We start from the raw sequence: 144,179 nt of genomic DNA, 5'->3' as shown, positions 1-144,179 counted from the left end.
TGGCGGCTCAATAATAACCCTTTTTGTTTTTCGTATCTTATTGTAGATTTACCGCAAATGGCATTAACTACTTGGATGGACAAATGGAGCGCTGAGGGGTGTACGGTCACGAGCATTCTGCATTAATATGTATACACTTGGGAACCATGTCACATTACCTTTTTTAACAAATTGAACTGTAAGTCTCACTAAATGTCGAATATGTTAGTGCGACAGAGTCCTAAAGTGGGTACATTATATTGCTCATGTCTGTATTCTTACCCTGTACAAAATTTAAGACAACAGGCCTGAGGGTCACCCAATTGGGCGCGAACCTCGGCTCAGGGCGTAGTCTGAGAGGAAGAATATTTGGAAAAATTAAACGACCCTAGTGGGCGCTGAATGAGGGACGGATAGACGAACCAAACCTCTGGAATAAACGTGCATATTCCAGACGTTTGCGTTTGACCACAATCCTACTAAACATTCGTACGTAAGTGACGATGCGGTTTGAAGGTAGAACACGCTAACCTCTATAAATTATTTTAGCATTTTCAAGTAAGGCAGGGTGAAGATAGTGAGCTTATTAATAATTGCATTTATCTAAATAAGTATATAAAAGGAGAAACTGACTGACTGACATATCAACGCACAGCCTAAACTGCTAAACGTAGGCACTTGAAATTTGGAAGGGACGTAGCTTAGGTATCGTAGAGGTGCACTAGGAAAGGAATTCCCGGAATTCCTACGGGAACGGGAATTAGCGGGAAAATCCTTTTGTATGAAAAATCTAAACCGCTTAAGTTAGACGCTTGAAATTTGGCATGCAGGTACCTTAGTTAACTTTAAGCTTAGTTGCAACAGGATATTGCAAAATTCCCACGGAAACGGGAGTTAGCGGGAAAAAACATTTGTATGAAAAAATCGAAACCGCGTAAGATAGATGTTTTCAATCTAGCATGCATGCATACCTTAGTAAATATAAAGTTTAGTTATGGATGTATTTTGAAAAATGGGAGTTAGCGGGAAAAATAATTGTATGAAGAAATCTAAACTGCATAAGTTAGATGCTTGAAATTTGATATGCACTCCCACACACACAAAGATCTCTCTTTTATAACACGCGCGGACGAAATCGCGGGCAAAAGCTAGTTATTAATAAGCTTATCGCTAACACAGTTGGCTCCACTATTATAGACGGCGATGATCATTCGCCCCCCCACCCATGTCGTTCAAAGACACATGAGTAGTTCATTATTTTGGAAAGGACATTTTGTGATCTCGTATGGGTTTGAGTTGGGTTTATCTTCTTCTTCTATCATGTGAGTTGTGAGGTGGATTACCAACCTAATCAACCCTGTCAGGGTTACTATTGAGCCGCCAAAGGCCCCTGACATGGCTCACGTAACGACTACTTAATTACATCAGTAAGTAGTAACCGTGACCAATGGCTTAACGTGCCTTCCGAAGCACGGATCATCTTAGTTTCGGACAATCAGGTGATCAGCAAGTAATGTCCTAACCAAACTTGGGACCACAAAGTAATTTTTGTGAAGTGTCCCTACCGGGAATCGAACCCGGGACCTCTGGATCGTGAGCTCAACGCTTCAACCACATTGGGTTTATGTAGGTGTATAAAATATGTCATCATCATCATCAGCCCATTAACGTCCCCACTGCTGGGGCACGGCCCTTCCCTATGGATGGATAGGGAGATCGGGCCTTAAACCATCACGCGGGCCCAGTGCGGATTGATGGTTATTAACGACTGCTAATGTAGCCGGGACTAACGGCTTAGCGTGCCTTCCGAAGCACGGAGGAGCTCGAGCTGAAAACTTTTTTTTTGTGGTCACCCATCCTATGACCGGCCTTTGCGAAAGTTGCTTTACTTCAATAATCGCAGACCGAGTGCGTTAACCGCTGCGCCACCGAGCTCCTCATAAAATAATATGTATGTACATACATATAAGTTTCCGCATCGCAGTAGCTGTTAATCAAGCAAAAAGCTGCACGGCTCGATCCGCGTTAAGTGTAAATGGGAGGATGCACGAATTTTACTAATTGCCGTAGATGCGGTATCTTTCGGTGTCTCACTGTATGATCCCTAGTTTGGTTAGGACATTGCAAGCTGATCACCTGATTGTCCGAAAGTAAGATGATCCGTGCTTCGGAAGGCACGTTAAGCCATTGGTCACGGTTACTACTTACTGATGTAAGTATGTAGTCGTTACGTGAGCCATGTCAGGGCCTTTGGCGGCTCAATAGTAACCGTGACACCAGGGTTGATGAGGTTGGTACTCTATCTCACAACCCTAACCCTAACCCGCGCTTCAGAAGGCACGTTAAGCCGTTGGTGCGGGTTACTACATGCTGATGTTAGTATGTAGTCGTTACATGAGCCAGCCTATTAACTATAACAGAGGGTGAGCCTATTGCCGTTAACGGTGCACAAATCCTGGACCACGTGATATTAATTGTTTATCTTATGTTAAATTATTAACAGACTTTTTTACTTTCAAATAACACATCCACACACACAACACAACATTCCGGCCAAGTAGTTAATGCCATCTGCGGCAAATCTACAATAAGTCACGTCAAAAAAAACACAACACATTACAACACACACACACACATGATAACATATTGCCACCTCCATTCCAACAGAAAAGTTTTCAGTATGAATAGTTCCAGTGTACAAGACTCGACTAGGCTACGTGAGAAGGCGGTACTATTGATACAGCAACTCTACTCTATTTAATGCTCTAGTAAATACTAGAGATACAACTTAAAAGGAAATTATTACAGGGTAGTTAGAAATCTTTAGATCGAAGTTTTACGTGACTTGTTGTAAGTAGATGTTTTTACTCTAGATTGTTTTAAGTTTACGCGGTTATTATCATAATTAAAGCACATAATAACACACCCATTAAAACGCGGTAAGAACCCGTTATTATGTGTTTTTACTCTGATTAATATTTTAATCATATCTCGATTGGATCATAGTAATTTGCTATGTTATAATCTGTAAAATAACTAATTTATTAAATGTTCTATTGACATCATTATTGAAAGCTTTGGGCGTTTGCCATTATCAAAAATAGACGCGGCGTGATTGACAAATTGTCACACTTTGCTATAATAGACAGTGTAACAAGACCCTTAGTTGACCGGCCTAACTAAAATATTATTGCCTGCCTCCGTGGTCCACTGGTTCAGCGTTGGGCTTGACGTCCTGGGTTCGATTCCCGGTGGGGTCACGTGGAGAATAAAAAATCACATCAAAAAAATAAAAAAAATCATTAAAAAAGAAAAACAACAATCATCAAATGAATAATATCATTTTTTTAAATTTTAAAACAATATAGTTACGAGTGTGGCGGTTGGGGCGGAAGGCAAGTGGGAAACCATTGCCCTAATTTTCCCTAAAAAAGTAGCATGGAAAATGCTGCACCGACAAGAGCGTGGCTCTTAAATTGATGATGACGATGAGTTACGATTGCATCATTTTTTAGAGCCGGATTAATTATCTACGATTATATTAGATAATCCGCAGTGGAGCAGTGTAGTGGAGTATGCTCCATACTCCCTCCGGTTGATTGAGGGGAGACCTGTGCCCAGCAGTGGGACGGGCATTTTTTTTTTAAAATAAAATTGGCTCGCATTTGACTTCAATCTCACCTCATGATAAGTGGCGATGTGGTATAGGTTGTTTATGTTGTGTTAGATATCTATTTAACCTTATCTTGTCCTGAAAAATCGTTTTCAAGCAGCAAGTGTAATTACGACCTCATACCATGAAAGAGAAAAAAAACGACAATAAAAAAACAGAGTTTTTCCCGTGATAAAATGCGTTCGTTTACTTATCTCTTGAACCATTCTGTTATAAGAGGGAACGGTGTGACATTTACATTAGGCTAACAACAAGTTATTTGTTTAACAGACAGCAAAAACACATTTCCCCTTTTTGTAAACAAAGTTCAGGAATCCTGACTTTTTATTTTACTTTACAGGCTGATCACCTGATTGTCTAAAAACTAAGATGATCCGCGCTTCGGAAGGTAACGTACGGTACTGATGTAAGTAAGTACTCGTTATATGAGCAATGTTAGGTGCCTTTGGCGGTTCAATAATAACCCCATAATAACCCAGCTTCGTGGTCCAGTGGTTGAGCGTTGTGCTCACGGTCCGGAGGTCCTGGGTTCGAATCCCGGTGGGGACAAATCACAAAAATAACTTTGTGATCCCTAGTTTGGTTAGGACGTTACAGGCTGATCACCTAATTGTCCAAAAAGTAAGATAATCCGTGCTTCGGAAGGCACGTTAAGCCGTTGGTTCCGGTTACTACTTACAGATGTAAGTTAGTAGTCGTTACATGATTCATGTCAGGGGCCTTTGGCGGCTCAATAGTAACTCTGACATCAGGGTTGATGGGGTTGGTAATCCACCTCACAATCCACACGATAGAAGAAGAATTCCAATGTGTTTATCGAAAAATAGTATTTCACATGAGAGATTAAAGCAGTTACAGTGAACGTGAACATAGTCAACTAAGTTATTACCATAGACAAATACTACGAATAGAACGGTAACTCTCCGCCCCGCACCAATTCGTTGATGAGCTAGATTTACCTCACCCCCTTTGGGTCTGAGTTTAGTCTTATATGACCGTAAGCCGCTAAAGAGTAAGAGGAGAGCGTGCGAAATGTGTCTCCGTCGCTGTTAACCACGGCCTCCTTGGTCTTATTAAGTTTTTTTTTTATACATCTCTGCTGCCGCTGAAAGAGAGTGCGCACACACAGAAACTTCATACGACTGAGATGAAAATGCTTCGATGGTCGGGAGGGGTGACTAGGCAAGACAAAATTAGAAACGAGTACGTTCGCGGAAGCTTCAAAGTAGCCCCTATACCCGATAAGCTGAAAGAAAGTCGTTTGAGGTGGTATGGCCACGTAATGCGGAGAGACCTGCAGTATGTAGTCCACACAGCTCTTTGCCTGCCCGAGAACAAAAGAGGCAGAGGACGTCCTTATACTTGGTGGACCAGCATGTCCCGATTATTGAAAAATGAAAATTTACCGACCCAACAACCCTAGACAGAATGTCATGGCGCCGCAAAATTAGGAGAGCCGACCCCACCTAAAGTGGGATAGCGCAAGGAAGAAGAAGTATTTTATTACGTTCCATTGTTATTTAAATGTCAGTGTCAGTTTTTTTAATACGATCTACTCTGAACCGGCGTGCGTGTATGAAGCGATCGATGAATGTGGAGGAAGCAAGAGAAGTGTGTCAGGATCGAAACAAATGGAATTCTAATTAATGGAATTCTAGTTAATTATTAGTTTATGAGAGGAAGGGGTAGACCTAGGATAAAATTTATGAAACAAATAAAAGAGAAGGTGCAGGTCGTGTCGTATCGGGAGGTGAAGGTTTTGGCGGGAAGAAGAGAGGAATGGCGATTACTCCACCGACAAGAGCGCAGCTCTTAAATAGAGAGAGAGAGAGAGAGAGTTAATTATAGCCTCTGCTTACCCCGGTGGGAAATAGGCGTGAGTTTATGTTTATACATGTGTTGTCAGTTTTTTTCAATAAAAACAGCACGTAATGTTTTTTTGCTTTTGATAATCATATCATATCTATATAACTTTCAACACTCGCATTTACGTGATAGGTAGTGCTACTATCATACCCCGGACACATTATACAAAAAAAAAACTCGATTTACAAAGACACTACACATTGACGTTATCGTACATGTGTGTGTGACGTCTAACGCCATAGGATTGAAGATTAAACTAAGACCGAGGGGGTGAGGTAAATCTAGCTCAGACGCTGGTGGGGAGCGGAGAGTTGCCGTTCTATACGTAATATTATTAGTTATTCCATGCTATTACTTTAAAAGTTTTTAACACATTCACGTCACGTACGGAACCTTTTTTTAACCTTTTATCGGCTCAACGTAACTAAACTGGTTAAATTGGTATTGATGACAGGCGCCATCCGTTAACCCTACGCAGGCGTCGAAAAATAAAAGGTACAAACTAAAAACTTTACAAGTGTGAAAGGTTTTCGCGTCTTGAGGGTTCTTTATGCCATGAATGTTACAACTCAGGACTGATATTTCTTATGCGTTTAACATGCGCAAAGCGATAAAATTATCGATCGATTCAATACATTTTGTCGAAATAAAAAAAAATTGAATTTGAATTTTTGTTGTTTGTTTTGTCTATCTATCGATCTATCTTAAATAGATATGTTTGTTTTTTTCCCTAACACGCGTGCCACGTAATTTTTTTCGTATTTTGACAGAACGACATTACTTATTTGGGTTTACATAGCACCAATCGAGAAAACGACATAATTATATCGTCAGAATCGATAAGATGAACGTGATAAAATTGTATCACGTTGCGCATTTTAGCCTTTCTGTCGTTTTGATACGATGTTCTGTGAAAAACTTTTTGGGGGTTTGTGACTTAACCTGTATTGGGCTGGTTTTCCCTGGTAGTTGCTTCTGTAAAAACCTGACTGTCAAATTTTCAGGTTAGGTAAGCGGGCCCTGTGAAAACGGTTTAACGCTAGGGAGATGATGATATAAGGGTCGTTCTTCTTTTTTATCGACAATAAAAAGACATTTTCTCGATTTATCGGATTTAACATCTTTAAAATTATAACGGCAATAAATATTTTAAAACATCATATAAAGATGTGTCTGTAGAGGACTATTTAGTGGTTCTCTTTATCTTGGTAACATACTTTTCTTTGCAGGCGCATTCCAAAAAATATTGTGACAGAGTGGCCCTTTTCATCGGAGACAGCATTTCAATTTACCACTCTGTCACATAATTTTGTGAAAAACGATCAAGCTACGTTAATAACTAATTGAGGAACCGATTAGTATTTTGCTTGTATTTTAAGTATAATAAGATAACTATATTTTTGGACAATCAAAACATGAAATAAAATTCTAAAACATAACTTACCAGAAGCAGAACGAAGGACAGATCATTATCGATAAAAAAGAAGAACAACCCATAAAAGTTTTGTGTTTCATAATACGGAACCCTAAAAACTATAAATCAATAAAAGCAGTCCCTATGGGTTAGAGCTCCTATTTGCATGCGATTTCACGTTTTGTTTTATAAATTGACGAATGAAATACCTAAACCATTTTGAATCTGTTGCGATATTTATTTGGTGTTATCTTTTGTAAATGTAACTCTTATTAAGAATAAGCTGAGCACGTGATATGATCCAAATATGAATTCGACAATCATTGGTGCTAGGTTCGAACCTGCGACCTCAAAGTGAGAGGCAAGCATTCTACCAACTGGGCCACCACGGCTCTACTTACCCCGACAGATACATGCGTATTTATGTAAGTACTTAGAAAAACATCACTGACAACTCCATGACAAAACATCCACAACATAAATGAAAGAAAATGTCCAGCCGTAAAATTGAAGAATTAGAATTAATGTTGGTAGGGACCGAGTTTCGCCCAACGAGGTTTTTTCCGTCGACCTCTGCAAGTCGAATCCACAGGGACTTGGCCGAAACGTCGGCAAATATTTGGGTAAATCGATCCCATCCTGGCTCATTTCGGTTTCGAAAAGGAGGATTAGTTTGCGAAGTTAACACGGTAATAGCTTGATGATTAAAAAGTTAATAATGTTGTTTCTGTTGGTTGTGTTGTTGTTGTGTGTTATGTTAAGAAACCGGATAATGCTAGGGAGATGATGACAATGATGAGTTTGCGGTGTTAAGGCTGTAAAAGGTTGATGATTAAAAAGTTAATGTTGTGTTGTTGTTGTGTTTGTGTTGTTGTCGTGTGTTGTGTTAGGAAACGGGATAATGCTAGGGAGATGATGACAATGATGAGTTTGCGGTGTTAAGGCTGTAAAAGGTTGATGATTAAAAAGTTAATGTTGTGTTGTTGTTGTGTTTGTGTTGTTGTCGTGTGTTGTGTTAGGAAACGGGATAATGCTAGGGAGATGATGACAATGATGAGTTTGCGGTGTTAAGGCTGTAAAAGGTTGATGATTAAAAAGTTAATGTTGTGTTGTTGTTGTGTTTGTGTTGTTGTCGTGTGTTGTGTTAGGAAACCGGATAATGCTAGGGAGATGATGACAATGATGAGTTTGCGGTGTTAAGGCTGTAAAAGGTTGATGATTAAAAAGTTAATGTTGTGTTGTTGTTGTGTTTGTGTTGTTGTTGTGTGTTGTGTTAGGAAACGGGATAATGCTAGGGAGATGATGACAATGATGAGTTTGCGGTGTTAAGGCTGTAAAAGGTTGATGATTAAAAAGTTAATGTTGTGTTGTGTTTGTGTTTGTGTTGTTGTTGTGTGTTGTGTTAGGAAACGGGATAATGCTAGGGAGATGATGACAATGATGAGTTTGCGGTGTTGAGGCTGTAATAGCTTGATGATCAAAAAGTAATGTTGTGTTGTTGTGGTTTGTGTTGTTGTTGTAAATGTTGTTGTCAGTGTTGTTAGTTGCGTACTGTGTTAGAAACGGGTTAACGCCAGGGAGATGATGATGATGGGTTTGCAGAGTTAACGCTATTATTATAGCGTTAAAAAAAAGCTATGATTAAAAAGTTAATGTTGTTACTTCAATTTAAAACGTGATGAATTTCTGGTATTAAGTGGGTTAGAAACAGCCTCCGTGGTCTAGTGGTTAGAGCGTTACGCTCACGATCTGGAGGTCCGGGTTCGATTCCCGATGGGGACATTGTCGAAATCACTGTGTGAGACTGTCCTTTGTTTGGTAAGGACTTTTCAGGCTTGAGTCACCTGATTGTCCGAAAAAGTAAGATGATTCCGTGCTTCGGAGGGCACGTTAAGCCGTTGGTCCCGGCTATTGGCCGTAAAAACACCTCCACCAACCCGCACTGGAGCAGCGTGGTGGAGTATGCTCCATACCCCCTCCGGTTGATTGAGGGGAGGCCTGTGCCCAGCAGTGGGACGTATATAGGCAGTTTATGTAAGTGGGTTAGATAACGAGTAGGAGAGAAAAGACGAGAAAATCTTATTACGAAAATATTACGGAAATACCGTGAAATGGGATGAATAGGGTTATGGAGGTGTATAGAAACAAACCGCACAAAAGATTGATAGAATTCTCGGAAATTCAGACTTCGAAATAACCGTTTTGTTAAAGATAAAGTACTATAGATAAAATCTTTATTTATGTATAATATACAGTCTTATAGATATTTTATAACGACGTGATGCACTGAAAATGGAGCCGGTTTAATGTAAATTAGGACGGAGCATGGTAAATATGAATTATCTTCTATCGTGTGGGTTATGAGGTGGATTACCAACCCTATCAACCCTGGTGTCAGGGTTACTATTTAAGCCGCCAAAGGCCCCTTACATGGCTCATGTAACGACTACTAACTTACATCAGTAAGTAGTAACAGGGACCAACGACTTAACGTGCCTTCGAAGCACGGAGGTAAACTGTCAGAATAGAAACGAGTGGAATGATTATAGGGACGGCTACTCAGGGTTGTCACTGACTTTACAGTTCCTCTTTTTTATTGACAGTTCATTGTTCTCAAAATCCACACGAGAGAAGAAGACAGATATATTCTGGCAATAGAAAGAATGAAGAAGAAAGAAAATAATTTATTTTAGAAATAAGTAGGTACACAGAATAGAGTACCTAGTGAACAAAATAATGAATTTAAACCTTATCTCTAAAAAGGACATCAGCTTAGCAAGATGTTGTGACACTCCGACATTGAGGGCGTGCCATAACGTTGATTTTAAGCTCTGCCCCAAAAGATATTAAAATATAAAAAATAATAAGCTTAAATCTAAACAATCAAATTAACATAAATTACAATCTAACAACTTATGTTATACTATTCGTAATTGCTAAGCGATGACACGACAAAGGGATGACCGTATTAGTCGCAGGTGCGAAATAGTGTTTATTGCCACAATTAAATTGATTAAATATATTGTATGAAAATGTATTATGTATATACAGGGTGTTAGTGACATCGTAACGAAAACTTTGAGAAATGATTCAGACCATGATTCTGAATTAATATCAAGTGGAGTTTTCCATCGCAAAAGTAAAGAATTGAAAATAATTTATAAAAAACTAAAAATAAAATCATGAATTTTGGGGACTAAGGGGGATGCCCCTTAGTATTCGTTACGATGTCTCTAACACCCTGTATTATATGTTAGTCAGACGTGGCACAAATTAAACCCCGGGGTTTTAGTGTCCACTAATATATCTTATGTTATATGTATTCCATGTTGAAATAAATCCCGTCCCGTCGGGAATCGAACCCGGACCTCCAGATCGTGAGCCCAACGGTTTAACTATTGGACCACGAAGGCCCAATTTTTATCTAGCTTGTCTATTAAGAGGTTTAATTATCAAAAACCACATTTGAATATGATTTTTCAAAACAAAAAACATAGAACACGTTCAGCTGCTTGTCTTCCCGGGCATGTCGTAAAAACCGACAGAGGGATTGTGTCCTCTAACATGATGTGGACTAATGTTATGGGCGATAGGCTGATCCCTTATCACCATAAGGTTCATCATATCCAGCTTACGACATCGTATCAACAGTGGCTGCAAGTTGTCTTTGATTACTTGTGGCTCTGCCCACCCCATTAGGGATAATGGGCGTGAGTTTATGTATGTATGTATGTATGTGTTTTCAAAATGGCGGTTACGTAGTTTTCTCCATAAAACGCGACGATCATGCCATTTATGTTTATGTAAGTTATGTTTATGAATCTCTTTATGACTTGCCACCCCTAAGTTGGTATAGAACAGAGCAGCACTACAAAATACATAATAATTAAGTACTATGACATCCATCACACATAAATACTGTCAATATTTGTCTCTGGCAATACAAATATAACGCTGCAAACGCCCCAGTTGTTTACAATACACAAATTTATAATTATACACACCCTGTAGTGCCTCTATTTATACAGGATGGTGTTAGTTTGTCGATAATTTCAAGGGTTTGTTGGTGACAGGTCTTGTTAGACTCTAATACTGAATTTCGAAGTTTGAAATTCCGATCTATGTTAGTTCACAAGTATACGATTTCGATGTACGTCAGTTCGAACATACACTATAGCGAAGTACGAAATTCCGATGTATGTGGGATCGGAAGTATAGGAGTACAATCTACGTTAGTTCGAAAGTACACTGTAGCGATGAACGAAATTACGGTATAGGTATATAAGACCGAGAGTCGAAGTAAGTATAATAGAATATATAATCAGTTGTCAATAAAAAAACAACCATGTGTTTGGTTATAACCAAACAAAAATTTAATATGCAAAACCACATTAATGATGATAATGAAATGAGTCCATTACAAATAGAAATTAACTGACGTACACAGTGTTATGTCTACATCGAAATCGTATACTTGTGAACTAACATAGATCGGAATTTCAAACTTCGAAATTCAGTATTAGAGTCGTCTTTAGTCTCAGTTTGAAGTCAATAAAGGGGGTTGGAGTAGCTCATGTCTGTACGTTTACCGTCGAGACCCTGCATATGACCCCTGGCTGGTCTTAATGGAATGACACTAAAGGTGCGTGGGTAGTTACTACCCTCCAGGCTTGCCGCCAAGCGCCGGAACTACTGGCACGAAGTCTGGAGATGCTGCTAGGAGACTGAAGACCGATCACAGTGCCCTGTAGGGCTAATTTTTGACGATATAATTAAGTCGTTTTGTTGATTGGTGAGATGACAAAGAGGTCATGTCATTCCGTCAAAATGTGATCAAAATCACGTGCCACGCTGTTAGGGAAAAAACAAACTCATTGATTTCGAAAAAAAATATTGAATCGATCTATAATTTTATCACGTTGCGCACATTAGCGCTGCTGGTGTACGCACTGCTGGGTAGATAGTAGCACCTCACTCCACTGTTTTCTCTCTGCTTAGTTACTCTCCCTCAAAACTAGAGTGAAAAGGCAATTACTAGGTTTGTGCACATGAACGCCGGAGTTGATGCAGTCGCCGTAGCCAAAATCGGCTGCATCACATCATCATCAAGTGTATACACCTTAAGCCACATCTTCACTGACCATCAGGTAAGATTGTGCGCAAACGCAAGCGCATTCTATAAAAACATAATACATAGTAAGTACGTATTTACAATGCTGTAACTTTTAATCAAGACATTTCGCATAGACCCTTTCTTTTCTCTTACGTTCAGTTTCTTATGATGATGATGAAGCGGTCAGGTACGCAGGATATATTAAGGTGCGCAGACGTTCGCGCAAAACGCAGGCGCACACACTCGTCTTACCCCTCCTTGCTTCAGTGGAACGGAAAACCGATACGACTGAAGGAGAGGTCAGATGATGTATATGTTAATTATAACACATGTGTGCATTTTTGGGTTATATGCTGCACCTTAAACGCATTACCTAATTACAAGATATACAGGAGGTTAGTGACACCGTAACGAATACTGAGGGGGATGATTCAGACCATGATTCTGAGATAATATCACAACAAATTTCCGTTGGAAAATACATGTTTTTTTGTGTGTTTTTTTTTTCGGTTCCATACTTTTGCGACGGAAAATTCCACTTGATATCAACTTAGAATTATACTCTGAATAAACCCTCAAAGTTTTCGTTACGATCTTACTGTTGTGTATACTTCATAAATAAATAAGATAAATAAAATTATAGTTTATTATTTATTTACAGGAGGAGCTCGGTGGCGCAGCGGTAAACGCGCTCGGTCTGCGATTGTTGAAGTTAAGCAACTTTCGCAAAGGCCGGTCATAGGATGGGTGACCACAAAAAAATCTTTTTTCATCTCGAGCTCCTCCGTGCTTCGGAAGGCACGTTAAGCCGTTGGTCCCGGCTGCATTAGCAGTCGTTAATAACCATCAATCTGCACTGGGCCCGCGTGATGGTTTAAGGCCCGATCTCCCTGTCCATCCATAGGGAAGGGCCGTGCCCCAGCAGTGGGGACGTTAATGGGCTGATGACGATGATTTATTTACAGCACGTTATAGTGATTAAGATCGTGAGGCTTCGCTTAAAGCATATTTATTCATTTATTTATTACATTTGCAACATAACAGAAATCCATACCGTCACAAACAGCCGTAGCAAATATATCGTTTGATGAAAATATTACTATAGTCCGTTCAAAAATGATCTTCATAAAAGGTAAACAAACCTGTTACTACAAAGAATGTTCGAATTTCACCTAAACTACGCAAAGTATTCTTCTAATAACATCCGTAGCACTCAATAGATGTATGATTTCTTAGCTCAATGTGAAATTAACGTAAAATAATTATTAAAAACACATTTTTTCATGTTAAAACAAAAATCAAACAAAACCTCACACAAAAAAGTTGACATCATAAATTCTTGTTAATCTGTGGCTAGCTGTCAATTTGACGATTAGTGATGAGACATTTCATTCAGGTCAGGAAAACGAGTCAGTTCCGTGAATAACGTGAGTGAGTGTACTGTACTTAATAAGCCGAAATGCGCAGAAAAAATGACTTTCAAAGTGAATTAGTGTAACCGCAAAGAAACATACAATATATATTTTAATATTATCATACAAAATATTCAAACAACCCAAGAGAGTCAGTTCATTTTAATAAAATAACTTGAGCTAAAATCAATTCAGCACTTCACTAATATGCAGTTTGACACAGATAAAAAATATCGGCAGCCATATTTGTATACCTTTTATGAAGGTCATTCTTGAACGGACTATACAATAACTCTAGTCAAAAATCCTCAAATCTTGTTAAGACCACCCTGTATGCGGTTAAACTCTATAAGTAACTCAATTTATATATTATCGATGACCCAATTTAGTCCCAATGAGGTCACAAGAGATCCCTTATAAAAATATTTACGGTACGGTACCAATGGTGTCGATTCAATTGAAATATTGACGTTACTCGGCTTTCAATCGTTGTTTGTCTGCTCAAATGGTTTTCCTGTTCGCGTCACGTGTTTGCTGATGCTTGAAATATCGATGGTGATAACAGGAGACACAGGAGACACAGTGTTATGTCAAATATTAGTGTCAGGTTATTCTATCGTGTGGGTTGTGAGCTGCAGCACCAACCTTAAATTATCAAACCTGGTGTCAGAGTTACTATTGACCCGCCAAAGCCCCCTGACATGGCTCATGTAACGACTACTTACTTACATCAGTAAGTAGTAACCGGGACCAAAGACTTAACGAGCCTTCCGAAGCACGGATCATCTTACTTTTGGACAGTCAGGTGATCAGCCAGTAATGTCCTAACCAAACTAGGGATCACAAAGTAATTTTTGTGATATGTCCCCACCGGGATTCGATCCCAGGACCTCAGGATCGTGAGCCCAACGCTCAACCATTGGACCACGGAGGTCGTTAGGTTGTTGCAATGAGTTGTACTATAATACTTAAACACATCATTATCACTAATTTAAGAGCCACGCTCTTGACGGTGTAGCATTCTCCATGCTACTTTTATAGGGGAAAATAGGGCAGTGGTTTCCCTCTTGCTTTCCGCCCCGCAGTGCTCTCTCTGACGCAGTTGGGATGACACCCAGAGTAGTCTATTTCAAAGTCGTACTATGACTCCTGTCCTCCACCTCTGAATACTACTGACAGTTACTGCTGCCGTCCCTGTAACTTGACCCCTTCCGTCCTGCATTGCCGTTCCAGAGTTTGACATACAAATATTACTAACTTAGGACTCAAACGAACTTACCTGTTAAGTGATGTTTGATTCCAATTATGCGAGGGTATCAACCGAAGACGATTACATATTTACTTGCAGCAGTACATGAGCATGTACCATCTTCATCACACATTTAGAGTATAAGCCTAGAAAAAAAACTATGATCTCCCGTCTCACTCCCGCCTCGCCTAGTGGCCCAAGTAACTGTAACTTATATAATGATAATATATTGCGGGTTAGTGTTTTTTACGGCTAATAGCCGGTATCAACAGCTCAACGTGCCTTCCGAAGCATATAATCGTCTTACTTTTTCGGACAAACAGGTGGTTAAGCCTGAAATGTCCTTGGCAAACAAAGGACAGTCTCACAAAGTTATTTCGACAAATGGCATCGGGAATCGAACCCGGAGTTCAGATCGTGAGCCCAACACGCTAACCACTAGACCATGGTAAAAAAAATTGAATCAAATATTTATTTACTAAGAAACTCATTTAAGAGCGTTGTATGTTCTTACATACACAGCATGACAATTTCAATTTACTTATCCAATTACGATAGAAGAAGAAGAAGACGATAGGTAGTTATTGTGGTCAGGTTTAGACGTATTTACGATACGGTACAGTCATGATCAATATAATGTACCCACTTTAGGACTCTGTCGCACTAACATATTTGACAATTAGTGAGACTTACAGTTCAATTTGTCAAAAAAGTTAATGTGGCATGGTACCAAAGTGTATACATATTAATGCTCGTGACCGTACACAATATATTTTATATTAAGTAGGTTGTCTGAAGTGGTTCATATCTAAGGAATTATGGTACCATTAAGATGACCCGGATTTCGCAAACCGCCTGTGGTGGCATGCGCAATTTCACATTTTCCAATTTGAAAACTGTTCTATATAAATAAAGATCAAAGATGGCGTATTTTAATTAAGAAATGTTTGCGTTTTGATTCAAGGAATGAGATTAATAAATCTTCCGCAATAACATCGTATTACCGCCATCTCAGGGTAATATTTAATAAAAATTAATGTTATTCTTACAAAATGAGAAACATAAGACGTTGTTATTAGATGATTTGTGATGAAAAATTATAAAAGATAATCTGTTTCGATTAAAAAAATATACTGGGTGACAGGGGGTAGCAGTAACTGTCTACTATTCAGAGGCGGAGGACAAAAGTCCTAGTACGGCTTTCAAATTGACTACTCTGGGTGCCATCCCACTCGCGTCAGACAGAGTATTGCGGGGCGGAAAGCAAGAGGGAAACCACTGCTCTATTTTCCCTAAGAAGTAGCATGGAGAATGCTACACCGACAAGAGCGTGGCTCTTAAATTAGTGATGATGACTGTGTGTTAGTGACATCGAAACGAATACTGAGGGGGATGATTCAGACCATGATTCTGAGTTGATATCAAGTGGAATTTCCTGTCGGAAAATTCATGAAAAAAAAAAAAAAATTGTGCTGTGTCAGATCCATACTTTGGTAACGGTAAATTCTTAATGTCAACTCAGAATCATGGTCTGAAACATCCCTCAAAGTTTTGTTACGATGTCACTAACACCCTTTATAAAGTAAATATACTATAAATATATGATCATTTATAGATTACAACTAGTTATTATAGTAACATTATTGTACATCAATAAACTACTTATTTGGGCAAAATAACGTATTATACGCTCACGTCTATATGCCCATTTGGGGTAGTCAGGTTTGGTTATAATCATCGCATGAACTAAGTATCCACGCCTCACTAAGCTTACTTCTTCCCCTGTTTGTATTTTTTTAAAATTTAGGTTCAACTATACTTATTCTTATATATCTTTGGGTTAAAATCTCCGCAAAACATTTCTTATTTTCGACACAATTGTGCAAGTTTTATAACTAGTTTTAGTTAAAACTGTTTAACCTGCGGTCCCCGTTGAGTTGTAGAATGAGAATATTATTAAATATTCTCTGGGGATAGATGAGCATGACCTAATTTTGGGTTACATAATCAACCACCACCGTCATAAAAGATGTAACCCTTAATCTTTAGTGTTGAATAGTTAATTTAAGAGACACCAGTTAGTCCCTTGCATCTTTATACTCATAAGCAGTGATGTGTCGTCCCCGGGAATGTTCCCGAAGTGGGAAAAGTCCCGTCGTAAAATCTCTTTAATAAGTAAGTAAACTGTAAGAAAATTAATGAAATATTTAGTGTTTTTTTTTAATTAAGTTCCATACTTTTGCGATGCAAAATTCCACTTGATATCAACTCTGAATCATGCTCTTAATCATCCCTCAAAGTTTTCGTTACGATATCACTAACACCCTGATCATATCAGAGGTCTTTTTATTTTTATATAAGTAAATAGGTAATATATTTTTTTAATGTTTTAGTTAAAAACAAAATATTAAATAAATAACAACCACCACCATAAATAATTAATAAGCAATTATTTTTCTAAAGCTTCTGATGACGTAGCAATATTCTGATAGCAGCTCAACATTCGAATCGGCGCGGAACGAGTTTGGGATTTCATGACCTTTATGAACTTTTACGGAATTTATTTAATAACCCTCAAATTCAATGCCCTATTGAAAAACCTTGCATTTTTCTCGAAATCGTTGAATCTAAACCATTACGTAGGAAGCAAAATTAATTTCGCATAAAGGCGGCCCCACACACGCGTATTGAATGTGATATAATTACTTACGGCGTATTCCACGAGGCACATATTCATTCGTCAAATACGATTATAAAGTCCCTTGTCGACAAACTTAGCGGTGATCAATCATTGCTTTTCTAAACACAACTCATCCCCTTTTTAGCCTGTTGTTTGACTGTGAGCGCTTAGCGACGGGGCCGAGGTTCGCGCCCAACTGGGCACCCTAGGCCTGTTGTCTTAAATTTTGTACCGGGTGAGAGCCCTCAGCACTCCCCATTTGTCCGACAGTTGATGCCACGTCACGTCGTAGAGACACATAAAAATCAACGCATAGAACACATGTTACGTCGACTGTATTTTATGATTTATCGGTTATAATGTAACGTGAACTGAGCATCGGGGTATTCATTTCGGTCAGTAGTGACATCTAACTGCTACAAGGAAAGAGAGGAAGGGGAAGATCAAGAACAGCTTACATGGAACAGATTAAAGAAAACGCGAACGTCGTGTCTTATAAGGAAGTGAATGAAATGGTCTTTGATAGATAATAATGGAGAATGCTACACGTCACGTCACGTCAAAAAAACTTACATAAATAAGTATCTGGTCGTAACTTCAGCCATTAAGGGGCATTTGGCGGGTTAATAACCCTGACGCCAGGGTTGATGGGGTCAGTCATTTATCTTACAACCCACACGAGAGAAGAAGCGAGAAGATTTCTCTCGCTCTTATTGGGACCGTAACTTAATATTGTGAGGATCGCTAATTCCAGAATTTGCACCGTAACGGTTAGTCTTGTGAGATGTTTTTGCTTAAGTGACAGCCACGTTATTGATAAAGGCGTAGCGTTATGTGAAAGGCTGGTACAGTTTGGTTTTCCAAATGGAAATTTATGTATGGTATTAGTATGCGCCATACTCCAACACGGGTAGGCATGTGCCCTGTAGTAAGGTTTATTAATAGGCTATTTATGTTTATGTAATGTAAATTATTATAGAGTGAAGGAGAGAAAATATTAGACCAGGAACGGCAAGACAAGGTGATTGGCCGTTTTTCTGTTTTATTTAAAAACCAACCGATTCAGGGAAAAGTCATTACTCGTGAAACGACGCTTTGCACATGTAGGTATGTTAATAACACTATTTTAAGTACTTCTTCTATCGTGTGGTGTGATTTTTCAATAAGGCGCTTAAGTGGTTTTCACTATAAGGCGACGATATACAGGGTGTTAGTGACATCGTAACGAACACTGAGGGGGATGATTCAGACCATGATTCTGAGTTAATATCAAGTGGAATTATCCGTCGTAAAATTAATGTTTTTTTTTTAGTAATTTTACATTATTTTCAATTCTATACTTTTGCGATGTAAAATTCCACTTGATATTAACTCAGAATAATGAGCTGAATCATCCCTCTCAGTATTCGTTACGATGTCACTTACACCCTGTACAAGTACATACAAGTAGCCATACAAGTAGATAGGCGTAACAAATACTAAGGGGGGATGATTCAGACCATGATTCTGAGTTGATATCAAGTGAAATTTCCTGTCGGAAAATTTATGAAAATTTTTGTGTCTTTTTAAATTATTTCCCGTTTCATACTTTTGCGACGGAAAATTCCACTAGATATCAACTCAGAGTCATGGTCTCAATCATCCCTCAAAGTTTTCGTTACGATGTCACTAACACCCTGTATACGTCCTTGGCTGTTATATCGTAGATTATTCATTATTCTATGGTTATGTCTAACTTGGTATCTATCATGAATACTGAATACCCTACGCAGATAATTCTGCTTCACGACAATTTACTACAATTTAATTACATTATCGTATTACACAATAGGACAGTATTGTTACTATAATAGATATGTAGGTACTTAATATTAATGTTGACATGTCGGTACATATGTAACGATCTATCAGGGTTGCTTGCTTATCATTGTTCTCACGCAGCCCCCATGACTATTCCAATTAAGAAGCCCTAGGGTTCCCATGAGGAGTGACTGATTATATAGACTAATCGACTAGACTTGCAGGTATAGTCATGAGCAATATAATGTACCCACTTCAGGACTCTGTCGCACTAACATATTTGACATTTAGTGAGACTTACAGTTCATTTGTCAAAAAAGTTAATGTGGCATGGTACCAAAGTGTATACATATTAATGCTCGTGACCGTACAATAGGCTAGTTTCCAACTAGTCAAATCAGTTACTTTTTACTAAACGTCAAACACGAAATTACTATGGAATTTGAATGAAAAAGCACACTGTGACGTCATAGAAAAACTTTACAAAATGTCGCACTTATTATTACGGATTTCTTGATTACAACTCATAAATAAGCTAAATAGAAAAAAAGAATTAAAATTGATTGATTGAATGAAAATTGAAGGAAAGAGAGGAAGGGGTAGACCTAGGAGAACATTTATGATACAAATTAAAGAGAAGGTGCAGGTCGCATCGTATTCTGATACGATAGGTGAAGGATTTGGCAGGAAGAAGAGAGGAATGGCGATTACTACACCGACACGAGCGCAGCTCTTAACAAAACAACCCTGTGGTCTCTGATTCTCACGGTCTTGACTTTCGGGTTCGATTCCCGAACGATATTAGCGAAATCTTTGAGACTGTCTTTTGTTTGGCTAGGACATTTCGGGCTGAATCAACTGATACCTGACTACTGAAGATCGATGAGAGCTTTCTGCCAGAGAGTGCCAAAACTCACCTCAGGGATTTGTCTTAGATTATGTTATGTTGAAAAGGAGCGGTCCGGAGTGCGCAGAAGTCTAAAGATAATTCAAAAGTCAGTTCTGTATGTAGAATACCTCATTACAGACTATATAGTGGGGGTTATAGATTATTTTAAATAAAATAAGTACTCACTTGTATAACGTGTAATCAATCCACTTACAAATGTTTCCAGCACTCGGTTAGGTATCACAATAATTTATACTGCACTAAATATGATGTGTCCGACTGGACGGTTGATAGACGACTGTCCCCTCCACTGTTCTGGCGACTACTTATAACCTTATCCCCACCGGAACAGGTGTTGGCTGGACAGTTGGCTCACAATTACTAAATTGATATACTTATTAATTTTAAATGACAATTATAATTATTGATAACTATGATACAAATGTAAATAAATCATCTCATTAATAATTGTAAATGATAATAGTGATATTAAATATAAGTACTTGATGACATGTATCTCTCTCTCTCTCTCTCCTTGGCATATATTATTCCCATCTGATGGTGGGGTCTGCCTTCTCAGTTCTTTATTACTAACTTTTATTATTTAAGTTATAGTTATTATAGTTAAAAAACTGTCCAGGAAAGAGGGGAGAGATGGCAAACCTAGCCTCGATAATTAATATTGAATTGACAATAGAACTCAGAGGAATGTCTAATGACGTCATGCCTGGCATACTAGATGAGACATGCGGGTATGCTTGCAAATTAGACAGGCTTTATTGAAGCGTTGTTTATGCGCTTCTGGGGATCGGGGGGTTAAAAAGTCCACATCGAAGCAATTCATCTAAAAAACATTGCTTGACATTTGTTGGCATTTTGCGCACTAATTTTTACATGCGCAAATGTCAAAGTGCCATATTGCTTTTTAGATGAATGAAGCATCAATGTTGTGTTTTTAACCCAGTAGAAGTCCATTCCATAGTTCTAACTATGATTGTAATGATGCAGTATAAGGCGAAGTTTGTTAGTAGGGTTGTCTGAGTCTGAATCATCCTTCAAAGTTTTTGTTACGATGTCACTAACACCCTGTATATTGAGCCACCATATCCTGTACTGAGCACAAGACCTATGTTATAGAAAATGAAGATTCGCCATTGCATGTGGATTACTGTTCCCTTTTATCCCTTTCCACTAACAAGTAAAGTACGACTACCTTCAAATATCAATAAGCTTACATCTTTTTCATGTGGCAAAGTTTTCTTGAGCCATACCTCGTTTACCTTAAGCATATCTTGGGTTTGAGATCTTTCAAAGAGACCCCAAATAGTTGCGTTAAGATAAGAGTTTGTATCCCCAAGGTTCTGAGGTCAAAGAATTAAGGTTTGCGAGAAAAGCCGCGACAAACTTGCCGTGGATTGGGGAACAAGGTGTAAGCGATAATAATAAGAAAGAAACTTTTACTATTATTATTTTATAAAGCACAATATTAAAAATACACAGAAAACAAAAATAATATACTAAAAATAATAAACTGACAATCTTTTCTTCGGAATACTATACCGATATTCTTTTTTATTGCACCAATGATTTATCCCGCAGCAGAGAGCAGGTTAGAAAGTGTGGCTTCCTCTGTAGCTGTCGCGTGCTTTTGCCATTCTTAAAAAAATAGCGGTAGCGCGCAACAGCCACCAGTGGCTGTGGTCGGTGACCCGTTTGAGCCTAGCCTAATAGTAACCATGGTGTAAGACCACCAGGTATGCTCAATCCTATGACAAGCCGCCCTTGCTAGCCCATTGATGACATAAATGTTACCATTCAATTGGTATCTCCAACATTCCAAGGACGCGAATTTTATTATTGAAAATTAAGTGAATTACTGACTAATGTATTTAATTACTAATATTTGTCACTTATACAAAAATCATTAAAATTCTACGTAAACCTTGTTTTAAAAGTAAAACATTGGACGTGGGTAATTTATTTTTTATGAAACGGCAACGCAGAGTCGGATGACGTCAGCTGGGCTAACCTTGAAAATGCTAGTTGTCAGTTTTGAGCATACCTGCAGGGTCTGCATGAGAACCGCGCCGCGCGCGGCGTGAATTATATTGAGCGCTTCGACCAATAAACGATATGAATGCTATCTACGTAGATGGACGTCAAACGGCTATTGATCGAAGGCCTCGATATAATTCGCGCCGCGAGCGGCGCGGATACCGTGCAGAGCCCACTGGTTCTTATACCATGATAGTAACTATAGACCTTGATGGTATCTCGTGTCAACTGTGTAACTGAAAGAAAACGGCCCAATCGATCAATTTAGCTTTGTGTAGGAAAGTGAAACTAAGAGATAATACTATAGAAGGATAATGAATGGGGATTTGGTTGTGTACGAGTATGGTATGAATTGAGGATGGTTAATGAATGGGATGGAAGGAAGTTTAAAAAAATATAAGGTTTATTATTGGTTTGTCGTCGGAATGTAAGGGGCATTTGGTTTTTCAAAATATAAGGAGTCAAGATAATTAAAATGTCCCTTTTTTATTTTATATTCCACATCAGGGGGGTTAAAATGGCCACATCGAAGCAATTCATCTAGGAAAGCAATATTGCTATTTGACATTTGTTTGCATTGCGCACTTACTTTTATATGCGCAAATGTTAAATTGCAATATTGCTTTCTTAGATGAATTGCTTCGATGTGGCCATTTTAACCCCCCCCCAGGTAACCTTACCACATACAGCATAAAAACTTGTTGTGTCGGCAGCGAGAGTGTTGCCGACACAACAAGGTTGTTTCATGAACATAGCATAGTACCCCGCTAGTCACAATTTGAAGTATGACAGGGATCGACGATCCAACGGTATTATGTTGGAAGTTGTATAAGTGCGTCCTGCTGTGATAATTTTGTTAGCGCGTTTCAGGTCTCGATGAGCGCCATCTATGTGGTATGCGCGAAACTAGTGGATCCGCTATACCGTAAAAAACGTTTATTTATTGTACAGTTCACTTTTGTCTCGCACTCCACGGTACATATAGAGGCGCATATCCGCTGTACATTGCACGTATAAGTCGCTATCGACCTCCAACCTCTGTATCTATGCGATCACGAATCAATCCGGCAGCATCAAAGGAAATTGGATGTTATCAGTAAAGTACACAAACAAGTACATTTTGATTGTGTTTACTGACGCGATACTATTTTATTCTTTTTTATTCGCTCACTTTTTAGGGAAAATAAAAGTTGGGGCTGAAGGCTTCCCATTTGTCCAGCCAAGTAGTGAATACATTAAAATAGATGCACTGTTTGAATTGTGTATCGTCTGAGACATCGTCTTCCCTTTATTAAGTTAAGAAGAAGACGGTCTAAAACGACTGTACTAAGTAATCTTAGTTATATCTGTACTAATTCGGTAGGTGTGTGGAGTACCAAATTTATTAATTCCATTCCCGGGAAGCATCCTAACCTGTTCGTATAATAAAGGTATCTACCATTATGTCAATGGCGTAATGCATAACTTGGGAGGTTAAAAAAGCCACATTAAAGTAATTCATCTAAAAAAGCAATATTGCTATTTGACATTTACTTGTGTGCATTGCGCACTTACTTTTATATGCGCTAATGTCAAATTGCAATATTGCTTCTTTAGATTTTCTTCGGTCCGGTCTTTAGTTCGGATCGCGGTGTGAATCGGTTAATGTTTTTAGGGTTTCGAACCCAAATGGTAAAAAAGAACCCTTTGGATAAGAGTAAGTCCATCCAGTCAAAAATCGTTTCCTTATTTTTGAATAGGTCACGTTTTGCGTCAAGGTGGACTGAGTGATGGGAATAGTCCCTTCGATTCGGACTACTAATGTTCGTTACCAGAATCTACTGCGGTGGGTTCTTGACGATCCACCCCGTGCGTCGCGGTGCAAAACGACCCATTTAAAAAGAGGTCGTGGAGGCACCACGGAAACGACCCCCCCACCTCCATGGATAAGACATAATCCTTAAGTCGGTTTTTAGGTTTCCGTACTGAGACTTTAAACCCTGTTACTAAGGCGCTTCTCACACGAAGTGATTTATAGCGGTGCACCGACAGCGAGGCGGTGCGTGTTCGTGTGTAAGGCATCAGCGGATTACATATAAGTTAATGTGACCTTGTCGACCTTTTTTTAAAAAAATATATTTCAGACGATATTTTCATTTCTTTTTTGACATTTCTCAGGTATGTGTGGTGGTTACCTCAAGATAATAAGCAGCTAAACTTACTCTTCTTTTTCTTTAGTCCAGAAATATTAAGATGTTTGACTTCACTACGTATTCTTACAGAAGGATATGCCGTATCATATTGTCAGTCATAAGTAAGCATAGAATAAGGAATAATATTACGTACAGAACGGCAACTGAGCTAGGTTTGCCTCACCCCTTCGGTCTTACTTTAGTCTTCAATCTTATGGCGTCAGACGTCACACACAGAAGCGCGTGTACGATAACGTCATTGTGTACGTAGTGTCTCTTTAAAACGAGGTGGTCTTACTCTAGTCTTCAATCATATGGCGTCAGACGTCACACACAGAGGCGCGTATACGATAACGTCAATGTGTAGTGTCTGTGTAAAACGAGGTTTTGTACGAAGTGTCCAGGTTGTAAGTCAAGTGATCTGTGAAACCGTGCTAAATTAATAAAGACCTTTGACTCGGGAGGTACAACTTGAAGGCTTCAGAATTTGGTATTTTGTTCGCGATTCTTGTAATCGGGTCGAAGGGATAAGAGATCCTCAGGGCTGTCCATTATGGCTTTACGCTGTCTGTCTATTAACCAGGGGCGAAATAAGGGATACTAAGGCATATTATTAACTTTTACTGATGTGACTTATTAGACTTAGTCAAATGCAAACGATTATGACAAATACAGTTTTTTTGGCGCAAATGGTATTAACTACTACAAGCCCGAGGCTGCCAAGTTGAGTATGAACCTTGGCTCAGGGCGTCTTCAGAGAGAATAATATTTGAAAGAGTTAATCGTCCCTAGTGGGCCGGTAGAGATAAACACTGAAGGAGGGATATCGTCGACAACACCACCTATCATTAAAGGGCTTATTACACCTACCTGTCCGACAGGATAGATGCGTCAAGGTCACAGGTGGTTACCATAGTAACTCCCCACCGACTCGTTCGAAATCGTGGTTACCATGGTTACGCCCCGCCGATTTGCTATTGGACTACACGATCTGATCTGATCGTCCGTATCCGTCGCAAAATTCATGAAAATTTTAGTGTTTTAATTATTTTCAGTTCCATACTTTTTTGACGGAAAATTCCACTTGATATCAACTCAGAATCATGGTCTGAATCATCTCTCAAAGTTTTTGTTACGTAATAATAGTTTTTGTATGTATATATAGTATTATTCTTTATTCTATAATTAGTTAAATCAATTCGAGGGCCCTTAATACGCCTCTGCCTTTCAGCGAGCAAAATGAATTTTGTACATTCAGAAGGTTATACGTGATAGGTTTGCGGTAATACATTCGGCGGCCCTTTGTTCTTTCAATCATTTGTACTTTTCTGTACTGTACTTTATATTACAAATAAACGTAAATAATTATTTACAAAACTTTTTTATATGTAGTTTCTAATAATAAGCAATAAAAAGAACACTTAAGTAGGAAGTTGTCAATAGCTACAGACCCAGAGTAAACCTGAAGAAAATAGGTAGGGTTTATAATATTTTTTTATTGTTTGTAGGTTCTCTAGACCGTCAAGTAGTTGCAGAAATGTGTAGAACTCATAGATAAGTTTATCTATGACAATTTTTTTATCACCGAATATTTCGGTCACCATAAATGGTCTACACTTACGCCATCTACTCGTATTGTCGCCGAAAATTATAAACCGAGGGTCCCAAGTCCCTTAAAGCGTAAGGGGCGACTGTCACACCCACGGCGTTAGACCGGGTTTTTTAAATCAAACTCGCTTCAAATTGCAAAGAGTGTCCCTACTATTATATGAGATTAACCTAAAATTAACCTATTATCTCTCTATAATCTATTTTATCTACGTATTATCACGACCTCCGTGGTCCAGTGGTTGAGCGTTGAGCTCACGATCCGTAGGTCCCGGGTTCGAATCCCGGTGGGGACATATCACAAAAATCTTTGTGATCCCTAGTTTGGTTAGGACATTACAGGCTGATCACCTGATTGTATAAAAACTAAGATGATCCGTGCTTCGGAAGGCACGTTAAGCCGTTGGTCCCGGTTACTGCTTACTGATGTAAGGAAGTAGTGGTTACATGAGCCATGTTGGGGCCTTTGGCGGCTCAATAATAACCTTGACACCAGGGTTGATGAGGTTGGTAATTCACTTCACAACCCACACGATAAAAGAAGTATGTTAGATTACGATTGTGGCTCAACTGTTAACAGCAGTTCTACCAACTGGGTTACCACAGCCAATATATAAAAAATAAAATAAAAATAAATATACTTAAAAAAAGAAAAGAGAGAGAGGTACGTCAAAAAGAATCTCGTATTTTTACATCTGACAACAAAGTTCTTTATAAAACCATTCGCAACCGCAGACGAATTGAAATGAAGTTCTTCTTTGCGAGTAAGTGGAATGCTTCTGGCATTAAGCACTTTAGAGTTTCTGGAAACACTTCAAAGTGTTGGGGTTTCATCGAAACCAGCTAACGACAGTGAAAATAAGATACCCGAGAAATCCCTTCAGTAAACTCTCTTTAAGTTGGAAATTCCATTTAAGCACATTGAACTGGATTTTATTCTTAAGTGCAGTTTTCACTAACACAGTTGGCTTGACCATTATAGACAGCGATACAGGTCACCACCTATAATCAATGGTGTAATCGTCCCAATCGTCCCAACAACTGAATCATAGTGGGCTGGTGTAATCGTCCCAACAACTGAATCATAGTGGGCTGGTGTAATCGTCCCAACAACTGAATCATAGTGGGCTGGTGTAATCGTCCCAACAACTGAATCATAGTGGGCTGGTGTAATCGTCCCAACAACTGAATCATAGTGGGCTGGTGTAATCGTCCCAACAACTGAATCATAGTGGGGCCCAGTTACCCACTATCAAATTAAAAAAGGCCAAACTCGTCCCTGGCCCAGTTTAAGACTGGGACGAGATGTCCCCTAACTCTCACGTTAGTCTAACAACACACCTCGGACACTTCATACAAAAGACCTCGTCTTACACAGACACTGCACATTGATGTTATCGTAAGGTCACGAGCATTAATATGCATACACTTTGGTACCATGTCACATTAACTTTTTTGACAAATTGAACTGTAAGTCTCACTAAATGTCAAATATGTTAGTGCGACAGAGTCCTAAAGTGGGTACATTATATTGCTCATGACTGTACATGCGCATCTGTGTGTGTGTGACGTCTGACGCCCATACGATTGAAGACTAAAGTAAGACCGAGAGGGGGTGAGGTAATCCTAGCTCAGCTACTGGTGGGGAGCGGAGAGTTGCCCTTGTATAAGTAAGTAGGTAGTATTATTCCTTATTCTATGCTAACAGAAAGCTGTGGGTTATCCCGTCCCACTGCTGGGCACAGGTCTCCCCTCAATCAACCGGAGGGGGTATGGAGCATACTCCATCACGCTGCTCCACTGCGGGTTGGTAGAGGTACTTACAGCTAACAGCCGGAATAAACTGCTTAACGTGCCCTCCGAAGCACGGAATCATCTTACTTTATCCGACAATCAGGTGATTCAAGCCTGCAATGTCTTTACCAAATAAAGGATTGTCTCACGAAGTCATTTCAAGAACGTACCCGTCGGGAATCGAACCCGGACCTCCAGATCGTGAGCCTAACGCTCAAACCACTAAACCACGGAAGCTGTAATGAAGTTAAAAAAAGAAGAAGCGAAAGTATTGTGTCAAAATCGTAGGAATTCTGTGGCATACCACTAATTATAGTTAACATAAACACAGCCAATAGACATCCCACTGCGGGGCACAAGCCTCCCCTCAATCAATTGGAGGGGGTATGGCGCATACTCCACCACGCTGTTGAATTATGTTGCTACCTATATTGCACTTTATTTTGATCAGAATTATAATAGTTGGAAGATGTAATTGTGCCCGGGTGTAATAACAAGGGTCATCATTTATACCCATAAATAAAGATAACAGATGCATTATGTCTGTTATTCATGAATTATTAGATGAATTAGATTCGTTTAGAAGGTTGAACGAAGGAAAATTTGTACAACGCCATCTAATGTTTTTTATGAGGAACGTAGTCTAGAAAGTCCTTCATTATGACATTTTATAACTTGTAGGTAAGATTGTGTTGGTAAGAGCATTTGAACCATTTTAATTTTAATGAAAAATAAAATGTTCACATAAAGAAATGAAATAATTAATAAAAAATAAATATTAAATATCATTATTATTACACGAAATACCTACATAATTATACAAAATTGAAATTTATGTCATTTTTAATTTTATAGTTTTACTAACAACATGCCATGTTATAAGTTATAATTATAATTAATAGTAAGTACTTAATAAGTTTCAGACGTCTAGAAAAATAATTTTTTTTTATTAAGTATTAATAATGAAGCCTTAAAGAATTAAAAGTCAAGAATTTAAAAATACACAGAATTTTTAATAGAAATACTAGTCATATTTTATATTATTTCAAAGAAAAGCCTTATTACAAGTTGAAATTTAGGGCCGATTTCTCAATTAGCCTGAAAACGTCCATTCCTAGAATAAATGAATTCATCCAAATTTATTTTTTTTCATATATTTTTTTAATGAGATAACATCCTTTAAAGAATGAATGAATTATTTTTTACCGTCTACTTTGTAAGAGTTTACTTATCATGCGCGTTTTTTTCCGTAATAAAGTTTTAGTTTTTAAACATATATTTTTAAAGATTTTCTTTAATATATAATATAAACTAACAAGTTCCCTCAATTTTATAAATTTAATAAAAAAAAAACAATCAAAAATAAACAAAATAAAAATAACGTAAAGAGAAGGTGCAGGTCGTGTCGTGTCAGAAGGTGAAGGTTTTGGCGGGAAGAAGAGAGGAATGGCGATTACTCCACCGACAAGAGCGCAGCTCTTAAATAAAGAGAGAGAAAAAAACGTTTATTATAGAAGAAAAGGGAAGAAGCTATCACCTGTAACAATTCGGTCGTGTACTAGGTTCAAAATAAATTATGAAATTCTGATTACTAAATAAAGACAGATCTAAAAAAAAATGAAATCCGTCTATAAATAATTGACGGAATTATCGGCGAACATACAATAAAAAAATATTATACATACAGACGAATTGAGAACCCCGTCCTTTTTTGAAGTCGGTTAAAAACTAACGCAAACCATTTTCTTTTTTCTATTTAACTTATTTATGAATTTAGGCTAGAAAAACGTAATAATAAGTCCGACACTTTACCACGTTTTGATATGCTAGTGTGCTTTTTCATACAAGTTTGTATTAGACGTTTAGTATAAAGTAACTGATTTGACTAAGTAATTGGAATAACATTGAATTGTGATAACATGAATATTTTTAAAAATAAACTGCATGATATGTTAAAGACCAAATGTTACTATAATCTAAATGAATACTTAAATGATATTATATGAATTAAATTAAATGTATATGTGGTGACAATTTGATTGTATTATTATTGTATTTGACATTATGAATATTGTAATGCTAATAATGATTATGTGTATAATATGTTTACGAGCATGACTTTAGATTTATAAGACCTAACATTGTATGCCTATATGGCGGGATATAGCTGGATGAAACAATTTATAATTGATTATAAACGCCTATACTGTACCTATGATCCACAATAAATATATTTCATTTCATTTCATTTCTACCCTATTTTAAATCGCGTTAGAAAGGATACGGTCCCTCTGTCGGATGTTACGACATGAAGGGAAGACAAACAGCTGAATTTATTCTATGTTTTTTATTCATTCCATTGACGCAATCCAAGCTATGTTAAGAATAAAAAAAATATTACAGTCAAGTACCTAAGTAAACAAAAGACGAACACTTCTAAATGACTGAACTATATTCTAGTTAAGTTCAAAGGCAGTTTTCAGCCAAGCATTGAAGTAGAAAAAGGACTTTAAGACATTGTAAATACGTAGTAAGTAGAACCCGGAAAGTGTTTACCCATGAGAAAATCGATGGTTTTACACCAGACGTTGAAGGGAATAAAAACCCCAATACCGCGGGCGACATGCTTATTCAGTAAAGGTAGGGTTGCTTTCATATGGTAATACTCCGGCTACTGGCTGGCTTTAGTGATGGGAACGTTGATAAACTAGATTTTTTTTAGTTTATAGCACTTACTCGTGCTTAGGGAAATTCTCAAAGAGAAAATTTAAATCGGAAACATTTCTGAGTTGGACGGGGCTTGAACCCGCGCTCTTGTCGACTTCATAGATCGAAATAATTTCGCATGGACAGATGACCTGGGGCCTGTTCAATAAAACTTACAATTGTAAATTACAATGACAATTTGATGTACATTGCGGAATGTGTGATCACGAATATTTTGCAGTTTCATATTAGCTACGTAATGGACACCAAATTGTCGTTGTAATTTACAATTATAAGTTTTATTAAACAGGCCCCTGGTGGTGTAATGGTTAACACGCTCGTCCCGGCTTGACTGCCGGTTCAAGTCCAGACCGAGTCAGATTTTTTTCTATTTAAATTTTCTCTTTGTGAATATTGTTTAGATTCAAGACAACAGTGACTCTTCAAGAAAATAAAAAACAAAATAAATGATCATAATAAACTTGCAATATGAGCCGTGTTAACCCAGCTGGAAGAAAGCTTGACTTTCACTGGGTCGCAGGTTTGAATCCCAGCAAGGGTGTTTGATCTTTGGTCTTTGTCATGTACTACCGGATGATTTTCGAATATGTTATCGAGTTCATGTTTGGATGATAAATATTTATCCCGTGCTCAGTGGTGAAGGAAAAACATCATAAGGAAATCCACAATCTCGAGAAATCAGTATTGGGCTGGTTTTCCCTTCGCGGGTTGGAAGGAAAAACAATTCAATTCAATAATTATTTCATTAAGTAACGTGTCACACTTAAATATAAACATTATTCAGACCATGATTCTGAGTTAATATGAAATGGAACTTTCCATTGCAAAATTCATAATTTTTTTTCGTATTTTAAAATTTTTCCCTTTCCTTTTCGGCGGATAAGAAAATGACAGATATAACTTAAAATAAATTTAGATGATGTGTACAGTTATGAATTATGAGCAATATCATGTACCCACTTTAGAACCCTGTCGCACTATCACTTTTGATATTTAATGAGACTTGCGGTTTGATTTGTCAAAAAAGTTAATGTGACATGGTTTCAAAGTGTGTACATATTAGTACTCGTGACCGTACACCTGTGATAACAAATGACGTCAATTGTATCATGAAGTATAGCAATGTTGCGTATAATTATACACGCTTTAGGTTAACGTACACCAATTTAGGTACAATGCTAATTATAGCATTCTTTTAACTACTCGTACATTATTATTTGCGAACGGCCTTCGCGGTCCAGTGGTTGAGCGTTGGGCTCCCGGTCCGGAGGTCTTGAACCCTGATACCGACCCCGCCGGCGTGGTCGACGATTTCCCTCCAAGGCCAAGTAGTTAATGCCATCTGCAGCAAATCTACAATAAGTAAAAAAAGCAGACAATACACGATGACGTTATCGTACACGCGCATCTGTGTGTGATTGAAGACTAAAGTAACACCTAGTACGGAATGTCTGGACTACAGCGCTTCCCATCACTAGTATTACTGATTGAGACCCGGAGATATCCTCCGCCGGTATTTCCACATAAGGATTGATAATCTACGGACAAAATACAATAGTGGCCATTTTATACAAAGCCTGTGGGAGTTAAGCCAAGAGGGATTCTATAATATGTTGTATTGCGAAATGTCGAAATAACTAGCGCTATTTTGAATATTGGTTGTTGGGGAAACTATGAGCTTGATGAAGGGTTGTAGCCGAGACATCATCATCATCAGCCCATTCCCGTCCCCACTGCTGGGCCACGGGCCTTCCCTAAGGATAGGGAGATCGGGCATTAAACCGCCACGCGGGCCCAGTGCGGATTGATGGTTATTAACGACTGCTAATGCAGCCGAGACCAACGGCTTAACGTGCCTTCCGAAGCACGGAGGAGCTCGAGATGAAAACTTTTGTTTTTTGTGGTCACCCATCTTATGACCGGCCTTTGCGAAAGTTGCTTAACTTCAATAATCGCAGACCGAGCGCGTTTACCGCTGCGCCATCGAGCTCCTCAATATTAATAGTAGCCGAGACAATGACGAATTTATTTGTATTCTTTTTAAACCGTAGGTTCTTTCCTTAGATACAGGTGTTTGATATATAATAGGTATATAGCGTGCGTCCTCCGTTACGTCTCCTGAGCAAGTGGACGAGACGTGGGTCAATACGTCACGTCAAAAAAAAGAAAAATAAAGATACGTGCGTCAGTTGTGTGCGGACGCGGTGCGGGGCGCGGGCGCAGCGAGGGGTGGCAGCTGCGGCGCGGCGGCAAGTTGTTCTCCGTTATATTGAATGGAACAGTTGTAAATTGAATATAAGTGTAAGTAGGTATATTCTCATTTTTTTCGCAACAAATCTTTTATCGCTAAACCTTAAGGGTAATGTAGACCCTGTGATGTGCTGTGAGAGGTTTTGAGTCCAGTGGTTGAGCGTTGGACTCACGATCCGGAGGTCCCGGCTTCGAAACCCGGTGGGGACATATCACAAAAATCACTTTGTGATCCGTAGTTTGGTTAGGACGTTACAGACTGATCATCTGATTGTCCGAAAGTAAGACGATCCGTGCTTCGGAAGACACGTTAAGCCGTTGGTCTCGGTTACAACTTAGATGTAAGTACGTAGTTATTACATGAGCCGTGTCAGGGGCCTTTGGCGGCTCAATGGTAACCCTGGCATCAGCGTTGATGAGGTTGGTACTTCACCTCACAACCCACACGATACAAGAAGAAGACTGGATTTAAACTAGCGTGTTCATTGCGACCTTGAAATTCAAAAATGTGTTTGTTTATGAGGTTTTAACTTTAGGTGCCGAAAAGCGAAACACGTCTGCGATGTTAATATATTCTACAAACCAACCACAGGTACTAAACCGTAGATTATATTAAACCCTAGACTAGACATTTCAAAGTGACGGGGGCTTACCAGACCTGTCTGTTTTTCTTTGTACTATATTTTCAGCTTGTACTATCGTGTACAGATAACGAATAAAAAGCTTAGTAGGATAAAGAGCTGCGTTTAAATAAGATGTACAGTCATGAGCAATAACATGTACTCATTTTAGAATCCTGTCGCACTTATCAAACTTGACATTTAATGAGACTTACGGTTTAATTTGTCAAAAAAGTTATTGTGACATGGTTTCAAAGTGTAAACATATTAGTACTCGTGACCGTACATGTTCGTGTGGTGTGTTTGATGTTGTTATGACTCGGCAACAAAGGAAAACTCAAAACGTCTTATTACAAAACAAAACTAGGGGGTCTAAAAAGCAGCTTCGAAGCAATTTATCTAAAAGCAATATTACAATTTAACATTAGCGCATATATAGAGGCGCAATGTCAATAAATGTCAAATAGCAATATTGCTTTTTTAGATGAATTGCTCCAATGTGGCCTTTTCATAAAGGAAACACCTCAGCGGTTTAAAACATAGTGCGCGACTTGACGGTAATGCCGCGCACTAACGTCGCCGATTCTGCATAGAATTATGATGACTACATATTATATATACTAAACTCACTCCCGTAATCCCTTACTTACTATTACTTTTATTTGTCAATTAGTGCCATTAAAATCTGCAGACTTAAATTATATTATAAAAAGTCGGAAAATGTTATTATGAAAAGTTAACAAAATTTCAACCTTTAACTTGAAATTCACAGTTATCTGAATTAAAATATGATATTATTACTAATTTTTTTTAATTAAAAGTTTTTCTAAGATTTTTACTTTGAAAGGTAAAGTCTATCGTAATTCATAGTAAGAGTTCCTAGCCAAAGAGCGTACTTATATAAAGTTTTTATTACGTATCATAAGCATTATAGCTAGCTAGCTAAGTAACGGCCTCCATGGTCTAGTGGTTGAGCGTTGGGCTCATGATCCGGAGGTCCCGGGTTCGAATCCCGGTGGGGACATATCACAAAAATTTCTTGTGTGATCCCTAGTTTGATTAGGATATTACAGGCTGAGCAACCCCTTTCTATCCCCGTATATACCGGGAAATCTGGCAGGTCCGTGCATGGCACGTTATGGTGTTGGTCAGTGACGGAACGGTCTAGTGGGCGTTGCGACATAGAAATTCATACAAAGAATATTAAAATAATAAAGAAAAGAATAATAATATTTAAGAATATAAGAATAAAAAATAAATAAAAAAATAATAATAATATAAAATAATATTAATAAAAAATAAAAATATACTTAATAATAAAAAAATAATAGAATATTTTTTTTCCTGTGCCGGGACGATGCGGTGTAGTGGGCACGGACATTTAACAGGCGACATGCGGACTCATGTAATTTAGTGCTGAGGGCATATCTCCCGTGTTTCTCTGATCTGTGCATTATCCTCTAACAATAGACTCGCAAATAGTCAGGCAAAACTGAACTTTGGCGACCAACAAGTGACAACCACACATTTGCAAATTCAACATCGACGGCGTGATATAATGAATTTTTGATTGAGTCTTTTGTACCCTTTGTTGACTTGTGACCCTTGACACACTGCGACTTTTGGTAGCGATACTGTTGTCATGCAGCATCAATACAGGACATGCAAAGCAGTCCCGATTACTATTTACTTACGTACGTTACATGAGCCATGTCAAGGGCTTTTGGCGGCTCAATAGTGATCCTGACACCAGGGTCGATAACGGCCACCGTGGTCCAGTGGTTGAGCGTTGGGCTGACGATCCGGAGACCCCGAGTTCGAATTCCGGTGGGGACATATGACAAGAGCGGCCAAGTGCGAGTCAGACTCGCCCATGAAGGGTTCCGTAACAGCAAGTAACATCATATAAAAGTTTTTTTTAGTTCCTTGTAACTTTTGATGGTTTAACTATGAAAGTAAATTACGGTTTACGATTTATGATTTATTAAAAAAAAAATACTTACTAGATCTGGTTCAAACCAATTTTCGTTGGTAGTTTGCATGTTAATCAACATCTTATATTTTTTTTAGTTTTATCCTCCTCTTATTTTAGAAGTTACAGGTGGGGGGGGGGGGGGGACACATTTTACCACTTTGGAAGTGTCTCTCGCGCAAACTATTCAGTTTAGAAGAAAATGATATTAGAAACCTCAATACCATTTTGGAAGACCTATCCATAGATACCCCACACGTATGGGTTTGATGAAAAAAAAATTTTTGAGTTTCAGTTCTATGTAGGACCCCCAAAATTTATTGTTTTTTTTTTCTATCATTGCGTAAAAATCTTAATGCAGTTCATAGAATACACATATTTATCAAGTTTCAACAGTATAGCTATTATAGTTTCGGAGAAAAGTGGCTGTGACATACGGACGGACAGACATGACGAATCTATAAGGGTTCCGTTTTTTGCCATTAGGCTCATCATCATCATCAATTTAAGAGCCACGCTCTTGTCGGTGTAGCATTTTCCATTCCAGTCTATCAAAGGCCAATTCCTTGACTTCCCTATAAGACACGACGTTAACCTTTTCTTTAATCTGTTCCATGTAAGCTCTTCTTGGTCTTCCCCTTCCTCTCTTTCCTTCTAGCTTTCCTTCTATGATGTTTTTAATGAATTCGTCGTGTCTTATTAGGTGTCCAATCATCTTGCCTCTTCTGTCCTCAATAATTCTCAGTATTTGTCTCTTTTCCCTTACTCTTACTAGCACTTCCTCATTTGTAACCCTTTCTGTCCAACTTATTCTTTCCATCCTCCTCCAACACCACATTTCAAAGACCTCGAGTCTCTCTCTGTCCTTCTGTGTCAGTGTCCAAGTTTCAAGCCATTAGGCTACGGAACCCTAAAAATCACTTTGTGATCCCTAGTTTGGTTAGGACATTACAGTGGAAGTTGTAATCGTACCTTGGTGTAATAAAAAGGGTCATCATTTATACCCAAAAAAACATAAAAGATGCATATGTGTGTTATTCATGAAATTAGAATGTTAAACAAAAGAAAATTTGTAAAGCGTCATTTATGTTTTTATGAGGAACGTAGCCTGGAAAGAAATAAATTAATAAAAAAAAAAAACAAATAAAAATAAGTACTTTAAAAAATAAAAATATGCTTTTGCATATGCTTATGCTTTATGCTTATATATAAATATGCTTTTGCTCTTCCTACAAAAGTGTTTGCTACTTTTCTGCGTAAATGTCGGTCCGAAAAGATATTCTTTTATTATGCTAATGTTTAGCTCTTACAAACGGGTATTTTTGGAAATGCTAAGCGACCATCGTTACATCAATAACCTATGTTTGTGGAAGTTGATGGATTAGTTAGAAAAAATGTTACGTTGGTATTCATATTGAAATTATGAGGGGGTTTCTGTGTGAACGCGTGCGTCAGTACGTTTTTCAGCAGAACGCTTACTCTACATTCTGTTCGTACTGTAGCAGAGTACAAACTCTGCACATACTGGCCTTTCGTTCTGACCGTCAATCATTTTAAATTTCGAATTTCTCATTCCATTCCGCATTTCCTTTCATTTTACACTGACTCATTGCATCCCCGACCTTCATAAGAACAACATAAATATATTATACTGTTTAGCTCTGGCCGTGCTCTCTAATTCTGGATTTGTTTGTGAAGTGTTATTAATAAACTATATATATTCCTGCTTAGATCTTGATAGCAGCCTCCGTGGTCTAGTGGTAAGAGCGTTAGGCTCACGATCTGGAGGTCCGGGTTCGATTCCCGATGGGGACATTGTCGAAATCACTTTGTGAGACTGTCCTTTGTTTGGTAAGGACTTTTCAGGCTTGAATCACCTGATTGTCCGAAAAAGTAAGTTGATTCCGTGCTTCGGAGGGCACGTTAAGCCGTTGGTCCCGGCTATTAGCCGTAAAAACACCTCCACAAACCCGCAGTGGAGCAGCGTGGTGGAGTATGCTCCATACCCTCTCCGGTTGATTGAGAGGAGGCCTGTGCCCAGCAGTGGGACGTATATAGGCTATTTATGTATATTATGTAGATCTTGACGCCAAACGCCAGATCCGAAAAACTCGACCCAAGCCCTCCTACCACTACACTTATAACTCATATTTATTTATTTTATTAGGTTTGCCAACAAACAAAAAACACTTTTACATGTAACTTAACCTATTTACAAATACTGGACTAGTGCTCGTCCAATTATAGGCAAACACAACATGCTACTTTATTAACGCTACATATGGGATTCTCATGGTGCTTCTTGCAACGGAACTTTCAAAACTAAATTTGGTTTTGCTAGTCACGCCTGCGCCCATGCAAGAGCCCAGGCTAACACTAGCTAAGGGTGTCGCCGTCGACGAATACGTCTGGGAGGACATCATCATTATCATCATATTCCTGCTTGCTGCTTGCCTGTATTTTATTATCTTTATCATCCCACTACTCTGCCGGCACGTCGGGATACCATCCTCACCACCCATCGTGCCTCAGTACTTACCACACACACGTTTATACTTCACACAACGTAAGAGTATGGGATGTTGTTGTTAATAATTTTGTCAGCGTTTCATTGATTTAAGTAAGTAGTCGTTACATGAGCCATGCCAGGGGCCTGTGGTAAAGAATTCAATTAGGTAATATTAAATAGGTGCTTCTAATGTCGTACACGTTTAAAATTAGAAAAGTTATTTTGACTATACGTAAGGGGGCCATAAAACAGGTAACTTCCGGTTAATATTAAAAATACCGGAAATATTTTCTTCCTACATTGTTCGTCGTGCTATGAAGAAGTTGGCAAGCTTGAACTGGAGTTATGTATTGTGGGTTCCCTCTTATAAATTCTAAATTTTAATTTATTTATAATATGGCTAATTGCAAAGTTGCTACGTTCTATAAAGCAATTGAATTTGTTATGATGATCGAAGAGAGGAGGAGCTCTTGAGGAGCTCGGTGGCGCAGGGGTAAACGCGCTCGGTCTGCGATTGTTGAAGTTAAGCAACTTTCGCAAAGGCCGGTCATAGGATGGGTGACCACAAAAAAAAAAAGTTTTCATCTCGAGCTCCTCCGTGCTTCGGAAGGCACGTTAAGCCGTTGGTCCCGGCTGCATTAGCAGTCGTTAATATCCATCAATCCGCGCTGGGCCCGCGTGATGGTTTAAGGCCCGATCTCCCTATCCATCCACAGGGAAGGCCCGTGCCCCAGCAGTGGGGACGTTAATGGGCTGGTGATGATGATCGAAGAGATGTTTTACCTTAACTTATAATCAATTTAACCTTGTAAAGCCGAGGTTTCCAGACACAATAGTAAAACAATGGGGTTTGGATTTTAAGACTTTAAGTAACAAATACGTAATTATCAACAAAGAGTAATCATTATCATCTCCCTAGCGATATCCTGCTTTCACGAAGTCCGCTTACTTAACCTGAAGATTTGACAGGTCCGGTTTTGTATCTTTGTACTTAATCTCTCTCTCTATTTAAGAGCTGCGCTCTTGTCGGTGGAGTAATCGCCATTCCTCTCTTCTTCCCGCCAAAACCTTCACCTCCCGATACGACACGACCTGCACCTTCTGTTTTATTTGTTTCATAAATGTTTTCCTCGGTTTACCCCTTCCTATCTTCCGTTAAATTTGTACTTAATAGTAATATTAAAACAGTTTTGAAATCTTCATATCGTGTGGGTTGTGAGGTGGATTACCAACCTCATCAACCAAAGTCACCATTAAAGTTTTAAAATAAAGAAGTAATATTTGTTACATGCTATCATTATCGAGAAAAAAGGGAAACGGACGAACGAGATCTTATAAATGGTTCTATTTTCCATCCGAGGTACGGAACCCTAATAAAATTTCGATTATTGAGGCCCCATAAAGTTCCCTACGGGAGCAAGGTTTATTAGTGATAGATGCCGTGGAACAGATGGTGCATTTAGCTTATGTATACTTACTGGTATATTACGGATGGCCAAAGTTGTCAAAAAAGTCATTTTAAACGAGACCGACATTCCCGAGAAATGCATTTTCGGAGGTGAGCTATGCTGTATTGGGCTGGTTTTCCCTTCGCGGAAGGACAGACAGGTAGTCCCTTTTGTAAAAAACCGGATCTGTCAAGTCTTCAGATTAGGTAAGCGGACCCTGTGAAACGGGATAATGAAGTGCGAGTGAGAGACAGTTCATGCGTCCCCTTACTTCTTAGTGGCTTACGGTTACTTAAGACTAAAGTAAGACCAACAGGGGGTGAGGGTGACGGCCGATACGAATTGGTGCGGGGCGTTGAGTTATCATTCTATAAAACGGGATAATGCTAAGGGGATGATGGTGATGATGGTGAACGGACACTCTCCATCCCTCACCAATTCGAGTCGGTGCCTTACCCCCGCTGGGTCCTACTTTTAAATGGCCAGCAGGGAGCGTGTGTGGACTGTTTCGCTTGCACTTATGCGTAAGGTCACACACGGCTAATCTTTCTTTTAATTAGTTAAGTACTTACAAAGAAAATAGTAAGTAGTTTTAATTCTTCACTAGCTAAGAAAATGTTGCCAATTTATTTCAATTTGCTTTCAGATAAGCCCAAGCTGAGCCACGGCCGGAAGTCGAGTCAGATAACTTCATTAGCAAAAGATTACTCTGCCTTATAAACCCGCTTCATTAACTTACTTACAGTTGTGTTACGCCCTCCGTGGTCCAGTGGTTGAGCGTTGGGCTCACGATCCGGAAGTCCCGGGTTTGAATCCCGGTGGGGACATATCACAAAAATCACTTTGTGATCCCTAATTTGGTTAGGACATTACAGATCACCTGATTGTACAAAAAGTGAGATGATCCGTGCTTCGCAAGGCACGTTAAGCCGTTGGTCCCGGTTACTACTTACTGATGTAAGTAAGTAGTCGTTACATGAGGGTCTTTGGTGGCTCAATAATAACCCTGACACCAGGGCTGATGAGGTTGGTAATTCACCCGCACGATAGAAGAAGAAGAAGTTATGTTATGAGAAACTTCGTTGTTTTTAATAATATTTTTATTAGAGATTAACTTACGCCTGTAATCCATACCGTTATCTTATAGAGAAAACGAAATACTTAAACGCTATTGCGATAGGGGTGAAAAATGAGAAAAGAATTCATCCACAATGCGGACTGTTGAGTCATTATCAAATACAACCACCTTTGTTTGTGAAAAAGAAAAAAAAGATTTAAGGAAAAATACATTAACTGCCGCTTTATGGCCCATTACCTTTATTTATTACGACGAAAATCTGATAAATACTAAGGACAATGTTTAATGTGCTGATAAACTCTAAACCTCTATATGATTGCCACATACGTATATTGTCTTTTTTTGGCACATTTACGTCATCATGATTAATTTATGAGCCACGCTCTTGTCGGGGTAGCATTCTACATGCTACTTTTTTAGGGAAAAATAGGGCAGTGGATTCCCTCTTGCCTTCCGCCCCGCAGTACTCTGACGCGAATGGGATGGCGCCCAGAGAAATCTATTACAAAGCCGTAGGACTTATTAAAACATCATATAAGGAAAACTAGAAGGAAAGAGTGGAAGGGGAAGACCAAGAAGAGCTTACATGGAACAGATTAAAGAAAAGGTTAACGTCGTGTCTTATAGGGAAGTCAAGGAATTGGCCTTTGATAGACTGGAATGGAAAATGCTGCTCCGAAAAGAGTGTAGCTCTTAAATTGATGATGACTAGGATTCCTGTCCTCCGCCTGTGAATAGTACTGACAGTTACTGCTGCTGTCTGTCAGGTTCCAGTCCCGGTGATTTGCTCCTTCCGTCCTGCATTGCTGTACCTATGTCCTGCATTGCCATTAGCTGTACCGATGGTTTCCATCTCCGCCTCTGCAACAGTTGAGGTCTTCACCCGTATCTCTGGGCAAGGGTTCTACGTTATAACCCGTAGGTCTGGGTCCCTATCCGAACTCAGCTACCATCTTACTCCGGCCTACTGAAGGAAGAGGCGCCCACCCCCGCGGCAAGTTTCCGACTAGTCAAATCAGTTACTTTTTACTCAACGTCAAAACACAAAATTACTATAAAATTTGTATGAAAAGTCACACTGTGACGTTATAGAAAACGTAATAGAATCGGACTTATTATTACGTATTTTTATTATTAAAATTCATAAATAAATTGCATAGAAAAAAGAAAATGATTTTCGTTAGTTGTAGATCTGTTTTCATTTAGTAATCAGAATTTCATAATGTATCTTGAATCTAGTACACGACCCAATTCAAACTCATTGGTTTAACAGTGACGTACAGTCATGAGTAATATACCTAATGTACCCACTTTGGACTCTGTCGCACTAACATATTTGACATTTAGTGAGACTTACAGTTCAATTTGTCAAAAAAGTTAATGTGACATGGTACCAAAGTGTATACATATTAATACTCGTGACCGTAGCATAGCGTGGCTGACTTCGGAAACTGAAGTCTTTATCTGCAGTTTTTTTGCAAAATTAATTTGTGTCATATTGACAATAGCAAAACGTGCAAATCAGATTCGTCATTCATTCAAATTTCAAAAATTCAGTTAGTGACGTCAGCGACGATTTTTTTTTGTTTTGACGAGACTTATTGTAGATTTGCCATGGTGGCATTAACTACTTGGCCGGACTATGCTCTCAGCGAATCCGCGGTACGCCTCGTAACACCAGTCGGTACCAACCTTAAGAGTGTAGTAATAAATCCATGTAATTGCTAAGTCAAGTTTATTACTGTTTCACAAGTTAACGTACGAAATGTCTGCTGTGTTTCCGCACTAATAAACAAGTAACGAATGGTCCTTATTTGTCACAAGTCCAAAGGAATTTTCTCAATTGAGTCCACAGTTTATGGATTGACGCGAATACCAAGGCGGGGGACGGGAAGTTATTGCACATTGCGGCGAAAAATGTACGTTAATTTGTGTTGAATATACGACAATTCTGGCATACAGGTACTATGTATAGTCACGAGCATTAATATACACTTTGGTACCATGTCAAATTAACTTTTTTGACAAATTGAACTGTAAGTCTCACTAAATGTCAAATATGTTAGTGCGACAGAGTCCTATAGTGGGTACATTATATTGCTCATGACTGTACATACAGGTAGCTATGGGTATTAGTGACACCGTAACGAATACTGAGGGGGATGATTGAGACCATGATTCTGAGTTGATATCAATTGGAATTTCCTATCGAAAAATTCATATTTTTTTGTGTTCTTTTTTAACTTTTTTCAGTTCCATACTTTTGCGACGGAAAAATTCTACTTGATATCAACTCATCATCATGGTCTGAATCATCCCTCAAAGTTTACGTTACGATGTCACTAACACCCTGTATAATAAACAAAAAAGGACAGTTTAAAGAAATCTTAATGTAAATGTCAAAAAAAAATATTTTGATTTGATTTGATTTGATTTATCTTACCGGGAGCCGTGGTATCTCAGCTGGAAGAACTCTTGCCTCTCACTTTGAGGTCCCAGGTTTGGATCCAGCACATGCTTAAACCAATGACTGTCGAATTTGTTTTAGAATTCACGTTTGGAACATATTGCTTCTATGCTGTTCTGATGCTTCTATGCTGTTGTGGGAGCAAATAAAAAACATAGAAAACGTTCAGCTGCTTATCTTCCCGGGCATGTCGTAAAAACCGACAGAGGGATTGTGTCCTCTAACATGATGGACTAATGTTATGGGCGATAGGCTGATCCCTTATCACCATAAGGTTCATCATATCCAGCTTAAGACATCGTATCAACAGTGGCTGCAAGTTGTCTTTGATTACTTGTGGCTCTGCCCACCCCATTAGGGATAACGGGCGTGAGTTTATGTATGTATGTAAGACTACGTTTGGAACATAAATGATTATTACGTGCTAAGCGGCGAAGGAAAACTTCGTGAGGAAACCCACACCCCAGAGAAATGCATTTTGGTAACCTAACCTGTATTGGGCTGGTTTCAGGCAGTCGCTTCTGTAAAAAACCGGACCTGTCAAATTTTCATGTTAGGTAATCGGACCCTGTGAAAAACGGGATAATGCTAGGGGGATGATGATTTGATTTATATTACCGCTCTGTTATAATCGTTTGCAACTTGGCTAAGGTGCCTGATTCTAATGTCGGGCATTCGTCTTCCTGCCTAATGATGTTTCTTGTTGCTAGGCGGAGAAGATTAGTCGTAATGAATAGAAAAAGTCGATAGGGCATTGTTTGTGACTCAAACTGTTGCTATATTTTTCTCTCTACCCATTTTATGGTTAGGAATAGAATAGAATAGAATAGAATAGAAAAAGTTTATTATAAAAGGACGCCACACACAAAAAAAAGTCAACAACATCATATCAAATTTCCACTAAAACAATTACAAAAAAGCAAGACGGATGTTTGTCGAAATGACCATAAGGTGGTGGTGGACGTCCTGAGATAAAAGGGCCTCACTCAGCACAAGGCTAAGATTAAGGTTAGGCTAAGATTGTAAGACTATGCTGCCTACTCTTCAGTACCTTGAGCAGTTGAGTTACATTAACGTGATATATGTTAAGAGGTTTTTATTTAATTTTGATTTTCCCCGATGGGCAAAGGCAAAGGAACTATGCCCATACAGCCAAGTCTTATGTATTTTCAAGTTATTTATTGGGATTTTTATAGAAAAAAAAGTTTCCAAAACTAAACGTTACACGTAACAATTAGCAGCGCGTAGCTATCTACGCCGTAGCACGTAACTTCGCGCTACGCACTACGCTAGACTGGAATTTTTAAACTTTCGAATCACGGGTCAAAGTCATTAGCCAACCTTGGAGAAGAAAACAATACAAATATTGACCTTATCTGTTCTGTGATAGTGATTATAATCCCATGCAAGACTAAGTTTTGACATTTCTTAAAAACCTGTATGCATTTTTAGTATCAGGACATTTCGCTCCATTGAAACTGAAGTTCGTTACGTTCGGCATCAGACAGTGACCCTTACATCAATTGCTCCTTAGAACTGAGAGTTCCCGAGCTACCTACTATTGCGATCGGCACTTAGCCTTAAGAGGCAGTCTGTGTTCGCACACGAAGCAATAAGAAAGAGGAGTAGGCGTATGAATGAATGGATGTGGCCACTTTGCGAACAATCCGGCCTTAATATCTCATGTCATTTTTTCTACCGGTGACCGGAATTGAGGAGCTCGGTGGCGCAGCGGTTTACGCGCTCGGTCTGCGATTGTTGAAGTAAAGCAACTTTCGCAAAGGCCGGTCATTGGATGGGTGACCACAAAAAAAAAAGTTTTCATCTCGAGCTCCTCCGTGCTTCGGAAGGCACGTTAAGCCGTTGGTCCCGGCTGCATTAGCAGTCGTTAATAACCATCAATCCGCACTGGGCCCGCGTGATGGTTTAAGGCCCGATCTCCCTATCCATCCATAGGGAAGGCCCGTGCCCCAGCAGTGGGGACGTTAATGGGCTGATAATGATGAAAATGAATGATGACCGGAATGAATCATACAGAATGATAGACCAACAACCAACGTGCCACGTTGGTCTAACAGAAACCTCGGTGAGGCATGGGCACTTAGTTCATCTTGCAATCGATGTACCTCTGACTACCCCAATTGGGATATAGTCGCGAGCTTCTTCTTCTATCGTGTGGTTTCTGAGGTGGATTACCAACCCCATCAACTCTGGAGTCAGGGTTACTATTGAGCCGCCAAAGGCTACTAAATTACATCAGTAAGTAGTAACCGGGACCAACAGCTTAACGTGCCTTACGAAGCACGGATCGTCTTACTTTCGGACAATCAGCTGATCGGCCTCTAGTGTCCTATCCGAACTAGAGAACACAAAGTGATTTTTGTGATATGTTCTTACCGGGATTTGAACTCGGGACCTCCGGATCGTGAGCCCAACGCTCAAACCACAGGACAGGCATTTTGGTATCAAGCGCAGTATCTATGGTAGTGATAAATCAACGATATACGACTTCAATCATGTGTATTTATCAAAATGCTTTCCTCTCTTGCTCCGTTCGCATTACGAATGCACGTCACACTCGGAACATGCTCGACAATGGCCGTCAATTCCCCCTGAAGTCGTGACGCCAGTTCGCCGTTCCGCGGTTTATAACGCCATTTTTCGCCGCTTGTTACGCCGCTAATAAGGTCTTTTGACAGCCATGGGTTGGCATGGGATGGTTACCCAAGTTAGGAATGCTTTTAGAATACTTTGTATTGTATGTTACTTGAAGTTACGAGGTATGAAATTGTCACGCCATTAAAAGTAGGTACGTGTATTAAAACATTTTATATTCGATTTTTATTTATTTGGTTTGGAATACCGACTCAGGTTTTAAACCACAGAATTGGATTTTATGAGTTTTATTTTTATTTTATTTATTTAACAATGTATAGTACACAGAATAGAATATAAAAACAATTAGACTAACACAAGACAGGTAAACGATTCAGCTTATTACTAGTAGAAATCTCTTCCAGCAGACCGGGATAGAGATAAATTTCAAGAGTGGAGTAAATAGAAAATAAAAAAGCAAAAAACACATACAATATGTTAACAGCACTAATACATAAAAGAAATATTTACATACATTTATATACGTAAATCAATCAATCAATCAATCAATAATACTTTATTGCACAACAACATATATAAAGGACATAAACATACGAATAAAACATAAGCACAATAGGCGGCCTTATTGCTTATTAAATATACATATACATAAAGAAACAATCAATATACAAAATGACGAAATTATTTTTTAATTACTTACAATACCATATATTATATTACTTACACAGAGATTGATAGTTTTCCTTAACTTTTAATTAAGTTAAGTATTAATTCATGTTTCGATCATAGATAATTGCATCACGTGGTTTTCAGGATTTGTGCCCGGTTAATGGCAATAGGCTTGTCCCCTATAACATGAGACTTAAACATAGCTGGCGAGGAGTGGACATTACAGGCTGATCACCTGCTTGTCCAAAAATAAGATGATCCGTGCTTCGGAAGGCACGTTAAGCTGTTGGTCCCGGTTACTACTTACTGATGTAAGTAAGTAGTCGTTACATGAGCCATGTTAAAACCAGCCCAGTACAGGTTAGGTTACAATATATCTCCGAAACGCATTCCATTCACTGATCATGCTATATTGAAATATTTTTTAGTATACCTGTGGGTTCGATTTTGATTTGAGTTTGAGTTCCAACTGCCCTCATCCTTCTCAAGGAGGCTTTGACTTAATTAATTACTCGCCTAATGTCTCCAGTTACAATCTTCAGATCCTGAATGATAATGACGTCAGAATTGCACTTTGATCCTAAACAAGCGAAGTTTCAAAACTTTGCCACTTGCCCGTATAAGTGGCTATAGAACCAATATACAGCTAGTTTATCTTCCTAAAGGTTTTCAAAGGATGACAGGGTCTTGTCTTATGAATATTAATGGTCCTTACAGGCATGCTGGTGCATTTTTCTTCTAAATTATTAACCATGACCCGCCGCGACGGTGTGCTGGCGAAGCTTTCACTAAAAGACCTCAAACACGGTACGATCAATCATAAATTAAACTTAAAAGTATTTACATACAAAACAAACATAAACTGCCTACACACGTCCCACTGCTGGGCACAGGTCTCATAGCATGCTCCACCACGCTGCTCCACTGTGAATGTTTGGGCTAGTAGCCCGGGACCAATGGCTTAGCGTGCCTTCCGAAGCACGAAATCATCTTACTTTTCAGACAATCAGGTGATTCAAGACTGCAATGTCTATACCAAACAAAGGAGAGTCTCACGAACTGATTTCGACAATGTCCCCATTGGGAATCGAACCCGGACTTCCAGCTCGTGAGCCCAACGCTCTAACCACTAGACCACGGAGACTGTAAAATGTGGGCTGTTGTGTTTTTAAAGTATTTATAAAAACATTAATGATAGTAAATCGTTGATTTTACTATATTTATAATTGAGCTAGGCAGAGGTACATTACATTGTTTTAAGTTTACGCGGTTATTATCATAATTAAAACACATAATAACGGGTTCTTACCGCGTTTAAATGGGGATATGAGACTCCTGATATTTCGACACAGACCCCCAAGTCTCATATCCCTATATTTTAATTAGAGGTACATTAATTACAAGATGAACAGAGAACCCACACTTCACCGAGCTTTCTTTTACACCGACGTGATAAAAGGCTAGTTTCCATCTAGACAAATCAGTTACTTTTTACTAGACGTCAAAACACGAAATGACTGAAAGTTTGAAAAAACACAAAAATAAAGACAATAATGTCGCACTTTTTAAAACATTTTTCTTTAATCAAATTCATAAATAAGTTAAATAGAAAAAAGTTTTTTGACACCTTTAGATCTATCTTTATTTAGTAATCAGAATTTCATAATTTATCTTTGATCTAAAAGTACCCAATTGTTTTAAGTTTACGCGGTTATTATCATAATTAAAACACGTAATAACGGGTTCTTTTAATAACGGGTTGCAACAGTGTGGAAATATCGGGAGTCTCATATACCTACTTTAAACGCGGTAAGAACCCGTTATTATGTGTTTTAATTAAGTACCCAATTGTCACGATTTTTAACGACGGATCGAATCGACTGGTCGCACAGTATATAAGGCTTTTTAAAGACATCAATTTCACTTTACTCTTATTATCTACTTTGACGTGTCCCTATTTCATGATGAAGCGGGCACTAAGGTTATGATTTTATTCCTAGATACTTCAACACTATAGGATGACCACCATTTGATTATTTCGACCATCTTTAAAATTCAAAACATTCAAATACATTTATTCTTCAAAATTGGCTTACATAGCGCTTTTAGAGCGTCAAAAATTAAATTAAATATTATGTAACTAGCTGTAAAACTACGACCACATCGGGAGCAGTATCGCTGAGGGAAAGACTTGGCCAGAAAACCTCCCAGCAGACGGCCCTACTCCTCCTACTCTGTAAGGAGGTACTCTGGTGAGCAGTGTATGTATGGGTCTACGTATGTTATGCTCCTCCTTTACTTTAAAACTGTTGTGTTGTACATATGAGTGTATACCTTTACACATACATAACATCTTATTTGTTTTTATTTAACCAAAGTTTATTGTGAAATAAATTCAGTTTAACAATGGTTTGCCTCAACTGACGTTATAAAAGATGTATTTGCTGAACACTGCTTCCTGAGATACAGGTCTCCTAGTTCAGGTAGCAGGGTTATGCTTCTATAGCATTTGTGTGTCCTAGCTATAGTATTCGATGTTGCGTTGATCTTTTTCTATGACAATAAACATTTTTTTTTATCTCCCGTTGGGGTAGGCAGACCACTGAATTCCACTTACTAAGATCCTGGACACACCACTTTCGCTTCCTCCACCCTTATCAAAGTCTTCATGCATGCTCGCCGGTTTAGTACACGACGGGTGTGGCTATACCATTGGGGCTCCAAAATTATCTTTGACCTGCACTTTTTTTTTGACGTGACTTATTGTAGATTTGCCGCAGATGGCATTAACTACTTGGCCGGACAAATGGGGAGCGCTGAAGGCTCTCGCCCGGTACATCGTTTAAGACAACAGGCCTGAGGGTGCTCAGTTGGGCGCGAACCTCGGCTCAGGGCGTCGTCTGAGAGGAAAAATATTTGAAATAATTAATCGATCGGGTCGATAGCGATAAGCGCTGAATGAGGGAAATCGTCGACCACGCCGCGCCGGTGGGGTCGGTATCGGGGTCATTTGACCTGCACAAGATACGTCTTCGATAAAGGAAATGATGTGAATATGTTGAACGTCTTATAACGGTTCAAGTAACCCGGTTCAGTAACGGGATAAAGATCATCCGGGTGGAAGTTAGTGCAAAATATCGCTTAGATCGGGAAATTGCAAGCTGGGATTTAGGTGTATCATCGTGAAAATAGGGGGTCTCTTCAGAGATTCAAAATACTTTTATAATAAAGTAAAATACGTGCAGTGTTACTACAAAACACAAACTAAAAATAAACTAGGTTTTAAATAGTATTTCGCGCCACGAAAGAAGTCGGCGGATTTTAGTGAAACTAACTTGACAAGTCATAATAATTCTATGCAGAATCTGCGACAGTAGCGCCGCGGCCTTCGGGACTTCTTTCGTATACGGATTATATTTTAAACATAGTTTATCTTTTAGTCTTTGTTTTGTAGTAACACTGTCAGTTGCTTGGTACTAACGGTCTTTATTAATATTTTTTGACAGATGACACATTGAATTAGTCATGTAAGAATTACATAGATGGCACTGCTATTTATTTATTATTATTTTCTTACCAGCCGGGTCTGCATCACAACCGCGGCGCTATTTATATCGAGCGCTTTGTATATCGCGATAATGACGCTTTTGCTCATCTTAGAATAAGTTTCTCCTGTAAATGTTTTGTAAATTTGTGTGGAATAAAGTGTTTTATTATTATAATTATTTATGGGGATAAGCCTATTGCTATTAACACGTGATATCAATTATTTACGAATAAAAAGGAAGACTATATTCTATAGCTAATCTCACGTTGTTCCTTCCCTAAGTCCGCCCTAGGGCGTTAGTTCACCTGATTTTATAACAGGTATTATTGAAATATTGCGTGAAATCATGATCTCTACACGAAAACGACACCTCTTGCAAAAATTTTATCATAAAAAAGATAGAGAGGAATGTGTAAGCTGAAAATATTTTAGCGAAAAATGTTGATGCTTTATTAAATTTTTGCTTACTTGATAAGTTTTTGAGTCTCTTTCTAGTATAGGACTTGGATTAATATAAGCTCACGAGTAGGTCACGAGTAGGTAGGAGGTACAGCCATCGCAAGATGAACTAAGTACGCTCACCTCACTGAGCTTTCTGTTAGATAAACGTGATATTCAAATTCAATATATCTTTATTCAGTTGGAAACATAGTTACACTTTGAATCGTCAATTTTTACATAACGAACGTCTCATCCGCCTAAAACTACTGCAGCTTCTCACAACCTGTATAGCCGGGGAAAAGAAGCTGCAAAAACCTCGGCACAGGGCCCTAGACGTTCTTTAAACAGTTCTCAGACAGTTAATCCCATGCATTCATATCTTCTAAATAATCACTAATTTTATAATAACCTTTTTTGTAAAGTTTTTGTTTAACTACTGTTTTAAAACAGTTGAAAGGCAAATTCTGAATGTCAATGGGAATCTTATTGTAAAAACGTATACATGTACATTGCCCCTTAAAATATTTAGTAATCTTATGTAATCGACTGACTTGTAAAGCAAGTTTATTTTTATTCCTGGTATTAACAATGTGCCGATCGCTATTTTTTGCAAATAATCCTATGTGTGGTGGGTGATAATCCTATATGATAGGTGGTGAGCTGTATCGCCGTCTATAATGGTCGAGCAAACTGAACGTGTTAGGATTAAATGGTTTGTAAAATACTAGTCTCTGCAAGTTTGTCTAGACCGGCGTATATTGCCCAAATTGGTGATGTCCTTAGAAATAGTTTAGTACGATCTACTCTAACCCGGCGTGCGTGTATGATACTTACGGTACGAGCTTTCTGTTAGATCAACGTGATAATGTGGAGGAAGCAAGATAAATGTGACACGATTGAAGCAAATGTAATTCCAACCTGCGACTACCGCGTTATTGAAAATTAAGTGAATTACTGACTAATGTATTTGATTACTATTACTTGTCACATATACAGGGTGTTAGTGACGTCGTAACGAAAACTTTGAGGGATGATTGAGACCATGATTCTGAGATGATATGAAGTGGAATTTTCCGTCGCAAAAGTATGGAACAGAAAATAATAAAAAGAAAAACAAAAATTTTGGGATGAAACAGCTGATTATTCTGAGTTAATATCAAGTGGAATTTTTCATCGCAAGAGTATAGAATTGACAATAATTTTATAAAACTAAAAATAAATCATGAATTTTGCGACGGAAAATTCCACTTGACATCAACTCAGAATCATGGTCTGAATCATCCCCCTCAGTATTCGTTACGATGTCACTAACACCCTGTATAAAAATGATTAAAACTGTAAGTAAATCTTTTGCTAAAAGTCACATTTCCTAAAGACAAAATTTCCTTACAAAGGAAATATAAAAACATTGGTCGTGTGTAATTTATTTTTTACAAAATGGCAACACATGGTGGGATGACGTCAGCTGGGCTAACCTTGAAAAGTTAGCTGTCACTTTTGAGCATACCTGGTTTTCTTATAACGTGCTGTTAGCAACCGTTTTACCCCGTGGATTTGGAAAAATCCTTTTGTATTTTGTTTAGTAAAGATATATTCTATCTAACCCTAGAGGTTACACGTGCCACGACTGAATCGTAGGTTTTGTAGTTCGTGATAAGTTATTGTGTCAACAGCCCTTGAATCTCACGAGTATGTACAGTCATGAGCAATATAATGTACCCACTTTAGGACTCTGTCGCACTAACATATTTGACATTTAGTGAGACTTACAGTTCAATTTGTCAAAAAAGTTAATGTGACATGGTACCAAAGTGTATACATATTAATGCTCATAACCGTACTAACACAACATATCCACTGTATCCACGGAAAGGTAGGCAGAGAAAAAGAAAGAAGAAGAAGTCGACCCGATAAAAATAGTTTACGAAAATAGTTTCACGTTAGTTAAAGTGCCGGAATCTTTGAAATTGACTATACATAAAAAAGATTGACATAGTATAATTTAATACAGTTACTCTGCTCATCTCCGATAAGAAATAGGTGTGAGTTTATGTATGTATGAAGTAGCTCCAGAGAAGGCAGTGTTCGAACCACCTTCATTGCGAACTTTTACCAGATTACCTAAGAATCTTTGTAACAAAAACTATAGCTGTTCGTAATCCGTTGAATCAGTTATCATGAAACTTTGTTCATTAGCCACAACTAGAGTTGTAACTAGTCGAAGATTAGTAACTGTAACTAGAGTTGAGAACTAAGAGTATGAGAATGACAAATTTTCCTTCAAATCTGTCTGTCTTGCAATGTTTGAGATCAATTAGTTAGTTTTTTGCCGCCATTAAGGCAATTTTTAGAAATACTTTCAGGATCCATGACAACCTCATGTATTTATTATTCTTCGGCGTAATTTTAACAAGTGTAATAATTTTGGTCGAACTCTCACTTTGACTTCCAATATTTTTTTTATCTTTGATTTTGCTGTTTTTATTTTATCAGCTAGTGATCCACTTTTTAGGATAAGGTATGAAGTAAAATAAAAGAATTATCAAGAAAGAGATAGCGGCATAATGTTTTTTTCTGACGTAAGGTAGAAAATCTTGAAAAAAGTACAAAATGGGTCATATCTCCTAACCCGTAAATAATCGCTGAATATACATGGAGGTGTTTCTGGTAGCCAATGAGCCCGTAGATGATAATATACCTTTGTAGTTTAACCCTATATAGTATAACCCTATATAGTATAATTGACTCTCTTAGTCTAAATATACAGGGTGTTAGTGACATCGTAATGAAAACTTTGAGGGATGATTCAGACCATGATTTTGAGGTGATATCAGGTGGACGTCTTAAAAGTATGAAACAAATACAAATAATTTATAAAAACACAAAAATTTTCATTTTTCCTACAGGAAATTCACGTCATTATCATGGTCTGAATCATCCACCTCTGTACTAGTTACGACGTCACTAACACCCTGCATTTAAAATTAAATTAAAATAGTGGCTTGGCAAGAGAGCGTTCTATACTTTTTAAGAATTTTTATACCAAAAAACTTTTTAAGAATTTGTAATCAGAAGCAATCCATCGTAAGATGACCCAAGTACCCACAATTCACCGAGTTTGTAAAAAAGAAATGACTTAATTTATTTTTTATGTAAAACGGGATAATGCTAGGAAGATGATGATGATGATGTATGAGCAATATCAATTCATGTATCTTCAACTCGAGTTGCTTAATACATACAACCTTCCCATTCCTGTCTGTAGGCAAGTTTCTTGAACAAATAATAATTGGAACCTGGACTTGGTAAGTTCTCCCTTCCCTGAATAGTTGGAAACGTGACTGTAGCTTGGCTGCAATATCGCTAATCTGGAAAAAGTTTACGAACCAATAATGTTACTTGATTGTTTTCGTACAAACCCTTATACATAAAATTGTGACCATCTTGTAACAACCATGTATCCAAGCAAATAAAATTATTCTATTCTATTCTATTCTAACCTTTCTGTTATGGAATGTAATCATGTTTGTTGTATATAAAACAGTAGAGAAATCACGAGTAAGGGAAAGAAGACAAGTAATGAAAGTTATTGAGGACAGAAGTGGCAAAAGTAAAAGGAAAGAAATATTAGAAGTTCGTCTTTTCCCTTTTTTTTTGACGTGACTTATTGTAGATTTGCCGCAGATGGCATTAACTACTTGGCCGGACAAATGGGGAGCGCTGAAGGCTCTCATCCGGTACAACGTTTAAGACAACAGGCCTGAAGGTGCCCAGTTGGGTGCGAACCTCGGCTCAGGGCGTCGTCTGAGAGGAAAAATATTTGAAAGAATTAATAACGATAAGCGCTGAATGAGGGAAATCGTCGATCACGCCGGAGGGGTCGGTATCGGGGTCCTGAAGTGTTTGGTGTCGCGAGCTGAGTGGCTGCCTCTATGGCTAGAGTAATCAGGTCGTCGGGATCGTATATTACGTCCTTCGGACGCCGATACTTTTCAGACATCTTTTCCCGTCAACCACAGGGTTTCGAAGTAGCAGTGTCTTAGATGCAACACGTCGATCTAAGGGTGGTATTAATAAATCAATCTCAGCTGAGACTCCCTCAAGATCATGCTTAAGTCTCTGTTTTTATATAAGAACTGTCACTTTGATATGATCTTAAGAGCATAGGTCAGTTTATTAATACCACCCTTAGATACTGTCGTAGTAAATTATGTCTGATTAGAGTATGTCGAAATAGTTTCATGTTAGTGTAGCATTATTGAAGGCATTATCGTATTCGCAACGTTTCTTAGTAAATTCATGTCGAAAAAACGTTTTGTCGTATTAGTAGTAGAGTAGTATCGAAGTTAAGACATGTCGTAATTATGTATTGTCGAAATAAAGAAGTGTCGGATTTTCATATTGCCGAAGTTAAACCTTGTCGGATAACAGTTTGTCGGACTTCAGTTTTTAACCCTGATTGAAACTTAGTTAGACACGAGGAATTTAAAACATATAGAAGGGAAGATAGAAGGAAAGAGAGGAATGGATAGACCAAGAAGAGCATAATGAAGAAGAAAGAAGAGGCCAAAATATCGTGTCTTATAAAGAAGTCAAAGAATTGGCATTTGAGAGACAAAAATGGAAAATGCTACACCGACAAGAGCGTGGCTCTTAAGTGAATGAAGCCCACATAGATTAACATATACGAGTATTGGCAATTCCAAAAATATTACATAGGTACATACAGGTCAATTTGATTACCTCTTTTTTTTGTAGTGGGTTAAAAATATATTACGTTATGAAGGTAGATAGAAGGAGTTCGAAAAAGTGCTGGTGCATATTGGCAGCCAAATAACTTGTTTTACTATGAATGCATGGCAAATAGAGATAGGAGGAGAATAGAGATAGTACAAGACTAAAAGAAAATATACATACTTACGTACAGGATCACGTCTATATCCCATAAGGGTAGGCAGAGGCCACGGAATACCACTTACTGAGATTGACCATTGTTTGACCACTTGTGGTCAATCGAGAGTCAATGTTCTTTAAAAAAAACTTTTTCTTACCGTTTTCTTACATCATATAATCGTATACACTTGCTGCATATGGCTATTTTATGATCTGCGATATGGCATTATCTATTTGGCCGGACAAATAGGGAGCGCTGAAGGCTTTCACTTGCCAGTAACCTTAACATAATTTTTAAAAACAAAAATGTTGTTCTTTGTTCATATAATATTCGGTCGCCAGTACCAACCCTCGATTTGTGTTTTTTTACCTTTGATGGGTTTGCTCTTGGCCCCAGACTTGCCCGAAGGCATAGACGAGGCCTAAGACGGAGCGAGCTCGCCCAGAAGGTGCCTGTTCACTCTGGCCTTTTTTTTTTTTTTACTTATACCCCTGCCGCGCAAGATAGGCAGGGACTTTCGTTAGCAACATACGTATCTTATCAACATATAGTATATTATTTCTATTCTGCCCGGAATAGGGCCCTACACTATACGCACACATTCATTTTGATCCTCTATTATCATACCAGTTCTCGCTTTTATTCCTCTCGCACTTTTATTCGTCGTCTTTCATTCTTGTCATACCTACTTCCCTAGTCTATTACTTAACTTTCTAGGATGCAGACACAGAGGGGTTTTCTTTATTTTAATAAATGGTTGCAAAGGTATTTTATTTACAGTCTTAATTTACACAGTTTTAATTCATACGCCGTTCACTCTGGCCTTGAAAGTGCCCGGGTTATATAAGTACATTCGGAAATACAGAACACGGCAGAGAATTTTACTCCATAGCTGGCGGGTGTTTGTAGGATTAAACAAAACTGGCTGGACATTATTTAGATGGACTTTCCTTGTTTTATTTCCGTTTTAGTGATGCGTAAAGGATCAATATCCTGGAGTTAAGGGTTTCCTGTTTCTAGCAATCACAAGCCTCTGATTATAGTAGAGCCCGTTGAGCGTGTGCTTTTTCCGAACGTGTGACTTCGACCATGGCATAACTTTCCTGTCACGTGGACCCGTGTAAGAGCGCTCACCCATTAGTCCGGCCAAGTAGTTAATGCCATTTGCGGCACATCCATGAAAAAGCTCACGTGGATATGTATCAGGCACTTTTTAAGTTTTGGTCAAGTGTAACCATAGACAGCATTAAAAAGTTAATTAGGGTTTTAGTAACATCGTAACGAAAACTTTGAAGGATGATCCAGACCATGATTCTGAGTTGATATCAGGAAAATTCCACTTGATATTAACTATGAATCATGGTCTGAATCATCACCCTCAGTATACGTTACGATGTCACTAACAATTAAGATGTGACTGTTTAGTCGTGAGCCTTTGACATGAAGTCCTGTTTAAGCCTCTGTTCCTCCATTGAAAGCCTGTGTTATTTCCAACTAATTCATATTTTTCTTCTAAGAAGAGTTACAGACATTTTTACGTAACTAGGAAAGTCCCACACCTTGTTAATTTATTTAATGTGTTATTGATTTTTTTTATTTCCACTCCTCAATCATAACGCTTTGTATAATGAAGTACAATCAATAGAATAAATACCTTTTGCGAGCCAAAAAACAATAAATAATTATACATTGTTTTAAGTTTATGCAGTTATTATCATAATTAAAACACATAATAACGGGTTCTTACCGCGTTTAAATGGGGATATGAGACTCCTGATATTTCGACACTGTTGCAAGTGCCATGATCACGGGATGACTGATGAGATTGGAAATTATGGATCTACCTACTCCACTCCAATAAATAATTAGATTGTTTTACAATGTGACCTCATATAGTATGATCGTTTTGTGCATATCGGTCTCACCGCCTATGCTCCTGCGGCATTTTTCTATAAGAATAACTCTGTGGACGTTACTATGATCGCAGCCTAATAAAAAAACAAATAAGACTGTACTGTTACACGGCTCAATGAAGATAAAACAGTTTTTACTGTGGCTGTCTTTTTTGTAATGATTTCAGTATCAATCAATTATTAATCAATCAATATAATCATTTGTATTTCTCAATTATTTGTATTTCTCGTGTATGTTGTTTTTATTATGTGTTTTGTTTGATTGTAAGTTGTGTGTTACTCCGTGTTTTAAATTATATATTTGTTTTATATTTGTAACTGTGGTGTCCCTTTATAATAAACGTTTCTTTCTTTCTTTCTTTCTTTCAGTAATGTTTTTTTCTAATTCACAGACTCGTTTTATATTTAATTATTTACAAGACTGACCCTATCTACGTGCTGAAGTAAAACATCAAGAGGAAACCCACATACCCGAGAAATGCCTGTATTGGGCTGGTCTTCCCTTCGCCGGTTGGAAGGTCAGACAGGCAGTCGCTTCTGTAAAAAACCGGACCTGTCAAATCTTCAGGTTAGGTAAGCGGACCCTGTGAAAACTGAATAACGGGAGGGAGATGATGAGATTGTAAAAACACTGTAATCTTTTATTTCAGTACACAATCAAATCAAATCAAATATACTTTATTGCACAGAACTAAAAATTCAACAATCAGACAAAACACATGAATACAGTACAATTTGGGCGGCCTTATTGCTCTAGAGCAATTTCTTCCAGGCAACCAACAAAAGGAAACAAACATTTATAGCTTGGATGCGGGATGGTGCAACAAAAAAAATAAAAATAAATAAATACCTAAAAGTTAATATAATAAATATTCTCTAATAAAAGTTACTTAATATAATATACACAATCATATTTTGTTAGTAACAATTTATCTTAATAATAGTAATTAAATACATTAGTCAGTACAAACACTGCAGGTCAGTCTAAAATACCGCCCCCTCTCGTACCTGGTTCAAATATACTTTGATTGATTGTAAAATATACTTAGATAGCGGAACAAAGACACGTAAGTAAATTCGTGACAACCTTGTTTGAAACACAGTCGTGTCACCACCAATATGTGTGCAGTAATATAGACGCTATGGGCCTTAATCTTAGCTAACAGTCTTCTATCGTGTGGGTTGTGAGGTGGATTACCAACCCCATCAACCCTGGTGTCAGGGTTACTATGGAGCCGCCAAAGGCCTCTGACAGGACTCAGTAACGACTACGTACGTAAAACAGTATGTAGTAACCGGGACCAACGGCTTAACGTGCCTTCCGAAGCACGGGTCGTCTTACTTTCGGACAATCAGGTGACAGCCTGTAATGTCCTGACCAAACTAGGGATCACAAAGTGATTTTTGTGATTTATCCCCACCGGCGACGGAAAATTCCACTTGATATTAACTCAGAATCATGGTCTGAATCATCCCCCTTAGTATTCGTTACGATGTCACTAACAATTAAGATGTGACTGTATAGTTGTGAGCTTATGGTATGATGCCTTTAATATGAAGTCCTGTTTAAGCCTCTGTCCCTCCATTGAAAGTCGGTCTCACAAAGCTGAGTGGGTCGTATAGCAGATAACGAGCAATTTCCTTAGACAACGCTCGTGCTTTCCAATATCCGTCTCAACAATATTCAAGCAGCTATTCTAAAAAAAGAAAGTGCTAAACTGAAATTGCATTCGCTCTTTTGTTCTTCTTCTTCTATGGTGTGGTCTGGTGTCAGGGCTATTATTGAGCCGCCAAAGGGCCCTGACATGGCTCATGTAACGACTACTCACTTACATCAATAAGTAGTAACCGGGACCAACGGCTTAACGTGCCTTCCGAAGCACGGATCAACTTACCTTTTGGACAATCATGTGATCAGCCTGTGATTTGGACAATCATGTTTGTGATCAGCCTAAATTCTATAAAAAAACCGGACCTGTCAAGTCTTCAGGTGAAAATGGGATAATGCTCGTGATGTGTGTATGTTTTTTTCCGGGATTCGAACCCGGAAACTCCGGATCGTGAGCACAACGCTCAACCATTGCCAACGGAGGCCGTTCTTTTGTTCTTAAATAGTAAGTACTTTTGTGCTACTTTTGATACAATTAATATTATTATGTTATAACTGGTGAACAGGACCCTGATACTGACCCTGCCGGCGTGGTCGACTGATTTCCCAGCGCTTATCGCTATTGGCTCATTAGGTTTCTTTAATTCATAATCTCTTTAGCATTATCCCGTTTTCCACAGGGTCCGCTTACCTAACCTGAAGATTTCACAGGTCCGGTTTTATACAGAAGCGACTGCCCGTCTGACCTTCCAACCTGCGAAGGGAAAACCAGCCCAATTCAGGTTTAAGTCACATACCAAAATACATTTCTCGGGAATGTGGCTTTTCTCACGATGTTTTCCTTCACCGCTGAGCACGTGATAATCATTTATGATCCAAACATGACTTCGAAAACAAATTCGACAATCATTGGTTTAGGCTTGTGCTGGATTCGAACCTGCGACTTGAAAGTGAGAGGCAAGCGTTCTACCAACTGGGTTGCCACGGCTCGCATTAGGTTTCTTTACTTATTTAAAGTATAATCCTCTTAGATGACGCCTTGAACCGAGGTTCATGTGCAATTATAAACACTGTTCAGAGAATACTGTTATCATCATCATCAGCCCATTAACGTCCCCACTGCTGGGGCACGGGCCTTCCCTATGGATGGATAGGGAGATCGGGCCTTAAACCATCACGCGGGCCCAGTGCGGATTGATGGTTATTAACGACCGCTAATGCAGCAGTGCCTTCCGAAGCACGGTCTTCCGTGCTCCGTGTTTTCATCTCGAGCAGGAGCTCGAGATAAAAACTTTTTTTTTGTGGTCACCCATCCTATGACCAGCCTTTGCGAAAGTTGCTTAACTTCAACAATCGCAGACCGAGCGCGTTAACCGCTGCGCCACCGAGCTCCTCAGAAAATACTCAGAGTATACTGTGGATTCCATTATATTTTTTATTCTTAGTTCACAGAAATGTTACCCAGGATTTTCAATCATCTGCCAGGTCAGTGCCTTGGAAAATAAGAACGTCTGTGGACGAGATAGAATGGAATTCCAAATACTGAAACAGTTACAAATCGAAATGTGTAGTGGAAGAAATATATGTTTCGCTGAGTTTCACAGTTTCAATGGATTATGTTTTGGTTGTGATTTTAAAACATTACATTATTATAGTTTATGCATTTATATGCATGACTGTAATTCTAACTGGAGTTGGTAGATAGACCTACAAGTAGAGGAGTATGACCGACCTCATTAACCCTGGTGTCAGGGTTACTATTGAGCTGCCAAAAACCCATGGGTTATGTGGGAAGCCATGTCATGACATGACATGGCTCATGTAACGACTACATACTTCAGTAAGTAAATAGTAACCAGGAGCGACTGCTTAATGTACCCTCCTGAGCACGAATCACCGTACTTTCGCCTGCAATATCCTTACCAAAGGATCACAAAGTTGTTTTTGTGATATGTATGTATTTTCGGGATTCTGTTTGGATCATAAATGATTATCACGTGCTCAGCGGTGAAGGAAAACATCGTGAGGAAACCCACATTCCCGAGATATGTGACCTGACTTGTATTGGGCTGGTTTTCCCTTTGCGGGTTGGAAGGTCAGACAGAGAGTCGCTTCTGTAAAAAACCGGACCTGTCAAATCTTCAAGTGAAAAATGAGATAATGCTCGTGATGTGTGTATGTTTTTTTCCGGGATTCGAACCCGGGACCTCCAGATAGTGAGCCCAACGTTACACTCAACCACGGTACCACAGAAGCCGTCAGATTTGCAAACGCGGGTTATTCAATAACCGATTTTTTGTAGGTGACAATAATCATAACATACACGAGAGAAGATAGTCATTGTGAAGATATTTGCGTGACAGAAAAAAGATTAAATGGTGTCTCATACGTTCCATTTATAAAACACTACACAACTGATTTACTATAGCACCTCTTACCATCAAGAACGTACTTTAGCAGGCGGAGGAGACATTTATGGCTTGTTACTCGAACTTGTGGCCACTTCATTGATATAAATGTTACGTTTCGGCTTAATATTTTATTTATTTATTTTTCTTTTATACTTAGTTGAAAAAAAGTGTGTCAGAAACACCGTGCTGCGTTCTAAGGGTGGTATTAATAAACGAATCTCAGCTGAGACTGCCCTCAAGATCATGCTCAAGTCCCTGTTTTTATATAAGAACTGTCATTTTTTTTTGACGTGACTTATTGTAGATTTGCCGCAGATGGCATTAACTACTTGGCCGGACAAATGGGGAGCGCTGAAGGCTCTCACCCGGTACAACGTTTAAGACAACAGGCCTGAGGGTGCCCAGTTGGGCGCGAACCTCGGCTCAGGGCGTCGTCTGAGAGGAAAAATATTTGAAAGAATTAATCGACCCTAGTGGGTCGATAGCTATAAGCGCTGAATCATTGACATGGTCTTGAGAGCAATTTCAAAGCTGAGATTAGTTTATTAATACCACCCTAAGACTCAAATTGCGGACTTGATCCACGCAGGCGCCAAGTTGAAGTGGGATTGGGCAGGTCACGTCTGTCGGATGTCTAACAACCATCACCACAGAATGATCTCCGAATAGAGACAGACGCAGGCGTGGCAGACCAAGGCGGAGATGGCGCGACGACTTGGATACTTTCCTGCGTTTCCATACGTCACCCGTCTCTCTCTCACAGTAGTGCATGGAAAGAGACAGATGATCTCTGTCGCGGCGAGAAAGAGTCGCGTGCTAAGCCCACTGGAAGACTGGCCGGAGGAAGCACTGGAGAGAGAGTTCTGGAAGAAATGGAGACCTAGTTAAAAGTAAACAGGGGGTCTAATAAGGCACACAATGGCCCCGATTCCTGCAGACACTGCCTAATTTTATTTTAAGTTATATCCGTCATTTTCATATCCGTCGAAAAGGAAAGGGACGGATGATTCACAGCTCTTAATTTTAGGAAGAATGAGTAAATGATTAAATAACCCGGGCGAATCAAAATGGTATGTCGCTGGTATGCAATCCGTTTGACGTGCTGTATACTTACCTGTGTCGGGTTATGACTGATGTAAAATTTTTAGACGGTTGTTTTAGATTTGTCCTTAAAATTGACGTGTGTTCCATAAATTTTATGCTTGTCGATTACCCGTCCTTTTCCTTTTCGGCGGATAAGAAAATGACAGATATAACTTAAAATAAAATTAGATGGTATTTACAGGATACGTTCCTCCATTAAAATAAAGATGGCGTTGTACAGATTTAACATGATAATTACCTATATTGTCTGTGCTCGGGTACATAATTACTCAAAAGTGTAATATAATGGCAGAAGCTTGTATAAAAAATGGGATCAGATATGATGTAAAATTATATAACTACTTATATTGCTTCTCATTATTTTGATCAGCATTGACAGCCTCCGTGGTCTAGTGGTTAGAGCGTTGAGCTCACGATCTGGAGGTCCGGGTTCTATTCCCGATGGGGACATTGTCGTAATCACTTTGTGAGACTGTTCCTTTGTTTGGTAATGACTTTTCAGGCTTGAATCACCTGATTGTCCGATGGTCCCGGGTTGGAATCCCGGAGGGGACATATCACAAAAATCACTTTGTGAACCCTAGTTTGGTTAAGACTTTACAGGCTGATCACCTGATTGTCTAAAAATAAGACGATCCGTGAAGGAATTCGGAAGGCACGTAAAGCCGTTGGTCTCGGTTACTACTTACTGATGTAAGTGAGTAGTCGTTACATGACTCAGGGGCCTTGGGTGGCTCAATAATAACTCTGACACCAGGGTTGATGGGGTTGGTAATTCACCTCACAACCCATACAATAAAAGAAGAAAGACTACTAAACTACAGAGATTACACGTAAGTAGGTATACTGTGAAAACGTTTCATATATTTCTGATATCACTATCGGAAATTTTAAATTGAGCCGTTGCCTGTCTTGTAATATCCGTTTCTTTCAATAAAAGCGATCTGATCTCACTTTGATCTCCTTTCTACTAGAGTGAGGATCTCAAATTTCACTCACAGGCTTTTTTTATTTATTTCGAATGGATTTTCCTCGGTTCCTTTTTCCAAATTACTCTTTCTATGCTACTGAGCACTTGAAATTGTCTGATTTAAAATTTTATTATGATTAACTTTATAAGAAATGAGATTTAAATATGAGATGAAATTGTGCAGCGTGTTGGAATATCCATTCGTCATTGGACGTTTATTTTCAATGTTGGGAATTTAAAGATGAAAACACAATACTTATATATTTTTTTCTGAGTTGCACGCGCTATCAGCATTTTTAATTTAGTATGGAATGAATAGGCTCACATTCGCATTAAGTATAAAATATGTGTATTATTATTATGTAATTTGTGTAAGTTAGTAAGGAAGTAAAATATTTATTTCTTCTACAAATAACATAGAGCAATACAAAGAAAGTAAATTAACAAATAATAATAATAATACGTAAGAAATATGAGAAGTGAGTGTGTGTGTGTGTGAGCGTGCGTGAGGGAGTGTGTGCGTGTGTGTGTGTGTATGTGCGTGTGTGTGTGCGTGTATGTATGTGTGTGTATGTGTGTGTGTGTGTGTGTGAGTGAGTGTACTCGTCTTCTTGTTCTTTCGTGTCGATGACAAGTCGAACAACGTGATTTATAATTTATCAGCCCAAAATGCTGCCACGGCAACAGCACGGGCGGAAGCACTCATCAAGTCATCCCGCCTGCAGGTTTCAAGTCACAGTGGGCATCTGATTAGGTGGGACATGGTCTGCGGAGCTGCTCCACACTCACACTGAAGGTTCGCGTCATCTATGAAACCCCACCTGGGCAGGTTTTACTCGTAAGTGTATCTATCTTTGTATTTATTTTTTATACTTACAAGTATTCCCATGCTGCACTATCACGCTATATTATACAATATTAAATATCTCCTATACTTAAAGGTTGCCTATTTGCCACTTAGCAATAAGGCCGCCAATTGTACTCATTCTATTTCTCTTTTGTTTTGTATTTTATATTATCCTGTTTGTGCAATAAAGTATTTGTTATGTCATGTTGATCGCTAAGGAGGTTTTCTAAAAAAGCGTCCAAACTGTGTTGTAAATATGTATACTTATATTAAGTTATGTATGTAGTATAAGTTTGTTCCCTCGACGTCTATGGAATTACTTAAGGCGGTTATCACATGACGCGTTCGCGGCGGTGGTTTGTGGTAAAATGGTCGGTAAGGTAGTATTTATTGACTATGTAAATTGTCGATTCTCCACACACGAGCACCGCCTTACCGCCTTACCGGTCGAGCGGCTTTAACCCACCTGCCGTTTTAACCGCCTTTATGTTGGCAAAAATTTGGCGCGTTCGGGTGACATCCAGTGTGCAGTGAATTTTTCAAAATTACCTAACCTGTATTGGGATTGTTTTCCCTTCGCGGATTGGAAGGCCAGACGGGCAGTCGCTTCTGTAAAAAACGGGACCTGCAAATCTTCAGCTTAGGTAGGTAGGCTTCAGCGGACCCTGTGAAAAAGGGATAATGCTACCTAAACCGTACAAAAATAACTTTTCGGTCTAAAAGGATCACATTGAAAGAATTCATCTTTTTAAAATAAAAAAAAATATTTATATATTTATTTAGTCCCTTCTCTAAAATTTGTTCCATGTGAGCTCATTTTCATTATTTACGTTTAAAACTCGAACAGTTTACTAAAACTATAATCGTAATGCATTAATTATAATACTCACCTTTAGTTACAAACAGCCTACAGTTAAAACAAATAGAGAAATGTAATATATACCATTTCTATTTCTGTTCTGTCTTTATACAATACTTTTAGCAACTGAGTCAATAACCAACTGGTGCAAACTGGCTGAAACCAGATTATTTTTTGCGAAAACTGAACCGTGTGGCTGGTTGCGTTTTAAGGAACATTTTGCTAAAGGGATATTTGCAAAGCGGATATTCTAGGGCGAAGCTTTTTTGTGACTTATTGTAGATTTGCCGCAAATGGCATTAACTACTTGGCCGGCCAAAGCTCGGATGATGCGTAGCCACGGTTATTTGGTGAAAAATGTACTATTTGAAGTTGCTCTTATAATATTTGTACTTCTTTGCTGGGTTAGGACTAAAATACAAGATAAAAAAATATGCGTTAACTTGAACAAGCTACTGTGGAGAGCTTGTATGTCGATATTTTATAGGATAGACTTCGAAGAGTGTGCGCAGGAACTTCAAGAGTTAATTCCACGCACTCCATTTCATCTACGGACAACTAGGCGGCGGCAGCGGGAATTTTATCCTTATGTTGTGGATATGTTGTGGCCAAATCTTAGAATTGATCATTTCATGATGTGTACAATCATTTGGCTGGCAGAGGAAGACCGAGAAGGACTTACATTGACCAAATTGGGGATGTCCTTAGAAAAGGATTAATACGATATACTCTGAACTGGCGTGCGTGTATGAAGCGATTGATGAATGTGGAGGAAGCAAGAGAAGTGTGTCAGGATCGAATTCTATAGTCTCTGCTTACCCCGGTGGGAAATAGGCGTGAGTTTATGTTTGTATGTATGTTTGATTAAATAATTTTCTAGTTAAACACGAAAGTCGACAATCCTCGAAAATAACAGTTGTCTGTGTCGATAGTAATTAATTTTATTGTCCATTTTGCAAAATTTTGGGCTCACTTGAACAAATATTTAATTTTCGCAAATTACGTCTTTAATTCGAGGTATATAAAGAGTGAAATTTGTCGAGTTACTTCAGTGAATTCAGTTCATCAATACCGCACCAAACTCCAAAATGAAATTCTTCTACTTCATCTGCGTTGTTCTGGTGAGTTCTTTACGATCTTGTTCTATCGAGTGGGTTATGAGGTGGATTACCAACTTCATCAACCTTGGTGTCAGGGAGACGTCTCATGTAACGACTACGTACAGTAATAGGGAGCAACGGCGTATGGAGCCTACTTTCGGGCATTCGGGTGATCAGGTGACCTGTAATCTAATCAAACTAGGGATCACTAACAGATTTTTGTGATTATGTCCTCACCGGAATTCAAAACCGGGATCTCCGTATGGTCTTCTTCTTTTTCTATAGTGTGGGTTATGAGGTGGATTACCAACCACATCAACCCTGGTGTCAAGGTTACTATTGAGCCGCCAAAGGCCCCTGACATGTAACGGCTACGTACTTACTTATTAGGTACTTATTAGGAAGTAGTATATGGGACCAACGGATTATCGAGCCTACTTCCGGGCATTCGGGTGATCGACCTGTAATCTAATCACACTAGGGATAATTAAGAGATTTTTGTGATTATTTCCCCACCACAATTCGCACCCGGGACCTCTGGATCGTGAGCCCAACGCTGTGTCCTGTGCCCAAATGTTATTCTTTTTAAAATACGATTGACTCATAAAAGACGATAGATTGATCACCTCTCAATATAATGGTTTTTCACAATCTTGGCTTCGTATCAAAACGGAAATATTTCTTCAATGCATCTTAAGTATGACTGTAATGCCTTTTCTCTGTCTACCCCTATAGGGATAGTGAATGAATTAAGTTATGTATTTAAGTTATTGTTTGTTATATATTTATGTTATAGAGCAATAGTAGCTCTGTTGGTAGAACGCTTACCTCTCACTTTGAGGTCGCAGTTCAAAACCAGCCTCGGCCTAAAAAATCTTAATGTTAATGTCAAGTTTTGTGCTATAAAGAGTATTTTGATTAGATTTATACGTTATATTACCGAGAGCCGTGGTAGCCCAGTTGGTAGAACGCTTGCCTCTCTGAGATCGCAGGTACGAATCCAGCACATGCCTAAACCAATGATTGTCGAATTTGTTTTCGAATTCATGTTTGGATCATAAATGAATATCAGCGGTGAAGGAAAACATCGTGAGAAAACCCACATTCCCAGATAACTAAAAACCAGCCCAATAGGTTTTCCCTTCGCGGGTTGGAAGGTCAGACAGGTAGTCGCTTCTGTAAAAAACGGGACCTGTCAAATCTTCAGGTTAGGTAAGCGGACCATTTGAAAAAACGGAATAATGCGAGGGAGATGATTAAGTTATTGTTTCGTTTTCAGGCCCTCATCGCCACAGCTATGGCTGCTTCAGAACCACTCGGTACTTAATTGTTTATTTTGTTGATAAGTAAAATTAATGGCCCTGATTCCTGCAGACACCTCCTAATTTGATTTTAAGTTATACTCGTACCCGTCATTTTCTTATCCGCCGAAAAGGAAAGGGACAGATGATTGACACCTGACTTAAAGTGAATAAGCGAATGAATGAATAACCCGGGGGAATAAAGTAGGTATCTCGCTGATATGTAATCCGTTTGATGTGTGCTGTCAACTTAACTCTATCGGGTTATTGGCCAATATAATTTTGGAATGGTTTTTAAAATTTCTGCCTAAAATAAATTGTTGTGTGTTCCATATTTTTTGTCTGGCTATTACCCGTCTCTTTCCTTTTCGGCGGATAAGAAAATGAAAGGTATAACTTAAAATAAGATTAGGTGGTGTGTACTAGAATTAGCACCATTATGAATAAAATTAGTCACTTGTATTTCACACGAATATCTCATGTTTTAACTTATTTTGCATGGGGAAGTACGGAATTGATGAATCCTAGAGCTGATAAGATGATTTTATAGACAGAGAGTACGTTCGTACTTTTTATTTTCATCCCAATTCAAACTGTATTTTTCTATAACATTTCTACATAATGTTTAAACACTTTGCACGAGTTTTCTTATACTCATTGATTCTTAATGTTTTCGGTGTGTTATCTCGAAAATAATATAATTTAATTATTTTTTTACAGGCATTCCAGGTTTAACAGGCGGTGAGTTATTTGTCAATTTTGATGGATATTCTTCGTTATTTTTAATAATAATAATCATCATCATCAATTTAAGAGCCACGCTCTTGTCGGTGCAGCATTCTCCATGCTACTTTTTTAGGGAAAAATAGGGCAGTGGTTTCCCTCTTGCCTTCTTGCCTTGATTAAAAATAAAAAAAATGAATTTTGAATTTATTATAAGCATTGGAATGTCGCAGCTTGTCGCAGCATGTACGTTACAGTTCATTTATGCGAATGTCCCTTAATTCGGTATGTAAAAAACCATTTCGAGGTTTCAATTAGATTTATTTCTCTATTTTTAGCGCTCAAATCAGCCGGATGGTGGTAATTTTAGAAATAATTGTGTATTTATTTGATCTTCATATGACCTCTAAATTAAAACTTAATATAATCTGTGGTCATCACACAATCAAAGGACAGTTACAAAAAGACGATGTTAATTTTATTTCCCCATATTTGATTTTATAATGGAACTGTTTATAATCTGCGTCGGGACTCTTTATGGGAGCTTTAAAGAAATAAATATACTGACGGTCGCAAGTCAATATATTTATGAAAACATTATGTATGTATGTTTTTTTTTTTTTTTTTTTTATTTATTTATTGTTGAAAACATTTTACATAAGGATACAATTGAATCGCATTGCTAAACCTTGCAGGTTTGTCTCAATGCAATATTCCGCTATTGTTACAGTTTGTACTTCAGAAGTATACCATCAATTAATAACACTATTCAACAAATAAAGTACACATGTCAAACGCCAAACGCATACATGGACGAAAGAACCGGTAGGATAGGTAATTCGCCACAAGTGAGGCGCATCATACCTACGTATGAGCGGGCGATTCCGAGAAACTGGCAAGCAGCAAACAAGTAAACAAGATAGTAAACAGGGTGCTCCAAATTCACACATCAAGTCATATACTTTGTAGGTTTTCAAACATGTACCTTTTTAATATATTGTTGAGGTTTTTTGGTGTGATTTTATGCCTAATTTCAATTGGTATCTGATTTATTAAGTCAGGTACGATGTAATTAGACACTCGTTTACCGTAAAAATTGTTAAATTTGGGCTTATTTAATATATGATTTGTTACCTGCCTAGTTATTTTGAAGATGTATTATTGTAAAAATGTATCTCTCCTTTCGAGAAACTGTGAATGGCATACTTAAAATACAAGGAATAAAAATAAAATTTCTATTCAAAATTCTAGATTAAGTAAATTAAATTCATCTTATTTGGGGCCATATATACGTTTTTACAATAAAATACCAGATTCAATTACATCATTGTAAAGTTTCGTGTACATACTTACTTACCTAATTATTTTCTCTGTAAAAATATCAATGCCTCCATTTGCTTGTGCAGGTGCTGATCCGGTTGGTGTAGTGGATGGAGGTAAGAAAAACTTCAAATTTAAATATCAACTATTCGACTCAACTACTCTACTATTATCTAGATTCTAGATTGCTTACTTATATAAATAAATTAAATTCACTTTTTTTGGAGTTTTTTATATTTTTTTTACAAGAAACAATAATATATTATGTTGAATTTGACAGAAAATAAACTTACAGCTCATGTGAAGCTTACATTATGTAAAAATGCTTATTATAAGATTAATAATTACCTAGATAATAAAAATGCGTAGTATTAAATATGTTCCGAATATTATATAGGTATACCTCGGTACTTACCTATCCTAAGCGAATAAATAAAAATAACGGTCTCCGTGGTCCAGTGGTCGATCGTTGGACTCACGATCCGGAGGTCCCGGGTTCGAATCCCGGTGGGGACATATCACAAAAATCACTTTGCGATCCCTAATTTGGTTAGGACGTTACAGGCTGATCACCTGATTGTCCGAAAGTAAGATGATCCGTGCTGCGGAAGGCACGATAAGTCGTTGGTCCCGGTTACTATTTACTGATGTAAGTACGTAGTTGGTACATGAGTCATGTCAGGGACCTTTGGCGGCTCAATAGTAACCTTGACACCAGGGTTGATGAGGTTGGTAATCCACCTCACAACCCACACGATAGAAAAATACGTTTTTATCGTGTGGGTGGGTTAAAAAGGGCAAATTCTTGCAATTCATCTAAAAAGCAATATTGATATTTGACATTTGCGCTTATGAAACTAAGTGCGTAATGCCAACAAATGGCGAAAAGCAATATTGCGTTTTAGATTAAAATTGCTTTGGCCTTTCTAACCCTCCGGTTATCGCAGAGTGGTGACTCAAAAGAAGTTTTTTTTTTTACAGCTGTTGAGGGAGTAGTGAACACCGCCAGTAAGTATTATACTATGTTATAATTTACTATTGAATTGAGGAGCTTGGTGGCGCAGCGGTAAACGCGCTCGGTCTGCGATTGTTGAAGTTAAGCAGCTTTCGCAAAGGCCGGTCATAGGATGGGTGACCACAAAAAAAAAGTTTTCATCTCGAGCTCCTCCGTGCTTCGGAAGGCACGTTAAGCCGTAGGTCCCGGCTGTATTGCAGTCGTTAATAACTATCAATCCGCACTGGGCCTGCGTGATGGTTAAGGGCCCGATCTCCCTATCCATCCATAGGGAAGGCCCGTGCCCCAGCAGTGGGGACGTTAATGGGCTGATGATGATGATAATTTACTATTATACGTTTAAATATTATGTGGGCGTACTTTATAAATAAATAAATGTTTTTTTTTATTATAGGTGATATAATAGGAGGAGTTACAAGAGGTGTAGGAGGAGGATTGATCTAAATAGGTATGTTGTAAATATTAATTGAAATAAACAACCTCTGTAGTGTAGTGGTCAGAGCATTGAGCTCACGATCTCGAGCTCCAGGTTCGATTTCCGATGGGGAAACTGTCGAAAAACACTTTATGTGACTGTCTTTTGTTTGGCTACCTAAATGATAAAAATGTCTGGTATTGAATGTGTTCCTCTAGTTATTAAATAACTTGCAATGTATACCCTCATTGGTTTTTAAAAGATGTGTTGCTATTGCAGTTTCTTGTCATTTCTTCTCCTCAGCCATGACACGTAAATTCAAAAATGTTATATTGACCTTCCACAAGTTTATCCATGATAATTACGTTGAATAAATGATTCTGAGTACTGATTTCTGGCTAGGATACTACAGGCTGGATAACCTGGTTTTCCGATAAAGAAAGATGATTACGTGCTAAATATCAGGCTACTCGTACTCGTATATTGTATACTAGACTGTATGTATGCTCCGTACCCCCTCCAGTTGATTGAGGAGAGGCCTGTGCCCAGTTACTACTAATCTCTGTAAGTAAGCGTCCACGGCACCTTGTCACTAAGCGACAACCGTATCCAGCGACGGCGACTCCTAAATATTTATCCCGGGTCGTTGTTGTGGTGGGCTCTGATGTGGCTGGTGAAACCGAACTTCGACTTAAAGTCCGGTCACACGGCACACAATAAAGCTGGCGTGACGAATTGAGTGTGTAGTTATAGGAGGGTTTCGGTCGAGCCTTCCGTATTTGGCGTTTTGCGTCGAGATCTTATAAACGCTTCTCTTCAAATAAATTAACGCTATTGTGTACGGTGCAGCGCCATTCCGGCGAAGACATAACGATGTACATCTCTGTCAGCATTCTTGTTAGGATCCTCTTTAAGACTTCGTTAAAAGTGACTGCAAATTATTGTCATAAGTATATTTTTTTATAGTTCAGTTCTAGCTTAGTGTTTTCCTACATTAAATTATTCCCATGCCTTGAGCGCATATCAAGAATGTACCTCTGGTGTGTAAACAATGTTTATTTTATCCAGTATTGATTCATTATCCGTTTGATCTGGAAACGTGTTAGCCATAACCACTTTGAACCTTTCTCGAATTGAAACTTCGAGCTATAAACATGTTGGACGTCACAACTTATCGGCTTAACCCGTCAAGACCATTTGATACGGGTTTCGTGGATACGAATTGGACGCTAGATGTTACCCATATCAGTATCAATAGAATTGATGCCAGACTCGTACAAGTTTAAAAATGATTTCATTTCGTATATGACTAGCGATTTGCCTTGCCTATGTATAATTTGTACCTTATAGTCATTGACCTCAAATATAAACAAATAGATTACCAATCTCTGCAAAAAAGCGTCCACGGCGCACCTTGTCACTAAGCGCTTCCCACTATGTCGTAACCATGGTATAAGAAGACCAGGTATGCTCAAAAGTGACAGCTAACATTTCAAGGTTAGCCCAGCTGACGTCACCCCACCCTGCATTTCCATTTCGTAAAAAATAAATTACCCACAACCAATGTTTTTATATTTACTTTGCAAGGAAATTTTGAACTTTTAGTAAAAGATTTACTTATAATAATTTTTATATATGTGACAAGTAATAGTATTTAAATACAATACGTCAGTAATTCACTTAAATTTCAATAATAAAATTTACGTCCTTGGAATGTTGGAGATACCAATTGAATGGTAACACTTACGTCATCAATGGGCTAGCAATGGCGGCTTGTCATAGGATTGAGCATACCTGCCGGGTCTGCATGACAACCGCGCCGCGAATTATATTGAGCGCTTCGACCAATAGCCGTTTGACGTCCATCTACGTAAAGTAAGGCCAACCAGACGAGATAAAAAACGTAAACAAGCGGACCGTTACTGAGTTACATTGCGATAGCCCGACAAAATGGGAACGCGCAAAATCGAATTTAGTCGCAATGGACTTAATAACGACACTTTACAACCGATATGGCTCTTTATTCTAATAAACATAACATCCTAATTTGAGGGAGCGAATCAATAATATTTACATAACCTAATAGCCCCGATTCCTGCAGACACCTCCTAATTTTATTTTAAGTTATACCCGTCATTTTCTTATCCGCCGAAAAGGAAAGGGACGGATGATTTTACTTGTTGACAAACAAGTTAATTAATGAATAACCCGGGCGAATAAAATAGGCATCTCGCTGGTATGTAATCCGTTTGACGTGCTGTCTACTTAACTCCGTCGGGTTATTGGCCGATGTAAAATTTTTAGACCGTTGTTTTAAATTTCTGCTTAGAATTGACGTGATTTCCTTAAATTTTATGCTTGGATTACACGTCCCTTGCTTTTTCAACGGATAAGAAAATGACAGGTATAACTTAAAATAAAATTGTATGGTGTCTGCAGGAATTAGCACCAATGTAAGTATACGTATTTAGTTGTAAATACGTATACTTACATTGGTGCTAAAACGTCCGAACGTGTTGACGTTCGGACGTTTTTTAGAAGATATCCTTTAGCGACTGTGATTCAATTTATTTATAGTATGTGAGCGGGAAATAGGTAAATAATTACGTAGGAGATAGACAGCGCCATCCATGTGTTTACTAACACATATGAGACATGTTTTTTGAATTAAATAAATAATTATTATTTATTTTATATATATAGTTTTTGGAGAACGTGACCTTGTTACTCCTTCATGATAGCTGACGTCACCTATCCAATGACTGACTGCTCCGGACATTGTTGAACTTTGTTAATCTGTACGTTTATTTTTTTCAGTTCAACAACTTCACTCATCATTGGCACAGGGCATCATGAATATAGAACACAAGGAAACAGTACCGACCTACTAACATCTGAAGTTATTGAAGATCCTATCGTATGTTAAATGTACGCAGGTTTCAACTCCTTTAAGGGTAGTTGGTGCAAATATTGTGAACAATACATAATTGTAAAGTTTGTTTTTCCTAATTTTTTCGTGACTGCTCTGTATTATTACTGTAATAAACTTTTGTAAAATAAATACTTATGTTTAATTTTGTCCACGGCTTCGCTCGCATTAAATTTAGGGTAACACGGTTCCCCTTTTCCAATGTAATAATTTTTAGCTTCCTACCTTGGAGACTGCGAAAAGTCCCTAACAAAATGTCACCCCCTCTTTGAAGGGATTGGGGCAATTTTCCAAAAAAATGCATGTTATTTGTGAATCACAAATAGTACGCATAACAATTTTTAGCTTAAAATGCGGAATGCTCCATACAAACTTCCACCCCCCAATATAGGGAAGTGGGGGGTCAGAAAGAGACAAAATATAGCCTATGTCACTCTCCATCCCTTCAACTATCTCCGCTTAAAAAAATCACGTCAATTCGTCGCTCCGTTTTGCCGTGAAAGACGGACAAACAAACAGACATATCAGTCTGGATTTTGTTTTTTACTCTTTTACAGTAAAAAGGGTAATTGACTGGGTCAAAGATAATTAAAGCACATAACCGCGTAAACTTAAAACAATGGGTCAAAGATAAATTAAAAAAGTGCTACTCTAGACAAGAGCGGAATGCAAGAGGAATCTGGACGGAAGGCAAGAGGGAAACCACTGCCCTATTTTTCCCTAAAAAAGTAGCATGGCGAATGCTACACCGACAAGAGCATGGCTCTTAAATTAGTGATGATGATGCCTCTAGACAAGCCAGTCTAAAACTCTATTTCATTTTGATTTTCGACTTATTTTCGTATTTTATTTTTCAAACGACGTTTTACCACTTTTATTTTTGACGTCACAGGACATTATTTCCATACAAATTGCAAATAAAACTTTCGTAACTTTCTTAATATGAGTCCGGAACGTCCGGAATGGAGAGCTTTGGTTCACACCAAAGTTCATTTGAACATCGACGGCGCTTAGAGCTTGACGCCAAGCGCGATGAATTGAAAGCCCGACCGCCTGTGGCGATCAATTATACATATTTAAATGGTGTGCTCATATGCCCGCTGTGTGCGAGGATCTTTTTCAATAAGATTGGCTTTATAAGCCACATGCGAGCACATGAACGTCGGAGTTGAAGCAGTCGCAGTAGCCAAAATCGGCTTGATCTCATCATCATCATCATCAACATCCTCGTAAAGCCCGGATTTCCAGACACAATAGTTAAACAATGGCATTTGGATTTTAAAAGGCATCTGGGCCTTACGACCATATTATGAGTATTACCTCTCCCATCTTCATCATCATAAACTGCCTATATACGTCCCACTGCTGGGCACAGGCCTCCCCTCAATCAACCGGAGGGGGATCCCATCTTAAGTATTTAAATATGATTTAAATAGACAAGGAGCAGAAGATAAGTGAACCATACCACGGTTACAGTTTTTATTAAAAGATTACAGTTTACCCTCAAAACACACACACACACACACATTCAAAATAAAATCATAACAAAATATCTAACATTTTTAAATATATTAATAAAACGAATTGCTGTAAGTACTTTATTAAGTTTTTGCTAAGCTGTTGTCCCGTTTTAGAGATAAGTAAAGTTTAATTATTAAGTTCACTCCCACTGTGTATCTATACCTACTTATATGTAAAATAAATGATTTCTATTCTATTACAAGTATGTCATAAAGTTAGGATTAATTTTTCTTTGATATTGAATATACATAAAAATGATTTGCATGAGGGGGCTACTTTAGTCTATTTAATCCGTAACCCTTTAACCTTTAAGGAATAAAGGAGAGCTATCAGACTGTCTCGCTTGCTCGCACTGTATAAGACGAAACACGATAAGAACGCGATTTTTATATGGAGTGTCCGGTCTATAATAGAGGTAAGGTATGTAACTATTTTAAGACAGTAGTTAAACAGAAACTTTGCAAAAAAGGTTATGATAAGGTTAGTTATTATTTAGAAGATAAATGTAGGAAAGTAAGAATGTGATGTAAATAATAATAATAATATAACGTTTATTTCAGACCAACACAAATATGTATAACAGTCCATAGATTATTAGTAGGTTAATAACAATTGTGCTTAATAAACTATGTTAGTATTGTTAATTTAAAATCTAATTATTTACTTATTTTATCTTATTTACTATACCCATAGCTTCTTCGACCCAGTGCCGATGGATTAAGCAGTCCGGTCTAGCAGCAATCATTTTCAGGATGCCGTTGGTGCTGTTTCGTAGGCGCTGCAGCAGAGACCAGGCATTCCTACAAATTATGGCGTGAAAGCCATCTATGCTTGCCTTCGCAAACATGTTAGAAGGATAATGAATGGGAATTTGATTGTTTATGGTATGAAAGGAGGATGGTTAATGAATGGGGCGTAGACAGTTTATAAAGGAAGAAAGGGGAGTCTTTGGTGCGATGTCGGTCGGGTGAGAGGTTTTTGGTTTTAATATAAGGTGTGTGTAAAATAGAAGGAGTAAAATATATCCTATGTTATTTCTATATCCCACATAAATGCATGGGATAAACTGTCTGAGAACTGATATTAGGCAGCTAAATTAATCAATTGTATAACAATGTTTTATGTTTTTTTTTTAAAGAACGTCTTGCCCTGTGCCGAGGTTTTTCTTGCAGCTTCTTTTCCCCGGCTATACAGGTTGTGAGAAGCTGCAGTAGTTTTAGGCGGATGAGTCGTTCGTTATGTAAAAATTGACGATAAATTATGTTATGTATTATGTACCTACTGAATAAAGATGTTTTTGAATAACTTTGGATGAAGGAAGTTACTCAAAAATACTAATTCGAAATTACTCAAAAGGCTACATTCCTCAAACACAATATAGATGGCGCTGTACAGATTTTCCTTTTTTTTAATCTTTTATTTTCATGGATAACAGACATATTTTGTTTAATGAGTTCTCTGATTACCTTATCGGTTACAACTGAAAATCAGCGCCATGGTCTAGGCTATAACATTATGCTGACGTGGAACCGTTTCTGCATACATTCATACATTATTTGGTGTCCTATGATAAGCTGTGGGAAAAATTACGCGGGGAGACTGATCTCCCAGAGGAACTTGTATCGGTTTTCCGGTACTGGTATAGTAAACAGACTAACTATGTACGATGGGCGGGGGCACTGTCGGACGAGTATGGGTTGGAGTGTGTTGTGAGGCAGGGAGGGTTGACCTCACCGAAACTCTTCAACCTCTACATGGACCGACTGATTCGTGATATTAGCGGTGCCAACGTTGAATGCTCAATTGATGGTCACTTTGTCAACAACATTAGCTACGCGGACGACATGGTACTGCTGACCCCATCAGTCTGTGCTCTCAGAAGGCTCCTGAATATTTGTGAGCAGTACGCGGAGGCTCATGGCCTTAGGTATAATGCGAATAAAAGTGAGTTGATGGTTTTTAAATCGGGAAAGAAGATCGATAGGGAAGTGCCACCTATATATTTGAATGGCACTCCTCTTAAGAATGTTTCGCAATTTAAATACCTGGTTCACTGGGTCACGAGTACTCTCAAGGACGATCTGGACATGGATAGGGAACGCAGAGCCCTGGCTGTCCGATGCAATATGTTGGCTCGTAGGTTTGCAAGATGTTCAAGGCCAGTTAAAATCACGCTATTCAAGGCGTATTGCCAGTCATTTTACACTTGCAGCCTGTGGACCAACTATACGCGGAAGGCATACAGGGCACTGCGTGTCCAATACAATAATGCGTTCAGGGTGATGCTGGGATTGCCACGCTACTGCAGTGCATCGGGTATGTTTGCCGAGGCACGGACAGATGGCTTCGATGCCATCGTGCGAAAGCGAATAGCCTCACTGGTGCGGCGGGTGCGGGGCAGCGGCAGCGTCCTCCTGAATAGCATTACGGATAGGGTTGACTGCCCTATGGTTAGGCACTGGATGAAGGCACTAATAATGCCTGATTCTGGTGCCTATGATAAATAATGATAGCGTGTTATATATAGGTGTTGTACTACTAACATAGAATTAAGTTTCATTGTTACTAACACTTTAATATTTAATTTGATTGTTAACTAACCTAGTAAGTAAGTGCATTGTTACTAACAAATTATGGATGTATACGTATTATCCGAAATAAATTGTTTTGAATTGAATTGAATTATTATGTTCTTTTAATATGTGAAAATATTAGTATGTCGAATAAATATGTTATCTTTCTTTCTTACTTTCCTTCTTTCTTATATGCGTCTTTTATCTTTGTTTTTGGGTATAAATGATGACCATTTTTATTACACCCAGGCACAATTCATCTTATAGTAATATAATTATGCTTCTGCTATTGACATTGTATTTTTAATAATTCATCCCTGACGTCGCAAACAGACGTATCTGCAATTTTCTGCTAAAATAAATTGTGTCTTATTGACAATAACATAACGCCAAAAAATTGAGATACGTCACTTTGCGACGTCAGGGACGAATTATGTACCCGAGTAATGAGAAAATAGGTAATTTTCATATTGTTTTTGGGGAACATAGCGTGGAAAGTCCCTAATTCAAATTAGAAAGAAAGAAAGAATTTGCACTTAATACACAATAAACAAAATTCAAGATCGAATTGGGAACATTTACATTTCCTAAGCCAAAGAACATCTTTTATCGTGTTGGTTGTGAGGTGGGTAACCAACCTCTTTAATCTTGATGTCAGGTGGTTGTTGAGCGATCGAACGAGTACATACTTACATAACTAAATAGTACCAGGGACATCGAATCGATTGCTTAATGTGCCCTCTGAACCACGGATCGTCTTACTTTCGAACAATCTGATCATCCTGCAATGTAGTAACCAAACTAGGAATCGTAGTGATTTTTGTGATTTTGTCCTCACTGGGATTAGAATCCGGAACTTCTGGATCGTGAGTCTAATGTTCAACCACTGAACCATGGAGGCCGTTGGACTAGGGAGACTATACGGTTCATCATCGTCTATTTTAGGACTTCATACATTGTTTGAGGTTTACGCGGTTATTATCATAATTAAAACACATAATTCCCGGTCAAGCTTCGGCTCCTTACAGCGTTAAAATCAGGGCTATGAGACTCCCGATTCATCCCATGGACATGGCACTTGCAACAGTGTTGAAATATCGGGAGTCTCATATCCCTGATTTTAACGCGGTAAGAACCCGGTATTGGCCCCGATTCCTGCAGACACCGCCTAATTTTATTTTAAGTTATATCCGTCATTTTCATATCCGTCGAAAAGGAAAGGGACGGATGATTCACAGCTCTTAGTTTTAGGAAGAATGAGTAAATGAATGAATAACCCGGGCGAATCAAAAGGTACTTCGCTGGTATGCAATCCGTTTGACGGATGTAAAATTTTTAGACGGTTGGTTTAGATTTGTGCTTAAAATTGACGTGTGTTCCATAAATTTTATGCTTGTCGATTACCCGTCCCTTTCCTTTTCGGCGGATAAGAAAATGACAGATATAACTTAAAATAAAATTAGATGGTATTTACAGGAATTAGCACCATTATGTTTTTATTTAGGACTTTAAGTCTTGAGTGAGTGCAGATAAGATATCTTGTCACAATTTATGACTCATGCCACCTCATCATGGGGTAGAGGCGTGAGTTTATGAACCTTTGTATGTTATGATTTAGCTACCTTTCTATACGAGAGTATTGGTTGGAGACAATCAACGCCTATACATATTTTAATAGCAAAGTTATCGTCGATGTCATTGTGTAATATTTGTGTCAGGCGCCAGCTTAAGAGTTGGTCTAATGTTTACGTAATTTGTTATATAAGTACTCTTTACAATTGGAACTTCAAAATATATCATAAATGTGTTTGACTGCTGGGAATAGCTCTACTTTACACACAACACTACCAACACACAACATAACAGTAAATTCGCTGTTGGTAAAATAAGGGAATTTTCAGGCTACGTTCACCGAAAACAATATAGATGGTGTTTTTACCTATTTTCTAATTACTCCGTGTAATGACATATATAAAAATAATTTGGATTACATTAGTATGGAATTACGTTGTATTGATCATAATAATTGAGGAACTCGGTGGCGCAGCGGTAAACGCGCTCGGTCTGCGATTGTTGAAGTTAAGCAGCTTTTGCAAAGGCCGGTCATAGGATGGGTGACCACAAAAAAAAAATGTTTTCATCTCGAGCTCCTCCGTGCTTCGGAAGGCACGTTAAGCCGTTGGTCCCGGTTGCATTAGCAGTCGTTAATAACCATCAATCCGCACTGGGCCCGCGTGATGGTTTAAGGCCCGATCTCCCTATCCATACATAGGGAAGGCCCGTGCCCCAGCAGTGGGGACGTTAATGGGCTGATGATGATGACCAGAATAATAATGGGTGGAAGATGTAACTGTGCTTGGGTGTAATAAAAAGGGTCATCGTTTATACCCAAAAACAAAGATAAAAGATGCATTAAGTATGTATGTTATCCATGAAATTAGAAGGTTGAACTAAGAAAGATCTGTACAGCGCGATCTATATTGTTTTTGAGGAATGTAGCCGGGAAAGTCCGTCATTGTCATAGTTATCGAGCTATGTAACAAGAACGAAGTAAAAAAACATCTTTTTTAATTCGGGCTTTAACTTATTTCGACAGGATTATAACTAGCTGCATCTCTTTCTTGCACGTATTATAAGTGAAGGACGGCAACAACTTAAGAACTTTCAAACAAAAGTTAAATTAAGTTTGTGTCCACTGGAATAGGCAACATTACTACATAGTATAAAACAAAGTCGCTTTTTCTGTCCCTATGTTCCTGTGTACGCTTAAATCTTTAAAACTATGCAACGGATTTTGATGTGTTTTTTTAAATAGATAGAGTTATTCAAGAGGAAGGTTTATATGTATAATAACATCCATTAAATAGTGGAGAATACTGTTATTTTTGGGGTTTTTAATGTGATGTCGTAAATAATTTCATTTTTTCCTCAGCATTGCAACCGAGCGAAGCCGGGGCGGGTCGTTAGTTATCATCAATAAAACTTTTTCAAAAGTCAATTTGTGTGTCAATTTTGTGTGACGAGCGTCTGACTCGTGGACCTGGGAGGTGGGAAGTGGAACCTTCAATTCTATTAGCAAAAGTTTTGAGTTTAGAATCATTTGGATTGTTTATAAAAATGGATTATGAGGCATAGCATACGCTTATGTTGTTCAAAAAAAAAAGCAAATATATTTATTTTTCAAAATTGGCTTACATAGTCAGCGCTTTATGAACGTCAAATATCAAATTACATATTATGTAACTAGCTGTAAAACTACTACCACATCGACATCTGTATCGCTGAGGAAAGACGTGGCCAGAAAACCTCCCAGCACAGGGCCCTAGTCCTGCTGTTTCATGTTTTCCTTTCTTTTTTTTAAATCCAGTTTGTATTACATAATTTATAAACTTAAATACAATGGTATTCCAATTGCAGTCGGTGGAAGGAAACTGAAAAATAAAGAGTTTATGTGACTTTATCACAGAAACAGTATTTTATGAGCTCCTTGACGGACTGTTAATATACCAATTGGGGTAATCAGAGGTAAATCCATCGCAAGATGAACTAAGTCACCTCACCGGCTCGATTAAATCTTTCAAATATAACCCTTTTCACTACATGCACAAAGAATGATTATTCGATGAATAATTTATGGAAAAGTGATGGAAAAATTTGCAAACCAGCCAAAAATAGTTGATCAAGTGTTTTTCCAAAACAACCTGCAATGAGGTAATCGTGTTTTCTTTTGTAGAATACTCATATTATTACCAAAATAATCATAGTAACAATGAAATTCTACATTTAGTTAGCTTGATAATAGCCCGAAATAGTTTTGACGATATAGCAACTGAGTCAATAATTGTCTTTCAATATTGGTCACATTACAAAATTATTCTATTAAAAACTGTATGCGGGCCGCGACTTTGTCCGTTAATTATAACAACAAAAAATAAATAATTATCCCCATGAGATTGGACCGAACAGCCTTTTATTATTATTTTATTTTTTATTTATAAAGTTCACCGCGCCTGCGTCTGTCTCTATTCGGAGACCATTCTGTGGTGATCTTAGCCCACAGGTCGTTAGGCATCCGACAGACGTGACCTGCCCAATCCCACTTCAACTCCTGGAAGAAATGGAGGGAAGCCTTTGCCCAGCAGTGGGACACTTTAGGCTAGATAAGATAAGATAAAGTACACATAACATACATTAAAACATTTTTACATCGGTATATGACAATTACGGCGTACATGACTTATACAATTAAGGGTAAGTAAGTATTTAAAAATAAAGTAAAATTAAAATTAGACAGCCTTTGTGATCTAGTGGTTAGAGCGTTGGGCTCACGATCTGGAGGTCCGGGTTCGATTCCCGATGGAGACATTGCCGAAATCGCTTTATGAGACTGTCCTTTGTGTGGTAAGGACATTGCAGGCTTGAATCACCTGAATGTCTGAAAAGGTAAGATGATTCCGTGCTTCGGAGGGCACGTTAAATAGTCGGTTCCGGCTGCTGTTGTGTACCTGACTACTAAGTATGTAGTCGTTACATAAGCCATATCAGCTAACACCAAGGTCGATGAGGTCCGTCGCTGATCTCACAACCCACACGACAGAAGAAGTATGCTCGTTTGATTACGGATTCCAGCCGTAATTGGGATGGATGGACAGAAGTCCACCATAATTAGGCTTACAGTTGAATTATGCCTATCTGTAATATTAACTTGTATATTTACACTGCTCTTATTGCTTTTTATTTATGAAACAAATAAAAGAGAAGGTGCAGGTCGTGTCGTATCAGGAGGTGAAGGATTCGGCGGAAAGAAGAGAGGAATGTCGTTTACTCCACCGACAAGAGCACAGCTCTTAAATAAAGAGAGAGATTTACACTGCAGCCGCACAAGTGTACTATATCCTCTGCCGAAGGTTGTCTGGAAGAGATCGCTTTTAGTAATAAGGCCTTTGCCGACCTTAAAATAAGTCTATCACCTTGGAAACGTTTTGTAAATTTGTGTGCATAAAAATGTTTTATTATTATTAAATATTTTTCACAAGTTGACTAAGTTTAAATAAGCATTATTAAAATTAGTAAGGTATATTTTCAGTAACAAAATAATTCATTACCGTGTAAAATTTTCGGTAAATTACGTAGGTAGGTATATAAAATAATATTTGTTTTCGAACAAGTGTTGTGCTGTACGTATAAATTGAGAAAATTCATTAGTTATTGCATAGTAGAATCGGAAGGCGACGCAAAATGAGAGCTTTGTACCTCCTCTACTTTGTGGTGGTAAGTTCAAATTCTTTTATCATGATTAGGATCGACCCGCATCATCCCGCTGCTGAGGGCCTCTTTTCCGATCTTGCGCGGCTAACGTCACCTACAACTTTCCCACCGTTGCAATTATGTCTCTTTTAAATATTTTTCCTCTCAGACGACGCCCTGAGCCGAGGTTCGCGCCCAACTGGGCACCCTCAGGCCTGTTGTCTTAACCCAGTTACTCCTGAAACTATTTATGGTCTCCGGATTTCGTAATTTTTCAATATGTGTTTTATTGTGGTGCCAAAGTCTTCGGAAAAATAGTGAATAAAATCTATCTCTTCTGGGAAAGCGGGAAAATCATGGCCGTTTAAACGCCCAGTAGGAATATCCACTACTAACATACACAAGGAAATATAGCTGTATTAAAATACAATTTAAGTTTTCTTGCGCACTTTTATTTGCAACATAAACATTTTAACTGTAATATGATAATATTTCTACTAATCGGCAGTGTGATGTGTAAGAAAACATGCTTTGGGGTGCAGAGAAACAGTACATTTTTTACAAAAATAATTAGTTTTTTTCTTGCATACAGCACACCTCAGCTGATTTTCTTTATATTCCACCAGATGCGCTCCATTCTGTCACAACGGGACGTTTCACGGTAGTTTCTTGACGTTGGACGTGGACCACGCTTTTCCGTTTTTTGATACGTCACCAGAGTTCTCCAGTAAGCTTCTTGCTACCGCCCTGCGATAAGTCAGATGATAATATTCGCCACTATCAGCCTTGTACAACTGCCAAGCATTGTGAACAGCCATGTCGAGGCAATGACACAGCAATGGAAAATACCATTTTCCCCCCTGATGCTGGTCCTATATTTTGGTCAGCTCAATCTCGATTTTTTGCCCCTCTAGGAATCTATGTGCATTGTGACGATTCCTTCACTGATATTTTTGATTACGTGGCGCTGTCACGGATATAAGAGGTGTATCACATTCGGTAGGTGCAGTGACATTTGATATAATCTGTTCCGGGGGATCCGCAGCTTCATCAATAGATACAATGCCTGTACATCTTCTTTTGGCTATCGTAGACAAAGGCAATTCATGTTCAATGTCAAAAGATTCGTCGTCTGAATAGATCAGGTCCGCTTGAGCTTTCAGCTGAGAACCTGAAAAACCCAACAATTTAAATCAATATATAAAAACTAATAAATAACTGTGTAATGGTAATAAATGTATTATGAACAAATGTATAACTATTTCGCTTACTAGCTTACCTAGAAGATTATGCCAAGTTACAACTTCTTCGCCTCCAGAATCCTCATCAGTTACATCAGCGTTCGCATTTTCAGGTGGTAAAATAGCTACGCCACTTGGTAATTGATCGTTATCGTCAATACACTCCAGCTCTTCGATAATTTCAATCAATCTCAACGGTTTCATATAGCGCGGCCTGAAAAACATAACAGACGTTGATTGTCCTACTGGGCGTTTAAACGACCATAAACTTTCAAGATCAAAATTGATATAAAAAACTCTTCTAAGATACTTTATTTTCCATTTCTTGACTAATATGTACTTACGTCTCAATAAAGCTATAAGTAATAAACAATAATATCTCGAAAAACTAATAAAAACTTACCTCTTAGAAGCCATATTTCGAAATATTTTATTAACTGTCACTTAAAACCGCAAAATTAATTGAAAATAGGCACACAAATAGCATTAACAAGTTACTGTCATGAAGTTTAATTAACACTAAGGAGAATAACGCAGAGATAACTAGGGTAGAAAACATTTATTCTACAAATAATCGAGGGTAGATTTGATAAGTATTGGCGGGCGTTTAAAAGGCCAGTAGGGGAATCTGGGTTAAACGTTGTTCTGGGTGAGAGCCTTCAGCGCACCCCATTTGTCCGGCCAAGTACTTAGTTAATGCCAATAATAAAAAAAAAAACAAAGCAATAGTGTTATCTGAATGGTCAACAGACCTTTTCCCATGGACACCATTATGTGACAAACATTGTCCTCCGTCCATCCGAAAATAATTTCTGATTCTTTATCCGTAACGTTTTCTAGATCAAAGATAAATTATGAAATTTTGATTACTAAATAAAGACAGGTCTTATGGTGACAAAAAATGTTTCCTTTTCATATTTAACTTATTTATGAATTTTATCATCCATCATATCATCATATTTTTTTTTATCATTTTTTTTTCATCCATCTTTGGACTTCGTATCAACAGTGGCTGCAAGTTGTCTTTGATTACTTGTGGCTCTGCCCACCCCATTAGGGATTACGGGCGTGAGTTTATGTATGTGTATGAATTTTAATAAATAAAAATGTTTTAATAAATGCGACATTTTGTCACGTTTCTCTATGACGTCAAAGGTTACTTTTTCTTACAAATTCCATAGTAATTTCGTGTTTTGACGTTTAGTAAAAAGTAACTGATGTGAATAGGTAGTTGGAAACTGTTCTGTTATTATCACAATGGTACCCACAGTGCAGACACAAAATTCATTTTCTTCTCTAAAACTACTCCAGTCCTTTACGTAGGGGAAGTGAAAGAAAAGAACAGAGGTAGTTTCAGAAATGTCATTATTTTAATATTATTTTTTTTGTGTCTGTTTGTCTGTCTGTCCTAAATATCAGTAATCTATTAATAGCCACCAAATAGGGGTGGAACCCGGCCGTACGTCTGGAAGTTCGAAGATAAAAAGGGATGGTAGAATGAGCTCGTCTCTTCTATCGTGTGGGTTGTGTGGTGGAGTACCAACCTCATCTACCCTGGTGTCAGGGTTATTATTGAGCCGCCAAAGGGCCCTGACATGGCTCATGTAACGATTACTTACTTACATCAGTAAGTAGTAACCGGGGCCCACGGTTTAACTTACCTTCCGAAGGACTGATCATCTTACTTTCGGACAATCTGGTGATCAATGAGCTCATATGGTGGTCAATGAGTTCGTGTAGATCGCGGGCACACACCCCGAAGTGATATTTCGCAGCCAAACCCACACGCACACGGGTGGCACCGAAAAAAAAAACAGGGTTCAATGATTACCTATTTGCTCAAAAGGTAAAATCAACTTGACACTGATTTGTTGTTTTTTTTTCTCAGGCTTTTGTCACCTTACTGCCGAATACATCAACTCTAAGCATCGGTTTAGGTAAGTATAATATTTCCAGTCGATATTTCAGCTACAGGTTTACATTTATATGAATAGAAGTTAATTGAAATAATTGTTTATAGGTGGTGGTATCGGACTTCACGGTGGAAGCAAAGGCGGCGCTCGAGGCCATGATGGCGGCAAAAGCGATGCTGGAGGTGTAGCCGGAAGCAAAGTAGGAGGTGGAAAAAAAGGTGGTGCTGGAGTTAAAATTGACTCTGGAGGCCTAATAGGACATGGAAGCCAAGGCGGCGTAGGAAGCGATGCCGTAGGCAAAGGCGGTGCCGAAGGTGATGCCGGAGGCAAAGGTGGTGATGGAGGTAAAACAGGAGGCAAAAACGGTGCTGGAGGCGATGCCGGAGGCAAAGGCGACGCTGAAGGAGATGCAGGAGGCAAGGGCAGTGCAGGAGTCAAAGTAGGAGGCGGAACCAAGGGCGGTGCTGGTGGCGATGCTGGAGGCAAAGGAGGAGCTGGAGGTGATGCCGGAGGCAAGGGCAGTGCTGGAGGCAAAACAGAAGGTGGATACAAAGGCAGTGCTGGAGGTGATGCCGGAGGCAAAGGCGGTGCAGGAGCCAAAGTAGGAGGCGGAACTAAAGGCGGTACTGGTGGCGATGCTGGTGGCGATGCTGGAGGAAAAGGAGGAGCTGGAGGCGATGCCGGAGGTAAAGGTGGCGCAGGAGGCAAAACAGGAGGCGGAAGCAAAGACGGTGCTGGAGGTGATGCTGGCGGCAAAGGCGGTGCTGGAGATGATGCCGGAGGCAAGGGCGGTGCAGGAGCCAAAGTAGGAGGCGGAACCAAAGGCGGTACTGGTAGCGATGCTGGAGGCAAAGGAGGAGCTGGAGGCGATGCCGGAGGCAAAGGTGGCGCCGGAGGCAAAGGCGGTGCAGGAGCCAAAGTAGGAGGCGGAACCAAAGGCGGTACTGGTGGCGATGCTGGAGGCAAAGGAGGAGCTGGAGGCGATGCCGGAGGCAAAGGTGGCGCTGGAGGCAAAGGAGGTGCTGGAGGCAAAACAGGAGGCGGAAGCAAAGATGGTGCTGGAGGTTATGCCGGCGGCAAAGGTGGTGCTGGAGACGATGCCGGAGGCAAGGGCGGTGCAGGAGCCAAAGTAGGAGGTGGAACTAAAGGCGGTACTGGTAGCGATGCTGGAGGAAAAGGAGGAGCTGGAGGCAATGTCGGAGGCAAAGGTGGCGCTGGAGGCAAAACAGGAGGCGGAAGCAAAGACGGTGCTAGAGGTGATGCTGGCGGCAAAGGCGGTGCTGGAGACGATGCCGGAGGCAAGGGCGGTGCAGGAGCCAAAGTAGGAGGCGGAACCAAAGGCGGTACTGGTAGCGATGCTGGAAGCAAAGGAGGTGCTGGAGGTGATGCCGGAGGCAAAGGCGGTGATGGAGGTAAAACAGGAGACAAAAACGGTGCTGGAGGCAATGCCGGAGGCAAGGGCGATGCTGAAGGCGATGCCGGAGGCAAAGGCGCTGGAGGAGCCAAAGTAGGAGGCGGAACCAAAGGCGGTACTGGTGGCGATGCTGGAGGAAAAGGTGGAGCTGGAGGCGATGCCGGAGGCAAAGGTGGTGCTGGAGGCAAAACAGGAGGTGGAAGCAAAGACGGTGCTGGAGGTGATGCCGGAGGCAAGGGTAGTGCAGGAGCTAAAGTAGGAGGCGGAACCAAAGGCGGTACTGGTAGCGATGCTGGAGGCAAAGGAGGTGCTGGAGGTGATGCCGGAGGCAAAGGCGGTGATGGAGGCAAAACAGGAGACAAAAACGGTGCTCGAGGCAATGCCGGAGGCAAGAGCGATGCTGGAGGCGATGCCGGAAGCAAAGGCGCTGGAGGAGCCAAAGTAGGAGGCGGAACCAAAGGCGGTACTGGTAGCGATGCTGGAGGCAAAGGAGGTGCTGGAGGTAAAACAGGAGACAAAAACGGTGCTGGAGGCAATGCCGGAGGCAAGAGCGATGCTGGAGGCGATGCCGGAAGCAAAGGCGCTGGAGGAGCCAAAGTAGGAGGCGGAACCAAAGGCGGTACTGGTGGCGATGCTGGAGGCAAAGGAGGAGCTGGAGGCGATGCCGGAGGCAAAGGTGGCGCCGGAGGCAAAGGCGGTGCAGGAGCCAAAGTAGGAGGCGGAACCAAAGGCGGTACTGGTGGCGATGCTGGAGGCAAAGAAGGAGCTGGAGGCGATGCCGGAGGCAAAGGTGGCGCTGCAGGCAAAGGAGGTGCTGGAGGCAAAACAGAAGGTGGAAACAAAGGCAGTGCTGGAGGTGATGCCGGAGGCAAAGGTGGCGCTGGAGGCAAAACAGGAGGCGGAAGCAAAGACGGTGCTGGAGGTGACGCTGGCGGCAAAGGCGGTGCTGGAGACGATGCCGGAGGCAAGGGCGGTGCAGGAGCCAAAGTAGGAGGCGGAACCAAAGGCGGTACTGGTAGCGATGCTGGAGGCAAAGGAGGTGCTGGAGGTGATGCCGGAGGCAAAGGCGGTAATGGAGGTAAAATAGGAGACAAAAACGGTGCTGGAGGCAATGCCGGAGGCAAGAGCGATTCTGGAGGCGATGCCGGAGGCAAGGGCGGTGCAGGAGCCAAAGTAGGAGGCGGAATCAAAGGCGGTACTGGTGGCGATGCTGGAGGAAAAGGTGGAGCTGGAGGCGATGCCGGAGGCAAAGGTGGTGCTGGAGGCAAAACAGGAGGTGGAAGCAAAGACGGTGCTGGAGGTGATGCCGGCGGCAAAGGCGGTGCTGGAGACGATGCCGGAGGCAAAGGCGGTGCTGGAGGCGATGCCGGAGGCAAAGGCGGTGCTGGAGGTGATGCCGGAGGCAAAGGCGACACTGGAGGAGATGCAGGAGGTAAGAGCAGTGCTGGAGGCGATGCCGGAGGCAAAGGTGGCGTTAAAGGCAAAGGAGGTGCTGGAGGCAAAACAGAAGGTGGAAACAAAGGCAATGCTGGAGGTGATGCCGGAGGCAAAGGCGTTGATGGAGGTAAAACAGGAAGCAAAAATGGTGCTGGAGACGATGCCGGAGGCAAGGGCGATGCTGGAGGCGATGCCGGAAGCAAAGGCACTGGAGGAGCCAAAGTAGGAGGCGGAACCAAAGGCGGCACTGGTGGCGATGCTGGAGGAAAAGGAGGAGCTGGAGGCGATGCCGGAGGCAAAGGTAGCGCTGGAGACAAAACAGGAGGCGGAAGCAAAGACGGTGCTGGAGGTGATGCCGGCGGCAAAGGCGGTGCTGGAGGCAAAACAGAAGGTGGAGACAAAGGCGACGCTGGAGGAGATGCAGGAGGCAAGAGCGGTGCTGGAGGCGATACCGGAGGCAAGGGTGGTGCTGGAGGCGATGCCGGAGGCAAAGGTGGCGCTGGAGGCAAAGGAGGTGCTGGAGGAAAAACACAAGGTGGAAACAAAGGCATTGCTGGAGGTGATGCCAGAGGCAAAGGCGGCGATGGAGGTAAAACAGGAGGCAAAGACGATGCTGGAGGCGATGCCGGAGGAAAGGGTGGCGCTGGAGGCAATGCCGGAGGCAAAGGCGCTGCAGGAGCCAAAGTAGGAGGCGGAACCAAAGGCGGTGCTGGTGGCAATGCTGGAGGCAAAGGCGGTGCCGAAGGTGATGCCGGAGGCAAAGGTGGCGCTGGAGGCAAAACAGAAGGCGGAAGCAAAGACGGTGCTGGAGGTGATGCTGGCGGCAAAGGCGGTGCTGGAGACGATGCCGGAGGCAAGGGCGGTGCTGGAAGTGACGCCGGAGGCAAAGGCGGTGCTGGAGGCGATGCCGGAGGCAAGGGCGGTGCTGGGGGCGGTGGCAGAGTCAAAGGCGGTGCAGGAGGCAAAATCGGAGGCAAAGGTAGCGCTGGAGGAAAAGTGAAAGGTGGAAGCAAAGGCAGCCTTGGGGGTGGCTTGAGTGTTGGTCTTGGCACAAAGAAGTAAGAATAATAATATCATTCAAATTTTCTTAATTGCTGAAATAAAAGTAATAATTACAGAGGAACCATTTCATTATCTGAAAGTGTTTGCCTTGTATTAAAAATATCATTTTATTCTATCACAGCAAAAATGGATGGCTTTAATTCTTCTAAATATTCCGTTTGACTTTTGTGATTGTGGAGGATAATCAAAAATAACAATATACGTATATTATATGGTTTCTTTTTGTTTTGTTGCAGGTGACTGAAAACTCTTGGTATCCCCAAGAGATTGTTCCGTACGAGTCAAATTACGATATTATTTTTTAAACGAAATAAAAATTCTCATTATTATAAAGGCATACATTTATACCAAATATAAAACTTAGTAAAATTATTGTTTTTTTTTCTTTGGTTTCTGCACTGGCCTGGCAGAGTGATACTGTACTGCAGATAGTGAGAGTGTCGTAGGATAGTGTCCACACAGTTAAATGGATGATGACAGTTTCTCTAGCTGTCTTACCTGTAGATAAAATAATAAGTACTTATCTTCATTTTCTTTTATCGTGTGGATTATCGACCTCGTCAACCAAAAGTGTTCGGGGTTATTATTGAGCCGCCAAAGGCGTCTGACATGCCTCATGCAACGACTATGTACTTAAATCAGTAAGTAATAACCGCGACCAATGCCTTCATCTTACTTTCGGAAAAACGGCCTGCAATTTCCCAACCAAACCAGGGCTCACCAATTTATTCGTGTGCCCAGCGCTCCACCACTGAACCAAGGAGGCGGTTGAGCCCGAAGTGTCTTCGTTTTTATATGTGTTTAATTTAAGCGTCTTCAATATCCATCAACTTTTACATCTAACATAATACCTACTTCATCATCATCCTTTTTCTCTTATCCCACTCTCACAACATGGATTCCTTTTCCATTTCAGTCAGTCATCATCTCAGTAGTCAAACCTTCCACACACCTATTCTTCTTGACACAATCTATCCACATTCCTTACTCATGGCAATAAAAATAACCCATCGGTGACCGTGTGGTGAAGTATTTGACAACCAAGCAAAGTTCGGTATAATTAATTGATAATTGGATTATTCCCCTACCTCACACACACATACACGTTCACCGCTTGTTGATTTTTTATTAGTAAGGGTGGTTAGTAAGTGGTGGTTACTTCGTAAGATTGCAGAATATCAGTAAATAGTGATTGTCTGCAAAAGTGGTGATTGTTGATTGATTGCTTAAGACAACAAGATAGATCTTGTATGTATGGGATAATCTCGAGGAACACTTGTTATTATTAGAATTTTTTCAACTACAAGCACTGACACACTATAAAGAAACAAACTCACAATCGCAATTTTTTCAAAAAAACTGTCCAAACAATGTTGTAAGTACATATACATTAAATTATGTAGATAGTATAAGTTCATTCTCTTTAATTAAGATGTTAAAGTTGTTAAAATAAAGAGCAATATCGGTTGTACAGAGTAAATTCGATCTTGACATGTCGCTTAGTGACAAAATGGGCGTTGGTCGCTTTTTTACAGAGATTGGTAGTCTATTTGCTTAATACGACAATGGCCCCGATTCCTGCAGACATCTCTTAATTTTACTTTAAGTTATACCTGTCATTTTCTTATCCGCCGAAAAGGAAAGGGACGGATGATTGACAGCTCTTAATTTTAGGAAGAATGAGTAAATAAATGAATAACCCGGGCGAATTTTTAGACTGTTGTTTTAGATTTGTGCTTAAAATTGACGTGTGTTCCATAAATTTTATGCTTGTCGATTACCCATCCCTTTCCTTTTCGGCGGATAAGAAAATGACAGATATAACCTAAAATAAAATTAGATGGTATTTACAGGAATTAGCACCAATGACTAGAAGGTAAAAATTGTACCTAGGCAAGGCAAAAGAAATCATTTTTAAATTTGTACGAGTCTGGCATCAATTCTATTGATACTGATATGGGTAACATCTAGCGTCCAATTTGTATCCACGAAACCCGTATCAAATGGTCTTGACGGGTAAAGCCGATAAGTTGCGACGTACAACCTGTTTATTGCTCGAAGTTTCAATTCGAGAAAGGTTCAAAGTGGTTATGGCTAACACGTTTCCAGATCAAACGGAGAATTAATCAATCCTGGTGAAAATAATCATTGTTTACACACCAGAGGTACATTCTTTTTATGCTCAAGGGATGGGAATAATTGAATGTAGGAAAACACTAAACTAGGACTGTTCAATAAAAAATGTACTTATGGCAATATTTGCAGACACTTTTAATATACAGGGTGTTAGTGACATCGTAACGAATACGGAAGGGGATGATTCAAACCATGATTCTGAGTTAATATCGTGTGTAATTTTTCGTCGCTAAATTCGTGTTTTTATTTATTTTTAATTATTTTCAATCTATACTTTTGCGATGGAAAATTTCATTTGATATTAACTCAGAATAATGAGCTGAATAATCCCTCCCAGTGTTCATTACGATGCGACTTACACCCTTTACAAGTACATACTAGTTGCCATACAAGTATGTATGGGTGTCAGTGACACCGTGACGAATACTGAGGGGATGATTCAGACCGTGATTCTGAGTTGATATTAAGTGGAATTTCCTGTCGGAAATTTTTTGATAATTTTTATGTTTTTTAAATTATTTTCCATTTCACACTTTTGCGACGGAAAATTCCACTTGATATCAATTCAGAATCATGGCCTGAATCATCCCTCAAAGTTTTCGTTACAATTTCACTAACATCCTATATACTGCTGTCGTAATCCTATTATCCTTCATCCGGTCTGTGTCCAAACCAACTTACCATATCGTCACTATATCGTCTTTTACACCACATCTCTTTTTATCACACTGTTTCTCACTCTGTCACTCAATTTAACTTTTAAAGAAGACTGAAAGTGGATATCCTACAAGTTGTTCATAATACAATTATGTGGGCATTTCTACGGAAGGGTCTATTTTTTCTCAATTCGGTGCCGAAATTGAAATTAGGCTTTTATGAATATTTTAATAACAAATATGGAACTTTATTCCATCTTGAATCTAATGATGCAATTGGGACCAGATTTGGTGAAGTGGTTTATGAGAAAAGTTAATCACCGAATTGGGCAACCATCGAATTGAGAAAATGAAACACCGAATTGAGAAGCGGCTCAGCGAATTGAGAAAATGAATCACGGAATTGAGAAATAAGCCAGCGAATTTAGAAATGCTGTCAGTTATTGTAGAAATAATGCAATGAATGACCAATAATGATGTGGTATGGGCATCTGATGAAGAGGAATGGAAGTCATATTAGATGGTATGTGGTGAGTATGAATGTGCATGGACATAGGGGGTAGGAGACGACCGAAAAAGGTGTGGATTGGATTGCGTGAGGACGGATATGTGTATGAAAGATGTATTAAGATGACGAAAGACAAACAAATGAATATCGTAAAAAATAGGAAACTTTTCCCCACGAAGGGAAGAAAATGATATATTTCATGTCTTGCCTAGGCTTGACCATGTGAGATTACACCTTCCTCACTTCCCTTTGACATGCGTATCAACGCTGGTGGAGGAAATACCCAAGCTAGGTCGAAGTCCCATGTTTTGCTGAATGCATCTATGAAAATAGCACCTTTGTCCCTCACATCTCAGGCCACACAAATCGGAACTACTTTCGAATGAGAAGTTGCGAAAAGGTCTATCTGAAGAATTCCCCTCTTTTTGAATAGAAAGTTCGTCACTCGATCCGACAGATGCCAGTCCGCTAGAGATTTCTGCCGCGAGAGGCTGTCGGCAATCTCGTTGATAACACCTAGAATGTATTAAGCAAAAATTTATATTCTGTTCCTTTGAGCAAGTTCCAGAAGTTTTGCTACTAGGTCTGTTAAGAGACTGGATCTTGTTCCCCCTGATTCCTTATATAGGACACAACCGTTTTGTTGTCGGACTGAACTCGTCGTCTCGTAGTTGGGGTAACGTCATCTGAAATGCTCGGTATACTGCATACAGCTCTTTGCGATTTATATGCCACAAGGTTTGGCTCTTCTCCTTTGGGAGAATCAGCGGAGTTTGCTCCGCTGATTAGAGACTCGTTGACATGAGCATCTGTTGTGATAAATACTGTGCCCTAATATGTGAAAATTGTTCGTCCTTTGTGAAGGTGTTCCAACCACCAAGAACATTCCTGTAGAGCTTTTGTCGGTATTAGAAATTTCCGTGTTTTCTGGTGTTGAGGAAGACAAATGGCTGCACGTTGAAGACGTCTGATATGTAATCTTCCTAGAGGGACCGTGAAAGATGCAAAGCCCAATTTCCCTACAAGACTTTTTCCTGTGACCCAATTCCAAGTTCCTGATTTCAATACTTCCATAAGGATACTTGTTAAGTTGTCTATTCTGCTGTCCGGTATAAAGGTTCTGTTTTTCTCTGTGTCCCACATTATCCCCAAGTAGTCTAGACAATGGGTTGGTGGGTTCAGAGATTTATTTCTGTTTATTTTCCATCCAAGCTTTTCCAGATAATTTACCACGTATAAGGTGTCTTCCTCTAACTGGTCTTTCTGTTGATTGGCTAAGAGGAAATTGTCGAGGTAAACTATTACTCTTATCCCCTTATACTGTCCAGTTTGATACCCTTGCAAATGTGAGCGGTGCATTCGATAGGCCGAAAGGTAGGCAAGTAAACTGAAGTTTTCTGTGTTGATGTACTATTGTCAAGAATTTTCTGTGACCTGTCTTTATAACTTTATATCTATTTTAATGTAGCATGGTATTCATCTTGTGGCAAGATAGCATTTCTTCTCTGCTCAATAGCTTCTACCTTGCGACCGCATACATATTGTAGGACATCATCCGATATATTTTTGAAACCTGAGTTTGATCCCAAAAATGTATCCTTAAGATCCTGTTTCAGAGTAGGATGTTTGGTTCAAAGTTCCTTCATAGTATTGCCAAGCGTTTCTCGTTGCAATAACAAGCCGTGTAAAGTCGTCTCGAAACCGGTTTCCTGCTTTATCAAAAAATCAGCTGTGGCGTTTGACGAGTTAAACTTCTTTAAGCAAGGGTTAACTCAAAAGACGTGAAAGACGAATAACGTATCTGCTTTTATGCTAGTTCACCCAACCTCAAGCACTTGATTCCCTCAAGGATCTTGTTCCTTAGTCATGGAAGCGAAATCAAAATCTTCTACATCTTCTTCAGGTAATAGATCCGGAGCTTTTCAGGAGAATGATTTCGTTGTATCCTCCTCAAGACATCCTTCGTGCGAACGACATTCATCGTCTGAAGTATTATCGAGCCTCTTTAAGATGTTGGAAAGCATGTCCTTCATCTCACAAAAGTTCTGTTCTAATTTATCGACCCTGGACAATTTCTTTGACTTCGATGATGAGGACCGAACTGTAGATAGATCGTCTGTATCTTCACTATCTGCTAGCTCCTTAGACGCATCCTTACGGCTTAAAAGCAGTGGTTTTAATTCAGCGAGTGAAGCCACTATCAGCTCATTTAGAACAGCTGATCCTTTGATCCTTGAACTGATTTAAGGTGTGCCAATTATGAGACCTACACAAAAGGGACATCCCAGTATTTTAATTTTCATATCCCGGTAGGTCTTCTCCGGGAGGGATGTACATTCTGGGCAATATGCTCTTGCAAGCTCGACTGTCGGGAGAGCGAATCTAATAGTGTTCAGAACAAGCGGGTCCAAGTTTGGGCCTAAGAGGTCTTGTCTCGTGTGAGGAATGACTTTCCACTGGAGCCATCCCTCCGGCAAATACGTTCTGGCCAACTGCTTTATTCGCTTTAAATTTTGATTGAATTATTACATCTAATACTAATAATGTTCTCAGAATAATAATAAACTAACCCTCTCCCTAACCTACTCCTTCGGGGTAACAGGCGTGATGCCATTTGTTATGTAAACATTATCAAATCTCAATTCGGTGCAAGTAATTCTCAATTCGGTGCCCCATTTTCTAGGGAATTGAGACCCATCGAATTGAGAAAATATCACATTTCATCAATTATCTAGTAAAGTTATCAATTAAATCAATTAATACAAAACATACAGTCAAATATCACCTAAATACTTAATTAATTTAGCACATATATTATTAAATACTTCATTAACAGAATTAATATCTTCCACCGATTTTAGAATTGACCCTACCCCAAAAAAAACGAACGATTTCGACCCTTCGAAAAACTCTCCTCTATGCAGCAGTCCGCCCATCCACACATCTCGGGCACTCGGGCGCACCTGGCTCTCCACGGGAACCGGGTAGTGATGATAGTACTGCGCGTAGTTAGTGATGTAAGTTGACAAAACTTAATTTCACCGAATTGAGACACATGCTGGCTTCAAAATTAAAATATGTTATTGTACTAAAACTAAAAGGTTCACAATAAACACAATTACGTATTTAGCTTTATTAACTATCCCTTGTTCTGTGAACGTTGGAATTATGTTTTGGAAACTAGTAGTTTAGAAGTTATGAAGCAATAACGAGTCAATTCTGGAATGGCTTCACGTCATTTTAAGCCAAATTCTGCCCGTTTTCAAACTTCGGGATTTTTTTTTGACGCTTTTATAAAACTTTACAGTCTTCTAAATTATTCTCCACGAAGCCAAGAGTCCTATAAATACGTGAGTATTTTTTCCAAGTACGTAATTAGATGCTACAGGTACTTTTTTCACTGGAATCACTCAATCGGCTCTTCCCGTAGAAATGCCCATGTCTTCGCCGGGTCTTTTGCTGTTATAATGTCCATCATGTTAGAAAGGACACAATTCCGGTGTCGGTTTTTGCGACATGTTCCGAAAGAGAAGCAGATTAACACGCTCTATGTTATTCATTCTCACCCAATCTATCTTTGAAGTCAAAGGGAATATAAATCACTCCGTTTTATTTGAAGTTAGGAAATAGTTCCGAAACGACATATTGCATATACACGATACCTTGTTTTCATTTCTATTATTTTTTTTTTATGTCACAGACATACTTTTTCCTTATAACTTCTACGGAAAAGTTACCGAATTTTTTGGATGGAACGAGGAAAAGTCGCAGAATATTTTCGCAAAGCTGTCAGCGTAGTAACGTTGATTGATGTGGACGATCAATTTCTTTTCAATAAATAGTTAAATTAAATCATGTCAAAAAATAAACTTTAAAAGTGATTTAAATATGTCGGTACCAGACTTGCACTTCTCTTTAGGTTAGATTGTGAGGTCAATGACCGACTTGGTCAAACTTGATGGACTTGCACCAATGAGTTATTAATTAATATTAAGTAAAGTTTTCGTTAACACAGTTAGCTCGACCATTATAAACGGCGATACGGCTTACCACCTACCACGTTGGTCTAACAGAAAGCTCGGTGAGGTGTGGGTACTTAGATAATTTTGTGATGGATTGGGATATAGGTAGTCGCGTGTGTGTTTTGTTAATTTGACACGTGTCATGAAATTTGTGTTGTGTGTCGCCTTTATTAATGTCTAAATACCTACTGGTAAATCCCAACGAGTCATCAATGGTGCTAATTCCTATAGACACAATCTAATTTTGTTTTAAAATATATCTTCTGTCATTTTCTTATCCGACGAAAAGGAAAGGGACGGGTAATACACAAGCATAAAATTTATGGAACACACGTCAATTATAAGCACAAATCTAAAACAACCCTATAAAAATTTACATTGACAGCACATGTCAAACGGTTTGTATACGAGATACCGTTTTGATTCGAACGGGTTATTCATTCATTTACTCATTCTTCCTAAAATTAAAAGCTGTCAATCATCCGTCGCTTTCCTTTTCGGTGGATGAGAAAATTACAGGAATAACTTAAAATAAAATTAGGAGATGTAAGTAGGAATCGGGGCCATTGCCTTTGTAAGTCGACAAATGTGTAACAAAGAAGATAATTTTACCGGAACACCTAATTTAAACTTTGACCCGGTACAGATCCATCCTGAATCGAAATGAACGCCGGAACAAAACTGGTTTCTCGGATTCATTAAAACTGTAACAAGGCGAGGCAATGCGTCTGATTTGGCACAGATAACATAATCCGATAGACACCGCTGCGGGCTTAGCACCGTAAGCGCGCGACTCTCACCTCGACATACGTCACCCGTCACTCTCTCACAGTACTGCACAGAAAGAGACAGACGATTTCTGTCGCGGCGGTGCTAGGCCCGATATTCATGACTACGGAACATTACATAGGCTCACGACTATCTACTGATTCTTCTCTTCTATCATGTGGGTTGTGAGGTGAATTACCAACCTCTACAACCCTGGTGTCAGGGTCTCCCGATTGGGGGTAGTTAGAGGTACGTCCAACGTTTTATATATATATATGGTTTTATATTTGTTACTGTGGTGTCCCTTTATAATAAACGTTTCTTTCTTTCTTTCTTTCAACGCAAGATGAACTAAGTATCACACCTCACCGAATCGTCGTCTATAATGATAATGTTAGTGACTACGTACTTGTACATAAACTCACTCTGAGGGTTTTTAGTAATAGATTGAACATGAACGCTCAAAAAGTAGGACGAAAAGTTAGAGCACATAAATGTATGTATTGCGCGATTAGTGTGGGTCAAGATGGCGGGTGTATGGTTATAAATGGTGATGATTTCTTTACGAGAGGAATGTACAAGCAATGTACTGAATGTACCTAAAATTAAAAGCAATGTACCTTTTTGGAACAAAAGTTATTTCAAAAAATAAGTGAGCCGCTAACCTGACTGTCAGAATGGCGAGTGTGTTATTAAGTCTTAGCACATTACTAACCATTCAAGATTGTTATTAGTATGACAGCAATGTACGAGCAATGTACCTCAACATGTTGAAAATTCATCAATATGCAACAAAAGGTTTTAGAGTAATTTGAAAATAAAAATTCTCGAAAATTTCTGCGCCTGATTATTTTTATTAGCAATCACCAAGTTAGTCAAAGGCGATTTTTATCACAGGGAATTATTATAGGTTAGTTAATATTATATTAAACTTAATGAATAACTTTTCCTGTCTCTAGCATACTTTTGATCTCATATTAACTAAACAAAAAAAATCAAGTGCTTTTTATTGAATACATAAAATGAGTGATTGTACATTCCTCTCGTATGGAAATCATCACCATTTATAACCATACACCCGCCATCTTGACCCACACCGCGATTAGCCTGTTAACTGTTAAAACGGGTACGAGCGCGCAAAAAAGATAGTTAATCAATGTATGACCGCAAGCGAAGATGACAGCTGACTGTGTTCTTTTCTATTCACTGATTGATTCATTTGACGTGACTTAATATAGGTTTGCTTCAGATGGCCTTAATTACTTGGTTGGACAAAAAATCGGCGTATAATAAAAGTCGGGAATGACAACACTACTGCGTTAGAAACAGTTATAAAATATGTCGCGTCCATGCATTTATATGAGCACTCAGCTCTCTCAATTTGTCCAGTCAAGTAGTTGTTTTAAAGACCGCTACATGTGGTCTGCGGAAGATTGTGGAGAGAGGAGCAAGTTATCTGTGGAACTTGCTATCATTGCCACGAAAACTCTCAAGTGGTTCTACGATGAATGAAACTCTTACGGAACTGGAATTAGGTTTTATTGAAAAGTTTGATAAATGTGGGGTTAAAATACATCACCTTCCTTCCAGATAAGTATTCTTTCTACATACTCACATACATAACATAACATAGACAACCTATATAATACGTCCCGCTGCTGGCCACAGGCCTCCCTTCTATGGAATCGAACTCGGATCTCCAGATCGTGAGCCCAACGCTCTAACCACTAGACCACGGAGGCTGTCGATACTCACATAACATCACGCTTATTTTTCAATACATAAAGTCCACGGAAATTCACTTACTTATCTATTAGGCCGGGTTTCCACTGACGCGGAGATGGGCGGAGAAGAGCGGAGATGTGCGGATTTGACCAATCACAGCGTTCGAGAGAGCGAAAACGAAGACGTCCCTGCACATCTCCGCTCCTCTCCGCACAGCTCCGCGTCAATGGAAACGCAGCCATACGATTCTGGCGCAACACTTTCGTCAAAATCTTCATAACTTGCTAGCCGGTATGCTTAATACTTTTGATCTGGCCTTTCTTTATTTTTTCTTTGTAGGTAAGTACACACATACGTTCACGCCTTTTTCTCACCGGGGTAAGTAGAGACTATGGAACTCCATTTGCTTCGATCCTGACACACTTCTCTTGCTTCCTACAAATTCATCAATCGCTTCATACACATACGCCGGGTTAGAGTAGATCGTACTATACCTTTTTTAAGGACATCTCCAATTTGGTCAATTTGGTCTTTCTACGTCTTCCTCATAGATAGGATAGGTGATTAGGTTTGTAGGTAAGTACTTGCGTTTCTATTCTATATCTCTAATCTTTTGTTTTGTTCATTCTCATTTCAAAAATATTATTTCGGCGTTAAAAATCCAACGTTTATCTTAATGTAAATGTTTACAGTAAGAGCATGCAACTGTAGTAACATTTTTTCTCTCCTGAATAAATTTTGCTGGACGCAAGAGAACAGCTTTCAAGTTTCCAGGTTTCAGCATCTACAGGGACGTATTTGGCAAGTCTAGAATGTCAAAAGAGATTTGTAAACATGCACGGGTCGGATAAGGTTCCATGTTGTATATTACTCCAGACTAAGTTAACCCTTTCACGGACATAGATCATGGGTCATTGATGGTTCATAATAGGTAATATGACACATTGGGATCGGAACGTAATTTGACGATCTGTCTTTGAAAGTGTTAACAACGCACACACGTGTGGTGAGCCCCATCATAGTTTAGTTTTTTTAATAAATTAAAAATTACTTTCAAAATCCCTACCTGTATTTCGGTTTATTTCGTCTGGCAAGGTTACAGAGTGGCCGAGAGTATTTTATTTATGTTTAGTTCGCTCTGAAGCGGACTGCAGAGCACTAGGAAACATTTTTGCTGTTTCGTGAAAGTGCCAGGAACGTCTTAAGTACAAATATTTTTTAAAGGTCCCGGGTTCGAATCTTATCGTAAAGGTATCAGGTTGATCACCTGATAGTCCAGAAGTAAGAAGGCACGTTAAGCCGTTGGTCCCGGTTAATACTTAATGATGTAAGTACGTAGTCGTTACGTAAGCCTTTGGCGACTCATTAATAACCCTGACACCAGGGTTGATCCACCTCACAACCCACACGATAGAAGAAGTTGAAATGGTGCTCAATAATTGCCGTCTACTTAGTGCTGCCACAGACATTTGCGTCCAAAATATTTTAGAAATAAAATAACAATTAATTTAAGATGACCAGCGGTTCTGAGGTCAGGATGGCCGGTCACTCGGCGTGTTTATGGCTATAGAGGTCGAGAGACGATATTATTTATGAGTCAATAATTGCTTCCCATTTCGAAAAAAATGCGAGTGACCGACGAGTCTGACGGACACGCCTCGCCCCACGGTGCATCCTTACAAAATCCGGTTATCCACCTGCTGCGTTTTTGTACTTAATGTATTCTAAATCAATAAGGGTAGAAATCCGCAGTGAACCAGTGTGGTAGAGTATGCCAGGCCTGAGGGTTCCCCGAACTTTGGTTCAGGGTGACTCGTCAACAAGACAAGACAGTGTTTTTTGATGATCCTACATTGAAAATAAACGTTTTTTGATTTTGATACGAAGGATATTGTCTGCGGTATACATGATCTTGAAAGTAAAGAAGGTGACACAACGTTCATAACAACATTCACAGTTTCTGAACTATTTAAAAATATTTATTTTGACATTTACGTTATTGGTTTCCGTATTATAAAACAAATAATGGTACAAAATACGTATTCGCAGAAAGAGAATATAATCCACTGCGTTTGATTACGGAATGGAAATAACAAATGAGGGAATCCCGAGAAAATTTAGAATTCTATTTAAATTTGAATTAAGTATGAATTCGAAAATGTAACCAGCCAGAACGGTTATTTTGTCGATGAAGGATGGCTGTTCGTCCCACATCAGTGATTCCCCTTTTCCTGAGCGGTGGGCACGGATGGTCACGCATTGGGTGCCTCATGACGGGTACAGGCGTCGAGGTAGACCACGAAAGAGATGGCGTGACGACTTGGATGCTTGCCGGAGGGACTGGCCGGAGTACGCACAGGACCGCGAAAAATGGAAAGAGGAAGGGGAGGCCTTTGCCCAGCAGTGGGATCTTGTAGGCTAGATTAGAAGGATGAATAAGGTTGACACCGTTACACTTCGATACCGCATGTGTGCATTGAACTTAAATGCAAACGATTCTTTAATCCGTGCATCGAGAGCTGCATCGATTAGCTGGAGTGCTCGGGGCTCTCTTGGCAAATTGGATTTTTGTTTTTTTCAGCGATTTTTATGCTGTACGGCACAACGCGACACGATGATAAGCTATTACGTCTCGTACCTATTTTAAAACAGCTGTTAGTTGAATATTCTTTTTAAATGTACATACATACATAAACCCACCCTTGTAATTCCTAATGAGGTGAGCAAACCAACAAGTAATCAAAGACAACTTGCACCCACCGTTGATACAAAGTCCTAAGATGGATATTCGTCGACGAACCTTATGAATCGTCCGTAACAATGTTCTGTCACGATATTTTGGTAATTTCTAGACCATAATACCTCTGTCGCGCTGTCGGATTTTACGACATGTCCGTGAGGACTAGCAACTGAACGTGTTCAATGTTCTGTACGTAGTTGTATGGAGTGTAAGTGACGTCGTAGTGGGATGATTCAGCTCATAATCTTGAGTTAATATCAAGTGGAATTTTCCATTGTAAAAGTATGGAGTATAATAAAAATAAATGAACATAAATTCTGACACGCGCAACGAAAAATTCCACTTGATATTATCTTAGAACTTTGAGCTGAATCAACGTCTTGAGTATTTGTTGCTTTTTTTTGACGTGACTTATTGCAGATTTGCCACAGATGGCATTAATTACTTGGCCGGACAAATGGGAAGCGCTGAAGACTATCAGCCGGTACAACGTTTAAGACAATAGGCCTGAGGGTGCCCAGTTGGGTTCGAACTTCGGCTCAGGGCGTCGTCTAAGAGGAAAAATATTTGAAAGAATTAATCGAGCCTAGCGGGTCGATAGCAATAACCGCTGATTGAATATTTCAGGGGACTCATAACCTACAATCATGACAAGACACGAACCTCGAATCGCTAGATATTTTGATTACACAAGTGTAGCTAAGTAATTCCGTTAAAAGGCTTTTACGCGAAAACTACGTTTCCGAATCCAAATGGAAAGTAAACAGGGATAGGTAATAAAATCTGGGCCTCATTCCGATAGCCTGTTCAGTCTCTGCCGGTTGGAAATCGTATCCATTAGCCAGTTCACAGGGCGATGAAGGAAATCGATGCTTAGATACATTTCTGTGCACTGTACGAGTACATTCACAAATACAACGTCATCTGTGCTTGTAGGAAAAGAAAAGAAAAGGTTTACTTGTAAGTAATTAAGTATTCAGTACTTATAAATTATAAAAAATAAAAAAAGAACAAAATGCAAGTACTTGTACTATTCAGAGGCGGAGGACAGAAGTCCTAGGCTTCGAAATAGACTACTCTGGGCGCCATCACACTCGCGTCAGACAGAGCACTGCGGGGCGGAAGGCAAGAGGGAAACCACTGCCCTATTTTTCCCTAAAAAGTAGCATGGAGAATGCTACACCTACAAGAGCGTGGCTCTTAAATTAGTGACGATGTAATTATAAATAAATTTAGTAAATAATTTAGTTAGGACGTTAGAAGCTGATCACCTTATTGTCCGAAAGTAAGATGATCCGTGCTTCAGAAGGCACGTTAAGCCGTTGGTCCCGGTAGTAACCGGTAGTAAGTGGTATACTTACTGGTGTAAGTGAGTAATCGTTACATGAGCCTTTGGCTGCTGAGTAATAACCCTAACACCAGGGTTGATGAGGTAAGTAATTCACCTCACAACCCACACGATAGAAGACATACCCGCTGCCTTTTTACAATATTGAGAAATAAGATCCACAATTCCTAGGCGAGTTACCTTATTGAGGCTACGAATGCACTGCAAATTCTTTTGCCGCGGTTTTCTACAAAGGAGCATGACGGACAGACCTTCTTTGACATAATGTACGCTTTGTCGTACAAAGGAGTTCAAATAGAAAAATACCTTTCAATAAGCTCCGAACCACGTGATATTTGTAGAATTTGAATAAAATATACAGCGGATGCAACGCGGCTTGAGAGACGATATGCGGACGATTGCAGACTAAAATATTACATCAGTATTTCTGTATTCTGATACGCTTTCGGAGTTAAGCCGCGTTTCCACTTGGCAACATTTGGCGCGCGACATCTTGCACAAAATGTTGCTCAACATGTTGAAAGTTATCTAGTCTTTTCTGTCTACGCAACAACGTTGTCTGTTTACGCATCTAATACTCGTCCATCATCATCTGCCGATACCTTTCAGTCAGTTACGCTCGTGGGTACGGAATCATACCCAGCAACTACACAACGACAGATGGACACAGCTGCCCACATGCAGACAGTCGAAGGATATCATGCCTATGATATCCAAGAGCTTCACTCGCCGACTGCTTCGCCTAAACCGCAACGACCTCCGAATAGTAGTGGGCAGCATTACGGGTCACTGCCCACACAACAAACATCTATTTAATATAGGGATAACAGACAGCCAACTTTGTAGAGGCTGTCTAGATGCAGAAGATACTGCCCCCCATGTAGTCCTGGAATGCACGGGAGTGTCAGCACAACGGGCAAAAATCCTCAAAGGAATGGGGTCGCTCCGCGAAGCCTGTAAAAACCCTAGGAGGCTTCTGAACTTCTGGAAGGATTTAGGTTGGCTTACGTAGTCAACAATTACACGCAAAGCCCATTAACATAAACATATAAACAACACGTCCATCGTCGACAATATCTCGCCAACTACGATGCTCTCCAAACAAACAACAAGCCGCGCGACATGTTCCACTTTAGCTAGCAACGTCATGCGGTGTTGCGCAAAGTTGCCATCGACCGACAACTTTTTAGAATTAGAACAACAACGACAACATGTGAGGCTATGTTGTTTTAATTAGACTACAACGTTGTCTGTGTACGCATTTAATACACGTCCATCGTCGACAACATCTCGCCAGAGGAATTAGTGTTGTTGCGCGTCACGTCTTCACTTGACAACAATTGATGCTCTCTAAACAAACAACAAGCCGCGCGACATGTTCTGCTTTAGCTGGCAACGTCATGCGGTGTTGTGCAACGTTGCCATCAACCGACAACTTTTTAGAATTAGAACAACAACGACAACATGTTACGCTATGTTATTTTAATTAGACTACGATTATTATTGCTTTTATTTATGTATTTAATAATTTATTGTACTCTGGATAACACAGAATTTATAATTTATTTTTGTTATTTAATTTACGTTTACTGTATATGGAGCACAATAAGGAAATAAATTTGAAACTCATACGTGCATGTCCCATATATTATGTGGAGGACTAAGGAAAATGCGAAAATCCAACGGGGAGGCTTTTCGGATTATATTTTTCTTGCCATAGTGTGTCTATATACATAAATACCAATGTGTTATCGAAAAATATCATTGTAGGTGAGGGGCTGATATTTAATTTTCAGTTACACAGTGAATGTGTTAAAAAACTAAAAGTGTATTCCAAATCTTAATAGCTGATCATCAGGAATAAAAAGTAAGGTACATAAATGATACTTAATAACCTTCCACTCCTAGAAAGAATCATGTAAATGTAAGAATATTATTTCCGATCAATATCATAACCGGGAAACTTATAGAGCGATATCAGCTGTTATCATAATATTTACTTAGGACGGAGCTCGTGATGTCTGAATCTACTTAGAATTTTTATCGTATTACTACACGCGAATATAGGCTATTATATTATTATGTATGTAAGTGGTCGTAAGAGTAGTCCTTCAGTATTATTCTCTTAAGGCCCAGATTTCAATCTGAACACGATAGCATAAAGATTCAGACCATGGAAAATTCTGAAACATCCCTCTCAGTATTCGTTATGATGTCACTTACACCCCATACAAGTACATACATGTAGCCATAGAAGTAGGTATGGGTGTTAGTGACACCGTAACGAAAACTATGAAGGATGATTCAGACCATGATTCTGAGTTGATATCAAGTGAAATTTGTTGTCGGAAAATTCATGAAAATTTTTCAGTACTTATTTTTAATTCCACTTGATACCAACTTGATACCGACGGAAAATTCCACTTGATACCAACTAAGAACCATGGTCTGAATCATCCCTCAAAGTTTTCGTTACGATGTCACTAACACCCTGTATAGTCCTGTCCGATAACGGTGACCTTAGACATGTCTGTTAAAGAAAGAAAGAAAGAAATTATTACTTCCGGACACCACAGACACAGACAGACAGGTACATTACATTCAACACAGGACAGAAACCACAAAGAAATCAATACACAGAAAAAAAAAACAAAAAGAAAACCAAGATCAAAAATCTTCAAAAAAAAAAGAGAAACAAACCAAAATCAAAAAAATAATAATACTAAGAATTCTAAATGCAACGCACTGACGGTGCACTGTTATGTGCTCTTATGTGGCTGGCGAAACCGAACTTCGGTTTAAACACATGATCACAGAGAGCGCAATAGAGCTGCCCGTCATTGTTGTACGTGTAGGTGTAAGATTGATTTTTTTTATTATTTATTTTTTACTGTTAAAATTCAAATTCAAAAATATCTTTATTCAGTAGGCACACAGTTACTACTAGTTTACATAGTTACATTTTGAATCGTCAATTTTAACATAACGAACGTCTCATCCGCCTAAAACTACTGCAGCTTCTCACAACCTGTATAGCCGGGGAAAAGAAGCTGCAAGAAAAAACTCGCACAGGTATGTTCTCGTACAAATTATTTTATTATCAGTGACATCCTATTTTGAATTGACTACGATTGGCTTGTGTAATTAATTATTTTTTTTATTTTGCTTATAACACTTCATAAATTACACATAGATTACAAACATCGCTAAACCTAAACAGGTTTGTCTTGATGCCTTCTTCTTCGGCATTCGCCACGCTTTCACATTATTACATTTTTAAAGAACTTACACAAAACAAATCTTTACCATTCACCGAGGTGCTTACTATGTTGGGAATTGTTTAAGGTTTGCTGAAACGAGAATTGAATTATTTTATCGTGTTATGCATTTAGTGTATGTCAGTTTGTGTTTTACTTTGTTTTACTGATATATTGTTATTATTTTTTTTGTATAATTTTCGACATAATGTAAAAATTGTTCAGAAATAAATAAACTTGTAAGAGTTATTACGTGTAGAACGGTAACTCTCCGTCCCGCGCCAATTGGTATCAGATTCGGCGCCGATCTCATTAAATGGCCATAAGAGTAAGAGGGAAAGGGCAGACTGTCTGTCTCGCTCACATTAGCGTTAGGCGGCACTCGGTAAGATTGAATTTTTTGTATGAAGTCCGAAGGAAGGTCCGGCTTTCCCAATAGACAATGGGATTTCATGTTCCTCCGATTCTAAAGAATAGTTTAGACCATTAAAGTTCCTACATATTGCACATCTAGTTCTTTAAGGTCATAAATGTATTTTTTTAAATTTTACAGTAGAGCGCTTTAACGATTTTTGTTTTGCCATATCTACGTTAATTACTAAGTTAAATCAATTTCAGATTTTTTGACATTTATGGCTTTTAAGAACTAGATGTGCGATATAGTGACTGATAAATGGGTAAATAAAATTATCTTTTATTATATTCCTTAAAATTTATTGAATATGCATCAATGAATCAACCATAAAATTTTAAATAAAACAGGTGTAAACAAAATAAAAACAACAAACAAAAAGGCCAAGAATTGACAGAATCGAATAAGATTATTATTTTCCTATAACATTATAAAATACGTGATGACGTCACTGGGAACTTATGTAGGTATAAACTTTTTTTAGTGTGACTTATATTATGGATAATTGCCTCGAATGGCATCCCTGCTGATTGTCGGATTACGTAAAGTGATAATATTAACCTTATTTTTAAAGGACAGAGTAGTGTAACATTATCACGTCCCTATGACTTTTTAAAACACTTGATGACGTCATCGAGTACTTATATAGATTAAGGAAGTCTGATTAAGTACTTAACGTGTTTCTTGCTTCATGGAGACTTTAAAGCCTCCTCGAGATAGTCAAATTATTGTTAATGCTATTGTATATTTGTAGGTCTTGAAGGTTTATGCGTTGTATCCAGAGATACCAGCTTTGATGAGAGGGTATGTTGATCCGCATAGACCATTGAAGTCGTCGAGGTCTGCAGCCCAGTACATGATGCCAGCTAGTCCCATCTCTTTGGCGTATTGTGCCTGTGGATGAAACAGTCAGAAATCATAAATCAGAATCATTTATTCAACTTGTTGAAGGTCAATTTAACATTTTTGAATCTACGTCAATTCTTAAGGTGTTATGTCTGAGGAGAAGAAATGTCAAGAAACTGCAACAGTTTCGTATGTTTATTGAACATCATCATCATCATCAGCCCATTAACGTCCCCACTGCTGGGGCACGGGCCTTCCCTACGGATGGATAGGGAGATCGGGCCTTAAACCATCACGCGGGCCCAGTGCGGATTGATGGTTATTAACGACTGCTAATGCAGCCGGGACCAACGGCTTAACGTGCCTTCTGAAGCACGGAGGAGCTCGAGATGAAAACTTTTTTTTGTGGTCACCCATCCTATGACCGGCCCTTGTGAAAGTTGCTTAACTTCAACAATCGCAGACCGAGCGCGTTTACCGCTGCGCCACCGAGCTCCTCAGATTCACTGCTGGCCAAAGGTCTCCCTCTGATCCTCCCAATTATAAACACTGCGGAGGCTGTTAGTTCATTACATTAGACATAACAACCCACGCTCAAATGCAGATTCATTGATATTAATCCAGGAACCCATACTAATCGGCACGGACTCAAAATCTAATTGTACAGTAGCTAGGTAATTACGAAGTGATATGATAAATTGATACTAATTGCAGTAGTCAAATTGGGCGATGTTTGTCCTAGTTTGTAGGTAGAAATAGTTTTTATTGGCCGGTTTAATAGACATTTGAAGGACGTTGGCCAGAGGTAGCATGCAAACTTCGAAATTTAGTTATTTTTTGGCATGATTATGTAGTTTTGGTAGAGACGGCATAATTTACTACTTAGGCAAACTATTAGTGTCAGGAAACAACGGTTTAGCACGCTTTCCATAAGTCTACTAAAGTTTCTATGTTTCAGAAAAAACATTTAAGTATAACACAGTCTTATAAAGTGATTTTTGTCAATGCGCATTGTTCCCAACAGGAAATGAATCTAGGATGAAAATTAATCCAGGATCTTATTATTATAAACGTCTCTTTCTATCGTGTGGGCTGTGAGATTATAACACAACATAAGCTCACGACTATATCCCAAATAGGGTAGTCAGAAGTACATCCATTGCAAGATGAACGAAAATACGCACACTTCACCGAGCTTTCTGTTCCAACCTGATAGGTGGTGAGCCGTATCGCCGTCTATAATGGTAATGTTTGTGGCTACGGATGTGTCCATCTTCTCAATGAATAAGAACGCTCAAAGAGTGAGACGAAAAGTTAGAGCACATAAATATCGATGCATGCTGCATGCTGATATTGATGCATACTCTCCCTATTGCGCGATTAGCCTGTTAACTATCAGAACCGTATCGCCGTCAATAATGGTCGATCCAAAAGCGTTAGTAAAAACTGCACTTAATTAAAGCTCGAATATCAGTCATACAAATAAAGTTTACCTTAGCATATATGGTGTTGGCATTGTCATATCCAACCCAGAAAGTGTCCTTGTTAGCATAAACGTAGTTACCAGTGACCTCAGTGATTGACCATGCAGTAGCATTGGCAGCTTGGTCGGAACAAATCTGAAAAAAAAAAAGAAACACAAATGTTGTAGAAAAAAGTCGTCTTTCATTATGCGCACTGCTAGGGAGCGGAATTCTTTGCCTTTCAATGCATATAACCCGGGTGCTTTCAAGGCCAAAGTGAACAGGCACCTTCTGGGCGAGCTAGCTCCATCTTAGGCCTCGTCAATACCGTCGGGCAAGTCTGGGGCCAAGAGTGAATCCATCAAAGGTAAAAAAAATGATGAAAAGTGTCAACTGTAAATGCTAATTGTAAATTTGCGATAGTCCTGATTGGAGAACCCGTGACGTACGGGGTTCGAATCCCGGCTTGGGTTCTAAACCAAAAATTTGACTTTGTGAGTTTGAATTCAAGTTGGGATCGTGGATAATTGATATCCTGTGGTTTCCAGGTTTTATACCTGGAGCTCGCCCCCTATTGCATGGGACTTAAATATAGCTGGCGAGGACTGAGTGTATATGTTACTGTAAAAGCTTTTGCGTATACATATCTTCGGGATACAGGTATGATGTTTCCCCTTAGCATTATCTCGTTTTCCACAGGGTCCGCTTACCTAACCTGAAGATTTAACAGGCCCGGTTTTGTACAGAAGTGACTGCCTGTCTGACCTTCCAACCCGCGAAGGGAAAACCAGCCCAATACAGGTTAGGACACATAGAAATGCATTTCTCGGGAATGTGAGTTTCCTCAAGATGTTCCTTCACATCTTATGATCCAAACATGAATTCGAAAACAAATTCGACAATCGTTAGTTTAGGCCTGTGCTGGAATCGAACTTGCAACCTCAAAGTGAGAGGCATGCGGTCTATCGACCGGGCTACTGCGGTACTGGTGTGATGCTATGTTATACCAAAATGTTCTTACTTCAGCATAGGAATAAGAGCCAGCTTCTCCAACGAAGGGACCAGCGACGCCGGCGCCGGATGCAGGGGCACCCGTTGATGTGTTGTCCAGGCTAGTGAGAGTGAAGGTCTTGCCGTAAGCAGCCAGGCCAAGAACCAACTTCGATGGGCTGGCGCCGTTTTCAATCCAAGTGTACACTGAATGGTTCTGAAAAGAAATAAAGTACTGTCGGTAAAGGTTGCCCGGAAAAGATTGCTTATTCAGAATTAGAATCATTTATTCAACGTAATTATCACGGATAAACTTGTTGAAGGTTGATTCAATATTTTTGAATCTACGTCATTTTCCAAGGTGTTATGGTTGTGGAGAAGAAATGACAAGAATCTGCAACAGCAACAAACATATACATTACAAGTTTTTTAATAACTAGAGGAACACATTTAATACCAGGCATTTTTATAATTTAGATAATAAAATATCATTAATCTTATAATAAGCTTTTTTACATAAGGTAAGCTTCACAGGAGCTTTAAATTAATTTTCTGATAAAATCATTAATTGGCCATTATCATAATGTAGTTTGGCCAGATCAATGAACTCAAAACGTTTAACGATATGAGCAACTAAATGCATGATTACTTCATGATAATTCTTAAAATTAGTATCATTATCCACCGATAGTGGCGCTGGTGTTGGTTACATTTAACACTTGATTGATATTATAATCGTTGAATCAATGTAATTGTACAATTTTCCATATCGATAGTGTCGATTAGGTAAATCATTTTGAACCTAAGAAATTGAACGACTATTCGTATTTTTACAGGTGTGGTTTTTGGCGGTGTGGCGAAACGTAGATTGAAATATAATTAAACGTTGACTTTTCAAAGATATGGTCAACTTAAGTTGGCTATTTCATGAAATGGTCGAACACATCATGAAGTGATCAATTCTAAGATCTGGCTACGACACGTACATATGTATATGATGAGATAAAATACGATATATTGATATCCACACTGCGGCTCGTAATGAGCACGTGGCAGATTTTTAAAACTAAAGTGATATATCATTGGGATATAGTTGTGAGTTATGTTGGGTAATGCCAATGTATGTACTTACTACATTAAGGTTAGTGCCTGCAGCATCAGTTAGCTGCGCGTACAAGGGGGCGACAACACCAGTGACGGTCTCCCAGCTGCCGTGGTAGTCATAGTTCATCAGGTGGAAGTAGTCCAGGTATCTGAAATTGATAAAGAACAGTGGTATAACTCAGACAAATTGAAAAGCTGACAAAGAGTGTTGATAATGTTCTATTTCATATATTGTCACTGTGGCGTCCTCACATCTTCTATCGTGTAGGTTGTGAGACGGATTGCCAATCTCATCAACCTTGGCACCCTGACATAAATCATGTTACGAATATTTACTTACATCAGTAAGCAGTAACCGGGACCAACGGCTTAGCGTGCCTTTCGAAGCACAGACAATCTTGCTTTCGGACAAGCAGGTGGTCAGCCTGTAATGTCCTAACCAAACTAGGGATCGCAAAGTGATTTTTGTAGTTGTAGTGATTTTTGTCCCCACTGGAAATCGAACCCGAGCCTCCGGATTGTGAGCCCAACGCTCAATCCCTGGACCACAAAGGCCGTTAGCAATAAATTATTTGGCGTAATTTTTATTTGAACAGTAGGTTATTGCTTTTATGTATTTTGTGGTAACTGGGTTACATTCAAACGCCAACTTTTTTTTCATTATTGTTCTGTGAATTTAACTCAAAATTTAATGCAGTTTAGGCACTAGGAATATGGTGAAAGACTTACATTACAATCAAGCTTTAACAGTAGTTCGTAAACTTTCTGTAAAGCAGAACTTCAAAATACACATCAACAAACTTGCAATGAGCATTCCGCTTCTCAAAACTACTTAGTCCCTCAACTCGGCCATTTTGGATTCCATAACAAGTTTATATCATTTAGAGGAAACGTGAAACTATAATTGAAGCAAATTATATAATATACAGAGAGTTAGTATTATGGTAACGAATACTGAGGGGGATGATTCAGAGTTAATATTAAGTGGAATTTTCTGTTGCAAAATTAATGGCTTTTTGTTTTTATTTTAAATTATTTCAAATTCTATACTTTTTCGATGGAAAATTCCACTCAAAGTAATTGAATCATCCCCCTCAGTATTCGTTACGATGTCACTTACATCGCGTACAAGTACATATGGGTGTTAGTAATACCGTGACGAATACTGAGGGGGATGATTCAGACCATGATTCTGAGTTGATATTAAGTGGAAGTTTAGTGTTTTTTTTTAATTATTTTCAGTTCCATACTTTTGCGTCGGAAAATTCCACATGATATCAGAATCCAGAATCATGGTCTGAATCATTCCCCTGAGTATACGTTACGGTATCACTAACACCTGTCTGAGACATCACTTAAAATTTTCGTTACGATGTCACTAACATCCTGTATACAATGTTGTGTTCATTACAAAATAAATTCTATGCTTGGCAAGAATAATTTAGATTGTTTGTCATGCACTTTTTTAAATTACTGCTTCAATGCTTTTTTAAATTGCTGCTGTTTTAAGCAGTAATTTGCAGCTGGTATGCTGTTCTTTTGTGGCTCGCATAATGCATCGAAACTATAGATCAACTGCAATGAAATGTGTTTCTATTGCAGTTGGTTTAGCGAATGTCCATAATATGCGTTTACTAGAACAATATGGGGCTCGAATTCCTGTGTACTACATAATGATAAATTGAGAAGATATTGTAATCAAATTAAGCCTTCGTGATCCTGTGGTTGAGCGTTGGGCTACGATCTGGAGATCCCTTGCTCGATTCCTGGTGAGGCTTCCACTTACATAACACAAACAATTGTGAATTCTAGTTTGGTTAGGACAATGCATGCTGATGATATGCTTCGTCCTCGTTACTATTTGCTGATGTAAGTATGCACTCGTTCATGAACTGTGTCAAGGGTCTCTGGCGGTTCAATAATAACCTTGATACAAGGTTTGATGATGTTGGTCATTCACCTCACAAATCACAATCCAGACTATAGCAGATAGAAGAAGATGAATTTAGGAAGAAAACATTTATTTCCATATTGGACCCCACATAAACTAACTTACATTACTTAAAAAAAGAAACAAAAAGACACAATGGAGGCTCCAAAAAAAAAACGTAATAATACTTACTTGTTAAGCTCGGTGACATTATAAGAAAGGTCGATGTTAGACTGGGTAACAGCAACAGCGGCAGTCAAAAGTTTGCTTCCCAATGCAGCCTTCAATTCCTTTACCAAGACCACGAATTGTTCCTGGAAAATAAATGCATACATAAATAACAAGCCTGGCGTCCTTCAACCGGAGCAGGTATGGAGCGTACTCCACCACGCTGCTCCACTGCGGCTTGTTGGAGGTGTTTTACGGCGGATTATTAGATTTTAATTCTATCAACTTATTGTTTTTATCAACTTAGTGATTTATTTCCTATTGACCTCCTACTTAATTCTTTGGGCCTAATGCCTGTAGGCATTAATTAATTTTTAAGTCAATTCTTCTGCTCTCGTGTGGGCTGGGAGGTGGATTACCAATCTCATCAACCGTGGTGTCAGGGTTACTATTGAGCCGCCAAAAGCCCCTGACATGGCTCATGTAACGACTACTTACTTACATCAGTAAGTAGTAACCGGGACCAACGGCTTAAGCTTCCGAAGCACGGATCATCTTACTTTCGGGCAATCAGGTGATCAGCCTGTGATGTCCTAACCAAACTAGGGACCAAAAAATGATTTTTGTGATATGTCCCCACCGGGATTCGAACCCGGGACCTCCAGATCGTGAGCCTAACGCTCAACCACTGGACCACGGAGGCCGTGTTCAATACACGTTAAGTAAAAGTTGGAAAGTAGCCTTTCTATTGCTACAGTTACCTTGTCAGAATCTGCTCCTCCTCTTTGTGCAGGATATTCCCAGTCCAGGTCCACTCCGTCCAGGTCGTGTTCTTCCACGAATGACACCATGGTGTTTATCAAGGTGGCTCTCAGAGTATCATTGTTGACGACCTGCAAGTAAATGACCAGGGATTTAACATAATAAGGAAGCGAGACTACGATACGGCTCACCAACTATTACGTTGGTCTAACAAAAAGCTCGGAAGAGTGTGGGTAGTCAGTTCATATTGCGATGGGGGTACCTTTGACTACCCCAATTGGGATATAGTCGTGAGCTTATATCAAATTAGAAGTTTATTTGAAATATTCACATGCTTATAAAAGGTCGTGCGAACTTTGGTCGTGGAGACACCTCCAAACCTCTTCTTCTTCTGTCGTGTGGGTTATGAGGTGGATTACCAACCTCATTGACCCTGGTGCTACTATTGAGCCGCCAAACACCCCTGACATGACTCATGTAACGACAACGTACTTACATCAGTAAGTAGTAACCGGGACCAACGGCTTAATGTGAAATGCATTTCTTACTTTCGGACAATCAGGTGATCAGCCTATAATGTCCTTGCCAAACAAAGGACAGTCTCACAAAGTGATTTCGACAATGTCCCCATCGGGAATCGATCCTGGACCTCTAGATCGTGAGCCCAACGCTCTAACCACTAGACCACGGAGACTGTTATAAAAGAAAAACATTATAAATGAGTTACTTACGATGGTGAAGTTGGTGGATGCTGGTGTCCATCCTCCCATAGCGACCATAAGTTTTAAATCGGAATTGTTTTGTTTCAATGCCACGAAGTCATCCATTTTGTCTGAAATAGTCCATTGTTTTAGTGTTGACCAATAAAGTTGTAAAGGTAATAAAAAAAACATAGGACACGTCTTTCCGGGCATGTCGTAAAATCCGACAGAGGGATTGTGTCCTTTCTAACATGATGGACTAATGTTATGGCGATAGGCTGATCCTTAGTCACCATAAGGTTCGTCATATCCGGCTTACATTGTATCAACAGTGGTTGCAAATTGTTTTTGATTACTTCATGATCTAAGATAAGGTATGCTCAATCCTATGACAAGCCGCCATTGTTAGCCATTGCTAGCCCATTGATGACGTAAGTGTAACCATTCAATTGGTATCTCCAACATTCCAATGACGTAAAATTATTGAAAATAAGTGAATTACTGACTAATGTATTTAATTATTATTATTTAATTCAGGTGCAGTTTGAATGCAGTTGACACGACTGAAATAGAACTGCAAACCAACTGTGCAGCACGACTGCACGCCGACTGCAAATGAACTGCAATCGGACTGTCCGTTTGGTTTGCAGTTCTATTGCAGTCGCGTCAACTGCATTCAAACTGCATCGGAACTGCAATTTGGCAGTCGGATTGCAGTTGAAATGCGGTCCGTCTGACTAGAGCCTAGTTAATTTATTACTTTGCAAGAAACTGATTGGCATTCTGCACCTTATCGTACCTCTGACTACTTCAATTTTTTTTATGTTGTTGGAATAATAAAAATCAAAACAACTCACTGCTCTTTCCGTTGACAGTATCCTCAGCGTCGGTGAAGTAGATACCGCCTTCGGCAGTGGGCGCGATGAAGGAATATACGATGTGGGTACACAGGTCCACTGGTAGGTCGCTGACCCCATAATGTCCCGAGCTAGACCTCCAAATAGACCATGCGCCGTAGTAGCAGACAACTACGCCGCTACATGACGCTGCAAAATAAAGATTTCACGATTATACATGTATTTAAAAAACTCTTTTCTTTCAGTTGGTCTAACCAAGATGGAGATGCTCAAAAATAAGTAAATAAGTAAATAAGTTCAAAAATGAAGTAATATGTGACATGGTTTTCTTTTGTCATAAGGCGATTCCCACACGACGTAGACTATGTAGCGGTGCGCCGCGCGGCGAGGCGGTGTTCAGTCACGAGTAATATAATGTACCCACTTTAGGACTCTATCGCACTAACATATTTGACATTTAGTGAGACTTACAGTTAAATTTGTCAAAAAAGTTAATGTGACATGGTACCAAAGTGTATACATATTAACGCTCTTGACCGTTCATGTGTTAGGCATCAGTAGATTAGCTTCACCGCCAACCGCGTCGGTATCGAGTGAGAATCGCCTCAGTTTACGATTGCATCTTAGTAGCTAGACTCTTGGTTAAAAGGGCAGACGATTTCAGTCGCACTGTAAAATCAACGTATGTGTCAACTGACTTGGGTTATAGTGACGAACGCAATAAAAAAAAAACAGATTATAACAAAATATAACTGCAAATTGCAGCGTTGAATGACATCAACAGCAGAAATAAATTACATAAGTATTTATAAACAAAGAATTGGCACAAAAGTAGACCTTATTGCTAAGGTAGCAATATCTTCCAGGCAACGTTTTCTTCCTTGAACTTCATTTTATACTTTATATCTATATTTTTATATAATATTTCATTAAATGTTTGGATTAAGACCAAACCGTATTGCGGCGACGCAACTGAGGTGCAACGCCGTGTGGTTACGCTCTTAGTTGGTAAAGAAATTGGACGCGGGAGAAGTCGCAGGCAACAGCTGCATTACTACCTGCATGTAGTGAAGCAATTTCAGTCCACTAAAGGAAAGTAGACGGCTTGCATTTTCAAAATTCTTCTTGCGTCGAATTTAATATATTTTATTTGAAAAATGAAAATAAGGTTGGATTTTCCTTTGCTGGAAATTTTTGCGAACCTAAAGTCCGAATTTATATTCTAGAAGATGTGATTCATATCTTCAACTTCGAAAATTGGTAGGTTAGGTGCGTTTAAAACAATATTTGAATATTAACTTTAATTTCATTTTTATATGACTTCAAAAAGGGGTATTCGTTTTTGAAACTATGCTCGCGCGCGCGCGCGCGTGTGTGTGTGTGTGTGTGTGTGTGTGTGTGTGTGTGTATGTGTGTGTGTGTGTGGTAGCCAGGGCTTATTTTGTCATCTATAGCCCGCACAGCTTACAAGACCTGCTTTATGGCCAGGAATCGAAACCAGTACCGTTAAAACGACAGCCGACCGCTCCATTTACTAGACCATGGAGGCTTTCCTCGTATTTCTAATGTTATTTGTTTCTATTCCGTTTTTGCCATTGGTATTAATAATAATTAATCATTATAATGTTCGTGTCTCGTTCATCATAGTCTCAAACCATTAGACAAGGAAATCTGTCTTAGTTTCGCCTTTATTTATCAAATCACTAGAGTAATATTTCGTCTGACAGACATATCTTTATCTACGTAATATACGATCCCGACAACCCGATTACTCTAGCCATAGAGGCAGCCAATCAGCTCGCGACACCAAACACTTCAGGACCCCGATACCGACCCCGTCCGCGTGTTTGACGATTTCCCTCAATCATCGCTTATCGCTATCGATCCACTAGGGTCGATTAATTCTTTCAGGCCTGTTGTCTTAAACGTTGTACCCGGTGAGAACCTTCAGCGCTCCCCATTTGTCCGGCGAAGTAGTTAATGCCATCTGCGGCAAATCTACAATAAGTCACGCCAAAAAAAGCATACCTTTATTAAATTATAGACGGCGATACGGCTCACCACCTATCACGTTGGTCTAATGTAAAGTTTGGTGAGGCGTGGGTACTTAGTTCTTCGCGATGGATGAGGCTTAAGGTCATATTACACTATAACGACACTGATCCAGCACGGCTCCAACCCAGCAATTTACTTGTCAGTCAAATTATTTATTTATTTTATATTTGGGAGACCAACAGCTCTTAACAACTATAGCAAAAAAAAACATACTTAAAAACTAAGCCAATAACAGGTTTCTACCTATATAAAACATAAATATGCCCTATATTAGGGCATTAAAACCTGTGTCGTAAGATATATTTCGTAATGTCAATATAAAAAGCCGCCGGCGAGCAGGCAGCGCGCTTACAGCTACCATACGACACGTCGCGGAGCCCGCGCGCTGCAGGCGAGGAGGCAGCGTGCGTGCAGCGCGCCGTCTGCGCGCCACAAACATCGTTGTCACCCAGTTTATTCACAAATACGTGTTCGCGGTGATAGCAAGCTACACACATTGCGGATGGCGAGCTGCCAGCGAGCTGCCACCTCGCGGACGACGCGCTGGCATCCCGTCGTCGTGCCGCAACCGTGCCGCTATAATATAATACGACCTTTATGTTGAATTAATAGTAGCAATGCAATAAATACATTTGAATTTGAATTTGAATTTTATTTTCTGTACGGTGTGTATGTCACTAAGTCTCAAACAACTGGTAAGATTTTGTTATTTGTAAAATTTTCAACTCGTTTTTGAGAGGGGTAGTACAGTTGGAGCGTTAACAGTCAATGCGTGGGTCTTAATTTCGATTTCCGGTGGTGGTATGTAAAACGAAATACACTTAAATATAAGTAAGGTTTTTGCCACCATAATGACTCTAGACAATTTTATAAAAAAATATATATTTACCAGTAGTTGCCACAGCAGCGAAGCACGCAAGCTATAAAAAAATATAGGATTAATATAAGGTAATTAATTAATTATGTCTTCTCTGTTAGGCAGAGCACACCTCGGACACTCTATACAAAAATCTTTCTTACCATGGTATAACAAAACCAGGTACCCTCAATCCCGTGACAAGCTGCCATTGCTAGCCCTTTAAATAACTATTGCTTGATATTTGAATCAGATACGTCATATAATTGTGTTGATAACTATGTATATTGCTTCACCTTATTTTGATCAGAATAATAATGGGTGGAAGATGTGTTGTGACTGCGTGTAATAACAAGGGTCATCATTTTATGACTAAAAACAAAGATAACAGTTGCTGATGACTGTTATCCATGAAATTAGAAGGAAACTCTATACAGCGCTACCTATATTTTTTGGAGAATGTAGCCTGAAAAGTCCTGTAGTTTAGATGTTTTCCACATCTACGTATTATGGAAAATATGTCCGAAATAAGGCTGAAACACGGGACTTTTTAGTTAAATATATAATATTTTTTACGAGGTTGGACACGAGAATTATTTACAATTTTAATAAGGAGGCTATGAAATTCATTCTTCTTCTTATATCGTGTGGGTTGTGAGGTGGATCACCAACCCCATCAACCCTGGTGTCAGGGTTATTATTGAGCCGCCATAGGACTCTGACCTGACTCATGCAACGACTACGTACTTACATCACTAAGTAGTAACCGGGACCAACGGTTTAACGTGCCTTCCGAAGCACGGATCGGTTTACTTTGGGACAATCAGGTGATCAGCTTGTAATGTCCTAACCAAATTAAGGATCACGAAGGCCGTTCGAAATTCATTGTTATTAAATTTACTCTTTGTAGCAATATGAGGATGACATTTATTTGTAAGAAAAAATCCTCTATAAAATTTAAGAATAAAAATAATAAAAAAAACTCCTTTTTAAAAGACGACATAGGTATTGCTGAAAAGATTAATAGACCGATTGTCCGATGTTAGCTTTTTAAAAACTTGACTAAGATTCGCCAAGACAGAGTTATCGCCAACTCAAACAACAAACACTTAGATGAAACACTAACGGAATCCTGGTGACATTTTAACAGAACTCTTAGGATCTGCGGAACCCATTTTGGGAATTACTGTAATAGTTAAGCTATAGCGATAATAAGGAAAATGTGTAAATAGGACAGTCATGAGCACTTTAGGACTCTGTCGCACTAACATATTTGACATTTAGTGAGACTCACAGTTCAGTTTGTCAAAAAAGTTAATGTGACATGATACCAAAGTGTATACATATTAATGCTCGTGACCGTACATAATTGAATAGGTACTTTTGGTATTTATAAATAAGGATCAAAAAAGGTTATTTCTGTGAACCTGTGTTTCAGACGATAGACGATGGTTAAAAGAAAACGTCCCCGGCGGCTGAATTGCACATTGGGCTCACCATCCGGAGCTTCCGGGTTCGAATCCCGGTAGGGACATATTACAAAAAAACACTTTGTGAGCCTTTGTTTGGTAATTACAGGCTGATCACCCGATTGTCCGAAAGTAAGATGGTCCCGGTTACTACTTACTGATGTAAGTACGTAGTCGTTATGCGAGCGATGTCAGGGACCTTTGGTGGCTCGATGACTTCGGTAATTAAAAAAAGTAATAAAAAAATTGCTTTATTTCAGATTACAATGATCCATAATTTACATAATAAAACATGCAAATAAAATAAAAAACCGATAGATATATATTATATATCTATCGGTTTTTTATTTTTTTACAGTTACAAGGGATTATTTTATTTGCATATATTATATACGATAGTTAGAGAGATAATAAAATTATGTTGCCTTACAATGAAAAAAAAAAAATTACGTACCACACTAAACAGAACAACTTTGGAGCACATTTTCTGTTTGGATCCTGGATTTGGACTACACTACACTAAACAAAAATTATCACTTATATACTTTTTGCTAATTCAAATTTTTTTTTTCGTCTTCCGATTCGTGATAGTAAACAGAATGGTTTGTGAATATTTGGATTGTAAAAGAGTATCTTTTGTAATATTCATTTGTTTAAATAGGTGTGAGAGTAACGCGCCTTACAAATTGTTCTTTATTTATAGGGTCGCGAAATATTCGCGTGACTAATTTAAAATGGTTAAGATAATAATTTAAATACTTACACGTGTCGTTTATATCTAAAAACGAATTTTCCTTATTGTTTAATGTTTAAAAAGATATGGTGCGATGTGTTATCATGGAAAAATTGGAGATAACAGTCATTAGATATCTTTCACTCTTGTCATTCTCTCACTGCTGAGGATCGTGATTGTAATCTTCTTCGTGCCATCTGCGGCAAATTTACAATAAGTCACGTCAAAAAAAAAAAAAAAATCCTGTGCCATATGTACACAGTGGCGGCCCTACCAAAATATTAAGGTGTGCGAGACCTCACAGGGGCGCCCCTCAAAATACAGTTTTGTTCGATTAGTTTACGGCTACTGAAAATATACCTAATTAAATCTTTTAAAAATATCGTTTACGGCCACCCATTAACCTCTCATATGCCGAGATACCAGACACAATAGATTTTACATTGTGTCTGGTCGAGATCCGCGTTCCGGCATTTAAGGGGTTAAATGTATCAGTTTTCTATGGCCGCTAAGAGGTCTAATTCACAGGGCAGGTGCGCCCAATCCAGTTACTCCCCTGTAGATCCGGGGCTGCCAGCGAGGTCTCGTCTTGGTTGATTTTGCGGGATCCGGAGGTCCCGGGTTCGATTCCCGGTGTGGACAAAAATTACTTTGTGGTCCCTAGTTTGGTTACGACATTACTGGCTGTTCACCAGATTGTCCGAAAGTAAGATGATCCGTGTTCAAAAGGCACGTTAGCCGTTAGTTCCGGTTACTACTTATTGATGTAAGTAAGTACTCGTTACATGAGCTATGTCAGGGGCCTTTGGCGGCTCAATAATAACCGTGACACCAGGGTTGATGAGGTTGGTACTCCACCTCACAACCCACACGATAGAAGAAGAAGAGTACGCAGGTGTTACATGAGCATTATTAGGGGCCTTTGGCGGCTCAGTAATGACCCTAGCACCAGGATAGGTGAGGTCAGTCACCGTGCGCACAACCCCCTTTAGATTCCTCTAACGTTGTCCTAGGTTATGTAAAAAAAGAATCGCTGTTATCAAATCAAAACGGACCAATTTAAAAACACCACCAAACTACGCTTTTCGAATACCCATTGGCATGAAAATACTGGGAATCGACATGAAAACACAGGCGTAATCGTATTTGTTTCGAGTCAGAAGTCAAAGGTTTTTGAACAGTTTTCCAAACGATATTTTCCTTCGTTTACTTTGTAAATGCAACGTCAGTTCAAATGAAATTTTGCAAAAGTCAAATTGAGCTGGTGAAATGCAAAGGTTGTAATTTGAGTCCTAAAAGCTTGTCGGTTGAATATAATTTTGTCTGCTCTTATTATCTATTAAAATCCCCGCAACTTTATAGCTCGTAAGGATTATCTCCCTGGTATTATCCTGTTTCTCACGTGGTCCGCTTACCTAACCTGAAGATTTGATAGGTCCGGTTTTTCAAAAGCAACTGCCTGTCTGACCAACCCGCGAAGGGAAAACCAGCCCAATACAGGTTAGATCACATACTGTGGGTTTCCTCATGATTTATGAACCAAACATGAATTCGAAAACAAATTAGACAATCATTGGTTTAGGCCTGTGCTGGATTCGAATTTGCGACCTCAAAGTGAGAGGCAAGCGTTTGACTGAGCTTCCACGTCTCCACGCCATGTATTCTCATGTCAAAAAAAGAAAAAACGAGTATTAGGAATGAAAAAAATCCTAATAATAATTCGTAATAAATTGCTATAAAATATGGAGCAATGTGGAGTCTATCCGTTTCGAAGGATGAGTTACGAAAAAAGAGCAGCCATTTGGAAAAAGGCAGTTTCGATTGAAAATAAGTTTTTCCAATTTTCTTCTTTCCGGTGTTTAGAGAATACATAATTATAACACTATGATTTTGCAGTTAAACGCTGCGTTAAGGGTTATAGTTCGAAAATATAACCAAAACAATGTTTGCTTAAGTACTGAAGTAGTATGGGATATGCCAAAATTTAAGAACACTCAACAGTAGCGACATCTTGTGGGTGAAATAGGCAGTTTTTATCTTCATTCTACACATTGATGGGCTTACAAATAAACTTGTAGGCTCTGTACGGTAACGACATATATCGAGGCCTTCGACCAATATCCGTTTGACTAATTCACGCCGCGCGCGGCGCGGTTGTCATGCAGACCCGGCAGATGTAACTTTTTATACCAATAACCCGCCCCGGCTTCGCTCGGGTGCAATGCTGAGGAAAAATGAAATTATTTACGACATCTCATTAAAAACCTCAAAAATAACAGTATTTCTCCACTATTTAATGGATGTTACATACATATAAACCTTTCTCTTGAATCACTCTATCTAATAAAATAAACGGCATTAAAATCCGTTGCGTAGTTTTAAAGATTTAAACGTACTGTTATATATTAAATTACAGGGTAATCACATAAAATAAAAACTGCATACTCAATTCCTATTGCATTGACGTCAATGCAATAGGACTCCGAAACCATCAAGTTTCATTTCAATGGGAAATCGTTAGTTCGGGTTTGGAATTCGGATAGTTACTACGTCCTGTATAATTCTAATACATTTTCTTTTAATAAATCCTTTTAGCGTAATAAAATTGTTTTTTAAAAAGCATCACCTGACCCGCCCCGTAATAGTACATATAGGGACTGAGAAATCGACTTTGTTTTATTCTATACAGTCTAAGGTATGCATGCATGCTAGATTGAACACATTTATCTTACGCGGCAATGGCAAAATCACTAGAAATATACTCGGAACAACTTATACCTAGCATAACCTTTGGGTTACCCAATATAATTTGGAACGTCCCAACATAATTTAAAAACCACGGAAACATATTCTTGTCCCTTTTTTATTATAGTACTTTACTACAACCTTCAAACGACTATACGCATTCAATAGCAATAAAGGGACAATCTAAGGCTACCCTCTTAAATATCCTTAAGCCACATGCTCGGTAATAAGTTTGGCATCCTTATAACAGCCTTTGTGGACGGTTAAAGCGTTGGTCTCACGATCTGGAGGTCCACGATCGATTGCCGATGGGGACATTATCTTGTGGCGATTTATGATCACGTATTTTATTATAATGGGTTGTGAGGTGGAGTACCAACCTCATCAACCCTGGTGTCAGGGTTACCATTGAGCCGCCAAAGGCCCCTGACATGGTGGCTCATGTGGCGACTACTTACTTACATCAGTAAGTAGTAACCAGGATCAACGGCTTAACGTGCCTTCCGAAGCACGGATCATCTTACTTTCAGAAAATCTGGTGATCAACCAGTAATGTTCTAACCAAACTAGGGACCACAAAGTAATCTTTGTGATATGTCCCCACCAGGTATCGAACTCGGGACCTCCGGATCGTGAGCCCAATGCGCAACCACTGGAGCACGGGGGTCAAATTATTATTAATACTCGTAAGTTAGTTATAAATATTTACAATCATCATCATCAGCCCATTAACGTCCCCACTGCTGGGGCACGGGCCTTCCCTATGGATGGATAGGGAGATCGGGCCTAAACCACCACGCGGGCCCAGTGCGGATTGATGGTTATTAACGACTGCTAATGCAGCCGGGACCAACGGCTTAACGTGCCTTCCGAAGCACGGAGGAGCTCGAGATGAAAACTTTTTTTTTGTGGTCACCCATCCTATGACCGGCCTTTGCGAAAGTTGCTTTACTTCAACAATCGCAGACCGAGCGCGTTAACCGCTGTGCCACCGAGCTCCTCAAAAATATTTACAATAATTGTTCATAATTTTAACTTTGTTTATTTCCGAACGTTCTACTTAGAAAGGTCATTTCAGTTACTTTTGAACGCGCAGCTTGTTATAACTGTACTGCAAGGAAATATCTTTTTTTTTTTAGAAATAGCAAGAATTAGTTTAAATTAGAAGCCCCCATCATCACTTAACAGCTTAGAAGAAGAATAACAATCCAGAACATCACGGTATGCGCTTCCTATAACACGAAAATCGATATCTCTTTGTGAGACTGTCCCTTGCAAGCTCAATCATCTGATTGACAGAAAAAGTAAGATGATTCCGTGTTTCTCCATTATAACCCCCCCCCCCCCCACCGGTTGCGGAGGTTATTCATTACACCACCAGGTTTTCGTCTTTTTTGTCTCTGCCATGTGAGGCATTTATATACAACTGCCCACATTGTTTTGGGGCTGAAATCTCACGAAATGTTACAAAACGTCTCATAAGAATGTTGTACACACCCACCGGGATTCGAACCCGGGACTTCCCGGTCTCTAGCCCAACGCACGCTCTACTACTGGACTATAATTAGGTGAAGCATTCCGGTTGTCACACTACCATTCGAAGACAAAGTATTTTTTCGTCCTCACTTTATGTCCTCTAGAAGGCGCTACATTTAAAGTGACGTTACATTGCCTATAACCACCGGACAATCAGGGGGGTTAAAATGGCCACATCGAAGCAATTCATCTAAGAAAGCAATATTGCTTTTTGACATTTGTTTGCACTGCGCACTTGCGTTTATATGCGCAAATGTCAATTTGCAATATTGTTTTCTTAGATGAATGACGCTCCTACTGACATCATATTTGTTAAGAAGTTAGATAGAAACAGACGTGCATACACACTTACAAACATACATAGCGTTCAAAGACATAACCCTCCTTTTTGCTTCGCGGCAGTCGGGTAAAAATACAAGTCTTTCTCTTTACAATATGAGAGTTGATACAGCTACTTCAATCTAAAGTTTCATTGGAGTTTCCGTCACAGATTCAGTATTAACTGGAATGGAATATTATTATACTCTGTGTTAGCAACTATCTGTGTAAGACACCAAGCATTGTACAAAGCGGCTGAATTCTAACTAGGAACTAAACTTGCCCTAGACATCTTTGATCAGCAAATCTATTCATCGGAGTAACGAACGAAGGCTCCGGCTACTATTTACTTAAGTAAGTATGTAGTCAAAACACCTCCAGCAACCCGCAGCGGAGCAGCGTAGTGGAGTATGCTGCATATCCCCTCCGGTTGATTAAGGGGGCGCCCCAGTAGTGGGACGTACGTGTGTTACGTGTGGTGTTAGTGATGGAATTCCGCTTGATATTAACTCAGAATCATGATCTGAATCATCCCTCTCAGTATTCGTAACGATGTCATTTACACCCTGTACAAGTACATACCAGTAGCCATACAAGTAGATAGGGTGTTACTGACACCGTAATAAATACCGAGGGAGATAATTCAGACCGTGATTCCGGGTTGAATTTTCCTGTCAAAAAAAGGAAATTCCATTTGATATCAACTCAGAATCATGGCCTGAATCCTCCCTCAAAGTTTTTGTTACGATGTCACTGACACCCTGTATAGGCTGTGTATGTTATGTTACGTATGGAGTCGTTTCAAGAACCATGTCAGGGGCCTTTGGCAGCTGAATAGTAATTAGTAACCCTGATACCAGAGTTGGTGAGGTCGGTTATTGGTATCGTTACCTACACGACAGGAAAAAGTTGTAACTAAGACGTAACTCCACGCCTAATAGCGGGCAATCACAAGACAATTTGTAGACACTTATTCTAAGGTGTCCTCAGGTGCATATGCATATGATGAAATAAAATAAAATAGCACAGCATACGGCGCGGTTGTCATGCAGACCCTATATGCGGGTTAATAAGGCCGTAATTAAGTAATTCATGTAAAATAATTGTTATTTGAGATTTGTTGATATTGCACACATATTTTTAAATGCGTAAATGCCAAAAGTAATTTGTCAAGAAAAGCAAAATTCATCACTCATACAGAATAATGGTCAAACACGTTATTTGCTTTCAGTCAGGACGCACTTTAAAAGCAACATTTTTAAATATTTCTTTTTATATATTAAGTAAGTACAGCTTTTATAATTATAATTATAGCTATCCGCTCGCAATTCTGACCGCGTCGATTTCGGTTATCGCAGGCGCCATGTTTATTTTGTAATTTAAAAAGTATATAGAATTCTCTTTCCCAATGTCTAACTTATGCAAAAAACATCAAAATCAAACTAGTTTTAGCGTGATAGCGTAACAGATATACAGACAGAGTTATTTCGCATTTATAATATTATAATATAATAGTGTTATTTTTGACTTATTGTTCGCTGAAGCGAAACTGAAGTTTACACTACTTGGCGGGTATAATACAAAGTCCTAGGATAGATATAATATAACAAAGATGGATAATGTTTCCTTCGAGTAAGTTTAATAAGACTGCATAGGATAAACTAACTTCGGCTGGCCTTTCTTTCCATTCTATCCAGATAATAATCTTCATCTAGTTTGAGAAGTTAAGCCTAGCATGTTATAGAGATTGTTATTACAACTAGCTCAAAGTTGTAACTAATGTGCAGAGTTTGCTCATGCAAACGATTCAGTTCGTTCTAGACTTCGTACACAGTCTTGGGCATAAAAGAGAACTTAGGTTGTTCAGCGATGTTTATGGTCTTAAGTAACTTACAAATTCAAATCTTTATTCAGTAGTTACATAGTTACACATAGTTGAATCGTCTTTTTTTACATAACTAACGTTTCATCCGCCTAAAACTACTGCAGTATTTCACAAACTGTAGGTATAGCCGGGGAAAATAAGCTGCAAGAAAAACCTCAGCACAGGTTCCTAGACGTATTTTATTGATAATAATACTGTTATATAATTTAGTATTTTTTATGGCTAATATCAGTTCCCAGACAGCTAATCCCATTCATTCATATCTTCTAGATAATCACTAATCTAAGACTGCACGAAAAACTAGACGTTCTTTTTAAAAAACATAAAATATTTACTAATTTGAGTATGTTCTATACCTCCTCCAGTTGATTGAGGGGAGGCCTGTGCCCAGCAGTGGGACTTATATAGGCTGTTTATGTCCTTTTGTGCAAAGGGTAAACATGTAACGGTGTTTTTACCTATTTCTAAGGCGTTTATTATAAACAAGTGTTACCAGGTGCCCGATTTTCTGAGAAGTAATCTAGAAATCTGGCAACACTACACATGAGTACTGTTCATTTAATCGCTGTAGGCAAAATAGACCTTTGTACCTATGTCTTTGTAGACATAATAATAATGTACATGTTTACAATGACAATGAAAATACTCGTGCAAAGGTTAAATGAAGGTTAGGTTCGGGCACACCCCAAACACTTCATACAAAACACCTCGTTTTACACAGACACTACACATTGACGTTATCGTAAACGCGCGTCTGTAAGTGTGACGTCTGACGCCCCTATGATTGAAAACTAAAGTAAGACCGCGGGGGTGAGGTAAACCTAGCTCAGCTGCTGGCGGGAACGGAGAGTTGTCGTTCTATACGTAGTATTTTTCTTTATTCTATGGTTGGGGGCAGATAAGGGATTTTGATGTAGATAAATGATGGAAAATAGAATGGAGATGTGGTCGCCACAAGTATATTCGGTAGGTACTTTTTTGTAACATGCCATAAATAAATTATGAAGTAATAAGAACCATGCGCATTACTTACCGCATATTCGGCGAAAGCAATCACTATTATTTATAAAATTATCGGACAGCCATCATGATTAGTTTTAGTTATTTTTTTATAAATTACTTTACTTAACATACTTACTCTGCTTACGACTCTTCGACATCCCCCTAACATTATCCCGTTTTTCACAGGGTCCGCTTACCTAACCTGAAGATTTGACATGTTTTTTTACAGAAGAGCCGACGTGAAGAGAAAACCAGCCCAATAAAGGCCACAGGAATGTGCGTTACCTCACAATGTTTTCCTTCACCGTTGAGCGCGTGATAATCATTTATGATCCAAACGTACAGTCATTGGCTTAGACCTTTGCTGGATTTTGCGACCTCAAAGTGAGAGGCAAGCGTTCTACCAACTGCTTACGACTATTTTCAAAATTAGACAGTTCATAGGTAGCTAACAAAATGGAGACTAAAAATTCTGACATGGATTGAAACTAGCTTGTCTATTGCGAATTTTAGTTACTTACCAAAAATAAATAAATAACGAATAAATAAATAATTAAATAATAATAATAAAAAACAAAAAAATATTAATAAATAATAAATTTAATTTAAGATTTTTTTTATTAATAATAAATAATTAAATCACGTTCGAATATGGTTTTTCAAAAGGACACTTACGTGGTTTTCACTATAAGGCAGGGATATAATATAGAGAAGGGGAAACTCGTAAAAGAAGTTAACAACGGCACCAAACTTTTACAATAAGTGAACACTTGGAAACTGACATAAAGTTACTTACAATAGCGGAACAATCACGGCAGCTACAAAGCCTCCGAGAAATTGATTTTGAAAGACGCCTACGTGGTTATAAAATGGAAGGCTTCGCTCACTGATATCCTATAAACAAATATACTCACATTCGCTAAGGATTTTTTCCAAAATAAGGTGTTTTTTTTTTGTGTTGTAAATACGTATACTTCTTCTATTTTCTATGGATTACCAACCTCATCAACCCTGGTGTTACCCAGGGTTACTACTACTACTTACTAACTTACATCAGTAAGTAGTAACCGGGACCAACGGCTTAACGTGCTTTCCGAAGCACGGATCGTCTTATTTCGGACAATCTGATTATTAGCCTGTGATGTCCTAGCCAAACTAGGGATCACAAAGTGATGTTTGTGATATGTCTCCACCGGGATTCGAACCCAGGAAACCCAGAGCGTGAGCCCAACGCAACGCTCAACCACTGGACCATGGACGCCGTCATATACTTACGCATACTAAGTTACGTCGATGAGTTTGTTCGCTCAAATTAAGATGTTATGGCTGTTCAAATAAAATACAGGATCCTGTCGTTACACACCGCTTACGACGAGATGCGTCGTAGACACTTTTTTAATGATATTGTTTGTATAAGTACCTGTTATACGAGGTGTAAGGCTTCGCCACATCAACATGTAAAGAAGGTTAGAAGCAGCGCAGTTTGATTGACTGCAGGTTCGTGCGTGGTGTAAAAGTGGCATGTTGTAACCAGGAAGCGATAGCAAAGCAGCTTTTGGTGTGCCGAATCTTTTAGATTCCATTCTGCTCCATACCACCCTAAAACCCTGGTAGCTGCTGCTATCATCTACTGTCGTCATTTACCGGGCTACCATCCCGCTTAGGGACGGTACTAAAAATATCGACGCCCGAAAACGTAATATACGATCAAATCAAATCAATCAAATAAAATCAATTTATTTACGAGAACACATAGAATACAAAAAAGGTGGTAAAATAATTCAAATAACAATGTTGTGATGTGTTCGGCCTGCATGCAGGCGTACAAATATACATAAAAAAATAAAGAAATGGTTCATTAAAAAGAAAATTATTGAAAATATACTTATTATTAAAAAATTACAAAATTTAATTATTTTTATGTTCAAAATATTCCTTCAAATTATAATAACATTTGTCCATAAGCCATTTCGTTGGGTTATTCTTGAACGATCCTGCCACCTAGATTACTATAGCCAAGAGGCGACCAATCAGCTCGCGACAATAAACACTTCAGGACCCCGATACCGATTCAGCGCTTATCGCCATCAGCCGACTAGGGTGGATTAATTCTTTCAAATGTAATCCTCTTAGTCGACTCCCTGAGCCGACATTCGCACCTAATTGGGCACCCTCAGACTTGTTATCTCAAATTTTGTACTGGATGAGAGCCCTTCTCTCAAACACACACGTAACATAAACATGATTCTTACGTCATCAGCGCAAGGTTTGTAGATATCAAATTCAAATTCAAAATTCAAAAATATCTTTCTTCAATAGGTAACATAGTTACACTTTGAATCGTCAATTTTTACATAACGAACGTCTCACCCGCCTAAAACTACTGCAGCTTCTCACAACCTGTATGGCCGGGGAAAAGAAGCTGCAAGAAAAACCTCGGCACAGGGCCCTAGACGTACTTTAAAAAAAAAAACATAAAATATTGTTAGACAATTGAGTAATTTAGCTGCCTAATATCAGTTCTCCGACAGTTAATCCCGTGCATTCATATCTTCTAAATAATCATTTGCCTTATAAGAACCTTTATTGCAAAGTTTCTGTTTAACTACTGTCTTAAAACAGTTGAACGGCAAACTCTGAATGTCAATAGTTTCCTAATAGTTTGCCTGAGAACATCCGTCTCGAACCAAATAAAAGTAAATAAAAGTTCTGGCTAATTCAAATACTTATTATTTAATTAGTTATAATAATATTATAACAAGTGTATCACATAAACTAATTAAATAATAAGTATTTGAATTAGCCAGAACTTTTATTTACTTTATACATTCAAATTACTATTATGTGTTTTTGTAACTAGAGACTTACCTGCAGACAAACTGTTTAAACAATTTTGCAGGCATTCTTTTTTTATAGGCATATTTTTTAGTATTAACATTTAGTAAACTAACTCCTCTGCTGGACTGGGTGTAAAGAAAAACATAGAATGCGTTCAGCTGTCTATCTTCCCGTGCATGTCGTAAAAGGCGACAAAAGGACAGCGTCCTGTCGAACATGATGGATTATCTGTAAGAGCGATAGCCTGATCCCCTATCATCATACGGTTTATCATTATCCACCTTAAGACCATGTATCAAAAGTGGCTGTAAATAGTTTCTTGATTATTTGTATTTCTGCCCACCCCTTCGGGAAATACGGGCGTAAGTTTATGTATGTATGTATGTAAGATTTGATGAATAAATAAAAAAAAAAACCCGCATAAGTAGTACTATAATGTAGACCAAATGTTGAATGCTGACCAACTGCAAACTGTACCATTTTTATTGCGAATAATACAACACAATACAAATATACTTTATTGCACACAACATACAAAACAAGTTTTATACACATGGACGAAAGCGTTCAATCTGGTGGCCTTATTGCTAAGCAGCAATTTATTCCAGGCAACCAGTGGCAAAGAAACATTTATCACAATTTGGTGCGGGACGGTACAACATCTTGTTGGGAATAAATTAATTATGAATAGTCACCATAAATAAACATAATCAGCCTATACACGTCCCACTGCTGGGCACAGGCGTCCCCTCAATCAACCGGAGAGGGTATGGACATTACTCCACCACGCTGCTCCACTGCGCTGCGCTGCGCTGTTCCAATAGTCATCATTAAATCGAAAATAAATAGGAATATAGGCCTTAGATTCAATGTGAATGATCGCATATCCAGTCCATTTCAGGTCATTCACCCTCCCAAACCCACATCCAAAGTGATTAACAAGTGTATCAAATAGTTCCAATTACTTGCGCCCCACGTTTGTCTCCATTTCTCCAAGGTTAGGGGCTTGGAAAGGACCATCGATGATACAACCAAATAGATGCCTAATAATTAAAACACATAATAACGGGTTCTTACCGCGTCTACCTACTCCACTCCAATCTCATCAGTCATCCCGTGATCATGGCACTTGCAAGTGTCGAAATATCGGGAGTCTCATCCCTGATTTAAACGCGGTAAGAACCCGTTTTTATGTGTTTTAATTATGATAATAACCGCGTAAACCTAAAACAACAGATGTCTAGTAATTGTTTTTTTGCAAAGAATTCATTCTGTCAAGTTACCGAGCGAGGTAAGGGGGGAGCGAGGAAAGCGGGACGCAGCGCTTTGATTGGCTCACTCAATATCTTAAACACGTCAAAATATCACGGATGTGGTCGCGATTGGTCGAGCGTTTCAAGCTGCTACTTATATCAGATGTCACGTGTATTAACGGCCTCTGTGGTCTAGCGGTTGAGCGTTGGGCTCACGATCCGGAGGTCCCGAGTTCGAATCCCGGTGGGGACATATCACAAAAATCACTTTGTGATCCCTAGTTTGGTTAGGACATTACAGGCTGATCACCTGATTGTCCGAAAGTAAGATGATCCGTCCTTCGGAAGGCACGTTAAGCCGTTGGTCCCGGTTACTACTTACTGATGTAAGTGAGTGATCGTTACATGAGCCATGTAAGAAGCCTTTGGCGGCTCAATAATAACCCTGACATCAGAGTTGCTGAGGTTGGTAATCCACCTCACAACTCACACGATAGAAGAAGAAGTCAGGTGTATTGACAGAATCCGTAAGTACTGTCTTTAGGGATCTAAGAGGTCGCGTCGTCAAGGAAAAGGACACACCGTTACATTAAAGCTTTCGCAATTCGGACCCTTCTGAATAGATGGCATTGCAAATAATTTCAGGGACAAACAGCGGATTCTTCCAAATGCGGTTGAAGAACGGATAGGAAATAAATTTCGTAAACTTTGTACCGAAAGTTTGGAATCACTTTATGGTTTTATTTCTTTGCTATTCGTGTTTTTGTTGATCTGAAAACTTTGGTGAGTGTGCGCAGGAACTTCACGAGGTAATTCCACCCACTCCATTCCATCTACGGACAACTAGATGTCGGCATTTCATCCTTATGTTGTGGATATACCACCAATCCGCACTAGACGTTTTGCCTCTTCCTTTTTGATGTGAACTGCAAAGGACTGGAACTGTTTACCGTCGTCTGTTTTTCTGACTCGTTATTATCTGGGAGTCTTCAAATAGGCATTTGCTAGATAAGCGTGGAGTCTTCAAATAGGCTTCAGATAAGCGTGATCCACCCTAGACCACATCGTCACTTACCACCAGGTGAGATTGTGGTCAAACGCGAGCCTATAATATAAAAAAAATCTATAATATAAAAGCGACAGGTCATTGACAAACTCATCACGAAATCTCAGAAACTACAAGTGCTACGTGCTTCAAATTTTGCATGAGGGTTCCTTTTTGGACGTAGGTGCTCACTAGGATGGGATTTTGCAAAATTCAATCACTAAAAGTGTGGCGAAGTTTGTATGAAACTTCTATAGTTTTGAGAGTAGGATTTCACGCGAACGAAAACGCAGGTCACAGCTTGTATAAGAATATTGATAAAACGCCTAATAAAGAGCGAATAATAACTGTTTCCTTATAAGAAATAACGTTCACCTTCTCTTTAATCTGTTTTATGTACTTAAGCTCTTCTAGGTTCCCTTTCCTCCCTTTCCTTGTAGCTTCCCTTCTATGATGTTTTTAATAAATTCGTGTCTTACACGGAAGTGAAATAATTGGCCTTTCTTCTATTCCATGGTAAAAAGACAGTGAGACTGTTTCAAAATATTGAAACCTACTGCTTGGGCACAAGCCCTTTCAAACTAATTGCGCTGTTCGCGGCCATTCAGTCCGACACAATTTTAATGGAGATATCTTAAGGCGCGACTGTCGCGCGAAAGCAACGCGACTAATTTGAAGACGCCCTAAACATTTATATTTGTTCCAAAGTAATGAAACAGCAAAAACATAATACTTATGTACATTAATATCCTCTTTCCTGCTCACTAACATCAACTTCTTCGAATTGTAGCATAATTATAATCAAATCAAATATACTTCACACACTACACTAATCTACACTTAAGTACACTACTCTTAAATATACTTAATACACAAACAGAAACTTTTTTTCTTACAGTACTGCGTAGAGGACAGTGATACTACATTATTCAAGTTGTATCTGACTGTATATAATACTGTATGTATATAGGATGGTCACCGTTTACCTTAGGCCTACATATTTTACGTCGGCTAACATTTTCGGTGTCTTGTGTTGGGCCCATAATACGTATTTCTATGTTAATAAACTGTTTTACAAGTTAAGTATTGCTTGAGTATTGGATTTTTCACATACGAGTATTAATGTATGACATAGATTCTGGAGATTTATGAAGTTGAGATTTTTCACGACACAAATTTTACGATGTCGCAACGTGCTAACGATATCGCGAGATTTGAAAGTTTATTAATCATAATCATTGTAATTAAACGCAAAAAAATAATTATTTCATTCATAATTTTTTTTATTATAATTATTAGACGCAGTTAATCTTGAAAAATGGAATTGCAAATATACGGTGAGCCTTTTAGAGAATTTTAACGACACGATGTCGCGTTGTGGAACCATGCGACGGCGTAAGTACAAAGTATTATTGGAAATTTGCCACAGGCAACAATCACTTACTACCGACCTGGATATAAATTATCAGCTCCTAGTAAGGCTTAAAAGCAGGGACTGGTATGAATTTGAGTATTTTTTCTGTATGACGTCATAAGAAAGCCAATGGTGAGATCTTTCGCTCTTCAGCTCCGTCGTCAGAACAGACCGTACAGTCATGAGTAATCATGTAGCCACTTTAGAACCCTGTCGCACTACCATATTGGACATTTAATGAGACTTACGGTTTAATTTGTCAAAAAAGTTAATGTGACATGGTATCAAAGTGTATACATATTAGTGCTCGTGATCGTACTTCATACTTAGTGCTACGACATAGCAACAGAGTGGAGCCGAAGCTAAAATGTAACGTAACTTTAAGTTCATGGAATTCATGTTTAAATAATTAATATCACGTAGTGGTCACGATTTGTGCTCGGTTAATGGCAATAGACTCTTGAACATCACTGGCGGTGAGTGGGTGTACATGTCGTGGCCAGATCTTTTGATCATTTCATGATGTACTCTATTATTTCATGAAATAGAAATCACACGCTGGCCACATTATGATGTAGTTTGGCCAGATCAAACGTTTAACGATCTCTTTATGTAAAAGCTGCGCTCTTGTCGGTGGAGTAATCGCCTCCATTTTCATTACTCCATAGATAGGGCGTGTAGACGGTGGTTGCCCCAATCGCCTTCCGTTCCACAGTACACCGACCAATTTCTCAATCGGTGATGTTCTAGCTAGAGCCCTACCAGAATCCATTTCCTCGGCCTCCAACCAGTACTGATACCGTTGCTGCCCGGCATCAGGGGTGCGCTTTTGAAGTAGCGGCGCCTACTCGCTACGTCACAAGATCGTCATAGAACCTAAGTATCATTTTGGTTAGCCCGTCCCAGTGAGCTACCCACTACGTTCTGCTAATCCTGTCGCTGTTTGGTCTGCTTATTTTTATATTCGCAGCTAACCATCATATCTGATGGCCGTTCCACTATCCGCCACCTGTGGACCACGTGGATGGCCTACAGCTCAGCCTAGTACATTAAATGCATGATGACTTCATTGGAAGACCATTCTGAAAAAGAAATTGTCGGATCACGACGATGTCGAATTAATTTACGTCCTACTTGTGTGTTGTGTATTAACTATAGGTACATTCTCTTTACAGTGGGTAACTTAGAGTCTTTCGAGCGTCGTTCGCTTGGCGTTCGGCAGCCGCCTAGCGCTGAGGTCGCGTCGCCGCGGCGTCGCCGCGTCGTCGCGTAGACGTCGCACAGACGCTGGCGCGACGTTGACGCTCGAAAGACTCTAATGTGGGAGGTCTCTGATAGATAGATAGATAGATAGATAAAATACTTTATTGAGCACAATGGACACAAAATACAGAGATAAGGACAACACCAAAAAAGGAGAAAACATCTCAAATTTTCCCACAACATTGATGATTTTTGTACATACTTGATCAATCAAATTACCCCTTTTTCAATACATTAAGCACGCTTGCTTAATTAAGGCAATAATCTTGTTTCCAAAGTTCTAATCATGAATTATAAAATTAGATTTGGAAACGTAAATTTTGTATAGGAAAGTATTTCCGGCGGGTTCCATTTGGAATGGATTAATAAATACATCAGAACTTATCCAATTTATTTAGGGAGTTCACGAGCTTTAAACTCTGTTGGCATGAGGGTGGTTAAATAGTCGATTTTATATTAGAAGTACCTAATATAATGATGCCACTTGCGGCAATTAACTATATTTAAATGGTGTGCTCAGATGCCCGCTATATGCGAGGAACTTATCCAACAAGATTGGCTATATTCATTGATTTACCACTACCGTAGATACAGCGCTTGATAAAAAAATGCGGCGAAAACTTGGAGCTTGTTTAGCTATACATTCGTACACAGTGGTATATACATTTAATAAAATCGTGTAAAAATTGAAAGTACGCGCTAATATACGTAAAAGTCTTTATTACGTATATTAGCGCGTAGTGCTTCGTAACGCGGTCGTGTTATACTGCAACTCGTATTGATCGGGAGAATTTGTTTTAGTGTATTTTATTTATTTATTATTTATTTTATTTTCAGACATGTGTCCATAGTTTGTTAGTAACAATTTTCTTACTCTCTAATGTTAGTAACTAAAAATAATGCACAAATCAGTCCTGTCGGTCAGTCGGTATGCAGCTTCATCCACCTGCGCAGCAGTGGTGAGTTCCACCTGTCTGCGAACACACTCAGGATGGTGATTTTAAACTAAAATAATAATTTTGTCTGGTTTTACTGCGTAAATTAAAATGTTTATACTATGATAATATGCACAATGTAATTACTTATTAGAAATTAATTTGGCATGTAAATTGGAGCTGCCCATATTGAAGCAATTTATGGGGGTGCTAATCGCTTCCCATTACAATGAGATTTATGTACTTTTGATTAAGATTTACTAACCTAGTGTTAAGTGTTTTTTGTATTTACTAACAATTGGGCCTGAGATGCTAAAATAAACATAATACATTATTATTATTATTAAATAAACTCATGCTCACGCATGTATGAATGTATGTAATCCTATCTGTTTTGTTACATAATTATATTAAGTTTTTATAGATGTATCGTCAAAAAAAAGTGTGATCAACATCTCCTAGCGTTATCTCGTTTTTTAAAGATTTGACAGGTCCGGTTTTTTACAGAAGCGACTGCCTATCTGACCTTCCAACCCGCGAAGTGAAAACCAGCCCAATATAGGTTAGATCACATACCTCCGAAATCAATTTCTCGGGAATGTGGAGTTCCTCACGATGTTTTCCTTCACCGGTGAGCACGTGATGATCATTTGTGATCCAAACATAAATCCGAAAATAAAATTCGACAAATATTGGTTTAGGCATATGCTGGGATTCGAACCGGCGACCTCAAATTGAGAGTCAAGCGTTCTACCAACTGGGCTACCACGGCTAGTGCCAAATAAACTATACAGAGACACTAACAACACTCTCACTCTCACTCCCTCTTTTTTTTTTTGACGTGACTTATTGTAGATTTGCCGCAGATGGCATTAACTACTTGGCCGGACAAATGGGGAGCGCTGAAGGCTCTCACCCGGTACAACTTTTAAGACAACAGGTCTGACGACGTCAGAAGTCAGACGTTCGTCTGAGAGGAAAAATATTTGAAAGAATTAATCGACCCTAGTGGGTCTATACCTAAAGGTTGCCTGGAAGAGATTGCTACCTTAGCAATAAGGCCGCCTGTTGTACTACCAATTTAATTATAATACTAATGTATTTTTAATGTGATTCAAGTGCAATAAAGAGTTTTTGTATTGTATTGTATTGTCGATAGCGATAAGCGCTGAATGAGGGAAATCGTCGACCACGCCGGCGGGGTCGGTATCGGGGCCCTGAAGTGTTTGGTGTCGCGAGCTGATTGGCTGCCTCTCACTCCCTCTATAACTATAGAGAGACTATAGAGAATGTCTTACTATTAGCATAAGGCCTGCTATTTGTTTACCTACAGTTATACAACAAATGCATTTGATTTGATTTTTTGATTTGATTTTTTTTGATTTGATATATTGTGTGATGCTAATGTTAAAATACTAATTTCTTTTTATTTCTAAGTGACATTCTTGGGTCCCAATTTATAAATCGCAAATCCACTCTAATATGCATAAGACACTCATTTTTTTACACGACCGCCGAGCGGCAAAAAATAACCCTGATAAGATGTAATTTTTGTTACTTGTAGGAACATATTTTATCCCAGACATTTTTGTCACGTCTTCTCTGAGGATAATGAGAAGGACAGCGATAAAGTCTCCGGAGTCTACATATTTCAACTTTGTTGTTTTATCGGCATCACTAACCGTATAACAAACATCATCATCCCTCTAGCATTATCCCGTTTTCCACAGTGTCCGCTTACTTAACCTGAAGATTTGACAGGTACGGTTTTTTACAGAAGCGACTGCCTGTGTGACCTTCCAACGCGCGAAGGGAGAATCAGCCCAATACAGGTTAGGTACCATACGTTCGAAAATACATTTCTCGGGAATGTGGGTTTCCTACCGATGATTTCCTTTACCGCTGAGCACGTGATATTAATTTATGATTCAAACATGAATTCGAAAACAAATTCGTCAATCTATGGTTTTGGCCTGCGACTTCAAAGTGAGAGGCAAGTGTTCTACCAACTGGGCTCTACCTATTTACCGTATAACAACCGCTTGAAGATTCAAATATAAATGTCTTTTAATTGAGACTAATTACCAAATAACATAATATAACTCATCATCACGCTTACATCCCTGAAGGGTAGTATACACTCACTCCGCGCCAGTTATGTTTAAGCCTCATGTAAAAGGACGAGTCTATTTCCATTAACCTGGAACAAGTCCTGGAAACCACGTTATGTCAATTACCTATGATCCAAACATGGATTCAAACTCATTTAACCACTTCGATTGAATCAAGCTTAGTTACTCTTTTTAAAAAAGTGTCTAAATGATGATCACCGTTTATCTCTCTAGTGTTATCCCGTTCTTCACAGAGTCCGCTTACCCAACCTGTAGGCTTGACAGGTCCGGTTTTTTACAGAAGCGACTGCCAGTTTGACTTTCTTAATTACAGCTAAAACGAATGAATATATATATGAATGGAATTAGAATGAATTATTTATTAGAATGTATTCAATTCAAAAATCAATCCAATCACAAACAGTAATGAACGCAAGTGGATTTAATAAAAAAAAAAATCACTGGACGTCCCGTTTAAGGGTAAACCAATTTTATGGCAAACAATATAAGTAGAAGATTCAAACGTCCACAACCTTCGCAAGACGGTTTTTTATTGCCCTCACGATCCGAACAAGATGGCGTCTAATAAAATACATTAGGATGCAGAGTTTGTTTATTCGTGGTAAAAATAGATGTAAATATAAAAGTATACACTGTCTGACAGAAGTGACTGATTTATATAACACTAGCGACCCGGCTTTGCTCGGGTGCAATGCTGAGGAAAAAGTGAAATTATTTACGACATCACATTAAAAACCTCAAAAATAACAGTACTTCTCCACTATTTAATTGATATTATTATACATATAAACCTTCCTCTTGAATCACTCTATCTATTGAAAAAAACCGCATCAAAATACGTTGCGTAGTTTTAAAGAATTAAGCGTACATAGGAATATAGGGACAGAAAAAGCGACGTTGTTTTATACTATGTAGTGATAACATAAACAGCCTGTACAGGGTGTTAGTGACATCGTAACGAATACTGAGGGGGATGATTCTGATCATGATTCTCAGTTAATATCAAGTGGAATTTTCCCTGTATAATCTCACTGTCCTTACCAAGCAAAGGACAGTCTCACAAAGTGATCTCGACAATGTTCTTATCGGGAATTGAACCCGGACCTCCTCATCGTGAGCCTAACGCAGTAATCAATAGACCACGGAGGTTGTTGACTGATTTAATGGCACCCATTTCACTTGGACACCATGTTGTCGCGTTTACGGTCGCACCACCAACAAAACGTATGCAGTCGAGATGACTACAAGGTCTTTGCGAGTCGATGGCGATCGATACTAAATTTTTGCTGACCAATAATTGGCCACGCTTTCGGCATTGTCAGTGGTTTCGTAAAGGTCTTTAATAGTGCAGGTGTTAGGGCACTTAGGACAGCACAAAAGGTGAGTCATAGTTTGTGGAGATACTCCACACTCGCAATCATCGCAACCATCAACCAGATATCCCCACCTGCAGATATTATCCTTGCAGCGGCCAACCTGTGTCCGGAGCCTATTTAAAGACTTCCATGTGGGCCACGCTAGATTGCTTCCAGGCGGGAGACTTTCCGATGGTGCAATAAAAAGGGTGGGAGAACACTTCCGCCGCCAAAGATTTAAACGGGCGTGGCTAGGTACGGAATCTAATGGAGCCACCTCTTTCAGGAAGCTGTGACGACGACGAGGTTTTAGGTGAAGTAGCGTGTATAATATAACCATATACCATGGGCGACCATCGTGTCCGAGTGACATATGGCTCTAATAGCCTATAGCCTAAATCTTGTCGCGTGACATGTCGTTGTGATTATACTGATTGTAGTGACACCGAATACTGAAAGGGATGATTCAGGTCATGATTCTCAGTTAATATCAAGTTGAACTTTTCAATTCTGATACCAATTGTTACGGAAGTGGGTTTCGGGAAGGAAACTTACTGAGTCCAAGAAACGAATTTATTCAGCCAGTCAAGGCTCTTTGGTTAGGATTCACAATCCTGTGCGACGAAAAGGTAAGTCTCTGAAGCTCGAACCAATTTGGGAGGGACCTTATAAAGTGATAACAAGAATCAATGATGTTACCTACAGAAATCGAAACACGTCAAGAGGTTCTCCAAAAAAAACCTTAAAAAAACTTACCACGTTACTTAAAAAGTCCACAAAAATTTCCATGAAAATTTCTGACGGGAAATTCTACTTCATTTCAACTCAGAATCATTGTCTGAATCATCCCTTAAAGTTTTCGTTACGGTGTTACTAACATCCTGTTTATGTTGTATTGGATAGAAAATAATCTATCGACTGATACATCACTACGCTCATAAACGTCGCAACACTAGCTTACGTACTTTAGGAGATCTAATTCTTACCGCGCATTGAGACGATTGTAAAATGTTTCTTATTGAAATATAATCAATAATTCGTCGCTGACGTCGCAAACTGACGTATCTCAAATTTTTGGCGGATCTGATTTGCACCTTATGCTATAGTCAATATAAGACACAAATTATTTTAGCAGAAAATTGCGGTTACGCCTGTTTGCGACGTCAGCGACGAATTGTATTGAATTGTTCTGTTTAATAGTAGATGATGAAACAACGCAAACCTCACCTACTAACCTGTGGCCTCTCCCTAACTAGGAAAACGGCCTCTGTGGTCCAGTGGTTGAGCGATGTGCTCACGATCCGGAGACCCCGGGTTCGATTCCCGGTAGGGACAAATCACAAAAATCACTTTGTGATCCCTAGTTTGGTTAGGACATTACAGGCTGATCACCCGATTGTCCAAAAAGTAAGATGATCCGTGCTTCGGAAGGCACGGTTATTACTTACTGATTTAAGTATAAGTACGTAATCGTTACATGAGTCATGTCAGGGGCCTTTGGCGGCTCAATAGTAACCCTGATACCAGGGTTGATGAGGTTGGTAATCCACTTCACAACGCACACGATAGAAGAAGATCTAAGAAAAGGTCATTTGTAATATTTGTATGAATGAATGAAACTCTGTCGGACACGAGAGCAATCTCATAATGTTTCCATTTTCCCTTTCAACGTGCAGAACCCTAGAAACAAACATAAAAGAATCAGATAGTGGCTAACATTCGTCACCGTAAGAATGTTGCGTGTCTCTACAACATATATCATTCTCGGAAACATTTAAACGCTCTCCCGTTCTTTCTAATTTATACCCCACCAGAAAGAAAATAGAGTCTGTTATCTAGAGAGAAGAAAATAAAAGAAAATACGGCAAGATAATATTATCTTTTGCTTGCCAGCATTTATTTACGCAATATACTTACTGGTATTTTCAGGTACTTTATTTTCGATTACGCTCTCGCGCGTGAGGGGATTAACGTCGAATAAATAAAATTGTAACGCAGAGATACAAAATTAAGAAAAAGTTAATTTTGCACTTTATGGGGTTCGTTCGCGAGGAGTGAAAATCTGTTGTTTGAGCCCTAAATCCCAACAGGGGATAAAAGGATTAGAAGAAGAGATGGAGTTCTATCTACACTAATATTATAAACGCGAAAGTTATGTGTGTGTCTGTCTGTTTGTTTGTCCGTCGTTCACGGCAAAGCGGAGCGACAAATTGACGTGATTTTATAAGTGGATATAGTTGGAGCTCGGTGGCGCAGTGGTAAACGCGTTCGGTCTGCGATTGTTGAAGTTAAGCAACTTTCGCAAAGGCCGGTCATAGGATAGGATTTCGCAAAGGCCACAAAAAAAAAATCATCTCGAGGTCCTCCGTGCTTCGGAAGGCACGTTAAGCCGTTGGTCCCGGCTGCATCAGCAGTCGTTAATAACCATCAATCCGCACTGGGCCCGCGTGATGGTTTAAGGCCCGATCTCCCTATCCATCCATAGGGAAGGCCCGTGCCCCAGCAGTGGGGACGTTAATGGGCTGATGATGATAGTTGGAGTGACGGAGAGTGACATAGATTTTTTGTCTCTTTCTAACCCCCCACTTCCCTAAAATGAGAGGTGGAAGTTTGTATGGAGCACTTCGCAATTTTCAAGGTAGAAAGCTAAATATTGGTATGCGGACTATTAAAATTTGTCACTAACAAAAAAAAATCGCGCATATTTTTATTGGAAATCTGCCGCAACATTAGAGAGGGGGTGAAATTTTATATGGGACTTTTCGCAATTTTAAATGTAGGAAGCTAAAATTGTTGCATTAGGCTCTGCACTTTGTGGCAAATCTACAATAAGTCATGTGAAAAATACAAAGGGGAATCGTTTTACCCCGAATTTAACGCGAGCGAAGCCGTGGGCAAACGCTAGTTTTATATAATATAATAATAGGAATTTCGAACTGATATTTACCGAAACATAGTCATGAAGTAAAGTGCCTTTTTGACATTATTTAAATCCCCAGGATATATGACGCCTGCAGGCCAATAAATAAATAAAAAATAAAAACAATACATTTTATCGAAATCAATAAGTTTGTTTTTTCCCCTAAT

At 39.1% G+C, this 144,179-nt stretch overlaps 3 protein-coding genes, 1 long non-coding RNA gene and 1 other non-coding gene across 23 annotated transcripts; 3 read left to right on the top strand and 2 right to left on the bottom strand.

Annotated features, from left to right (window-relative positions):
* The first annotated feature begins 34,252 nt into the window (after positions 1 to 34,252).
* Positions 34,253 to 34,324, top strand: Trnam-cau (transfer RNA methionine (anticodon CAU)). Its single transcript has one exon. It is a non-coding gene; the product is annotated as a tRNA-Met (tRNA).
* Positions 34,325 to 65,676: 31,352 nt separating this feature from the next.
* Positions 65,677 to 73,588, top strand: LOC126375749 (uncharacterized). The gene is made up of 7 exons (XR_007567635.1): positions 65,677 to 65,775; positions 67,034 to 67,073; positions 67,776 to 67,796; positions 69,185 to 69,214; positions 70,080 to 70,106; positions 70,508 to 70,561; positions 73,346 to 73,588. It is a non-coding gene; the product is annotated as an uncharacterized LOC126375749 (long non-coding RNA).
* A 9,190-nt stretch (positions 73,589 to 82,778) lies between these two features.
* LOC126375629 (uncharacterized PE-PGRS family protein PE_PGRS54-like) lies at positions 82,779 to 90,237 on the top strand. 19 transcript variants are annotated; one of them, XM_050022643.1, is made up of 6 exons: positions 82,779 to 82,822; positions 85,928 to 85,976; positions 86,060 to 87,088; positions 87,629 to 87,703; positions 87,860 to 89,861; positions 90,102 to 90,237. In XM_050022643.1, the coding sequence occupies exons 1-6, from the start codon at positions 82,790 to 82,792 to the stop codon at positions 90,103 to 90,105; spliced, it is 3,192 nt and encodes a 1,063-aa protein (XP_049878600.1). In that variant the 5' UTR covers positions 82,779 to 82,789; the 3' UTR covers positions 90,106 to 90,237. The 19 variants fall into 19 exon arrangements, with proteins under 19 accessions (XP_049878600.1, XP_049878597.1, XP_049878593.1 ...); XM_050022640.1 differs by having other exon boundaries at positions 86,060 to 86,692; positions 87,209 to 89,861; XM_050022636.1 differs by having other exon boundaries at positions 86,060 to 86,836; positions 87,161 to 89,861.
* Positions 83,025 to 84,664, bottom strand: LOC126375737 (piggyBac transposable element-derived protein 3-like). Its single transcript, XM_050022836.1, has 2 exons — positions 84,078 to 84,664; positions 83,025 to 83,969 (listed from the first exon to the last, which is right to left on the bottom strand). The coding sequence occupies exons 1-2, from the start codon at positions 84,262 to 84,264 to the stop codon at positions 83,740 to 83,742; spliced, it is 417 nt and encodes a 138-aa protein (XP_049878793.1). The 5' UTR covers positions 84,265 to 84,664; the 3' UTR covers positions 83,025 to 83,739.
* Positions 90,238 to 107,763: 17,526 nt separating the features above from the next.
* Positions 107,764 to 121,287, bottom strand: LOC126375693 (acidic mammalian chitinase-like). Its single transcript, XM_050022787.1, has 10 exons — positions 121,093 to 121,287; positions 119,203 to 119,233; positions 116,259 to 116,447; positions 115,432 to 115,532; positions 114,700 to 114,831; positions 113,963 to 114,084; positions 111,869 to 111,989; positions 110,768 to 110,953; positions 109,777 to 109,902; positions 107,764 to 108,331 (listed from the first exon to the last, which is right to left on the bottom strand). Exons 1-10 carry the CDS (start codon positions 121,120 to 121,122, stop codon positions 108,203 to 108,205), a joined length of 1,167 nt encoding a protein of 388 aa, XP_049878744.1. The 5' UTR covers positions 121,123 to 121,287; the 3' UTR covers positions 107,764 to 108,202.
* Positions 121,288 to 144,179: the final 22,892 nt, after the last annotated feature.

Source organism: Pectinophora gossypiella, chromosome 19 (genome assembly GCF_024362695.1).
Source record: "Pectinophora gossypiella chromosome 19, ilPecGoss1.1, whole genome shotgun sequence".
Taxonomy (NCBI): domain Eukaryota; kingdom Metazoa; phylum Arthropoda; class Insecta; order Lepidoptera; family Gelechiidae; genus Pectinophora; species Pectinophora gossypiella.
The sequence above is the reverse complement of the archived record's forward strand: the minus strand, read 5'-3'. Positions and strand labels throughout refer to the sequence as shown.

Excerpts from the sequence above, each read along its gene's own strand:
- LOC126375629 (XM_050022625.1), top strand. The coding sequence starts at position 82,790 with ATGAGAGCTTTGTACCTCCTCTACTTTGTGGTG. Across the intron at positions 82,823-85,927 it reads ACCTCCTCTACTTTGTGGTG|GCTTTTGTCACCTTACTGCC; the intron begins GTAAGTTCAAAT and ends TTTTTTTCTCAG. Across the intron at positions 85,977-86,059 it reads AACTCTAAGCATCGGTTTAG|GTGGTGGTATCGGACTTCAC; the intron begins GTAAGTATAATA and ends AATTGTTTATAG.
- LOC126375737 (XM_050022836.1), bottom strand. The coding sequence starts at position 84,264 with ATGTTTTTCAGGCCGCGCTATATGAAACCGTTGAGATTGATTGAAATT. Across the intron at positions 83,970-84,077 it reads AACTTGGCATAATCTTCTAG|GTTCTCAGCTGAAAGCTCAA; the intron begins GTAAGCTAGTAA and ends TGGGTTTTTCAG.
- LOC126375693 (XM_050022787.1), bottom strand. The coding sequence starts at position 121,122 with ATGTGCTCCAAAGTTGTTCTGTTTAGTGTG. Across the intron at positions 110,954-111,868 it reads CAGGCACTAACCTTAATGTA|AACCATTCAGTGTACACTTG; the intron begins GTAAGTACATAC and ends ATTTCTTTTCAG. Across the intron at positions 108,332-109,776 it reads CCAACACCATATATGCTAAG|GCACAATACGCCAAAGAGAT; the intron begins GTAAACTTTATT and ends TTTCATCCACAG.